Source organism: Hyla sarda, chromosome 2 (genome assembly GCF_029499605.1).
Source record: "Hyla sarda isolate aHylSar1 chromosome 2, aHylSar1.hap1, whole genome shotgun sequence".
Taxonomy (NCBI): Eukaryota; Metazoa; Chordata; class Amphibia; order Anura; family Hylidae; genus Hyla; species Hyla sarda.
Window position 1 is genome coordinate 195,661,680 of NC_079190.1, and position 144,179 is coordinate 195,805,858.

At 42.4% G+C, this 144,179-nt stretch overlaps 2 protein-coding genes and 1 long non-coding RNA gene across 6 annotated transcripts; 2 read left to right on the forward strand and 1 right to left on the reverse strand.

The window, feature by feature from the left end:
• Positions 1-9,651: 9,651 nt before the first annotated feature.
• Positions 9,652-78,454, reverse strand: TBC1D8 (TBC1 domain family member 8). 3 transcript variants are annotated; one of them, XM_056556085.1, is made up of 21 exons: positions 78,218-78,453; positions 77,937-78,104; positions 54,706-54,816; positions 51,648-51,766; positions 50,101-50,329; positions 45,143-45,383; positions 39,099-39,306; positions 36,330-36,512; positions 32,371-32,520; positions 25,050-25,200; positions 23,410-23,624; positions 22,653-22,770; positions 19,979-20,264; positions 19,641-19,770; positions 19,377-19,475; positions 18,043-18,111; positions 15,920-16,160; positions 15,747-15,812; positions 14,838-14,927; positions 13,265-13,365; positions 9,652-10,778 (listed from the first exon to the last, which is right to left on the reverse strand). In XM_056556085.1, the coding sequence occupies exons 1-21, from the start codon at positions 78,306-78,308 to the stop codon at positions 10,350-10,352; spliced, it is 3,495 nt and encodes a 1,164-aa protein (XP_056412060.1). In that variant the 5' UTR covers positions 78,309-78,453; the 3' UTR covers positions 9,652-10,349. The 3 variants fall into 3 exon arrangements, with proteins under 3 accessions (XP_056412060.1, XP_056412061.1, XP_056412062.1); XM_056556086.1 differs by having other exon boundaries at positions 77,937-78,109; positions 78,218-78,452; XM_056556087.1 differs by lacking the exon at positions 77,937-78,104 and having other exon boundaries at positions 78,218-78,454.
• Positions 64,577-73,351, forward strand: LOC130355661 (uncharacterized). 2 transcript variants are annotated; one of them, XR_008888613.1, is made up of 3 exons: positions 64,577-64,996; positions 72,065-72,257; positions 73,128-73,351. It is a non-coding gene; the product is annotated as an uncharacterized LOC130355661 (long non-coding RNA). The 2 variants fall into 2 exon arrangements; XR_008888614.1 differs by lacking the exon at positions 64,577-64,996 and adding an exon at positions 65,470-65,550.
• Positions 78,455-95,162: 16,708 nt separating the features above from the next.
• CNOT11 (CCR4-NOT transcription complex subunit 11) lies at positions 95,163-119,412 on the forward strand. The gene is made up of 7 exons (XM_056556088.1): positions 95,163-95,682; positions 100,415-100,579; positions 106,161-106,313; positions 107,646-107,848; positions 116,280-116,482; positions 116,602-116,698; positions 118,293-119,412. Exons 1-7 carry the CDS (start codon positions 95,367-95,369, stop codon positions 118,488-118,490), a joined length of 1,335 nt encoding a protein of 444 aa, XP_056412063.1. The 5' UTR covers positions 95,163-95,366; the 3' UTR covers positions 118,491-119,412.
• The last annotated feature ends 24,767 nt before the right edge of the window (positions 119,413-144,179 follow it).

The window sequence follows — 144,179 nt, forward strand, 5'->3', positions numbered from 1 at the left end:
GCAATCTTTCATTCAGCACCCACCTTTGTGAGCTCTCTGCAGTGCTGGAGGCTCCGAGTGTGAAGCGTTACAACCACGGGGCGGGAGTATCGTAATGTCACGCCCTCTCCCATAGACTTGAATTGCGGGGAGTGACGTCACATGGGGGCGGAGTCGTGGCATCACGATACTCCGGCCCCGTGGTCGTAACGCTTCACACTCGGAGCCTCCAGCGCTGTGGAGAGCTCGCAAAGGTGGGTGCTGAATGACAGATTGCGGGGGTCCCCAGTGGTGGGACCCCCGCGATCAGAAATCTTATCCCCTATCCTTTGGATAAGATGTCTTAGGGCTGAAGTACCCCTTTAAAATGAAAGGAGTACTCCGGTGCAAGAATATTTATCCCCTCTCCAAAGGATAGTGTCTAATAAGTGTCCCCCGGCACCCCGGCAGTCCCCAGTCACCTCACCGGCTCTTTTTTATAGAGATACATGGGGGGGCATATTGGCTGAAGCTTCGTCCGGGAGTCGACATGTCCCAGTCTACTGCCGGGACGCCATGCAGTAGATCATGGGGGTCCCAGACATTAGACCGACTGCCCCCCCCTTGCGATCAGACACTTATCTCCTATGGATAGGGGATAAGTCTTCCTGCACTGAAATACTCCTTTAAAGGGGTCATCCCGTGGAAAACTTTTTTTTTTTTTTTTTTTTTTTAAAGAAACGGGTGCCAGAAAGTTAAAAAGATTTGTAAATTACTTCTATTAAAAAATATTAATCCTTCCAATACATTTTATGGGCTGTATACTACAGAGGAAATGCTTTTCTTTTTGGATTTTTCTGATGTCACGACGACAGTGCTCTCTGCTGACCTCTGCTGTCCATTTTAGGAACTGTCCAAGAGCAGGAGAAAATCCCGATAGCAAACATATGCTGCTCTTGACAGTTCCTAAAATGGACAGCAGAGAGCACTGTGGTCGTGACAACAGAGAAATACAAAAATAAAAGCATTTCCTCTGTAGTATACAGCCCATATAATGTATTGGAAGGATTAAGATTTTTTTTAATAGAAGTAATTTACAAATCTGATTAACTTTCTGGCACCAGTTCATTTAAAAAAAAAAAAAAAAAAAGTTTTCCACCGGAGTACTCCTTTAAATAAGGAATAATCCTCTGCTATCTTTGTGCTCATATTGTGCATGAGATGGTCTCAGATTTGTGTGTTCTATTAGATAGTGGCAGGTCATCCTCCAGAGCACTGGCCATTGAAGTGTACCTGTCATTTGCAAAAGCGTTTTACACAATATAGATAACATTATGGTGGATATTTATCAAAACATGTGCAGCAAGCAGTCAAAATGCTTTTATTTTTAAAAGGGCCTCTGAAAAATAAAAGAAGCAATCTAATCCTATGTTTAACTTTCCTCTGCACAGATTTTGATAAATCTCCCGCTATTTGCATATTTGTAATATACATTGGTTAAAAATTTGTGTATATTTTTGTCCCTGCAGCAATTAGCTGTGTGTCTTGTGGGGAAACCAAATACAGTAAATGTGGGTGGACAAGCAGGGCTCTGCGCACTGAGGACAAGCAGAGCTCTGCGCACTGAGGACAAGCAGAGCTCTGCGCACTGAGGACAAGCAGAGCTTTGCGCACTGAGGACAAGCAGAGCTCTGCGCACTGAGGACAAGCAGAGCTCTGCGCACTGAGAACAAGCAGAGCTCTGCGCACTGAGAACAAACAGGGTTCTGCACACTGAGGACAATCAGGGCTCTGTACACTGAGGACAAGCAGGGCTCTGTACACTGAGGACAAGCAGGGCTCTGTGCACTGAGGACAAGCAGAGCTCTGCTCACTGAGAACAAGCAGGGCTCTGCACACTGAGGACAAGAAGGGCTCTGTACACTGAGGACAAGCAGTGCTCTGTTTGTACACTGAGGACAAGCAGGGCTCTGTACACTGAGGACAATCAGGGCTCTGTACACTGAGGACAAGCAGAGCTCTGCACACTGAGGACAAGCAGGGCTCTGTACACTGAGGACAAGCAGGGCTCTGTACACTGAGGACAAGCAGGGCTCTGTGCACTGAGGACAAGCAGAGCTCTGCTCACTGAGAACAAGCAGGGCTCTGCACACTGAGGACAAGAAGGGCTCTGCACACTGAGGACAAGCAGGGCTCTGTACACTGAGGACAAGCAGGGCTCTGTACACTGAGGACAAGCAGAGCTCTGTACACTGAGGACAAGCAGAGCTCTGCACACTGAGGACAAGCAGGGCTCTGTACACTGAGGACAAGCAGGGCTCTGTACACTGAGGACAAGCAGGGCTCTGTGCACTGAGGACAAGCAGAGCTCTGCTCACTGAGAACAAGCAGGGCTCTGCACACTGAGGACAAGAAGGGCTCTGTACACTGAGGACAATCAGGGCTCTGTACACTGAGGACAAGCAGAGCTCTGCACACTGAGGACAAGCAGGGCTCTGTACACTGAGGACAAGCAGGGCTCTGTACACTGAGGACAATCAGGGCTCTGTACACTGAGGACAAGCAGGGATCTGTTTGTACACTGAGGACAAGCAGGGCTCTGTACACTGAGGACAAGCAGGGCTCTGTGCACTGAGGACAAGCAGGGCTCTGTGCACTGAGAACAAGCAGGGCTCTGTGCACTGAGGACAAGCGGGGCTCTGCGCACTGAGGGCAAGCAGGGCCATGCACACTGAGGACAAGCAGGGCCCTGCGCACTGAGGACAAGCAGGGCCCTGCGTACTGAGGACAAGCAGGGCCCTGCACACTGAGGACAAGCAGGGCTCTGCACACTGAGGACAAGCAGGGCTCTGCACACTGAGGACAAACAGGGCTCTGTACACTGAGGACACGCAGGGCTCTGTACACTGAGGACAAGTAGGGCCCTGCGCACTGAGGACAAGCACGACTCTGTACACTGACGCTCTGTGACATGCTCCAGGCTCACACAGCAGAATAAATGACAAGCCAGGACCCTGCACAGAGCCCTGCTTGTCCTGCCCACACTTCCTCTATTTTGTCTCTGTTCAGAGACACACAGGGAATAGTTGCAGGGACAGCATTTTTTTACTCAATAATAGACATATCTTTCAACCAATGTATAATACAAATATACCTATAATATACCTATAATATACTGGTGCCTTGTCTGTTGATCAGCTTTATAGGGTGGAAACTCAATGCTGTGTTTACATGGGGCTTTCATTAGCTGCACTGCACAGTTATACTGATATTTTCTGAAACTGCAGTAAAAATTTTGCAATTTTACTGCAAATAGCACAATCTTGCTGAAGTTAGGCTGGGTTCACACTACGTTTTTACAGTATGGGAACCGGATCCGTTTGACTCCGGTCGGCTCATTGAAATGATTTAGAAATGGTCCAGGTCCGGCTGGGATACAGGAGTGCCCGATTTTTGCTCCCCCCTCAATGAGCCGACCGGAGTCAAACGGTGACTCCGGGTGGCTCATTTTAGCTCCTTATACGGTTTTGTGAACGGACCTATAACGGCAGCAAACCGCGGTTTTAGGTCCAGTCAGAAAAACGGATACTGGGCAAAATTGAACCGACCGGAGTCACTGACTGACTCTGGTCAGCTCATTGGAATGAATTAGATATGGTCCGGTTTCTGTACTGTAAAAACGTAGTGTGAACCCAGCCTATTCTGTGCAATTTCAGTAAATAATAGAGGTACCACCAATTAACCTCATAACTGTCTTTTTACAGCAGTTATTAGGGGGGAGATTTATCAAAAACTGTCCAGAGGAAGAGTGGTGCAGTTGCCCATGGCAACCAGATTGCGGTGTCTGGTCCGGTGAAAAATGAAATAAGCAATGTGATTCCCTTAATATTCCCCAGTATTGTTCTATCTTTTTGCATTGTTTGTTTTGTTGCACAGGTGTGTTCTAGACCCCTCCCCTTCCTGTTGGAACAGGGTGTTACCTTTTAGTATCTAAAGGTTCTGCATTTGATGTGAGGCATGCTATAGGTCATTGGACCTGAAATGCGTCAGCGTTGGAGTATGGGGACTCTCTCCTTGTGCTTCTTTGTATACACATTTTTGTACACTGCTCAAAAAAAAAATAAAGGAACACTTAAACAACACAATGTAACTCCAAGTCCATCACACTTCTGTGAAATCACAGGAAGCAACACTGATTGACAATCAATTTCACGTGCTGTTGTGCAAATGGAGCAGACAACAGGTGGAAATTTTAGGCAATTAGCAAGACACCCCCCTAAAAGGAGTGGTTCTGCAGGTGGTGACCACAGACCACTTCTCAGTTCCTATGCTTCCTGGATGATTTTTTCGTCACTTTTGAATGCTGGCGGTGCTTTCACTTTAGTGGTAGCATGAGACAGAGTCTACAACCTCCACAAGTGGCTCAGGCTGTAGAGACTCATCCAGGATGGCACATCAATGCGAGCTGTAGCAAGAAGGTTTGCTGTGTCTGTCAGCATAGTGTCCAGAGCATGGAGGCGCTACCAGGAGACGGGCCAGTACATCAGGAGATGTGGAGGAGGCCGTAGGAGGGCAACAACCCAGCAAGTAGGACTGCTACCTCCACCTTTGTGCAAGGAGGAGCACTGCCAGAGCCCTGCAAAATTACCTCCAGCAGGCCACAAATGTGCATGTGTCCACTCAAACGGTCAGAAACAGACTCCATGAGGGTGGTATGAGGGCCCGATGTCCACAGGTGGGGGGTTGTGCTTACAGCCCAACACCGTGCAGGATGTTTTGCATTTGCCAGAGAACACATAGATTGGCAAATGTACCATTGGCGCCCTGTGCTCTTCACAGATGAAAGCAGGTTCACACTAAGCACATGACAGACGTGACAGAGTCTGGAGACGCCGTGGAGAACGTTCTGCTGCCTGCAACATTCTCAAGCATGACCGGTTTGGCAGTGGGTCAGTAATGGTGTGGGGTGGCATTTCTTTGGGGGCCGCACAGCCCTTCATGTGCTTGCCAGAGGGAGGCTGACTGCCATTAGGTACCGAGCTATGATCCTCAGACTCCTTGTGAGACCATATGCTGGTGTGGTTGACCCTGGGTTCCTCCTAATGCAAGACAATATTAGACCTCATGTGGCTGGAGTGTGTCAGCAATTCCTGCAAGAGGAAGGCATTGATGCTATGGACTGGCCCACCCATTCCCCAGAACTGAATCTGATTGAGCACATCTGGGACATCATGTCTCGCTCCATCCACCAACACCACGTTGCACCACAAACTGTCCAGGAGTTGGCAGATGCTTTAGTCCAGGTCTTGGAGGACATCCCTCAGGAGACCATCTGCACCCTCATCAGGAGCATGCCCAGGCATTGTAGGGAGGTTATACGGCACATGGAGACCACACACACTACTGAGCCTCATTTTGACTTGTTTTAAGGACATTATATCAAAGTTGGATCAGCCTGTAGTGTGGTTTTCCATTTTGATTTTGAGTGTGACTCCATATCCAGACCTCCATGGGTTGATAAGATTGATTTCCATTGATAATTTTTTGTGATTTTGTTGTCAGCGCATTCAACTATGTAAAGTCGAAAGTATTTCACACGATTAGTTCATTCATTCAGATCTAGGATGTGTTATCTTAGTTTTCCCTTTATTTTTTGAGCAGTGTATGTCCGTGCTGTTCTGCCATACTTATGGAATTTTTTCATTAAAGATTTTTCATGCTAGCCTTTTCTACTATTTTTCATGTTTGCATTTGGAGGTTGCCATGCACTTCCCAGGTGAGCTGAGAATTTTTCTACTCCCCCAAGGGTCCTTATTTTAGCCCAGCAGCGATAGAATGAGGCAACATGGCTCTACTGTGCAGGGATCGGAAGAACCATGAAAGTCAATATACAGTGCCTTGCAAAAGTATTCACCCCCTTGACTTTTTCGTATTTTGGTACATTACAGCCTTAAAGAGTACCTCTCGATCTTGTTAATTTCATAATCCTCCTAGTTCACTGCCCTCATCATGATAAACCCCCCCCCCCCCCGCCTTTATTTTTATTATTTGCTAGTTTTCTTTTTTTATATTGCTCTGCATTTACTGCTCAGTCTCAGTCAGATTCACAGACCCGGAAAGGGCGTTAACCAGCTGGCGTAACATCATCTGAAGCCAGACAGGGGAGAACTTCCCCCCCCCTCACTCTGCTACACACAGCCCAGAGCAGTTCAGTGTGAGATGAGCTACGATTGGATAGGGCTGTACCCCCCCCCCCCCCCACACACACACACACACACACACACACACACACACACACACACACTTCTGCCAAGCCAGTAGGAGTCCAAAGTCTGTGCAAGAGATGGGGGGGGGGGGGGGGGGGGGAAATGTGCTCTGGACAAGTAGGGAGACACCTAGTGGCAGCTTTTTTTTAAACACAAAGCATTGAAAACTTCCTTTTTTTTTTTTTAAACAAAGTACATTAGAAAGATTTTTTTATTTACCAAATGAGTGAAATAGCAAACATTTGGTTTAATAAGAGTGCCCATTTAAGTTCAATGTTTTGTTAATCTGGATTTTATGTGATGGATCAGAACACAATAGTCTAAATTGGTGAAGTAAAATGAGAAAAATATATAACTAAAACTATTGTTTAGAAATAGAAAACAGAAAATTGGCATGTGCGCATGTATTCATCCCCTTTGTTAGGAAGCTCAAAAAAGCTCTGGTGCAACTAATTACCTTCAGAAGTCACATAATTCTTGAAATTATGTCTACCTGTGTGCAATCTAAGTGTCACATGATCTGTCATTACATATACACACACCTTTTTGAAAAGCCCCAGAGGCTGCAACACCTAAGCAAGAGGCATCAGTAACCAAACACTGCCATGAAGACCAAGAAACTCTCCAAACAAGTAAGGGACAATGTTGTTGAGACATACAAGTCAGGGTTAGATTATAAAAAAAAAATATCAAAATCTTTGATGATTCCCAGGAACACAATCAAATCTATCATAACAAAATGGAAAGAACATGGCACAACAGCAAACCTGCCAAGAGACAGCCACTCACCAAAACTCACAGACTGGGCAAGGAGGGCATTAATCAGGGAGGCAGCATAGAGACCTAAGCTAACCCTGGAGGAGCTGCAGAGTTCCACAGCAGAGACTGGAGTATCTGTACATAGGATGACAATAAGCTGTACGCTCCATAGAGTTGGGCTTTATGGCAGAGTGGCCAGAAGAAAGCCATTACTTTAAGATAAAAACAAAAAGGCATGTGGGAGACTCCCAAAATTTATGGAGGAAGGTGCTCTGATCTGATGAGACTAAAATTTTACTTTTCGGGCATCAAAGAAAATGCTATGTCTGGCGCAAACCCAACACATCACATCACCCAAAGAACACCATCTACGTTTTTCTGCAGCCAGGACTGGGAAACTGGTCAGAGTTGAGGGAAAGATGGATGGTGCTAAATACAGGGATATTCTTGAGCAAAACCTGTACCACTTTTTGCATGATTTGAAGCTAGGACGGAGGTTCATCTTCCAGCAGGACAATGACCCCAAACACACTGCTAAAGCAACACTTGAGTGGTTTAAGGGAAAAGATGTAAATGTGTTGGAATGGCCAAGTCATAGCACAGATCTTAATCCAATCAAAAATCTGTGGTCAGACTTAAAGATTGCTGTTCACAAGCGCAAACCATTCAACTTGAAGGAGCTGGAGCAGTTTTGCAAGGAATAATGGGCAAAAATCCCAGTGGTAAGATATGGCAAGCTCATAGACTTATCCAAAACGACTTGGAGCTGAATGGTGGCTCTACAAAGTATTGACTTTGGGGGGGTAAATACTTTTGCAAGGCACTATAATAGCCAGGCTCCTGCTGCAACTACCAGGAGAAGAGAAGCCTCTGCTCTGGCTAGTTTAACCCTTCACATGTCATGGTCAAACTTTCATGGGATTACGGTACTTTGGGTTGTGAAAATTTCATGTCAATAGCACATAAAAATAGTGACATGTCAAAAACTTATTTCACGAGCTGTATATAAATTTGGTATCAATGTAATGCTATTGACCCACACAATAAAGCAATAATGTAATATTTAACATATTGTGAATGGCAAACATTTAAAATGCAAAACATGAATGAGAAAATTGCATTTGATCAGAAAAAAAAAGTTAATAAAAATTAACTAATAAGATTTATGAACCCCAATATAGTGGCATTAAGAGATGTATAACTTGTTCTGCAAAATATAAAAAAAAATTTAAAAAGACAGTGGATGGAAAAATAAAGTTTTTAAAGCATCCACACAATTTAATGAGAAAACACAGCGTCCAGATGTTAGTAAGGAGTGAATAGTGAAATATAAACACTTTTTTATGGTGCTTTTTGTGGAGGTAGCAAGCTTTTTTTTTTTTTTTTTTTTATAAAGCATGTTCTACCTATGATGTTTTTTCTCCCATAGAATAAAAAAAAGTGCATGTGTCAGCATGTGTTTTTTTTTTCCCCCTTACATTCTTCAAAAGGATCTTATGACTTGCAATGAGGAAAAGTGTTGTTTTAAAATAAATAAATAATATACACAATTCTGGAAACAAGATTTAGTAATACCTGCATCATAAAGCAGAAAAATAAAGTACAATTCTGTTGGTATTTTTTCAGGTAAAAAACTAAAAAGAAAAGAAAGAAGATTGTAAAATGTATGCAAACCACTGAACATTTTGAGGACAAGAAAAGAGTACTATACTAACGCGATGTGAATTCTCCCTGAATGGTAAAAGCTCAACAACATGAGAGTCTGTGGTACACTACTGATGTGTGTAGCCCACTGTATGTATAGTTTATTTCAAATTTATAGTACAATCATCCACTTGTACTCATGCTTGATGCTGAATTGTGGTCCATGCTGCAATATAAATATATGGTATTTTGGTGCATCCACTGCATGAAATATACTGTGGATGCACTCCGCGTGATCCTACCCATAATGTGTAAATAGGCACAAAAAAATGGTACCGAAATCCACATTTTTTTGGGGGTGCTCAGTAGAAGGGCTTCTTAACTTGATAGGTGTGAATACACCGAACACCCTGGTAATCTGGGTTCACACTGTACAATATGATTGTGTTTTGAAGGTCAGGGGGAATAAACACCACAAATATAAATATTTTTCCTGAGAAACGCATGGTTTTGAGATGTGTTTAACGACAATATGGTATTTTTGAATGTTTCACCAGTGTCACATGTAAAAACCACACTGTCCATAACTGCATTGCAAAATAGTGACAATCTGGGGTAAAAACACATTCTTTGCTATGTTTTTTCACCAGACCTTTAAAATGCTATAAAAAAAATAAGTGTGTAAACCCAACCTCTCTATAAAAGATCCTTTCTATACATGGGAATGATTTGAGATAGTTTGTTCTAGCTTCTGGAAACATTATGTTATACAATTCTTGGTGTAGACATCCAAGCTGTAGGTTCATGAAGAAACCAGTAATAAAAGTGAACCAGTCATAATTATCATGCTGCCCAAACCATGAGTCATTCGGGTGGTCCCCAGTGGCTTCTCCCAACCCCACCAGCCTTGAATGCTATATGTCACCCAGTAATCAAGGCTAGCGGGCCAGAGGGAAGCCACAAAGGGCTACCCTGATGGCTCAAGAGTTCAGGCAGCACAAAAGTTTTCCTTTAATCCTAGTCAGATTAAAAGTAAGTCAATAAATAAAAAAAAAAGTTTATTGAAAAGTGCAGCTCTTCACAAAGCAAGACAAAAAGCACAAAAGTTGACATCTTAACGACATAAAAATTCTAATGAAAATCGAACAGAATAAAAGTTTCAATTTCCAGCATTGAAACATCATTATTAGTGCAAACACAAAACATAACAGAAATTCACATATACAAAATATTGGACAAATGACATAAACCCTGAACAAAATTCAACAATAAGAAAAATTTGGCATGCCAGTACTGGATACAAATGAGTTTTGGAAATATTGTATTCATCTCACTCATCTCCCCGGGGTTGCTTCACAAAAGTGATGAATCTTAAGAATAATAAGTCAATCCAGTGTGCTTTGGTAACGTAAGGATACAGAATGTCAGTGGTGGCCACAGATCAGCTGTATCTCTCTTGGTTCTGATACGCCAGAACCATTTGTCTCTTCTGTGGATTAACTGAAGGTTAACCCTGTTATTGTGTCCTTCAATGACCAATTCAGCTTCATATCTAGGACAAGAAAGTTATTGGTGCTTTTCATCAGGCTGCTGAAATACTTGCTGAGATAAATATAAAGACTGATTATCACCGATGATGTTCACCGACACTATCAATGAATTGTTCCCTTCACTTTAGCTGCCAGACTCTGAAATCCAGGAGACAGCAAGACTTGTGTTCATTCAGGTCAACAAGGGGGATTGCTGATTATTTCCATTAGTCTTAAGACTATATGGATTCATTTTAGCACTTTCTAACTTTGGCTTCAGTTCCCATTGTTTCTCAAAGAAATTCACCAATGACTGCTCTGTTAAGAGAGATGCCAGTACGTGTTCCAGAGAAACGACCCAATCAGTTTCAGGCAGCGGATGAGTTGGAGTACTGGTGGTCTCGGAGAAAACACAATCTTGATCTGATGAGCAGGCACCATTTTCTGTATCTACAAATTCATCAGATGTACTACCTGAGCTTATACTACTGCTGCGCTGTCCAACCTCCCCAATCTGAAGTAAAAGGGTTGTCACTGTGGCAATGGCTTGATACAGATCATTTTCCTCTGGGTCTTCGTGAAATGAACTGTACAATGTTTTGCAGAACTGGATAAATTCTTTCTGATAATTCAAATAAAAGAAAAGCTATTAAAAGCTTTACAAAGGCTGTTTCAAACGATATCACATTATGTTCCAGTCTTTACTGAGGTCTGATAAATTTACAGGGCTTATGGATATAGATCCATTTTCACAGAAGCAAAATTAAGCTTCTACCTCAATTCTTTACAGTATTGGTTCTGAATGTCAGCGTCTCAATACACATGGATTTTGACACAGCCTATATAGCAAAGCATGATGTCAGTGTGTATGAGCAATGCTTTTAGAGGAATGTCCGTATGGCTCCATACTAAAGGAGTCATATAGATTTGGAGCAAGTATGCATGAAAAAATCCCATCCCGTACATCTCAATGAAGTATTTCTGCAGCATGTTCATTGAATATTGTAATTAAATAAAAATATATAGTTAATGGCAGCGCTAATAAGGACTTGCTAGTTACAACTTATATTGAAAGAGAAAACGTGAACAATGTATGTTAACTGGGTTTTGCCATTAATGATAAGCACAACGTGTTCATCAGCATACTGCGAAGAAGTGTATATAACAGTTGTGAAACCAACAGAAGGTTAGGAAATGCGCGCACGTTACCTTCTGTATGTACGTGCTGTGGATATGGTCCCAATCCACCGGTATGCGGTCCCAGTCCTCCGGTATCCTAGGAGGTGAGTGAGGATTCTGAGGGCTGTACGATCTTAATACCGGGGTATACTGGATTCCCTGCCAAGAAACTCTGTGTGGAGGTCTTTGAGCAGCCGCAGGGAGATCTGCCCCGGCCAGTGGTGTCTCCGCCTGCGTACTGCAAATGAAAGGGGTCAAAAAGTCCCATATCTGTAAGTGACGTCACTATGGTAAGACTGTTGGGCCAAAAAGGAAAAAAGTTTTCAAACACCGTTTCAGAGAATTACATTCTCCTTCCTCAGGGATATCCTACCCCTCCGGGATTTGACTATTTATACCTTTCACCTTGATGCCTCCCACATGTGCTTAATTATGCGGTAATTATAGGCTAATTATCTGTTTCATCACAATTCCTGTTGTATAATGCTTAGAACATGGCATGTAATATACTGTTGTAACATACCACCAAAGTTTGTATGAAAAAAAGTGTGTATGAAGGTAGAGAAAACTAAAAGCTCTTTTATCAGAAGAGCTGTATGACTATACATACATGGTGCATTTTTTACAAGCATTTTCTCTACCATCATACACTTTTTTTCAAAAGAGCTGTATGACTATATATACATGGTGTGTTTTTTTTACAAGAGTTTTCTCTACCTTCATATACACTTTTTTTCATACAAACTTCGGTGGTATGTTACAACAGTATATTACATGCCATGTTCTAAGCATTATACAACAGGAATTGTGATGAAACAGATAATTAGCCTATAATTACAGTATAATTAAGCACATGTGGGAGGCATCAAGGTGAAAGGTATAAATAGTCAAATCCTGGAGGGCTAGGATATCCCTGAGGAAGGATAACGTCATTCTCCGAAACGGCGTTGGAAAACTTTTTTCCTTTTTGGCCCAACAGTCTTACCATAGTGACGTCACTTACAGATACGGGACTTTTTGACCCCTTTCATTTGCAGTACGCAGGCGGAGACACCACTGGCCGGGGCAGATCTCCCTGCGGCTGCTCAAAGACCTCCACACAGAGTTTCTTGGCACGGAATCCAGTATACCACGGTATTAAGATCGTACAGCCCTCAGAATCCTCACTCACCTCCTAGGATACCGGAGGACTGGGACCGCATACCGGTGGATCGGGACCATATCCACAGCACATACATACAGAAGGTAACAAGCGCGCATTTCCTAACCTTCTGTTAGTTTCACAACTGTTATATACACTTCTTCGCAGTATGCTGATGAACACGTTGTGCATATAATTAATGGCAAAACCCGGTTAACATACATTGTTCACGTCTTCTATTTCTATTTCAATATAAGTAACTAGCAAGTCCTTATTAGCGCTGCTGCCAACTATATATTTTTATTCAGTTATTCAATTTATGGTTGTACAGGGTCACCATAGGTTTGGCACATACAGCTGCTGTGGGGCATCATACCCAGGATCTATAGCGCCAAGGTGTATTATACTTGTATTTGAATATTGTAATTAAATCCTCCATTCTCATATAGGGGCCACATTTGTTCTAAGCAGTAGAAAGATGTTATACTAGCTGTACTCTTTTCTTGATCCTTTGAGGCTAATCTATTATCAGCAATGACTGCCCAATGTTTTTTTTAAATACATATAGGGCAATATAGTGTATAGAATTTACTGTTATAGCACATATTTGCCATTGAAAAAAATGACATTGCTGTAAATATATTTTCACGTTAGTCTCTTACCCAGTAAGCTTAAAAGGTAATTGCATACTCATTGGACAGTGGATGGGGGAGATCTTTATCTATGGTTAACTTATAAGGGTGATATAACGTTCTCTACTCTTCCATGTGACAGAAGAAAAACTATACCTGGGTCATTTTGGGTAGTTCTTTTTCTGTGCTTTTATCTTTCTCTCTTGCCAAGTCTTTAAGCATTTGTTTCACTTGTTTTTGATAATCCTTTTCCCCACCTATGGACAAAATAAAATTAAGTTTATACTCCCATTTACAGTAGGTTTCTAGTGAAGCAGTTATCGCTTCACAGGAGCTAATCACTTTGTGAGAAGATAAAAATGTTTTGTTATTTTCCTTGTAGTTTAACCTATTTCTGAGATTTATGTCTCTATATGTCTTTTTTCCGGAAAAAAAACTATAAAATGAAACTGCCAGACAAAAGGGTGGTGGGGGGAAAACAAGTCACTGCTGCTTACTGAACTTCATTGACAGGACCTACAATCATCATTGAACCTTTTTGAAAGCTTTGAAAACAAGAAGAGGGTTTATGGTGAAGTAGTGACCCAGCCTTCATATGGGGTGAGGCCTTATGACATACATACCTGATTAAAAAGCACTTACAGATCGCGTATTAAGAGGTGGGATTTAAAAGGATCGGTCTTGTCCCTGATTGCAACATGCCTCTGCGAAGGCAGAGTGGATCCAGAAAAAAAGCTGGAAAAGTGCATGCAGCCCACATAATATCTAGAGAGAACCTGCTCCCAAGGAAATGAGGAAGGCAGGACCTTCAAAAGAAAAAAAGGACCTGGCTTTTGTAAGAAATAAGGTGAACTGGCTCATGGCTAATGATCACTTAAGGGGGTACTCCGGTGAAAAACTTTTTTTTTTTAAATCAACTGGTGCCAGAAAGTTAAACAGATTTGTAAATTACTTCTATTAAAAAATCTTAATCCTTCCTGTACTTATTAGCTGCTGAATACTCAACGGAAATTATTTTCCTTTTGAAACACAGAGCTCTCTGCTGACATCATGAGCACAGTGCTCTCTGCTGACATCTCTGTCCATTTTAGGAACTGTCCAGAGCAGCATATGTTTGCTATGGAATTTTCTCCTACTCTGGACAGTTCCTAAAATGGACAGAGATGTCAGCAGAGAGCACTGTGCTCATGATGTCAGCAGAGAGCTCTGTGTTTCAAACGGAAAAGAATTTCCACTGTAGTATTCAGCAGCTAATAAGTACAGGAAGGATTAAGATTTTTTAATAAAAGTAATTTACAAATCTGTTTAACTTTCTGGCACCAGTTGATTTAAAAAAAAAAGTTTTTCACTGGAGTACCCCTTTAGCTAGCATAATTAATCGATTCTTTTTTTTTTTTTTTTTTTTTTAAGGGACTAATTGTACTTTCTAGTTACACCTGTATATTTACCATACAATTTACAGCAAAACTGGGGCAAAAAAAACTTTCATGGTAATAATGGCAAATTGAACAAAATTGCTTGGGAATTAAAGAGGTTTTCAGGACAAAAGAGGTTGATTATCTGGGGAAGAGGTTATGTAAATAAGGAAATTTGTCATAAATTAATTTGGATTTTAGATTGTGGGCTCCAAATGGACACAAGTAATTGTAAGTGATGACAATGTGTACAGCTCTGTGGAATATATTGGTGCTTTCTAAATAAATAATGTAAAATGTAGCTATACACATACTGTTTGGTTTTGTAAGCTTCAGTGGTCTGGTGGTGGATAAAAGTGGCCCTTTGAGTGGTGACTGACAGTCATGGTCATTTTCTGTAAGAGCTGTCATAGAAAATAAACAAAATAACATAGTAAGTTAGAGTTTGACCAAACCAGCAAGAGAGGCAAGACCTGAACATCAAATAAACAACACTTCAAAAGCCTGCCATGCATCTACAGAAGAGTGGTGCCCCAAACTAAACATTTGCCATATAGGTTATTATAAAGTTTTCCTCTAAATATTTGTTAGATGGAATGAAATGTTCTCCCTGAACTGAATCTTTAATCATAATAATCTCTTGCCAGGTTAAAAGTAACAGCAGGAAAGAAGCCTGTCAAATTCCTAGCCAACTGTATGACAGCAGTAGCTCCTACAGTGTTGTAAGGTTGTCTACAAAACAGGAGAACACATTTTCCTGAATTCATTTGTAAAACTTCTTGCAGGAGACAAGAGACACAGTCTGATCATCACTGGATGCAAAACCAGACTACAGGTTATGGCTTAGAAATTAATACAAAAAAATACAAAGAAAAAATAAAAATGCATCGGTGTATATGCCTATGTTAAGCAAACACCTCCAAACACCAATATATAAGCAGCAAATCAAAAAAATATTTAATATTTTATATTCATATATTCATAGCTTTATTATACAAGAATGCACATCGAAAATAGCTCTATTCTTGTATAACAAAGCTATTTTTAATCATGATAATTTTGGTGTGCTGCTTTTATATGAAGTGTTTGATTGTTTCTAAGGTCCATTACAGTGGTTTAGATACCTCTTGCTAGCCCCCTAGTACTATACTAGGATTATAGATTTGAGCTGAGCCCCCTCCATTTGTTGTATTTGTGGTCTTTTTATGATTCAGACATCTTACCTGGTGGTATATGCAGTCTATATAACAACTTGATTTTTTCATTCATCTCACCATGATAAATAATGTCTGGGGAAAAACAATATAGATATAAAATTGTTCATTGTTATGTAGCATTGGAATTTTAGTCTGACATAACTAACCTGATCATTTATTATAATGAAAAATAACATTACCTAAACACCATGCAAATGCCTTGAACTCAATAAGATGGTCCTGATTTTCGTCCAGTAAACGGAACATTCTTTCTGCTAGAACTTCTGTGTGAGAACCCCAGGGCCAGGGCGAGCACAATCTGAAGAGGGAAACAAACTGCCGACTATCAATCTTATACTGTTCTGCATAGGGCCTTCGAGGGTCATGGCGCTCGACTAGCACTGAGATCCCTTCCCAGTAACAACTGATGAAATGCTCTCTCTGAAACAAACAAAACAAAAAAAACAATAAAAAGAAAGAGAAAATTAAAGATGAAATAACAGTGGCTTATAGTTGAGTCAATTCAACTTTATGCACCAAAATTCAGCAGAAATGTATATAAGATAAATATGAAACTTTTATTTACACAAAAATGTAGCAACTGTATCCTTACCATGCTGGATGACCTCAGTAAATATAAGCAAAATATAATACCTTGCTTCAAAAGTCTATGCCTTTGACTCCAAATGCTTGTTTCAGGCTGGGTTTACGCATGACAAAGTAACATTATTTTCTATTAGTTTATTCAATCAATGTAGATCAGTAACAGAACAAATGTGGGCCCAATGTAAGGCATGCAGCATGCAAAACACTAAGGAGTAAGCATTCAGATAAAAGTCCACTTGTTTAGACTTGGAAAAAGACAAAACAATGCACATACATCTCATGGGCCAGGCGGTGAATATTGAGGAGGCAGGGGTGCTCGGGAGGCGGCTTTCTGCCTCCATTGTGTACGGAAGTGCAATCGCAATGAATTCAAACTCTGCATAACTCTAAAACTACTCAACCAACTTAAGTAAGTGACAATTGTTGTTAAAGGGGTATTCAACAGGCTCCAGAAAGTTAAACAGATTTGTAAATTACTTCTGTTAAAAAAATAAAATAAAAATCTTAATCCTACCAGTACTTATCAGCTGCTTCAGTTGAGTTGTTCTTTTTAGTCTGACCACAGTGCTCTCTGCTGACACCTGTCTGTCTGTCTCAGGAACTGTTCAGAATAGCAGCAAATCCCCGAAGTAAACCTCTTCTGCTCTGTACAGTTCCTGAGACAGACAGAGGTGTCAGCACTGTGGTCAGACAAAAAAGAACAACTCAACTGAAGCAGCTGATAAGTACTGGGAGAGATTTAAGATTCTTTAATATAAGTAATTTACAAATCTGTTTAACTTTCTGGAGCCAGTTGATATGGAAAAAAAAAAGTTTTTCATGGAATACCCCTTTAATGCTGTTCAATCGCACCCAGTATATTGGGTTTAGTGCAGGTGAACAGGCTGTCAGTTTCCCTTCACCTAATGTTAAAAGGGCACTCCGATGGGGAATTTTTTATTTTTTTTTATCAACTGGTGCCAGAAAGTTAAAAAGATTTGTAAATTACTTCCAGTACCTTTTAGCAGCTGTATGCTACAAAGGAAATCCTTTTCTTTTTGAATTTATTTTTTGTCTTGTCCACAGTGCTCTCTGCAGATACCTCTGTCTGTGTCAGGCACTGTCCAGAGCAGCATAGGTTTGCAATAGGGATTTTCTCCTGTTCTGGACAGTTCTTGATACAGGCATCAGGTGTTGGCAGAGAGCACTGTGGACATTACAAAAAAAAGAGATTCAAAAAGAAAAGAATTTCCTCTGTAGCCTACAGCTGCTAAAAAGCAATGGAAGGGTAAAGATTTTTAATAGAAGTCATTTACAAATCTGTTTAACTTTCTGGCACCAGTTGATTTAAAAAAATAAAAAATTTAAATCCATCGGAGTACCCCTTTAATATTCTGCTTATAAGAAACTATAATGTTATTGTTCACTGAAAACTGTACTCTATTTGTGAAGACTTATCATAGACTGCTGGTACTCTTGAATATATAAAACCATATAACTGGTTTGTGACAGATAAAGACAGAGGATAAATAACAGAACATTGGTGTAGAATGTCAGGTATATGCACAGCGGAAGTTCTTTCCTCTAGTACAGTAAACAATACAGTATGGACATAAATTAACCATTGCAGTTTGCTTGGCTAACTAGTAAGAAGATGCAGCAATGCAGTGACTTGAAGATGGTGACTTGAAGAAGGGATCTAGACATTTTTGATAGCAGCCTAGTTCCTGATCATTACCTTAAACATATCAAACAGGTCTTCTAATTCTTCGTGAAGGAAAGACACATCTGGTGCAACAACTCTAAGCTAAAATTAAAGAGAGGCCTCTGGTCAGATATTCTGTGTGATAGAGGAACAAACAAGGGTAAGATGGACATATACATCTCAGAAAGTGGATGTAGGTGTCCACTGCAATTTATGGCATGTCAATATTCTTATACTGAAATCATGGCATAGCTCCAATCGCATAAAATTGTTATCATTATTATTATTTTCTAGGGCGTTTCGCATATTATACGACATTGGCCCAGATTAATGAATCTGCTTTAAGCAAAAACTGTCTGGTTTGCCCACAGCAAATCACAGCTCAGCTCCTTTCTGAGCTGTAATTGGATGTTATGGGGAAAAAACTGACAGTTTTCATTTCAAGCAGATCAACATATCTAAGCCATTGTATTAAAGCGAACTTGTCATCTGTTTTAAGCTTCTCAAATGACAGGCAGCATAAATCTGGGGCAGGCATCAAAATTCCAACACACTATCATTCACTCTCCATTGAAAAGCGTATGCCAAATGATGCATCTGGTTGTGTCTGTTTTGCATCTTGTACAGTTTTGTCAGGTTTTTTCCCCATACCTACCACTGTTTTTGGTCCAGGTAAAAAATCATATATGTTTTTTTTGTTGTTGTTGTTTTTTAACATGGGTGTCAATGAGAACTGTACAGAACCGTTCGTGCGTACGGTTCCATCCGGTTGGCCACATGCGGTTTTTGAATTTGCACACACCGAAAGTGAAATTCCAAGAAAAAAAATCAAACAATTGAAACTTTATTCATAATTGAGTGAAAAGTTAAAAACGTATACATTTTTTTTTCTTGAACGGATGCAACCGGACATCATTTTTCAAACCATACACGGTTTTCAACTGTATACGGATTAAAATTTGTACACACGTTTTGACACAGTTTAGTCCGTTTTGGGGAATCAGTTTTTCATCAAAAACCTGATATGGGAACTGTATTGTAAAAATGTGGTGTGAACACAGCCTTATGCATCTTTCTCCATCTGTGTATAGGGAGAGACGACACACTCAGTACTGGAGGAGTAGAAAGCAGCTACAAATCTGCAGTCTATGGTCCCCTGATATCCAATATCATAAAAAAAAAAACAACATAGGTTGAAGTGATCCAGATTATACTGTTTCCTCCAAAGACCCTAAGCTATATTTTTCATAATAATAACAATAATAACAACAACAACAACAACATGTGAATCTGGCTCAGTTGTATGCTACTGGGGATTTGGAGCAGATTGCAATGGTTATCCCATAAGTCCCCCAGAAGGTACTCACAACATTTTGTTTTGTAGTTTCCTCATGGCTCTGAAGAACATGAATCCTATGTTTACAACGTAAGTGTTCAATTTGTTCCACAGAACTGTTGCCAAATTTCTGTAACAATATAAATAGTAACAGTGGACTGTATATACGTTTTACAGAACACATTCAAGCATAAAAGATTGAAGCACTATACGAGAACACAGTAAGTTAGATGACACCACAGCTGGAATACATTTATTGTCTTTCAATTAATATTTCAGGCTTTGATTTACATACCTCATAGGAATCCCGTATTAAATCTGCAATGTCAGTAACTGGGTAAAGCTCCTGGTCATTATTTAATAAACTGTGCAAGTTTCCAGTCTGTGGCAGAGGGCTCTCTTCATTCCTGACATGTTCTAAAAATCTATTCATAGAACATTCTTCATTAGCAACTGGATTTTCAGAGAAGGACTATGAGCAGCGCATCAATACTGTCAGTATAGCAAATGCAGAGTAATGCACATCCCAAACATTTTTTTTTATGATGGGTCTATATATATATATATGGCATATTATAACATGAGTATAGAAGTTATTACTATCAGAAGTGGAGCAACAAAATAATACCCCACCTGCTCAGAATCATTAGTGCTTGGCCATCGTCTTTACTGTTAAACAGTTCCACTGCTGTAGCATCCAGAACGGCCAGTCCGATCTGGAAAATGGCCCTAATGCCATCAAAGAAGAAGCAGTCCACAGCATTGACAGCGCTCTGCAGGGGCATAATACTGATGAACAGGGTGAGGAACCATGACAACGATATGGAAGCCAATGTGGATAAGTCTGTGATATGCTCTGCCAACTCGGGAAGGCGCTCATGTATGAGTTCTTCAAAAACAGACTGGTCAACCTGGGCCCCTGTCAAGATTCAAAGAAAGTCAGAGGAAAGTCAAAATCCAACATTTTCCGTTTCTGCACCTGGGCATCTGTATATGCAGAAGATTAACCCTTTGTAAGTAATGTATCGGTAAGACAGCAGGAAAGTTTAAAGCCTGCTCTATTACTACCATGAGTACTTTATATTGTTTGTGATATGCATTGAAGTAGTTAACATATTTAATGCACTTCATTCACTAAGAACAAATAGGATCTGCCCTATAAATGGTACCTCTCATTTTATTTAGGCAGCAGAAAACTCAAATAACTCCGATCTTTACTTCTAAAGCGAGAGGTATACGGTACTGCCAGAAGTTCCATACACTTACAGCAATTCTGTATATATATATTTCGCTTGCTTTAGCGCTAGAGAATGGAGTTAATGGGGTTTTGCTCTTGGATCCTGCCACCTGGTTGAAATGAGAGATACCTTTTAATGATGTGCCGCTGGCAAGTTTTATCAAAGAGTTATTCATCTTTTAATTTACTTGGTTGCCAAAGGCAATGGCTCCTATTTGTAATGAGAAAAAAGGCATTACTGAGAAATAATCTGTCCAGAAAAGGAAGTCTCGGCTTAGTTTATACCTGATTGCCAGAATGGATACTGCAAGATTTCAGGATAGATTTAGAACATACATCACCAAAAATTCTTTAAAAAATATGGTTAGGGGTAAAACCTGATTTAAATAGTAGGCCATTTTCTGATGACAAATTCTGTTAAAGTGCTACTACCTATAGTGAGTGATTGGTGTAAGGCATCCTTCACACACACTTTTTAGTGTTTTTTTTTTTTTTGCTTAAAAAAAATAAAAAAGCATGCAATAAAGCTTCTTTTCTATGGTTCTTCATGATGCAGTTTTCCCCCCAAAAAAGTGTGAGTTTTCAGTGTTGTTGTCAGGCTACACATCATCTATCCTCCACTGCATGGGTCAGATAAGCCCACCCTAACTTTTACCTCCATTTTCATTATAGATGCTATGATCAACATTGATCACAACATCTAAAGGGTTAAAGGCAGACATCAGCGTTAGAGAGTGCAGCTCCAAATAAATGTACGGCGCTGTGCACTTGAGGTCTATGGGAAGAAAAATGTCACAAACTGGATTAAAAAGCGCCAGACTATGTTGCATTTTTTGGGAAAAATTGCCAGTGACCCAAAAAATAGCTGGGAGGAAAAAAAAACACAAACAAATAAAAAGCTTTGTCGATATAGCATTGTTTTTTCCTATCAACTCCCAGTTAACATTTAACCAAACGGAAACAGACTCCATGAGGGTGGTATGAGGGCCCGATGTCCACAGGTATGGGTTGTGCTTACAGCCCAACACCGTGCAGGACATTTGGCATTTGCCAGACAACACCAAGATTGGCAAATTTGCCACTGGTGCCCTGTGCTCTACACAGATGAAAGCAGGTTCACACAGAGCACGTGACAGACATGACAGAGTATGGAGATGCCGTGGAGAACGTTCTGCTGCCTGCAACATCCTCCAGTATGACTCCTAATGCAAGACAATGCTAGACCTCATGTAGCTGAAGTGTGTCAGCAGTTCCTGCAAGAGGAAGGCATTGATGCTATGGAGTGGCCTTCCCGTTTGCCAGACCTGAATCCGATTGAGCACATCTGGGACATCATGTCTTGCTCCATCCACCAACGCCACGTTGCACCACAGACTGTCCAGGAGTTGGCGGATGCTTTAGTCCAGGTTTGGGAGGACATCCCCCAGGAGACCATCTGCTACCTCATCAGGAGCATGTCCAGGCATTGTGGGAAGGTCATACGGGCACGTGGAGGCCACACACACTACTAAGTCTCATTTTGACTAGTTTTAAGGACAGTACATCAAAGTTGGATCAGCCTGTAGTGTGGTTTTTCATTTTGATTTTGCGTGTGACTCCATATCCATGGGTTGATAAATTTGATTTCCATTGATAATAATTTTTGTGTGATTTTGTTGTCAGCACATTCAACTATGTAAAGACGAATTTCATACAATTAGTTCATTCATTCAGATCTAGGATGTGTTATCTTAGTGTTCCCTTCATTTTTTTTAGCAGTGTATATTAGTGACTACTAATGCAATTCCCTGAAATAAAATCCATTCATGGACCTAACCACTGACACAGCATGCTCTATAAAATGAATACAGTTGTGGATAAAGCACCATTAACAAAAGCTGACAATTGAACATGGATGACATTTCTCTCAGTATTATTATTAACTTACTTTTCTAATCACAAGTCATACTTCCTTTATCCATATGATGGCACTATTTCTCTACTATAAACTCAATGCATTCAGGTAAACTGCAATACCGCTCTTCACCAGAAGATGGAAAAAATGTAATTCATCACTAACAGTAGACTCACCCAAAACCCTATGATTAAAATAATCAGGAAGCATCCTTTCACATACTGCAACCAATAGCCAAAATGCCTCTTCTTCCTTGGCATAAAGTAGCAAGACTGAAGTGAGGATATTCATGGACTAATTGAAGAAAGAAAAAAATGCATGAGCCATGTAGATTTGTCAGATGAGGACATGTTAAAGGAATTCTGCCATTAGTATCACCCGCACTAACCTGTTGGTAAAGGCTTGTAGTGCGGATGATGCTGATGACAATTGTTCTTACCATTTCCTGATGTGTAGCTCAATTATTCCTGGTTTTGTAATTATTCAAATGAAGTGGCTTGGTGCACTCAGGTGGTTTCCTCCCCTGTAAAATCTCACTCTTGAGCAGAGAGAATTTCTGTGGCCATGGCTGTCAAGCAACGCCATTCCCTGCTTCTGTGTCACCTGGAATCAGCACTGACAGGAGACATGAATTGAAATCTCTGCTCATGAGGGCGTTTACTCTAAAGATCCAGGCCACACAGCACTGTGCACTCAGAGCTTGGGAACCCTGAGTGCACCAAGCCAGTTAATTTGCATAATTACTAAACCACGAATAAAGGGGGAAACAGAGCTACGCATTAGAAACCAGTAAAGACCATTGTCATTGGCATCCCCCTCACTATAATCCTGTACCAACAGGTTAATGCAGTTGGTGACAGATTCTTTTAAAAATAGAGAAGTGAAAATCCCTTTAAGATGTTGCTGAAGTGTTAAGTCTATGCTATGCTTTACCTGACAGTATCCTATTTTAGGGTTTCTGTAGGCGTAAGCAGTGAGTACTCTTCTCAGAGCTGCAATGCCAGTTTCGTTTTGGAAGGCCGGATGCTCAGGTAGTGAACGGTGCAGATCACGCTCTATCTCTTCTGTCACCATACAGCTCTTACCCATCGACTCATCTACCAGTTTGTTGTAGTAACCTGGATGAGTGGCCAGGTCAGTCACTGCATCTACATGTAAGGAAGCATTGTAGAAGTAAGAATCATGCTACATAAAAAGACCTTACTATTAAACATATGAAATGCATATCGTTTTTATGTTCCCACAAGAAAGTGGCAATAAGTTATAAGCCAGCAAAGTATATACATTTGTATTTTTCTGATCCCTTCGCATTATTTTAAGTGTTTTTCAGGTCAGATATTGAGATTATGGCAATATTGACTGCTCAACTATTAATTGTGGTAAAACTTTAGATACACCAAAAAGGTGGTTGCTGCAAGGATACCTGTTGCCACACACAGACCATAGGAAAACTGTGGACAGCTGATGGAAAAATAGTGGTTGTCTATAAGAACTTAAGATGGACACTTACAAAGAAAACAAATGTATTAGGTATTCAGAAAGTTTTTAGACCCTTTCACATTTTTTTCACATTTTGTTGTGTTGCGGCCTTTCGCTAAAATAAAAACAAAAAACAACAGACTTAAAATTAACTTGTCCTAACAACCAAACCCCTCACCTGGGAAAAGGACCAGGTGGGGGTGCAAAACCCCATATAAAGCACCCTCCCCTAAAACTTAACTTTTATTTAGTGTTACTATAAAGAAGACTAATGAGAACTAATTGGTTAAAAGCCCAGCAATAGATGAGCCACTCTATTATTATCTATACTCTCAGCCGAGAACGTATTCAAACCCTGTGTCTGCAGGCCCACAGGATCAATTTTGTGACTGTATTGCTGATATTAAAACACAATAACATAGCCTCCCCTACATGTTTCATGACATCAGTCACGTCATCAGGGGTAACAGGCATATGACAGGTTAAAATTAACTTGGACACAAGTATTCAGATCCTTTCCTATGACACTAACTCTGGGGACCTCTTATTTCTGTTGATCATCTGAGATGTTTTTACACCTTGATTGTAGTCATCAGAGGTAGATTCAGATGATTGGACAGGATTTGGAAAGACACAGCCCTTTCTCACAGTTGACAATGTATATAAGAGCAAAAACAAAGCCAGGAGGCGCAAAGAACTGCTTGTCTAGCTCAGAGAAAGGATTGTGTGGAGGGACAGATCTGGAGATGGGTACAAAAAAAATTCCTGCTGCACTGAAAGTTCCTAAGAGCACAGTGGCCATAATCACTGCCAAAGGTGCTGCAACTTAATACTGAGTAAAGGGTCTGAATTCTCATACCAAGGTAATACTTTAGTTTTCTCATTTTTAAATAAATTAGCAAAGATTTCTAACATTGTGTTATGGGGTATTAAGAGCAGAACAATGAGGGAAAACATTTTATTATTTTAGTACAGAGCCGCAGTTTTAAATGCGAAAAAAGTGAACAGGTCTGAAAACCTTTAAATACATTGTATAAATGAATACAGCAAATGCATTTTTGTAATGGTTTTTGCATAAACACTTTTTTGACTACCTGAAAAGATGAGCCAGAGTTCTCCCCGCAAGGATTCAGGAATTCCCATAGCAACAAGCTTCCGGATTTTCTCTGTGCGAAACATGCAAACAGTCCTCCCATACTCGGCAAAATGGTCCATCCACAAACGCTCTTTTATCTGTTCTCGTGTCTGTAACAAACCACAGCAACATAAAAAACCCAAATGAAAGAAACTTACTCCAGTACAAAAATCTGCACTGAAGCTGGATATATACATGTTATAACTGTCAGGCAAATGGTTATCTGCCAAGGTAACAAATGATTGAAATCCACACGGCCAATCCTACTATGCCCTGAGGAGCAGTTAGGGGATCTTGTGTATTCTGCAGGGGATGGTAATTAACACCCACACAATATACTTATAACAAATGATGTTGTCATGGGGCTATAGGAGGTCAGCAGCTTCACTATCCTGCTCTGGAAGTTAAAACACTAAAAACATGACAAGGAAGTAACAAATAAAGAACATTTTCATTTACACTAGGGGATTTCTTATAAACACACCAATAATGCATTTATTTCTAAATTAGCTAGCCATTGTCCATTCTGGCTAACCCCTTTTCATCCAGTGGCTAGTATATTTAGATTATCTTATAATTGTGTGTATAGGTTTCCATTGGTTTTTTTCTGGCATTTTTTGAAAAATTGTCACTTCAGTTTTTGAGCCAAAGACAGAAGTGTTTTCAAAAAGGAAAATGAAATATAAAGGAAGGACTTACACTTCTCCTTCCTCCTGGATCCATGTATGACTTTGGCTCAAAAACTGCAGTGACAGTTTTCCAAAACAAACGCCAGAAAAAAACCTGTGTGGAAACCTAGTCTACGTATTACACTGTAACATGATGTGTATTTCCAAATTTGCAGAGATAAATGGAAAACACAAAAAGTAGGGCACTCTTGACAGAAGTCACTTAATGCAGTAAAAAAAAGGAGAAATACAAAAAGAAAGAAAACCGCTTTGATGCTAAATTCAAAAGGAAAATATGCACATCAGCACTTTCATCACGTCTATGCATATGCTTTAGAGAAAGCTCTCATGTACGCAACGCAACAACACCTCTCTATTCTCCTTAATTTAAAAGGTTATTTCTATCTAGAACATTAATAGCATATTCATAGGAGATGCAATAAATGTCCCCTAGATGTGAGTCCCATCTCAGGGACTCATACCTACCCTGAGGTATGGTGTATGGTGCGTAAGATAATATGTTTATCCCAATGGTCAAGGTTTCAACTCAAAATGACAAAAAGCAGAAAGCTAAGCATTTACTAGTAGTCAGGAGGAACTTGCCCGGACATGACGTAGGTGCCTTGCGTTCTCCAAACTCCCGCTAGCTTTGGAGCTCAACCACCTCCCGCCGCTCCTCATGGTAGCTGAATCCGGCTGAACGTCACTGAACCCTTGCTGTGCTGTGTGGAGCGTGGCCACAAATCCCAGGCAGTCCAGCTCTAAGCTGGGTCAAATAGAGCCAGAGGAGTTAGTACAGCGCTGATAGCGTCTATGGGCTGCCTCAATTAGGTCTGCACTTCAGCGCAGCTGCATTTTGCTTAGTCTCCTGTTAAACCTCATGCTCCTCTGTTCTGTGGTTCCGGTCCTGTTGCCGAGGCAAAGATGATGGGCCAAAGACATGCCCGACAACAGGGAGCGCTGTCCGGTGTGGAGCTTGGCCGCACCACAGAGGGAGATTTGGGGTGATGGAGGATTGTGCTGCCAACCCCACCCAGGCGCATGGATATCGCGTGCCGGCTGGAGTGTTTTGCAAGAGGAGATCCTGTTGCTAACACCGTTGAAGTGGGGCAAGCTCAGTCCACGCCCGCAATTGTCCCTGCCAGCAATGGGCAGCGTGACACAAGTGAAGCTGACTCAGAAGGGTGTTGGGAGTAATATAATAGGGGTCATTCCCTTGGAGCAATGTATAATTGGAGATGGCATGGGGGTACTGGGTCTATACTCTATGAAGGAGCTGACAGTTTAAATATGAGCATTAAGAACCAGAGTAGCGACCTCTCACTGAGAGACATATTGTTGGCTATTAATGGGCTATCTACGCAAGTGGGTCACTTGCAGCAAAGATGTATCCTTGTTGAGACAGGATTTCCAAAAGATTGCTGCTAAAGTCTCAGAAGTGGAGGAGAGTATAAGCTCGATGGAAGATAAAGTGGTGGAAGTTACTAAGGTGGCATCTGAGTCCACAAAGGACATTGAAATGATGGCTTCTAAAATAGATGATCTGGAAAACTGTCAGATGTAGGGGCCAATGTTAATGATGTAATCAGGGGTGATTATAAATACTCCCGTCGGCTATTATTGTCAGCCATTGCCACATTACCCTCTTGATAATGCTGTTTCAGCTAAACATGTCGGGAAAGGCATGATAGTTACATTTGAAAATTTTTCAGTGAGAGTATCTCAAGATGTACTGCAGCGCTGCACACTATCAATACTATCATAACAGGGAGGCCCCTGAATGTTAATGGTCTATTGACACTTATCCTATCACTGAGCGGGTTTGTCATCATTTTTTGTTTTGGTGTGTTTCATATTTTAATCAACACCAATAAAAGTAACTTTTTTAGGGGAATTTTTTTTTCTTTTTCTTTTTTTTTTTTAACCTCGGGATATGGCCCTGGAGTTTAGAGTTTTGTAGTTAAGGCCCCTTACTTTCTTAGTGGGAAATGTTGCTCTATATTCAAGACTATCTGCTGCACAAACTACTCAGACTTCATTTACTAGAAGCCTCGAATAATAAAACCGAGAAAGAGAAAAAAAAAAGAGAAAAAAAACGATACGCAGCACTGGTGAAGTACGTTTGGGTCACAGTATTGTGATGAAAGATGAAAATGAATGAAAATCCACTTACTGAGTAGGGTTGCGCTCAGAGCACAACACCTAAGAAGACATCTAGAATAAAAACAGAGACCTGTAGCCTTAGCTCATCCGGTGGTAGCTTCGCTTGTCTAGTGGGTAGACCATGGAGGCAGAGAAAAATATCGAGCTTTTCTTGGCGCTGGTCCCGCTGGTTAGGAACTCGGACACAAGTTTATGTCCAAAAAAGGGTTTTATTAGCACATAAAACAACGCATTTCTGGTGTTCTATGGAATATAGATCTGGACTCATTGCTGGCCACTTCAGAACTCTCCACGCTTTGTTGCCATCCATTTCTGGGTGCTTTTTGACATAGGTTTGTCCTGCTGGAAGACCCAAGATCTCAGATACCAACCCAGCTTTGTGACACTGGGCTGTACGGTGCGACCGAAAATCTGTTGGTAATCCCAAGATTTCATGATGCCTTGTACACATTCAAGGCACCCAGTGCCAGAGGCAGCAAGACAACCCCAAAACATCATTGAACTGCCAACATATTTCACTGTAGGTACTGTGTTCTTTTCTTTGTAGGCCTCATTCCGTTTTCGGTAAACAGTAGAATGATGTGCTTTACCAAAAAGCTCTATCTTCGTCTCATCTGTGCACAAGACGTTTTCCCAGTATTTTGGCTTACTCAAGTTCATTTTGGCAAAATGTAGCCTTGCTTTTTTTATGTCTCTGTGTCAGCAGTGGGGTCCTCCTGGGTCTCCTGCCATAGCGTTTAATTTCATTTAAATGTCGACGGATAGTTCGCGCTGACACTGATGCTCCCTGAGCAAGCAGGGCAGCTTGAATATCTTTGGAACTTGTTTGGGGCTGCTTATCCGTCATCCGGACTATCCTGCATTTAGACCTTTCATCAAGTTTTCTCTTCCGTCCACACCCAGGGAGATTAGCTACAGTGCCATGGGTTGAAAACTTCTTGATAACGTTGCGCACTGTGGACAAAGGCAAATCTTGATCTCTGGAGATGGACTTGTAACCTTGAGATTGTTGATTTTTTTCCACAATTTTGGTTCCCAAGTCCACAGACCGTTTTCTTCTCCTTTTTCTGTTGTCCATGCTTAGTGTGGCACACAGACACACAATGCAAAGACTAAGTGAACGTCTCTCCTTTTTATCTGCTTTCAGGTGTGATTTTTATATTGCTCACACCTGTTACTTGCTCCAGGTGAGTTTAAAGGAGTGTCACATGCTTGAAACAATCTTATGTTTCCACAATTTTGGGTGGCAATACATTTTGTCCAGCCTATTTTTAGAGTTTGGTGTGACATTATGCCCAATTTGCTTTTATTCCTCCTTTTTTGGTTTAGTTCCAATACACACTAAGGGAATAAACATGTGTATAGCAAAATGTGTGTTACTGCAATCCTTTTCTGCGAGAAATACTTCATTTTCTAGAAACATTTCAGGGGTGCCAACATTTACGGCCATGACTATGTATGTATGTGTGTGTATGTATATATATATATATATATATATATATATATATATATACACACATATACACACACACACACACACAGCAAAATAGTTGGGAAGGCATTGATGTCACAAGGATTTCAATGGGTCGTCGTCCCCCATAAGAGATTTGGGGTGGGTATTGGGGGTATAAAAATAAGAGCATACAGTATTAAAATTACTCTGTATGTAATTGTTATAAATGAAGAAAGCGTAACTTATCTTTTTTGTGTGGACTATTGTTCATATTGTACAATAATAAAAACGAAAAATAAAAAACTACATTTACTAGTTTACAAAACTTATAACATTGTTCTAGTTTGTGTGTGTGGGTTAAAGTGAACATTCCACATTGTGCCACATTCCTGGCCCACATCAAGCACACATACACTGCTCCCACCAGACAACAATTATATTGGGAAAATCAACATTGTTTTAACAATATGTTATTCAGAACAAGAAATTGTCTTAAATGGAAACTAAAATGCAAATAAAAAAATGAATGCTAGAATAGCAATATTCCTTTAATCTGGCATCACTGGGAACAGACTGATTCTCTTCTTGTTCTTCAACCTACAGAGCAGCACTATGTCAGATAGTATACAATCATCACCTACAAAACTGACAATCCAAATCTAACTTTATTATGGATTTTAACAACAGTACAAAAAGACAAGGACCCACCCCTAAAAACATCCAACCCCAACATCCAACACATATACCCCAAACAACAGCAGGGATCACCCCTCAATATATACGGATATGTAAGTATCCAGATTCTCCTCTTGATCTGATAATCCAGTTAGAGATCGTTCACAAAAAAAGCTAAAACCAAAGGAGCACTTTGCTAATCCACCTTAGGTTTTGTGATCAATGAACACTTCTAACTGGTTATCTCCGCTCACTTAGCTACAAATTATCAGCCTCTCTGGATTCTCAGATGCCAGATGAAAGGAATTTAAAAGTTATACTGGTTGGGATCTGACAACTGGGTACTCTTTTTCAGTTCTATGATCTAATATTATTACAAGCTGAAGCTGTTAGTCTAGAATAGCTACTATGCTCACTTTTTGTGTCCCCATGCAGTGAAACAGAAAGTAACTTAAAAGTCTTGGTTAAAAACCTCATATCCTTGCCAGTCTTCTACTCTTTTGGGGATGCTGGTTATTGGGAAAGGAAGGGACTGTGTGAAGTGGGCCAGTTGGCTGTACAGGGGGTAGTCCGATCTATTGAGGACTTGCAGGAGGAGTTTGCTTTACCACGCTCCTCGTTTTATCGGTACCTGCAACTCCGTCACGTGTACGAAACTCAAAATCGTCTGCGGCTGATGGAGGTGCAAACTAACAGGGTCCTCGACTCGATTATTGTGAAACGGGAATCTGCTGGAGTTATTTCTTGGCTGTACGGTGAGCTATTGAGTTTTTACCATGAACGGTTCCCTTTGACGGTCCGACATAAGTGGGAGAGAGACCTTGGTGGGCTGAGTGATGAGGAATGGTGTATAGTCTTGTCGCTTACCCCGTCGTTGTCTCTGTCGGAGGCTAACAGGCTGTCACAGCTGTTCTTTCTACATAGGGTGTATAAGACCCCTCTGTTCTTATATAAGGTTGGTGTTCGGTCCGACTCTGCCTGCCCTAGGTGTGGGGAGCTGGAGGCTCACTTGCTTCGCATGATGTGGGAGTGCCCCGTTTTAGATGCTTATTGGGCTGATGTGTTACGCCTTGTCAGGGATGTTTATGGGGTTACTCTGCTTAGAGAACCTAAGGTATGCTTACTTGGTCTTATTGGATGTGATAGGGAACCTTCCATGAGAGAGGTGGGGATCTTACGTGTGCTGTACCAAGCCAGGAAACTCATTGCGCAGTATTGGATTAGACCGGCTCCTTCGGGTGTAGCTGATCTTATTAACAGAATACGGCAGATTGTACGCTTGGAGAAAGGAATATATATTAAACGTAACGTTGAATGGAAATTTACTAATATTTGGGGACCCTGGGTACACCATTTTGACCCCCTGAGGACTGGTTCGTAATTGCTTGTGACCTCTCGGCCTCTGTTTATCTTGGAATTGGCTTATGGTCTGGGGACTCTCTGTATGTGACTTTACTCTCTTCCTTGTCTGCCCTTTTCTTTCTCTCCTCTTCTGGTGGCTGTGTTGGATTGCCTGGGGGTGCTGCATGCTGGAGTCGTGTGCGTTGGGATTGGGGGAGTCTCCCTATTGGAATATGAGTATATTGAAACCTATAGTTTACTGCTTGTGTATATTCCTGCCCCTGCAGAGGGAAGTGACGGATTGTTTGTATGTATGGGGGGTGGGGGGTTTATTGTTGGGGAAATGTTGTTGTATGTTTAAAAGTGGTTAAACTATTAATAAAAAATATATGATTTAAAAAAAAAAAAAAAAAAAACTCATATAAATTTGTTTATACAGCTTCCACACAGGCAGATGTGTCCATAAGGTAATCCTACAGCCATATTATCTCCTAGGAGTTCATTACATTTTGCTAACCAATACAATATATGTTATTAAGATGCTGTGGAGGGATGGAGAAAAAAAGAACTCCCTGGACAGAGTATACCGCGTTTGCTTGTAGTCTGTTACCATTGATAAAAAAAAAAAAATCTAGAAAATGTTTAATCCAGGCCATTTGGAAAACTGCTTCATATTAGTGTGAGAAACACAGACAATGAAACAGTTCTGTAACATACAGTGTCCTATACTATTGGACTAAGCTGCCATCAAACCAGTTCTCCGTAATGTGTAGCAGAACAGGTCTTCATTTGACAACAGCATATTTCTGTACCATCTGGACCCAGGTAGACTCACTGCACATAACAGTCTAAGGCATTGAAGCCCTGCTATAATTAATAATGGAATTTTTAGAAAACTTTTTACAGCCAAAACAGAGAAAGTTTCCCTTTGTGTGTAGTTCCTCCTTTCAGTGGAGTTCTATGAAGCAAGTATACTGTACCATTCCAGTGTCGGGATTTCCAGTTCCAGTCTGATGAAAAGAGGACATCAGAGCTTCTGCATTTGTAGACAGCTTCTCCTTTTCATTTCCACCTTCCACATCTTGATTAATTATTATGTTCATGTTCCCGAATCCTTCTTTACCAAACACCTGATAGAAAAAAATAAAAAAACAAAACATATTTTAGCAATGGCTTCTTGTTTTTTCTTGAATCACAGCAAGGTAGAGTTGTCTATCTTTACACAGGGATCTGACCTTTTTAAAGGGGTACTCCGCTGCTCAGCGTTTGGACCAACCTATTACGAATGCTGGAGCTGGGAGCTCGTGACGTCATAGCCTCACCCCCTCATGACATCACACCCCGCCCCCTCAATGTAAGTCTATGGTAGGGGGCGTGACATCTGTCACGCCCCCTCCCATAGACTTGCATTGAGAGGGTGGGGTGTGACGTCACGAGTCATGAGGGGGTGGGTTATGACGTCACAAGCTCCTGGCGCCGGCTACAGCGTTTGGAACAGTTTGTTCCAAACGCTGAGCAGTGGAGTACCCCTTTAAAAAGGTCAGAACCCCTGCGATCAGACACTTATCCACTATTGTGATATAGTGCATAAGTTTTAAGGTACTGGAGTTCCCCTCTAACACAGTTTTTGAAGAATATACTTGCTCCTAGTAATCTCAAAACCCATGGTGACAAAAATTTGCTAACTTTTCCTCATAAAAATGGTTGTTTTAAATGCAATCATACCCGGTGTAACTGCTGCCTCAACATGCAAAAGAATTCTGTTCACAAGTTTAAGGAGAAGTATTTCCGATTAAATCCCACATGACATGTGATTCTCAGTATGTAATCTATCTAGTGCAATGCACTGGCGACATGCAATATGTAGATCGAACCACACAATGCCTGAGAAACCGTGTGAACAAACACCGGAGCAATGTAACTCTGAAACATTAGCTCCAAAGCGTTTCACGGCACGCCTCCACACATCATAATGGAGATTTCTCTGCATTTAAAATTACCGCCATCGAACATATTAATAAAGACATCCCACAGAGATACAACACTTTAAGACAACGCAAGAACTTTTGTATCTTCAAATTGCGCTAAATGAGTATATTGAAAGCAATCTCTAACCTGAGGTCATATAGGAGGATCCTGTTCTATTTTTTTTTTTACATATCTTTATTTACATATATATATATATATATATATATATATATATATATATATATATATATATATATATATATATATATCTCGTGTTTGTACATTTATTTTGTAAACATATGTATTTATTCGAATATATACTCTTCTATTCCCATTATGGGTAAATGTCACTGTGATAGAGGACTTATTACTATCATCATCACAGGGATGTGGAATTCCTATCGTCTGACGCCCAGGACATGCAGTTTCGGGCACCGGGCAGGTGCCTGCTTCGGGCAAGCAGGGCTGGACCTGAAAGCCCCCGACAAGCACGGCGGCGCTCAGAGGGGTGTATGGAGCGGGCTCCAGACTCGTGCCCGCTCCATACTCGTGCCCGCTCCATACTCTGCATACTCTCCAGACTCGTGCCCGCTCCATACTCTTTCAGTAGCTGGGGGCGGCCGCTAATAGCAAGTATGCAGCGATCCCGATCGCCGCGGCTGGCTATTAACCCTTTAGATCGCCGCTGTCAAAGCTGACCGCGGCGTCTAAAGGGACATGTGAATTCTCCCTGGTGGGCTAGTGGGGTGGATCGGAGGGATTACCTGTGATTCCCTGGTGGCTCTGTCATTGATAGAGCCAGGCTGGACTAGGCTCTATCAATGGATCGCAGAGCACACAGATCAATGGAGTTCAATAGAACTCTAATGATCTGTATGAGGACTAGTAAAGTGTAAAAAAAAAAAATATATATGTTTTAATAAAACTTTAAAAGACACACATTAACCCCTTCCATATTAAAAGTTCAAATCACCCCCTTTTCCTATATAAAAACGTAAACATAATAAAAATAAATATATTTAATATCGCTGCATGCGCAATTGTATGAAATATTAAAATATAACATTATGTATTCTGTACGGAAAATGAAGTAAATGTAAAAAAAAAAAAAAAAAAAAAAATCTAAAATACCAAACCACAGAATTGCAATTTTTATAATATCCCTGAAAAGAAGTTAAAGTGATTAAAAAGTCAGGTCAATACCAAAATGGTACCAATACAAAAAACAGATTATGGCGTCCGGTCTGATCATTAAAGTGAATGGGTTTTGGCGCAGATACAGCTGCCATACGGGAGCTCCTGGTTTTGAAATTTCCCAGCCGGATCCGGGCTGCAAACCTAGTGTGAATGCAGCCCAATTCAGGAGGACAGTTAGTTTTGGCTAGGTCAGATTACTGGTACAGTAACTGGAGTAAAGATGACACTTTCCATTATGCAAAGTACCACTGAAAAATGTGCAGAAATTGAACCATCAAGGAATGGTGGGAGATTTTCTCTCAGAAACCTGCAGAATTGTGAAAGTGTTTACAAGCTGCAATTTAGAATTACTGTAAATGTAATTTTAAAAAAGTAATGCACTTTACAAAGTTACTCAACTTTTATGTTTAAAGTAGATTATATTTCCTCAAGATCTTTGAGGTTAGTGGATAGAATATTCTTGTTTATAGCTAAAGGCTGAAATCCATACATACCATTTCCAGCCCTTAGTAGAAACATGGAAACAACTATCTAGTCCTGGCAACCCTCCCTGAGTCTCTGGTAGTTTGTAACAATGTATTTAGTTGAAGTCCACAAAGACACAAAGTTTTTAAAGGGAATCTGTCACCACGGCCAACTGTACTACCCTGCTGGTACAGGGTAATTGTAATTGTGCGGGTGGCACCGATTACCTTTTTTTCTACTTGGCCCCATTCCAGAGTTATGCCAAAATGCAAATAAAGTGCTTTGGTGCAGTGGGGCCATTCCCAGCCTCTTGGTGCACTCTTCTTCCCACTGAGCTCCACCCACTCATCACAGGTCCTTCAGCCACATTCTATCCTTTACTGCTGCACTCAGCCCCCACATGTACCGGTCACATGACTGTAACATCATCACAGGTCCTTCAGCCACATTCTATCCTTTACTGCTGCACTCAGCCCCCACATGTAACGGTCACATGACTAACATCATCACAGGTCCTACACCTCCAGCATGTAGCAGATACAGACCAGGTCCTGGTCAGGCAGTCACTACTGTTGCATTTGTTGGCGATCTCTGCTTTTCAGTGACTGCCCAATCAGGACCAGCTCTGTTTCTGCTAGATGCAGAACATGTAAGTGGCTGAAGGACCTGTGATGATGATGATGATCAAGTGACAGGAGTGGGCAGAGCAGATCTAGAGTTCAATGTTCCTTGTATAGCAGTGGTCTCCAAGCTGTGGTCCTCCAGATGTTGCAAACCTACAATTCTCTGCATGCCCCGATAGCCGTTGGCTGTCTGGGCATGCTGGGAGTTGTAGTTTTTCACTGCTGTATAAAATAGGGCTTAGGTCTATGAATATTTTATTTTCATGGGGCAAAACTGGATGGGTAGAAGAGAGCTGCAAGGGGCTGGAAACACCCCGAGTGCTTCAATGAACTAAATAAAAAGTATAAAAGAAAGCTACAAAACATTTGTGCTATACATTGAATAAAGCACAAAATATTTGTAGAATGGACTATATAGTGCATACCCTTGTCCACAGATTACATTCACTCACACCAGTAACAATTATGTATACGTATATAATATGTATCCAGTACAGTCTCTCAGAGACACAGCTTAGTCTTTTGGGGAAGTTACTAATGATGAAAAAACATTCTCTGTGACAAATGGATTCATAACAGTAAAACAGTGTAAATAAGGCTTTTATATGGCATTGTTGGAAAGACTAAATAATATGGGTCTATGACGTATTATAGAACAGGAACTATCCATTACATAAATACATTACCAGGTCTCGGCTTCTTGGGCACACTGTGCTGGTGTTGACTTGTTGAAGCCTTTGGAGTAAACCATTAACCAGACTCTCTCGGTCTTTCAGCTCAATAAACTGGAAGGCCATCTGCTGCCTTATACTGACAATGATAGGGTTTGGCAGAAGGCTGGTGTCCTCCATCTTCTCCACACTTACTACCTTTAAAACAGGAAGAGATGAAATCACATGAGAAATCCCAGAGAAAATGTTAACAAATCTAACACTCCTGGAGGACATGTCAGACATATAGGGGGAGATTTATCAAAACCTGTCCAGAGGAAACGTTGCTGAGTTGCCAATAGCAACCAGATTGCTTCTTTCATTTTTAACAAGGCCTCTGCAAAATAAAAGAAGTGATCTGATTGGTTGCTATGGGCAACTCGGCAACTGTTCCTCTGGACTGGTTTTGTTAATCTCCTCCATAGATCTTAACCCCTTAGGGACTCAGCCCTTATTTGCAATTCTCACCACTCTCACTTTAAGCATTAATAACTCTGGGATGCTTTTACCTTTTATTCTGATTCCGAGATTGTTTTTTCGTGACATATTCTACTTTAACATACTGGTAAATTTTTGTCGTTACTTGCATCCTTTCTTGGAGAAAAATTCCAAAATGTTATGAAAATTTAGAAAATTTAGCATTTTTCTAACTTAGAAACTTTCTGCTTGTAAGGTAAAATGGACATTCCAAATAAATTATATATTGATTCACAAATACAATATGTCTACTTGATGTTGGCATCATAATGTTGACATCTTTTTACTTTTTGAAGACATTAGGAGGCTTCAAAGTATAGCAGCAATTTTCAAAATTTTCACCAAAACAATTAAAAATCAGAATTTTTCAGGGACCAGTTAAGTTTGAAGTGGATTTGAGGGGCCTTTCTGTGAGAAATACCCCACAAATGACCCTATTATAGAAACTGCACCCCTCAAAGTATTCAAAATGACATTCAGAAAGTCTGTTAACCCTATAGGTGTTTCACAGGAATAGCAGAAAATTCAAAATCTTTATTTTTTTTTACACTCGCATGTTCTTGTAGAGCCAATTTTTGAATTTTTACAAGGTGTGAAAGGAGAAAAATCCCCTAAAATTTGTAACTCAATTTCTTTAGTAAGGAGTAAGGATATACCTCATATGTAGATGTAAACTGCTCTGTAGGTGCACTGGAGGGCTCAGAAGGGAAGGAGAGACAATGGGATTTTCAAGAGTGAATTTTGCTGAAATGGTTTTTGAAGGGCATGTCACATTTAGGAAGCCCCTATGATGCCATAACAGCAAAAAAAACAAAAACAAAAAAACACATGACATACTACTTTGTTACATTCCTTGAGGGGTGCAGTTTCCAAAGGGTCCAGTAAGCCTTAACACCCCACAGGATTTTGATGGTTTTTCCAAAAATTTTACATTTTCACAAGGGGTGATAGGAGAAAATGCCCCCCAAAATATGTAACCCCATCTCTTCTGAGTATAAAAATACCCCACATGTGGATGTAAAGTGTTCTGCAGGCGAACTACAATGCTCAGAAGAGAAGGAGTGCCATTGAGCTTTTGGATAGAGAATTTATTTGGAATGGAAGTTGGGGCCATGTTAATTTACAAAGCCCCCCATGATGCCAGAACAGTGGGACCCCCCCCCCCCCCATGTGACCCCATTTTGGAAACTACACCCCTCACAGAATTTAATAAGGGATGCAGTGAGCACTGGTGTTTGACAGATCTTTGGAACAGTAGGCTGTGCAAATGAAAAATTACATTTTTCATTTTTATGGACCCCGGTTACAAAAATCTGTCAGACACCTGTGGGGTGTAAATGCTCACTGTACCCCTTATAACATTACGTGAGGGGTGTAGTTTCCAAAATGGGATCACATGTTGGGGGTCCATTGTCCTGGCACCATGGGGTCTTTTTAAACACAGTTTACACTAAAGTCCAATGGCGCTCCTTCTCTTCTGAGCATTGTAGTTCGCCAGCAGAGCACTTTACATCCACATATGGAGTATTTATATACTCAGAAGAAATGGTGATACACATTTTGGGGGGCTTTTTTCCCTATTTTTCCTTGTGAAAAATGAAAAATTTAGGGTAACACCAGCATTTTAGTGAAATTTTTTTTTTCTCATTTTCCCATCCAACTTTAAAAGAAAATTGTCAAACACCTGTGGGGTGTAAATGCTCACTGTACCCCTTGTTACGTTCCCTGAGGGGTGTAGTTTCCAAAATGGGGTCACATGCATAGGGACGGAACCGGATGCATGAATTACACTTGCCTCTGATACCAAAATGATCCTACGGCAGTGTTTCCCAAACAGGGTGCCTCCAGCTGTTGCAAAACTCCCAGGATTCCTTTACAATCAATGGCTGTCTGGCAATACTGGGGGGGGGTTGTTTTGCAACAGCTGGAGACTCCATTTTGGAAACAGTGCCGTACCAGACGTTTTTTATTGTTATTGGGGGGGGGGGGGGGGGTGGAGGTAACTGTGTAGGGGTATGTGTATATGTAGTGTTTTACTTTTTATTATGTATTTGTGATCACAATGAATGAAATTAGGAAATATTATTAGATCACGACTGCAACCTCAGCCTTAGCCACTAGACCAGCAGTATAGAGAGCCTATATCAGGTCTGGTAGGCCTATTTTATGTATCAAATGTAGCAACTGACCTTATGTTGTGTCCAATTTAAAGATCATACATCAAAGTTAAAAAGAAAAAAAAAAAAGGTAAAACCATCAAAGTCCTACCTCTTTGAGTGGTATAATAACATTGCATACGCCATCTTCCTTGCTGGCAAAGCAGAGATAGTTGTCCGAAGTATATATTCTGCCTGGTGTATGGCAGCGACTAAAAGGTGTCCATAAAGAACAATCCACAACATCATACAACCTCTCAATTCTTGGAAGCTTAAATATGGCTCGAAAAAATTCCTTTTGTGCTCTTGCTTCTAGATCCCTTTAAAAAGAAATACCAGATAAGTCTTAATTTCCTATTAGTTTCTATACATACAGTCATGGCAGTAAATGTTGGCACCCCTGAAATTTTTCAAGAAATTGAAGTATCTATCATAAAAAAGGATTGCAGTAACACATGTTTTGCTATACACATGTTTATTCCCTTTGTGTGTATTGGAACTAATCCAAAAAAGGGAGGAAAAAAGCAAATTGGGACATAATGTCACATCAAACTCCAAAAATGGGCTGGACAAAATTATTGGCACCCTTAACTTAATATTTGGTTGCACACCCTTTGGAAAAAATAACAGAAATCAGTCGCTTCCTATAACCATCAATAAGCTCCTTACACCTCTCAGCCGGAATGTTGGACCACTCTTCCTTTGCAAACTGCTCCAGGTCTCTCTTATTTGAAGGGCGCCTTTTCCCAACAGCAATTTTAAAGGGGTATTCCAGGAAAAAAACTTTTTTATATATATCAACTGGCTCCAGAAAGTTAAACAGATTTGTAAATTACTTCTATTAAAAAATCTTAATCCTTTCAGTACTTATGAGCTTCTGAAGTTAAGGTTGTTCTTTTCTGTCTAAGTGCTCTCTGATGACACCTGTCTCGGGAAACACCCAGTTTAGGAGAGGTTTGCTATGGGGATTTGCTTCTAAACTGGGCGTTTCCCGAGACAGGTGTCATCAGAGAGGATTTAGACAGAAAACCACCTTAACTTCAGAAGCTCATAAGTACTGAAAGGATTAAGATTTTTTAATAGAAGTCATTTACAAATCTGTTTAACTTTCTGGAGCCAGTTGATATATAGAAAAAAGTTTTTTCCTGGAATACCCCTTTAAGATCTCTCCACAGGTGTTCAATGGGATTTAGATCTGGACTCATTGCTGACCACTTCAGAACTTTCCAGCGCTTTGTTGCCATAAATTTCTGGGTGATTTTTTATGTATGTTTGGGGTCATTGTCCTGCTGGAAGACCAAAGATCTCAGAGGCAAACCACACTTTCTGACCCAAAATCCATTGGTGATCCTCAGATTTCATGATGCCTTGCACACATTCAAGGCCCCCAGTGCCAGAGGCAGCAAAACAACCCAAAAACATAGTTGAACGTCCGCCATATTTCACTGTAGGCACTGTGTTCTTTTCTTTGTAGGCCTCATTCTGTTTTCGGTAAACAGAATGATGTGCTTTACCAAAAAGCTCTATCTTGGTCTCATCTGTCTAAGAGCCATTTTTCCAGAAGGATTTTAGCTTACTCAAGTTCATTTTGGCAAAATGTAGTCTTTCAATTTATTTAAATATCACATGTAGCAAAGGAGGGAAATAATTATCCGCACTCACCACCGGGGACGGTGCTAGATTCTCCTAACTGGAGTTCATGACGCAGAGGCACTTAACATCTCTGCAGCCTCGGTCCCGTCACGAACTCCAGTTAGGAGCATCTCGCACTGTTCCCGGTGGTGAGTGCGGATAATTCTTTTCCTCCTTTGCTACATATGATATTACAAGTTGATCTTTACTTTATTCCTAGCACCGCCCCCTGGCTAATCTGAAGTTGTTGGTCTTGCTCTGCCTTATCGTCCAGCTGTAACTATTAACCCTAGAAATACTGTATGCATTTAGAGCCTTTCTCCACCTTCTTTTCACACATATAAAACAATTTATTTAAATGTCAATGGATAGTTTGTGCTGACACTGATGCTCCCTGAGCCTGCAGGACAGCTTGAATATCTTTGGAACTTGTTTGGGGCTGCTTATCCACCATCCGGACTATCCTGCATTGAGACCTTTCATCAAGTTTTCTCTTCCGTCCACTCCCAGGGAGATTAGCTACAGTGCCATGGGTTGCAAACTTCTTGATAATGTTGTGCACTGTGGACAAAGGCAAATCTAGATCTCTGGAGATGGACTTGTAACCTTGAGATTGTTGATATTTTTCCACAATTTTGGTTCTCAAGTCCTCAAACAGTTCTCTTCTCCTCTTTCTGTTGCTCATGCTTAATGTGGCACACACAGACAAACAATGCAAAGTCTAAGTGAACGTCTCTCCAATTTATCTGCTTTCATGTGTGATTCTTTTTATTACCCACACCTGTTACTTGCCCCAGGATAGTTTAAAGCATCATATGCTTGAAACAATCTTATTTTTCCACAATTTTGAAAGGGTGCCAATAATTTTGTCCAGACCATTTTTGGAGTTTGATGTGACATTATGTCCAATTTCCTTTTTTTCCTCCCTTTTTGGGTTTAGTTCCAATACACACAAAGGGAATAAACATGTGTATAGCAAAACATGTGTCACTGCAATCCTTTTCAGTGAGAAATACATCATTTTCTTGGAAACATTTTCTGGGGTGCCAACATTTACTGCCATGACTGTATAAACCTATACTACTTTAAGGGATCAATACTACAAATTTAAAAATTACAAATTACATATTTCAATGAGGCGAGACTGTTCTTTTACATTTAAATGAATGAATAAATGAATAAAACGACGTCAAAGCCCCTAACATGTTACCATGACTGACTCATAATATAATCATATTTAATGGCCTGCAAAATATTCAAAAACAGCACCACACCTGTCCTAAGGTTATGCGTGAAATAAGAACTTAGATGCATCAGCTGCAATACCACATACAACCGAAGGATGGGATTTGTGTTGTTTTGGAAGAAATCAGCTGTTTTTTCTAATCCTGCATAACCCCTTTAAAGGATATTGACAGCTTTAAAAAAATAAAAAATAAAAACACATTTATTCTTGCTTTGTATTTATTATGGTGCAAACATTTTTTTTCCCATAGGTCTTTGGTAAAAGTGTTGCCTCTGCAGTTTACTTTTCTCTGTATTCTTGTACACAGCTTATATGATTCTACACTAAAACCTACCCTTTTGTGTGCTCTCCTCTCTCTGTAGCCTGTGAGAGCTGTCCTCCAAGGTTTTCCTCTTACTTCTGTACACAAATTGAGCTGGTGTCTAGTGCCCTCCCTGCTGCTATATCTTACACTAAGAGAGTAACAAGTCCATCTGATGGATTTATCTTATCTGTCTCTGAGAAGCAGCTAAGTGGTAGGAAATTTCCAATGAAGACTATTTAGAAAGCAGCTTTGTTTTGGCTATTGAAAACAAAACAATATAAAAGAACAATGCAAAGGTGTCAATAGCATTTAAAGGGGTACTCCAGGAAACTGAACTTATCCCCTATCCACAGCATAGGGGATAAGTGTCTGATCATGATGGGTTCGCCCACTGGCACCCCCCGCATTCTCCTTACAGGGCCCGTACTACTTACCCATCCTTGGCATGCTCCAGCCCCCACCTTTCTGGACATGTACAAGTGACTGCCCGTTCAGCCAATCACCGGCTGAGATGGGACATCACTGTGGCTGGGGATTGGCTGAGTGGGCATTCACTTGCCCACAACCAGAAAATTGGGGGCTGAAGTGTGCAAAGGATGGGTAAGTAGTACGGGCCCATACAGGAGATTGCGGGGGGGCCCCAGCAATTTGACTGATAGCTCTGCTCTCAAGGTCTTTTTTTACCCACAATTAAACATACTCACAGTCTGTGCACACGCCATGATTTTCTTATAGTGTATAATCTATATGATGTGCATGTACATTATAGTTTTGAGTGGTGCGTACAATAATCTTCCAACACAGTACCACAACTGGAAATGAGGAGTGAAGAAACTTACTCACAGATGCAGCCTTGATTTACTAGAACCCCGTCTAATAATAATTTGGCTAATATTTTTTTATATTTCCAAACAGTTTACTCAAAACTGAAAAACAGTAGACAAAGTCTCCTACCAGAAAGCACATGAGGCAATATGTAAGTTAATGCCTAAAAATCCTGAGAAAAAAGAAAGCTCCCTAAGAGAAAACACCCGCGAAAGCAGAAGTTGAGCAAAAACAATACTGTGTTTCTTTAGAGCTAATTTTCGACAAAAAATAAAAAGGTGTTGTTCGGGGTCAAGAAGTGTGGTACGCTGTGATCTTAAAAATATATAAACAACTCACTAGCATTCATCATTGCATCCCAATTTCCTGTCTAGGGGTACAAAAAAGAGGTTTGATTGCTGGTTGTCAGGGCACTGATTTACATGTATAAAAAGGTGAGTACATCAGCCCGTCCTTCTCCATCCTGGCCAGCATCAGTTAGAAGGTGAAACAGAACCGAGAGTTATCAGCTCCCTGTTTTGTCACTTCCTCCTTAGGACAAAGTAAAACATCGGCTTTCCAATGCAGACAGTGCAAGATCAATGTACAGTACCTGCTGTCTGCACTAGGAGACTTACAGCAAGAGAAACTGTTGTGGGAACGTGGAGAAATAAGTGTATTTTTAATTTGCCTAAATACTGTGTGGAGAACAAAGGGGCACCTAACTACAATATGGGGGCCACAAGGGGACCTAAATACCATAATGGCGGAATAAGGGGGACTGCATGGGGGAACTAACTACTAAAAAGGGATGCAAGGGGGACTTAGCTTCAGGAGGGGTACAGACTAGCTGCTATGTTTCCTATATAGTACACACAGAGGTGTAGAGGAGATCCTACTTGCATAGCATCCTCAGAAGCAGTAGCAACTTGGATGACATTATGCAGCAGTAATGGGCAGTGTTGCTGTAAATCCAGCATTGGAGTGGGACAGTAAAACTCACTAGAAACCACAGCAGCATCCATGCCTCTCTTCCGCTTAACTCCCCTTCCTTCTCTATAAACTTCTATGGGCAGCACGCAGCCATGTCTCTCAATGACTGTTATGCACTGCAATTTGCCTTAACCATTCATGGCTGGTTTAAGACTTAAATGTCTTCGTAAATGTGGGCTATAGATCTTTATTTAGGTGCAGGAATTTATTTATTTATTAAATTATGCCAAGAAAAGGCTTTCCAGGATGCAAAATGTTAACGTGAACAGCATTTTACAAAAAAGTAAACATTAGTGCAATGCTCCGCATCAAATTTCATTATACCACTTTAGTCCATTTGCAGAACCTAACCCAGTTGTATCATGCAAACATCAGTCTGAGATTAAAGGGAGAAGAAAAAAACCACTATGGATGGAAAGTCAATAAGCAGCAGGATGCCTATTAGCCATAATTATTATGTACTCATGAGCAGAGCCTGAAGAATATTTTTAATGACTTATAAAGATTTATGCATTAAATATTTATGTGCGTACAGATTTGGACTGCCAGGAAATACAATACACTGGAAGTCCACGCGACCGACTAGAAAAAAAAAAGGCTGTATATTTCAAAAAGAATTGATTCTAATCGATCGGTTCACATTCCTGATTATTACAGAGCACTGTTTTACTTTAAAATCCTCTTCTAAAAAGAGGATTGGGCTTTGTTTACATCTGTCTTGAAGGCTCAGTACAACAGCACTATTCTTCTGTCAGAATGTAGGACACTATAACAAAAAGAAGTCTGACGACCCCCCCCCCCCCACACACACACAAACAATCAGCATGCTAACCTCTGTGGATAGGGGATATCTTCTATCACTTTAGGGGATATCTTCTATCCCTTTAAGTTCAGTCTACATTTGGTTCATCTTCCAAAAGTATACTGTATCTGTGCGTGGCCCAAAAATATCGTCGGCTACACTTTTAATTCTAGTGTAGAAAAAACAGTATGTAGGTTTGGAAATGGACTAAACAGCCACCATTAGACTATATTCCCTCTATTAAAGTCAATTAGACCTCCATGGCAAACTTTTGGCCAAAACATTGTGCAAATGGCCCTTTAAGCTGACAGTGTATATCTAACACCTGTTTCCATACTATGCGGCCAACAAACAGGGTGAGGTGAAAGAGCTTACCTTTTAGTGATCTGCGTTGGTTGCTGCAAATTCTGGTCTAGTTCAAAGACTTCATTGTCCAGCAGCCTCCTAACCGTCACATCTGCAAGCTGCTCCATTATTCTAAACACCTCATTGATATCAAGGAACATGGAGAACTCACGCTCTTTCCCACGTGTATAGACCATGATGATGTCTGCCATAAGAACATTTGATGCCCTTTCCAGCTTCTGCACCTCCACCCAGGGAATGACAAGTTTTACTTAAAGAGAAAGAAACGTTATGAAAAAGTTCTGCCCATTAAGCTGTGCATAGTTTAACCAATTCATATATTCACTTTCTAATATTACCGAGGGCAATATTTTTATGTTTTAATATACTGCAATTCAGCAGATATTTTTACTGGTATCACAATCTCAAGAGGTATTTTTACTAAATAGTCTATACTATAGTAGTTGTCTTGTTTTTACAAAGAAAGTTGACTTCTATATAAAAAAAAAAAAAAAAAAAAAAAAAAAGGCTTCGCTTATACTGCTAACTTTTTTCTGGCTAAACACAAGACCAGGTTCAACGCTGTATAAGATTGTCATGAAGCACTTCATGGCGATTATAGGATCAATAACACATAAAAACTGCTTATTTAAGGAAATTGCATACAACCGATCAATCAGATTAGATGGCTGGGCCTAATAATACTTACAGCTGGATGATTATAGATGCAGACTTTAGTTGTTGATATTATTTAACTCATATACTATACATTTTTAGTGACTTCTATTACTACTGAAGGTTATTAAAACAGTTTCAGTATTACCAATGATGTTTCAAAAATATTCTCACCCACTAAAACTCTAGACTATACATTTTTATATTCTTTTAGAAACAAATTATTTCATTTCATAACACCCTACAAAACAGCATAATATTCCAGCTTGCTATACGATGTTTAGATATAGGCAAAAAAACATACACCAATCATAATGAAGACAGACATGGTATCCACTGCATTTACATAATAGCTCAGAATTCAGCTTTTTATTCACAGTTTTTGCATGAAATAAATTCTCCTGTAGAGCCATGATGAAACGCTTTTATAGGCAGTTTTATCTTTATAGACTTACTTTAGATAAAGTCCATGGCACACGTGAATAACTGCTCTTATTGCTCCCAAGCAGTACAAGACATGGGAGGAAAGATCACAAACAAATGTATATTTCACATCATGTAGGCTATTTCAAGGTAGAGTATACTGTGATAGAGCAGTCTTGTTTTTAACCCCATCTAGCCAAGAGGATACATCATTAAAATGATTTAACCCCATAATGCCTAACGCTTCTGTACAAATTAGCAATCGTGCGTCAGCTTACAGCAGTATATTATGACAATCACTGTTGCCTATTGAGCCATGTATTCTTTGCGGACCTAGAAAATCCAAACCTGTAAAATATGTAAAATGATTTTAGGGGAGTTCTTGCAAGTACGTAAAGAATACAGAGCCTCCCTTCAGCTCTCATTTTGCTTTAAAAAGTTTCACATGATGTGAAACGTACAGTACATAGGTTTATGATCTGTCCTCCCATGTTTTATACCAGTTTGGTGCAATAAAAGGTTTACAAGCCATAATTTGCGTGTTCCCTGGACTTTATCTGCAGTAAATCTATTTGAACTTCTTATTTATGAAACTGTGCACTGTGTCTGGCTGAATAATCATCTGTTGTCCTTTTGGAGTTGGTGTATCTCCAGCTCTCCCATGAGATGCCTGGAGTGGCAAATCCAGTTCTGTGCATGAGGAGAGCCGAATCGCTGTGGAAGGATAAGGCACTTATCCCCCATTCTTTGGATAGGGATAAAACATTAAATACTAGACTACAGAGACATCATGTGAAAAGAAACTAAGAACAAAGAAAGAGGGGGTGGGGCCTAGCTACGGCTATGTACAGGAGAAAAGGAGAGAGCTTCCCTGTATCTGAAGGTTTGACGGGTAAATTAAGCCTTCCCTCTCACCTCTACCTACCCCTTTGTGTAACCGCCAGCATTAGTGCTACTTGTATGTACACAGTGCTGCCTTCTAAATGTAACCCTCCCCCCTTTAGTCAGCTGGCTTGTCATCATCAGCAGTAGTGGTGGTGGTGGTCGAAACAGCTCCTTGCATGGGGAGAGCCAGGGTGCAGGGCAGGAGTCCCAGTGGTCGGAACCCACCATGATTAAACACTTAACTCCTATCCTGTGTTAAGTACCGGAGTTCCCCTTTAATGCAAGAAAACCTTTGCCCTGCTGCTTCTGTTTCTTTTATTTCTGCTCACATAGCATCCTGCAAACCCATCCCAACCAAAAAGCCATTAATAGTAGTGTACAGTAAATGATGGCATAGCAGAGCAAAGAAGAGTCTGACTTGTCCTATGATAGACCAGTAAATAAAGGAAAGGAATTCTTCAACTCTTCTCCGGCTCTGGTGAGATGGAGAGAATGACAAATAACTGTGCACCATGGAGGGGACCCTAAAGGGACAGTGACCGCTCTAAAATCACATTGTCACCACTCTAAAGGATTAATCCAACAAATTCATACAGGTTTTCAAAATGTACAGGTATGGTATAAATAAGCAAACTAAAACTAAACAGCGCACTGAAGGGCTCAAAGCTTGTAAGAAATTTCTAGGAAATAGATGTAAAACAGGTTCTACTACTTTCAGCACAAGACTATTCTGAGGCCTCTCACAGAAGGATAATTAAACATAGGTCTGGGAACCTCTTAGAAACTAGCATGAAAGAGTTTTATTGTTCAGAAGTAGCTGCAGACAAATCCTGTCTATACAAGTAAAACTGTGGGGAGGAAAAGAAAAAGATGCATATGGAAAATGATATTAAAAACCCTGTCATGTTATGCCAACATACAGCCAGGGCTGTCTTTAATGCGGGGCAAAAGGGGCAGCTGCCTTAGGCCCTGTCATTCCTGGGGGCCCAAAGCAGCTAGCCCTTTAGTAGCCCCACACTAAGCAGCTAGCCGCCGGTCCAGGCAGAGCCGGCTCTACCACTGTGGCTCACTGTTCTAAAGCGGCGCCGCAGCCTTTAAAACAGGGAGCCTGCGGATATGACGGGCCAACCAGTCTTTCCCCATTACTAAACTGCTAGTAAGTAACTTCTACTTATATCTGCCTGCGGGGACTTCCTGGCAGAGGTGTGCACGATGAGTGACGCCATCGCAAGCGAGGCGCCGCCGATGTCCTGCGCGGCGCGTGCGATGACATCACCTATAGTGCACACCTCCGCCAGGAAGTCCCCGCAGGCAGATGTAAGTAGAAGTTACTTACTAGCAGTTACTTACTACATAAAGGTAGGACCTGCCTACCACCAGGGGCTAACCTTGTCTACTTAGGCCGCAGTGTTTACATACCAGTGTGCCTCCAGGTGTTGCAAAACTACAATTCCCAGCATGCCTGGACAGCCAAAGGGTGGGAGTTGTAGTTTTGCAACATCTGGAGGCACCCTGGTTGGGAAAACACTGATTTAGGGGGTATAATTGTTTAAATGAGAGCCCTACCTGCCGGGGGTCATATCCATCTGGGGCCTGTCTACCTACTGGGAAGCCCTACCTGATCATCAGGTAGGGCTCCCTAGTAGGTAGACAGGCCCCCAAATTGATATGACCCCCTAGTAATGGGGGTTATTCTTTTTGCGAGGTCTCAAAATTTAATAAACATATAGTAGGCCTTATTACATTAAGAGCGAAAGACAAAATTGGATATCATCCTGTGTCATCAGGAAAATGTTTCCTAAAAAAACAAAAAGCTTTTCTGGTATCACAGGACTGGATCAGATTCTGCCCAAAGCTGTAAATATGCTGCTCATGTAAGGAGTCATAATATGGTCATGTGTAGACAGAATTCAATAATGTGATCCTTCAGGCATCTTGGGGTGTTGTGATCACACTCAGTCATGGGTTCCTCCAAGCAGCTGACTGACGATCTCAACATTAGCATAACCAACTCAGAAAGGAGAAGGCATAAACAAATATCCAACATTATCCTGCTTTCAGGGCCTACTTTCCAAAACTACATGTTTACAGGTATCAAAAGTATTTGGTAATACAGTCCCTAGACTGGCCAGGTATACAAAGCAAAAATTAATATACCTCTGTTAAAAGGGTTAATCCACTCCCCAGCGTCCGGAACTCAATGTTCCGAACGCTGGGTGCGGGCTTCCGTGTTCACAACCGATCCCTTGTGATGTCACGCTCCGCCCCGTCAATGAAAGTCTATGGGAAGGGGGCGCGATGGCCATCACGCCCCCTCCCATAGACTTGCATTGAGGGGGCGGTACGTGTCATCACGAGAGGGCTGGCGTGAACACGGAAGCCCGCACCCAGCGTTCGGAACATTGAGTTCCGGACACTGGGGAATGGAGTAACCCTTTAGGAACCTGAAAAGGGTCTATGGTAGGTCTGCAGTGTTCCTTCCTCCAAAAAAATTTTGCCTACGATCCCAATAGTAAGTCCCTCAAGTATGACATCCAACACTTCGATAAGCCAGAGGAATTTTGTCATATTCAAACAAATCAAAGAGCGCTTCATGATAAAGACAATAAATTTGTGTTCAGAGTAAAAAAAGAAGCAGTTAAAAAAATGTACACATTGCCAGGTTAAGAGAGTTTAGTATCATAATGTTCTGGGATGGAAGTTCAATTAGACATTAACCTTAAAAGGAATTTAAAGGCCAAATCAACACCTTGAACTGTTTGTCACATTCCTCAAATTGTTCCGGAACCCAAATGTAGGCAAACATTTAATTTTTTTGCCTTTATCGGGTAATAGAAGTCTATGGGTACAGTGGCCATATGCAATAGATTTCCCAACACATTCGGCAAAAGTACCGTACTCCACAAACAAGGTGTGAAAACATGTGAAAGGTTTTGATGCTATGGGCGCATCGGTGTATATCAGTGACTTAACAGAGTACATAGTAGATACTTTTGGTGACTTACATTCTTTTCCAAGAAAGAAGGAATAAAAGCAAAGGTGATTGATGCTCAGATATAGCCAACCCTGACGTGGCACTTTACCCTTCCAGCAGCAACAAGAGTAAAAAGTGATCAGCTTTTCAGCTTCTGGGAAGTTGAACCTGCCCTCAAATTTTACCAGTCCCTCACGAAATTTTTCAGGATCTTCCTCATGCTCTGCTAACCTGCTACTCGTCTCTTCCGCAATAAGACCCTGTTGTAAATGTACAGAGAAAAAAACAACACAAATATGATAATAATACTGAATAGTCAGACATGTGTTTTTTTTTTAATGGCAATCATTAAAAGCGCAAATCTTAAATTTATTTTATTTTTAAAATTCCCATTCCAAATATGTGTCCTAAGGGGCAGTTTCTGGCAAGTGTTATGTTGCAGCCTTGCGCTGGTTCCTAGGTTATCGTACCTAGCATGAGGCCCAGATCAGTACAATGAAAAGGCTCAGGTTCTCACACTAGAGGAGACCAGTGTTAAGCGTGCTTGTAACAGATTAAACAGACCCTTAAGCAGGTATTTAGAGCAGACTGGCACACTTTCTTATGGTCATATGGGCTGCAAAAAAATAATTGGGCTTTGCACTTTTATAAGTTATTGGTATATTGTTAAGTGCTGACATATAGCTAGGTAAAGATGTAACTTCTGGGACCCCAGTAATTCTGGAAATGTAAGGGCCGCAGTGCTGATTTAGAGCTGCGTCCCCTTTTAAACCTGGCTATACACATACTGTGGCCTATTAATCATACAAAGGATCCAACTAGAGGTATGCCAGACTGTGTAGGCATATCAGGTTGAATAAAAACAAAAACAAAGAGAACCTACACAAAATAGCAAATTTCAAGTCGAAATATTCAGTCATCTCAAACAAACGGAATCTGATTGATGATGACTTAGGTGGGGGTGGGATAGATTTTCTACATTTTGTGATTTACAAGATCTTATTGTATGATGTGATAAAAGGTTGCTCAACTATTCACTAGAAGGATTAATAATAACAATCCGCATATGAGTAGAGTATTTTTTGTTTGGATTTAACATGTATTTTTATAGTTTTAAATAATATGCGTTGACCACTGATTGGAGAGAAGAAAGGAGTAATCCAGAGTCATGGGGTTTATAAGGTGGTGGGACATATTATCTTGTGTTTCTTTTTTTCCATTGGCTTGATAAAGGTTTAATTGAAGGAAACATATCTGTATTTTCAATCATTTCAATGGATATGAATAAGGGAAGATTCTATTTTTAGACTGCTCCAGTGCCTAGATTCTTCATACACAGGAGAGCAGTGTGATACAAAACATTACAGATTGACACCCCAAAATCAAATTGGACTGCAGCAAAATGAAACGTCTCATTTAACTGTAACCAAATAGTAAAAAAAAAAAAAAAAACTTTAAATAAAAAAAAGTAACACTGTATAATTATGCTAAAAACAATGGAGCTACCAAGACAATACCCCTAAGCCATTGCATTTGCATGAAAACTAAACATGAATTAAAAAAGTAATTGGGCCTTACCTTAACCTTTCCCTTTACAAAGTTAGCTATGTCCTCTTTGTTATCAAACACTGAAAGAGTGTGAAGCAAGTTTTGTTCTAACCATTCCCAATGTTTGAGAATCTCTTCCATGGTGGCCCCTGGTAAAACAGAATGTACCCTGTATTACAATAACCTACTTAAGGTCTGTATAATAAAAGCTCCACTGGAATTTAGAACATCTTTTATTGTTATTTTATCTAGCAAAACAAAGTCTACCACTGATGCACTATAAATCATGTGGATTCACTGTAAAATAAACAGTCTACACAAAAGCAAAAACTTCAATAGGAATAGTATGTGTGTCCCTTCATTTTTTTTTTTCCCCAGAAAGAAGAGTTTCCCCAAACAGGAACATTTGAAAAAGGGAACAATAACAAAGTGACAATGTCTACAAAAGGCAAAAAAACACCTAAAATGTTCGAGTTATTAATTGAAAGGATTCTAAGAAAAAAACATAAGTAAAACCAAATAAAAAATGTCACTCCTGCACATATTACATTTAAAAATTATGTCATTAGGCCATTGTGTGCCTGCAGCTCATATGCAGACTTCTACATCTCCATGGTAACAGACTACAAACAAACCTTGTATAGTTTGATCCTGCAGTCATATTGTCATCCAGCTCACTGCTAGTTACATATACTTGGTCAGTTAGTAAAACGTATACAGGAGGCAGCGTGACTGCTGGTTCAGACAAACACAGAGACAGTTTTAATCTATATCCCCATAGACAGCTTAGTCTGCATGGGACCTGCAGGAAAAAATGGTAGGATATTTTTAGATCAAGTCTATTAGCAAACTTTTGTTACTTTTTTGGTTAGGCACGGCAGTGGCAGGGACTCCTATTCCCCATAACTATCATTTTAGCACACTTAGCAGAATGTTTTCTAATCTTTTTTTATCCCAGGCATGTTTAACTTCGCTTAGAAGAAAGGATAAGCAAACCAGCCCCCACACCTTTTTTCTGAGTGGATTTCCCTTTAAAGGGTCAGTGTTTCACTCCTACCAGACTTATAAAGGAAAAAGCACTTGGAAAAAGTGGTGCGAGAGCTGTTTTGCTCATTCTTTCTTGGTTTCTTTCTTTCCAGAAAGCCCAGTGGAGCGTAAATGGCCTATAAGTCTCAACACTTTATGACAATCGCCTTGAGTAAAAATATTACCTCTTTAGTCCAACTTCACTTACTGATAATTTTCCAACCACATCTGCCAGAAGCTTCTTCCAAGCATTTACTACTGCTATACGTTCTTTAGGTCTTTCCACCATTTTATGTGGCCCTTCTTTTATTACTGTAGATGAGGTCTCCAGAACTGAACACAGTATTCTAGATGTGGCCTCACTTGAGCTAGATACAATGGAATAACAATCTCCCTCTGCCTACTGGTTATCCCCTTTTAGATATGGAGCCAAGCATTTGATTGAGGGCTCATTTTGAGCCTGTCAAAAATCACTCCCCCCTAATACTATTCTCATATAGGAGAAGAGTTATCAAAACGTGTGCATAGTAAAGGCTGACCAGTTGCCCATAGCAACCAGATTGTGTCTTTAATTATTAAAAAGACCTCTAAAAAATGAAAGAAGCCACCTGATTGGTTGCTATGGGTAACTGGGCAACTTTTCCTCTGAACAAGTTTTGGTAAATTCAGAATCATAACTTTTCTCAGACAGCCTCAAATCTGTAGGAGGACACCTATTTTTTTTTTTTACATAAGTTGGGAGAGAATTCAATGAGTTTTGAGACAAAGTTAAGATATATTAGTTTGTATCAGTTATGACGTAGCGTTTAATGTTTTTTTTCGGCCAAAAAGAAGTAGAAAAACAGGACTAGATCCAAGAGAACTAGATCTTTATGCTTGTCCTTAAATTACAATCCGCTCCTGGTTCTGCAAAAAAAGGTATCAAAAAGGTTCTGCGTGAACCAGGTAATTATTTACTACAACTGCAGATAAGATTATTAAACTCTCATTGCAAATAAGGCTTATATAAAACATTATAAACGTTTAGCTGTTTGTTCTTCTTTGATTGGTTTTACACAAAGTAAATCCCTCAACACAACAAACAATGTGCAATTTCTCCAATCTTAACCGCAAAATGCACAAACTTTCAGGCTGTGTTCACACGCTGCACTTGTGTTACCTTTTTCTTATTGTCTGTTGTCTGTTTTTGGGGAACTCTCAAATAATGAATACACCAATCAAAACAAAATTCCGGAATTCCATAGGAATTTGAGTTCATTGATCTCAATGAGATTCTGCTACAATGTGCACACAGTGGAATTTCCCAATTTCGGCATCCACAGAAACACTGAACCAATGTTTCTGTAGATTCCGCTTGGAAATACATTGCTGTCTATAATGATGGCGCGTTTCCGAGCGGTCCAGCAAATCCCACAAATGTGCAGAATGTCTGCCCATATTTTTCAGGTAGACATTCTGCCATGTGAATATAAGCCTTAAAAGGGGATTTCGTGTCTAATATGATTAATGGTCTCTCTCACAGGATAGACCATTAATCGCTGATCAGCTAGGTGCCGACACCTGGCACCCGCCAATCAGCTGTTTGGCACCCACACTACACAGTTTATGGGGCCTGGTTATACAGCTTCACACAAGGACAGGTGACTGGACAGAACAGGTCCACTCAGACCCAAACCAATCAAAACTTGTGACATGTCTCTAAGATTTGGCACATGTACAGGTACACTTAAAGCTATTATGTTGGTTTTGTGTTAAGTTATTTAGACTATTCAAGTGTGGTTGCTTTTTTAATGATTTGTGGTGGGTGTTCAATCATTTTGATTGCAACTGTATGATACTACAACAGATATTAGACATGTATACTTTCCATGCCAATGTATTTCCTTGGTGCAAATATAGGAACCAGTTTTTAAAGGTTTGAATTAGTCAATAGGGTCAGTGGCTGCACACAACACTGTTATTCTTGGTTACCTTAACATCCACTGCCATGCAGGAACAAAGCATGCTTTGGATGTAGGTAGAAACTCACCAATTGCTACGGCCCAGTATACCTCTGACTCACCACAAGCGATGCTTGAGTAAACTTGTGATCCAGGGACCTGAAGTAGGATCCGAAATGGGGCAACTCGGGCATTGGAATCCAGTACAGCATCCAGGGCACCCACAAGACGACCTATTTATAAATAAACAACAAAGGCTGTCATTGTAATGTGATACACTCTTGACACTTATTAACCCTGTATCCTTGTTTTTATATACTAATTAACAGAACGAGATTAAATAAAACTGCACTATGTGAATATATCCTTAGTGAAAATACTTTAACAAAACTGAACCTCTTTGTTACATGACCATTACACAACCATGGATGTTGATTTGCAAATAAAGATATAGAATTTATTTATTGTTCCTAGGAAGTGTGCATTTGTAAATGTTGGCATACAAGTAAACACAAGAATGAAGGGGTATATAAAAATGTTGAACTTGATAATACCAGATATGATTCTTTCTACACTTACAGTTTGTATGTGACTAAACGCAGGCTCTCAGCTGTTGGAAAGAGCTGTAAATAGCATGTTCGCCTTCTGCTATTGGTTTGCGAAGGTTACTGAATTCCAGTGAGGAGATGATATTTTAAAAGTATTCTTAGGGCCGAGTGCAAGTGTAACATTTTCAGTGGTTATTAATTTAAGGGGCTTTCCAGAAAAATAAACATAGATCCAATACAGTTATGGAATATTCACAAACAGTATATTTGTTAGCAGAAATGTCTGCAAGTCTCTCATTCATCTGAATGGGATTTGCAGAAATCCAAGCGCTTGCAGCAGAATCAACCTCATCCAGATGCATGAAAATTATTTTCTGGTGCAGAAGGTTCTCCAACAAATGTCCCTTATGTGAATTTACCCTAAATAACTTACTAATTTAGGGATTTGCACAGCAGGTCACATGTTTCTCAAAATTTTTGTTTACTTTTTAGAATTGGGGGTGTCAATGCCCTGGTGTGACATATTCATCGGCACATCTCCCTACAGGGCAGTATGATACATCCTTGCTGTATATGGAGTATGTCCAGTTCAGCACTGGTGGCAGTACATATGCTTCTGTTTGCACGAGGATAACGTTCCATTCTTTGGGCACACCCAGTAGTAAAAACCCTTTTTCCAACAAATATGTGGAAAAGTCCATGGGGGAGATTTATCAAAGGATTTAGACAGGTTTTCCCCATCAAAATTTGTCGCACAGAAAGTCACAGTCTAAATATGTGCGACTTTTCTGTGACTTTTGCTTTAGAGGATTTTTAGAACATGATGCATTCTAGTCTATTTTTGATGGAAAAATGCATTGATGCTGAATTTATCAAAAGCGACTTCTCGGCGACAAGTCGCATCAGCTGAAAGTACGCTGAAATGTCAGACCATGCTAGAGCAGGTTTAAATACAGTCTAAAGCATAGATCCCGAAGTCTGTGCGCAGAATTTATCAAGGGCCGTGCGACTTTTGATAAATTAGGCGCCCAATAGGCCGGCCTAACCCTCATTAGTTTGGTCTATATTGATGCGGGACATAGACTAGGGATCGACCGATATCGTTTTTTTTAGGGCCGATACCGATAATCTGTGGAGGTTGGGGCCGATAGCTGATAACTTATACCAATATTCCGGTATAAGTTATCGGCTATTTACCCCCCCCCCCCCGGGGCATTATCGGCATATTGGCACGGTAATTGCCGATACCGATAATGCCTAAAATCGGGATTATCGGCCAGACCGATAATCGGTCGATCCCTAACATAGACAACTTTGATAAATCTCCCCCTATGAGTGTAACATGTTGACCTCATAGCAGATTTTGCAGGGCATAAGGCTGAAAACTGCAATGTCAGAAATCTGCGACATAATCTGGATGAAATTTGATTTTATTCAACACTTGGAGAGGGGAGCTTTGTAAACCCTCATTCATGTGAACACAAACAACCGAAGAAAACGTAAGTGCACTCACCGCAAAGCAGCGACTGTCAGGTCTAGAAGTCCGGTAGCGTGATAACGGGTCACGGCATAGGCGCTGGTAAAGTGTGGCGCTCGGAGGCTACGCCGGCAGTTTCGCACGTGAGTGTGTGCTTCTTCCGGCCTCTGAGAGGCCGGAAGAAGCATGCACTCACGTGCGAAACTGCCGGCATAGCCTCCGAGCGCCACACTTTACCAGCGCCTATGCCATGACCCGTTATTCCGCTACCGGACTTCTAGACCCGACAGTATCTGCTTTGCGGTGAGTGTACTTACGTTTTCTTTGGTTGTTTGGTTTGATGCTTTAAATTTGTGTACGCGCACCCCGCAGGAGACTTTGATCGGAGGTCACCGAGGACCTTGCTGCTCACATCATTAGGTGATCTAGCTCTTTGAGTGCTCTCCCCATTTTCTTGCCTTGGTTGCCTCATTCATGGGTATTGCACTGTACCTTGATGCAGAATCCTCACTGTATGTCAGGAGCAAACACAAAAGGCTCAGCTTCTGCCCACCCAACAGGAATGGCGGTGACCAAAATGCTGAAGTGGAACTTTTTAACGATTAAAAATGATTTTAACTACATAGAATGATTTGAATGCCTTATAAAACTAATGTCACGGCATAAAAAACTAACGTCACTGCAATCTGACTGAGAAGAACCACAGACATTTTATAGGCAGATGTTCCTACAAATGTGAAATCCCTGACATCTCTACTTATTTGGAGAATTGTATTTTGCTCGCTGTATCAGAAGCTTCCAAGTCATTTGTAAACCACACCACAACACGCAGCTATTTTCAGCCAAGTGCAATTTATACTGCAAAGAGCTTTCCTTCTATTTACTGTGTAATACAATCACCCTGGAGTCTGCCGAGCACATGACTGACTGGTGAGGTATGATTCTATATCTAGATAATGCACCAAATCACATAGCCCAAGGCAAGATGGCACTGGCCTAGTAACAGATGAAACCTTTTCCTCCTGACAACTGAAAAATCTTACATTTAGTTTAATAGCAACTTTGATATATTTGAACAGCCAATAGAATGGTCACATCCGGGCTCCACCAAAGGATCTCTTAAAGGATAAAGACTGAACTACATGGATAGGAAAACATTAGGCCAACCAATCGTGACGTTAATGGCTATGAGGGCTCACTAGGAAAAAGAACCAATACAACTAAGTATTTTCTTGTCCCCTAGGTCGTTGCATTCATGTACATTATTTTGGCATGTATATAAGTTTGTAAGGTTCCTTCGACTCTCAAGGGTGCGTTTACACCTTCGGGATCTGCTACATATTTTCTCCTGCTGATTTTGATACCAATTGAAGTCAATGGGTAGCAAAATCAGCTTAAAAAAATATGTAGTAGATCCTGTACATGTGAATGTACCCTAAGGGTAGGGTCACAAATGCCGTATTTTGCGCAGCTGATTTTGCTATCCATTGAGTTCAGATGTTTTGCTGGAATAAAAATACACTGATATTCCCATTATAACTCTTTATTAGAGCCTGTCGATAGACTAAATAAAATGGCTAGAGAAAATAGAAAAGTTAACCAGGATACATAAAGTGTTCTCTGGTGTAAGCTGTGATGTGTGGACTATTTGAGAAGTAAATATATCACAGGAAACCCTACACTGTGTGTTACTTCCTCAGAGCTGGAGAATAATAAGAAGGCAGACATTTGGACTGTTAGCCAACTGTGTGTGTACTGAGCTTATCCAGAGAGGAAGGCGTCACGGAATAAGTGAAAACGTCTGAAAAAAATATGAAAACTTCACTTCAATTCCAATGAAGTGAATGGGCAATTCATTTCTGTGGCGTTTACTGTGGAATTTAATGCAGAATTCTGGGCAGAAATTATGCTGTGTGAACATAGCCTAAGGCTGCGTTCACACAACAGAATTTCTGCACTGAAATCAGCACGGAATTCTGCATGAATTTATGGCCAACATACTTCAATGGGATTCCACTGTCTCATTCTATTGAAGTGAAATGGCTATAAATTTATGCAGAATTTAGTGCTGAAATTCTGTCGTGTGAACCCGGCTTAATAGGGTATGTCAGGTTTTAGTCATGGTGTATGAAATTTTACATGGCATACTGTGATACTTTGGCTGACATTTCTAATGGAATCTACAACGATGGCTCCTATAATATACTTAGGGCTTTCTCACATTAACCTCAGTCCTCGTTAATTCATGCCTGTTCGCAAGTGGTTTGCAAACAACTGTAAATAGATCCCATTGATGTCAATGGGATATTTTTTTTTTTACAGTCCTTTCTCACCCGTTAGCATTTGTTTGGTTCCCATTCCATTATTTTTAGTGGAGAAAAAATGGAAATTTAATTAAAAAAACTACTTGTCCACGGGACTAAAATGGAGCAAAATCTACTTGGCCCTCATGATGATCCACTTGTCCCGGACAATTTTCGCTTTTACACTCTCGTTTTTTTTCCCCCTTGCCCTATAATAGCCATAACTACCTACTATAATGATCCCTTTTAATTTTTCGATAACATATTCTCCGAAACAAAAACAAAACAAAAAAAAACAAAAAAAAATAATAATAATAATAATAATAATAATAATTAAAAAAAAAATTATATATATATATATATATATATATATATATATATATATATATATATAAATCTGTGAAGTGAAATTGAAATAGTAAAAGCTAATTTAGCAAATTTGGTGGTATTCATTTCTACGCCATTTACCTTGTGGTTGAGCTAACATTTTGTTTTGATACTTTAGGTCGCCGGATTACAGCAATACCAGATTTGTATAGTTTCCATCCTGTTTTACTAATTTTTAAAAAAAATTCTGAACTTTTTTGCATTTTTTCAATTGCCATTTTTGACCCCTGTAGCTGTAAAAAGAAAAAATATTTTCGCATACTAGGCTGTATGAAGGCTTATTTTTTGTGCCATAATCTGTTTTTTGTATCGGTAGCAATTTGGTATTAATCGTTTTTTTACTTTTTTTCTGGGATATTATAAAAATAGCAATTCTTTGGTTTAGTAATTTTTTCACATTTACCGTATGGGATACATAATGTTATATTTTAATAGTTTGTACAATTACGAACGCAGCGATACTAAATGTTTATTATTATTTATTTATAATATGTTTATTATTATTATCTAATGATTCCTCATAAGTGTAATAAAGTGTTAAAAAAATTATTTTTTATAAAAGTTTGAAAAACACACATTAACCCAGTGGTCTTCAAACTGTGGCCCTTCAGATGTTACAAAACTACAATTACCAGCATGTCAGGACAGCCGTTGGCTGTCCGGGCATGCTGGGAGTTGCAGTTTTGCAGCATCTGGAGGGCCACAGTTTGAAGACCGCTGCATTAACCCCTTCTATGTTAAAAGTTCAAATCACCCCCTTTTCCTATATAAAAACACGTAAACATAATAAAAATAAACATATTTGGTATCGCTTTGTGCGTAATTGTACAACCTATTAAAATATAACATTATGTATCCCGTACGGTAAATGTAAAAAAAATACCAAACCACAGATTTGCAATTTTTATAATATGCCAGAAAAAAAAAGTTAAAAAGCGATTAAAAAGTCAGATCAATACCAAAATGGTACCGATACAAAAAACAGATTATGGCACAAAAAATGAGCCTTTATACAGCCTGGTATGTGGAAAAAAATAAAGCTACAGGGGTTAAAAAATGGCAATTAAAAAAATTAGAAAAAGTCCAGAATTGGTAAAACATGATAACATTTACATGGTAAATGATACAAATCTGGTATTGCTGTAATCAGGCGCCTAAAGTATAAAACTAACATGTTACCTCAACCACAAGGTAAATGGCGTAGAAAAGAAAACCACCAAATCGGCAAAATTATCTTTTGCTATTTCAATTTCACTTCTCTAAATATAAATAAATATATATATATATATATATATATATATATATATATATATATATATATATATATTTTGATTCAGAGAATATGTTATTGAAAAATTAAAAGGTATCATTATAGTAGGTAGTTATGGCTATTATAGGGCGAGGAGGAAACAATGAGCGTAAAAGTGAAAATTGGCCGGACAAGTGGATCGTCGGGAGGGACAAGTAGATTTTGCTCCATTTTAGTCCCGTGGACAAGTAGTTTTTTTTTATAAAATTTCCACACCCCTGATATAGTGTACCCAGATGAATGTTACTTTCATCACATGATGCTTCTAGCCAGTGCCTGCTTATTCTAGGACAAGGAAAGGACCTAAACCTGTTTAAGCCAGTCTAGGCCTGGCTTTTGCCAGAATAAGCTTTTCTAGGCCTGTAATTGCAGACAGTATCAGTTAGCCAGCAAAGTGTATATTTCCGAGCCCCTGCTATTGCTAGTTATAATTCCACCAAGGTCTACAATCAAGTCACTGTTCTAGTCCAACCTGCAAGGTTATTATCTTTTAAGGTTTCAAGTCACAGAGAGGAAGAATTTTGTCTGTGCAAGAGAGGACACGCTGAACAAGGGCCTTTCTGTATTAGGCTAAGTTTCCACTTGTTTTTTTTTTTCTGGCAGTTTTTGGAATACAGCCACTGCAGTTTTTAAGCCAAAGCTAGAAATGTATTCAAAAGGAATAGGACATATAAAAGGAAGAACTTACACTTCTCTTCCCTTATGGATCCACGTCTGACTTTAGCTCAAAAACTACCAGAAAAGAAAAAAAAAAACTAGTGGAAACCTAGCCTTATACTGATCTGTTGTGGACCAAAGAGTTGGGTCAGTGCTTCTTGTCGCAATGGCTACTGCAGAGTGAGTAAAGTCCATATCTTCCACATTGAACCATAGTAAAACAACCTTTAAAATCCTTATCCAGCTGTTTCGTAATTTTTAAATCAGAACCTGAGAACCAAAGTCATTAATCACTGCATATATATCTGCAGTAGCCATAACATGTAAACATGCTGAGAAGTACCTAAAAAAGGCTACATTTTGGAACGCTGCAGCAAAAGCACTAGTTAAAAGGGACAGTGACCAAATATCCATTCTTGGTAAACCACCAAGCTGTATTACATTGGAATTACACAAGGAGTACAGTAAAGTTTTACAAGTTGTTTCACGGAGTACTAGTGTCCAGAGGTCTCATTACTGAACTTTGTATGTGGGAACAGCTTCTCTGATAAAAGGGTTGGGGGTCACAGAGGAACACAATGAGGACTATTCCTTGCAACATAACCCTCTATCTTCCCTACCACATAAGTACATGAAGATGAGAGAGAAAAAACAACAATAGACAAGTTATTTACTCTGCTTTGGAGAAAACAATAACACTAATTATATATAATTTTTTTAGCTTCTTTTAGGTACAGTGGGGATCAAAAGTTTGGGCACCCCAGGTAAAAAAATTATATTAATGTGCATACAAAAGCCAAGGAAAGATGGAAAAATCTCCAAAAGGCATCAAATTACAGATTAGACATTCTTATAATATGTCAACAAAAGTTAGATTTCCATCATTTACACTTTCAAAATAACAGAAAACAACAAAATGGCATCTGCAAAAGTTTGGGCACCCTGCAAAGTTAATATCTTGTACTGCCCCCTTTGGCAAGTATCACAGCTTGTAAACGCTTTTTGAAGCCAGCCAAGAGTCTTTCAATTCTTGTTTGAGGTATCTTTGCCCATTCTTCCTTACAAAAGTCTTCCAGTTCTTTGAGATTTCTGGGCTGTCTGTCACGCACTGCTCTTTTAAGGTCTATCCATAGATTTTCAATTATGTTGAGGTCAGGAGATTGTGAAGGCCATGGCAAAACCTTCAGTTTACGCCTCTTGATGTAATCCCCCGTGAATTTCGAGGTGTGTTTAGGATCATTATCCATTTGTAAAAGCCATCCTCTAACTTCAGCTTGTTCACAGATGGCATCAAGTTAGCATCCAAAATTTGCTGAAATTTTATTGAATCCATTTTTCCTTCTACTCGTGAAATGTTCCCTGTGCCAATGGCTGCAATATAACCCCAAAGCATGATTGATCCACCCCCATGCTTAATAGTTGGACAGAGGTTCTTTTCATTAAATTCTGTTCCCCTTCTTCTCCAAAGTACCTTTGCTCATTACGGCAAAAAAGTTTCATTTTAACCTCATTGGTCCACCGAACTTGTTTCCAAAATGCATCAGGCTTGTCTATATGTTCATTTGCAAAGTTCAAACGCTGATTTTTGTGGTGAGGACGTAGAAGAGGTTTTCTTCTGATGACTCTTCCATGAAGACCATATTTGTACAAGTATCTCGTTATAGTGGAATAGTGTACCATAACTCCAGTGCCTGCCAGATCTTTCTGGAGGGATTGTGCAGTCCAACGTGGGTTTTGAATTGCTGTTTTTCTCACAATCCTGCGAGCTGTCCTGTCTGATATTTCCTTGGTCTTCCAGATCTTGCTTTAACTTCCACTGTTCCTGATGACTGCCATTTCTTAATTACATTCCAAACAGAGGATATTGACATCTGAAAATGTTTTGCTGTCTTCTTATAGCCTTCTCCAGCTTTATGAGCGTCAACTATTTTCAGTTTCAGATTTCTAGACAACTGCTTAGAAGAACCCATGGTGCTCATTGTTGGGGCAAGGTCAGATGAGTCTGGGCACTTAAAACCTTTGAGATTGACATCACCTGGTCTTCCCAGATGATGATTGAGAACAATCCATGACACTGGCAGGTCTCAGCTTTGCAAAGGGGGCAGTGCATGTTATCAATTCTGCAGGGTGCCCAAACTTTTGCAGATGCCATTTTTTTGTTTTCTGTTATTTTGAAAGTGTAAAAGATGGAAATAAAATCTAACTTTTGTTGACATATTGTAAGAATGTCTAATCTGTAATTTGATGCCTTTTGGAGATTTTCCAATCTTTCCTTGGCTTCTTTATGCACATTAATACAAAATTTTACCTGGGATGCCCAAACTTTTGATCCCCACTGTAGATAATAGAAAAATAAAGAACAGGAATATATATGCAGTATATTCCAGCAGCCGTCCCTGTCTGTGCCATCTAGTAATATATGCCACTCCACTGAGCACATATAAATTATTCTGACTAAAAACTACATGTAAAAAAATAAAAAGATACAATACATTCTTGAGTGTAAACATTGAAGCTCACTGGATTAAGGATGCACAGAGATCTTGTAAACATTGTTCAATGATCCAAAGAAAAGTGGGGGGGAGGGGGATGTTAACAGCACCCAATCATTTCAGGTAGGGATATTTGGGGAGATTTAGCAAAACCTTTGCAGAGGAAAAAAGTGGATCAGTTGCCAATAGCAACCAATTGCATCGCTTCTTAAATGTTTAAAGAGGCTTTTGAAAAATAAAAGAAGCAATCTGATTGGTTGACATGGGAAGCTGGTCAACTTTTCCTCCGTACAGGTTTTGACAATTCTCCCCAATGTATGTAAGGGCATGTAAAGAACGTGGCATGTCTCCATTCTATCCATGAGCTGAGGAGAATTAGTTTGTATGCACTATGGTGCTGTAGATGTATCTGCATCTTCTTTATCAGCTACCACCTCATGGTGCACCCCTGGCTCTAGCCTACACATGCCTAACTGTTGTGCCTAATGTTGTGACACCGGTGTTCCTTGGACTATCTTCCTATAGGTCTAATACAAGGCACTGGCAAAATCTATTCGACAGATTCAATACTACCGATTCTTCTTCGGGGGTAGATCAGCCATTTATTATTATAGTAACAAATATAAGTGTGATCAAAACCTGTCCAGAGGATAAGTTGCCCAGTTGCCCATAGCAACCAGATTGCTTCTTTCATTTTTAACAAGGCCTCTGCAAAATGAAAGAAGCGATCTGATTGGTTGCTATGGGAACTTTTCCTTTGCACAGGTTTTGATAAATCTCCCTTAATATGTATTCCCATAGCTCTGTACACCCCCGATAATGCACCAGACATTCTGCCATCTGAAATGAGACTACACTTCCCGTACTGCGTCACAGAAGAATATGAAACAGCCCTGGGAGCCATTCTTCATGCCTGGAATGGGATAATAAAGCATTATTACAAGGCAGTAAGGTTCACTGTGCTCAGCACAATAAAGGGAATACTGCAGCCATAATGAATGGCATAATGAAAATCACAGCCCAAAGTCAAGTCTGGATAAAAAACCCACATAAAAGTCTCCAATGCATGAAAGACACTTCAATGCACACCAGTCATGAAATCGCTATAGAACACACAGTAATGAAAGGCTGCGGAGCTTCCCTGACCACTATCAGTATGACTTATAGCTGAAGGGAAAAGAATACTTCTAGTGATTCCTAGAAAGCCCAAATGAAAAACCACACTCCAGGAAAAACTGAGGTAAAGATACAACGAAAAGGACACAAGCTTGGTGATGCTACGATAGGGCTGGGCGGTATGGCCAAATATGTGTATCGCGGTATTTTTTTTACTTATGGTGGTTCCACGGTATATAACGGTATTCCCCCCCTCCCCCTCAATAATTATTAGCCCAGCGCTTCGCTTTCCCCATCACATGTCACCTGCAAGCGCTGCCCTCCTCGTCCTCCTGTTTGTTGCGGCCGCCGGCATTGACACTCTATACTGTGCGGTATCCCTATGCTGTATCCCTATGCCCGGGCTGCAAAAGGAAAACATAATAAAACTAACGCATGTTCCGAAGTCGACCTTACTCTGGGGACCTGAACGTCGGACAGCCGTCAGCCTATCACCGGCCGCAGCGATGTTCCGCCTCAGCCGGTGATAGGCTGAGCCCACTGTCATGTAAGGAGCCGGCTTCTTACATGACAGTTGGCTCAGCCTATCACCGGCCAAGGCGGAAAATCGCTGCAGCCGGTGATAGGCTGACGGCTGTCCGACGTTCCATTGCCTGGGAAGCAAGACCGACGGGGAAGGTGAGTTCAAGTTTATTTTGTTTACCTTTTGTAGCCCGGACATAGGGATACAGTATAGAGCAGTGGATTGCAATCTGCGGACCTCCAGATGTTGCAAAAGTACAACTCCCAGCATGCCTGGACAGCCGTTGGCTGTCCAGGCATGCTGGGAGTTGTAGTTCTGAAACATCTGGAGGTTGAAGACCACTGGTATTGAGTGTCAGCGTCGGCGGCCACAACAAACAGGAGGACCAGGAGGGCAGCGCTTGCTGGTGATATATGTGAGTAGTAGCCCTGGGCTGATAATTAATTGGGGGGGGGGAAGGGGGTGCAGAACAGCGCTCGTGGGTCACATATGATTAGTTCCTCGATGGGGACAGCGTAGCGCTGGGCTGATAATTCATTCCCGAGGGGGAGGGGCCAAACCAGTATTGCGGTATGTGATAAAATTCATATCGTGCAGCACAAAAATTTCGGTATGAACTGGTATACCGCCCAGCCCTACGCTACGGTAGAATGCTAGAAAAGGTAGGATTTATCAAAACCTGTCCGGACCAAAAGTTCATGAGTTGCCCATAGCAACCAATCAGATTGCTTCTTTGTTTTTGAAAAGGCCTCTGGGAAATGAAAGAAGTGATCTGATTGGTTGCTATGGGCAACTCAGCAACTGTTCCTCTGGACAGGTTTTGATATTCAGACTGTAAATATTCTTTTTTTCCCCATTTTTTGGCACATTATTAAGGGGAAGCTATACTGCTTGAACTTCTGCTTAAAGAGGAAGGCCTTATGGCAGTATCATGGACATAAGAGACAATAGACTGCAGGGGACGTATTGATTTCGATCTTAAAAGGAACCTGTCATTAGGAAAAAAATTATTAAACCAACAGGAAGATATAATACCTGTTATTAATTGCATCCAACTATCCACCAGAGAGCTCATCCCGATCCTGCAATGTTAAATAAACTTTTAAACTATCCCACACTGTATGCTCTTTTCTTTTTAAATGTATTTTCTGTCTGACCACAGTGCTCTCTGCTGACACCTCTGTCCATGTCAGGAACTTTCTGGAGCAGGATAGGTTTGCTATGGGGATTTGCTCCTGCTCTGGACAGATCCTGATATGGACAGAGATGTCAGCAGAGAACACTGTGGTCAGACAGAAAATACATTTAAAAAGAACTTCCTGTGGAGCATACAGCAGCTGGTAAGTACTGGAAGGATTAAGATTTTTAAATAGAAGTCATTTACAAATCTGTTTAACTTTCTGGCACCAGCTGATTAAAAAAAAAAAAAGTTTTCCAATGGAGTACCCCTTTAAACATCATGCAATGGCACAGCAAAGATGAGTCAGTGCTGTGTTTGACTGGCCAGACAAGGGAAAAGAAGTACCTATGTGATTACTTCTAGCAAACAGCCAAGTTCTGGTTCCACCTCATGAAATGGAGAGAATGAGATACAGGTGAAACTCAAAATTTGAATATCGTTCAAAAGTCCATTGTAGTTTAGTAATGCAACATAAAAGGAAAGGAAGCATGAAGTGCTCCAAAATGCCCAGGTAGACGGATGCGATGACCCTGGACCTGAGGCACAGTGGGCCAACGCCAGCAGATGACAGGGCTCCCCAAATCATAGTAATTGGGGGGCCTTTGGAGTTTTCATGAGCTGTAAAAGCCATAATCACCACAATTATGACAAATCACGGCTTGATCTATCTTGCTTTGCATGTAAGGAGTCTCTCATATATTAGTTTCACCTTTTAAGTTGCATTACTGAAATAAATGAAACATTTTATAATTTTTCAAGTTTCACCTGTATAGATGTGCACAATGGAGGAGACTCTTTTTTTTGTTAGATTACACTTTAAGAGTGGTGACCACAAGGTAAAAGTGTAATTAACAAAACAATGCAGATTTTTTAATATGTTTTGAAAGTACAGGTATTCTATAAATGGCCACTGTCACGTTAAAAAACATGACATGTTGTAGAGACATGTGAAAAGTTTTGATCGGTTGGGGTCTGCGTGTCCAAACTGTGACTGATTGTTAGGCTAGGTTCAAACTACGGAATCTCCAGGCAGAATCAGTCGGCGCTAGGACCGCGCGGACACTGCAGTCTCCAATAGACTGCAATGTGTTCCGTGCGGATTTCCGCCTGAAGAAAGAGCACTGCCTTGTAAATTTCCAAGCGGATTGTCCGTTCACAAATTCCGCTTCACAAATTCCGAAGTGTGAATTTGTGAACGGAAAATCATTCACTACACTATACATTTTATATACTAGACATTTTAGAAAGCGGAATTTTCACCTGCAATTTCAAAGCAAAATTGCAGGCGGAAACTCCGTAGTCTGAACTTAGCCTTAGAACTAACTGGGAGAAGAGGATACTAAACAAGACAAATTTACATTGTACATCTACAGGATTATCTCGGTCAGCCACGCATTTCTCCATGCTCGTTCAAACAATTGATCGGGTCTGAACATTTAGACCTTGTATGATCAAAACTTTTGACACGTCTCAACAAACATGTGAAACATTTTTTTTTTAAAAGCCACAGGTACACTTTAAAAGTCATCTTTATAACATGGGAAGACTCAGCTTATTATTTGGCCCAGTGTCTAGAGTGAAAACTACAAGATTTCAAAACTATTAAAAAATATAGATGGTAGAATGGAAAAGTAGAAACAACATTGCCATAAACCCTATAAAAATCTGTTTAACCTAAAAAAAATGATTTAAACAAACAATATTTTTTGCTGACACATTCCATTTAATTTCATGAATAAGTAAAAAAAAAAAAGATAGCACCAGTGTGTAAATCACAACCATCTTGATCAAAGTGCAATGACAAAGCTTCATAAGACTGAAGACCAACCGGGATAAACTATGTATAACAAAGTGTCACCGCAGTGGTCATTTCCATATCCTGATACTCCTATGACAGAAACATAACAGGAACCAGACACTCCAGCCTGTGGCATTCTTGGCTTATTAAAGGGGTATTCCAGGCCAACACTTTTTTTTATATAACAACTGGCTCTGGAAAGTTAAGCAGATTTGTAAATTATAAGTGTATGAGAAGAAACCGCACTTACCCGTAATTCTTCGGGCAGGATACAAATTTATTCCAAAGAGGTGACAGAAATGTCCATAGAACACGGAAGCTGCAGGTCGGCTAGGACTCTCAGGAGCGTTCGTCAGACGAAGCGGGCTGAGACCCGTGAAACAGCTGTCACACCTGATGGAACGCTCCTGAGAGTCCTTGCCGACCTGCAGCTTCCGTGTTCTATGGACATTTCTGTCACCTCTTTGGAATAAATTTGTATCCTGCCCGAAGAATTACGGGTAAGTGCGGTTTCTTCTCATACACTTATATTGGAAAAGCGATGTGTGCACCTTCACCAGCACCTCCTGTATATTGCAGACCCCATAGCCTCTTTAGACACCAGTGCGGCAGATACCAACTAAGGGTGGGTTCACACTACGTTTTCTCCCATACGGGAGCGCATACGGCAGGGGGGAGCTAAAACCTCGTGCTCCCGTATGCCTTCGTATGCGCTCCTGTATGTCATTCATTTCAATGAGCCGGCCGGAGTGAAACGTTCGGTCCGGTCGGCTCATTTTTGCGCCGTATGCGCTTTTACAGCCGGACCTAAAACTGTGGTCAACCACGGTTTGAGGTCAGGTTGTAAAAGCGCATACGGCGCAAAAATGTGCCGACCGGACCGAACGTTTCACTCCGGCCGGCTCATTGAAATGAATGACATACGGGAGCGCATACAAAGGCATACGGGAGCGCGAGGTTTTAGCTCCCCCCTGCCGTATGCGCTCCAGTATGGGAGAAAACGTAGTGTGAACCCACCCTAACCGCGTTTACCAGCCACCCACCCCCTAGCAGTGCCGGAAATCTCTCTCTCACCTGATATCGCAGATTTGTAAATTACTTCTAATAAAAAATCTTTACCCTTCAAGTACTTATTAGCTGCTGAATACTACAGAGGAAATTATTTTCTTTTTGGAACACAGAGTTCTCTGCTGACATCACAAGCACAGTGCTCTCTGCTGACATCTCTGTCCATTTTAGGGACTGTCCAGAGTAGGAGAAAATCCCCATAGCAAACATATGCTGCTCTGGACAGTTCCTAAAATGGACAGAGATGTCAGCAGAGAGCACTGTGGTCAAGATGTCAGCAGAGAGCACTGTGCTCGTGATGTCAGCAGAGAAAAAAAAAAAAAAAAAGAATTTCCTATGTAATATTCAGCAGCTAATAAGTACTGGAAGGAGTGTGACAAACTGTGCAACTTTTCAATAATGCTGTTTGCAGTCAGTTTTATAAGCCAAGCCATGGCTGGTGTAGATTAGCGCCTGTTAGTGCAGTTGCGACAAACTGAAAAGTCGCACATCATAAATTCTTATCACTGCATGATAGTAACTGAAATCATGACTTGGTATGTTCCTTTGAAGAACCTTCTAAAGCTAAAGTTGCAATGAAAAGTCTCCAAAGATAACCCCCCCCCCCCCATACTCCTTTTAGCCCCCTTTAACCCCTTAGCCCCTTAAGGACCAGGCGTTTTTCGGTTTTTTGCTCTTTCGTTTTTTCCTCCTTACCTTTAAAAAAAATCATAACTCTTAAAGTTTTGCACCTAAAAATCTGTATTATGGCTTTTTTTTTGCGCCACCAATTCTACTTTGTAATGATATCAGTCATTTTACCCAAAAATCTACGGCGAAACGGGAAAAAAAATCATTGTGCGACAAAATTGAAAAAATAAAGCCATTTTGTAGCTTTTGGGCTCTTCCGTTTCTACGTAGTCCATTTTTCGGTAAAAATGACACCTTATCTTTATTCTCTAGGTCCATACAGTTAAAATGATACCCTACTTGTATAGGTTTGATTTTGTATTACTTCAGAAAAAAATCATAACTACATGCAGGAAAATGTATACGTTTAAAATTGTCAACTTCTGACCCCTATAACTTTTTTATTTTTCCGTGTTCAGGGGGCTATGAGGGCACATTTTTTGCGCCGTGATCTGAAGTTTTTGTCGGTACCATTTTTTGCATTGATCTGACTTTTTGATCACTTTTTATTCATCTTTTCATGATATAAAAAGTGACCAAAAATACGCTATTTTGGAATTTTTTTGCGCGTACGCCATTGACCGTGCAGTTTAATTAGTGGTATATTTTTTTAAATCGGACATTTCCGCATGTGGCGATACCACATATGTTTATTTTTGTTTTTATTTACACTGTTTTTTTTTATTATTGGAAATGCCGGGTGATTCAAACTTTTATTAGGGGAAGGGACAATTCAAAGGGTTAATGATTTTTTTACACTTTTCTTTTGCAATATTATAGCCCCCATAGGAGGCTATAACATTGCATTTACTTATCTTTAACAGTGTTCAATGCATCTACATTGAGATGTATTGATCAGGGTTTTCGGCGATTGATTGCTCAAGCCTGGATCTCAGGCTTTAAGCATGCAATCGGCGATCGGACTGCAGGAAGGTAGGTAAGAGACCTTCCTCCTATAGTACAGCTTGTTCGGGATGCCGCGATTTCACCGCGGCGATCAAGAATCGGCACTTTTTACTTTCACTTTTAGCCACGTGGCTCAGCTTTGAGCACGCGGCTAAAGGGTTAATAGCGCGCGGCACCGCGATCAGTGCCGCACGCTATTAGAGGCGGGTCCCGGCTTCACTACGACGCGGAAAGGGGACGTGTTAACCACTGCACGAAGCGGAGGCTGACACGCCCCCTCAATACAACTTTATGGCAGAGTCGGAGCACTGCCTTCGGCAATTTCCCGCTCTGCCATAGTGCTGTATTGAGGGAGCGTGTCGGCCGGCGCTTCGTGCAGTGGTCGACACCCGCTATCTGGCCAACTATCGTGCAGCGGTCGGACCCCCCATGATCTGAAAGTAGTCCAGTGCTGAAAAAGTTTTTCAGCACTGGACTACTCCTTTAACGACCACGGAAATAGGTAGGGCAATTTTAAACATACTGATTTTGTACAAAAAGTTTGATATTTTTTATAAGCAGTACAATAATAGAAAAGTATGTAAAGATGGGAATTATTTTAATCGTATTGACCCACAGAATAAAAAAAAAACATGTCATTTTTACCGTAAAGTGAACAGTGGGAAAAAGAAACCCTCCAAAATTTGTTAAATTGTGGTTTAAAATTTTTATTTCTTCACAAAAACAAAATTAATTCGGGGTTCGCTGTACATGTTATGGTAATATGAGATGTGTCATTACAATTGGTCACGCAAGCCCTCATATGGGTCTGTGAATGGAAATATAAAAGAGTTATGAATTTTAGAAGGCATAGAGGAAAAAAAACGAAAATGCTAAAATAAAATTGGACTGGTCCTTACGGTCAAAATGGTCTGCGTCCTTAAGGGGTTAAAACTATACCCAACACAATGCACCAATTACACATAAACCCACAGAAGACGTCCGGTCTGGTCCAAACCACACCTTTCAGTACAGATCCCTCAAACTTATAAATGATCTTTTTTTGCAGCCCTTTTGTTACATGGGGAAGAGATGGTGCCAGGACGTGCAATGGGTAGAAGACAACCCGGCAGAGACAGTGCTGACCTTCATGTGGATGTTACTTTGATTCCACCTACCAAAACGTTGCTGCAGGATTCCTCTTTCAGCAAGATAATGCGCACTGCCACACTGCAAAATTGTTCAGGACTGCTTTCAGTTAGGTAACAAAAAGTTCAAAAGTTTTGCTGTGCTTCCACATTTTACTCCACCCCTAGACATCTTATCCCCTATCCAACGGTGATCTCCCTTCTGAACCCAGCGTTCATTTACAACATCGGGTGCAGTGCCAGAGGCTCGTGACGTCACGGCCATACCCCCTCAATGCAAGTCTATGGGATGTCACGCCCCCTCCCATAGACTTGCATTGATGGGACCTGGCCGTGACGTCACGAGCCTCTGGCACTGCACCCGACGTTCTAAATGAACGCTGGGCATGACGTTACGAGCCTCCGCCCCGCATAGCCAATTATCTGGCTCTGTGCACCGGATGTCTGGGGTGCCACAGCCAAGATCCCGGGGGTCCCCAGCAGCAGGATCCCAGAGATCAGACATCTTATTCCCTATCCTTTGGATAGGGGCTAAGATATCTAGGGGCGGAGTACCCCTTTAACCTGAGGTAGCCAACTTTCATTTTTGTGTTTTGATTTATTCCTCCTTAGCATATGTATTATCACCAAGCTTTACAGTGAACGAGAGGTATGAGCGCATGTGTGTGTATTGGATATAGGAGAAAATACATCCTACATGTATATTTGCATAACCTTTCTAACATCCCTTTCACTGCATCTTATGATAGAGAAACCATGACAGCGGAATGAAGGTGTTTAACAGGAGAATAGGCTTAGTATGATAAGGTCAAAGATGGCAGTAATGGGACATTACTGTGAAACATAACCTATTAGAATGCCTCCACACAGTAGAGCAGTAATAAGCTAATGGACCCCCTTATAGAGAGATTAAAGTCTATTGATCCACTAATAAGGTGACTCATGCCAGAACCGTCACTAGATAACAGACTATTCTCTCTACAGGGTAAAAGATGAAGGGACGGAGACAAAGGCTTCATACAAAGCTTTCCAGATGGACGGGGGTGGGGGCTAATGTGTAATAATACACAAGCAGTACATAGCCGTCCTGTAAGGCAGGAACATGCCAGGATAAGAAGGCTCATGTCTCATATAAAAACAAAGCATGCAACTATCTAAGGCCCCTTACACAATACGGGTATCATCCTGTAAAACCCTCAGTTATTACTCCCGGCAAAAAGTCCTGAAATCGGCCGGCAAAAAATCCCATTCATGTCAATTGGATTTTTTGACCATCCTTTTGCATCAGGTATGTCTGATTTTACTGTGATAGTGCAAGCACTAATTTTTGGTCCGGCAAAAATAAAAATAAAAAAATAAAAATAAAAAAATGGCCGTTAAAATTTAACATTGAAGTCTATGGGAAATGGATGTTAAAAAAAAAAAGAAAAACTTCCGTTATCGTCCGTTTTGTAAGATCAGTTTCTTGTACTGAGCATGCTCAGTACAGCTTTACAAAAAAAGGGTTAAAAATTTGATTAAAAAAAGGGATGTAACTGGTAATAACGGATGAACAACGTCAGGTTTTTTAAGGAAAAAAAAAAACATTACAAAATGACGGATGATGGTCATCAGTTATCATCCGTTATCAGTTATTGCATCTGTTTTTTTTCATCCGTTATTGTAAAATAATGGCAGTAAAAAAGCAGGATGATACCTGTAGGGGCCTAAGGAACATTCCTTCACATAGCATGACCACGGATGGTAGACACAAAAGAACCTGTAATAACCTTTGAGGAAAAGGCTCAAATAGAGCAAAGCCGTGCACAATAATCCCTACCCCCTATGCTACATGCTAACATTCCCGAGAAAGAGTATTACATTTCTGGGTCAACGGCTTGAAATGGTCTCCCTTATGGTCCCCTACCATGCTGCCCAACAATACAATTCACTGAAGAGAATACGGCAGGACTACATCAGTACTTGGCCAACTATTGAGTAACCTCATCATGATGTCCAATATACTTCCCAATAAAGCCAAAGCTCCTCCTAGACCTACATATGACGAACACGAAAAAGAAGACTTTCCAATGAAAGGAAGAACAATACCAGAGATCATATCTGATGGATCACATGAAGGGTGCTAGGTGGACGGTCTCCTCATGTCAAAATGCTAAAAGCAACCTGATGCCGGCTGTAACAACACCTTGATCCCCCACCTTGAATAGCTGGAGGCACACTGCTAAAACTCCCAGCATGCCCTTTGGTAGTCTGTGCATGCTGGGAGTTGTAGTTATGCAACAGCTGAATGCATACTTTTTCATAGAAAAAATGTGCCTCCGGCTGTTGCAAAACTACAACACCCAGCATGCACAGACTACCAAAGGGCATGCTGGGAGTTGTAGTTGGAACTCCAGCTGTTGCAAAACTACAACTCCCAGCATGCCCTTTGGCTGTGCATGCTGCGAGTTGTTGCTAAGCAACAGCAGGAAGTGAACAGGACTCGCACCACCTGCTGTGTATCCTGCCGCCCGGGACCGGCGCGCTGTATCCTGCCGAGGGACCGATCCTGCTGCTCCTGTCGCCACCACCGATCCTGAGGGGACCCTGCCGGACCAGGGCAAGGTAGGAGACCCCCGCCGGCGCCGATCTCCACTCCGATCGCCGTCCCGATCACCGCCCAGCAGGTCATTCCGACCGATCAATCACGTGATCGTGAGGCGGCACCCATGCCACCTCACTCCTGCTGGGTATGGGGCTGTCTTGGACAGCCCCATTCACCCTTTTTTTCTGGGTCACCAGAGACCCGATTTGGCCCGGAATAGCGCAAATCACTGGTCTGAATTGACTGACGATTTGCTGCGATCGCCGACATGGGGGGGGGGGGTATGCCCCCTGGGCGATATGCCGGGATGGCTGCTGATCGATATCAGTAGTCATCCCGTTACGATCACAGTGTCCTGAGACGCAGTGATCCAGGAAAGCTGCGCTGTAAATGTACGGCGCTGTGCACTAAGTGCTTCTTAGCAGCAGCGTACATTTACGGCGCTCGTCCTTAAGGGGTTAAAGGTGTCTGTATTCATGGGAGGCAGGTTGGTAAAGGCATGTACCCTGACTTTCCTTATGAGATCTCTACTGTAGAAAATATCACTGATGTGTGCTAGTCTGCACTGTGAGTGACACCACCTTATGACCAATGTCAATGTCTACTGCACTTTTATTCCAAGGTGCTATAGGTGCAGTCACGTGATGAATGGAGGACCAGGGGGGTATTCAGGTATGGTCACCGCCTTGGTACTATCATAGACCAAACCAGGGGTCAAGTCAAAAAAGTGTGGGAACTCATCCAAGATTTCCACTCAAGGGCTGGTCCTGCAGGACTCTTGCTAATGGGATCAGTGTTCCTGCTGGAAAAAAGTGCAGGAACTCTGTTCCCATATGTTCCTGCAGGACTTGAGCCCTGAACATAATCCATTACGAATACACAGCAGATAAGTACTGAGCAGTATACACCAGTGGTCTCCAAACTGTGAACTTCCAGTTGTTGCAAAACTATAACTCCCTGTATGCCCAGACAGACAGCCATTGGCTGTCCGAGTGTGCTGGGAGTTGTACACTGCTCAAAAAAATGAAGGGAACACTAAGATAACACATCCTAGATCTGAATGAATGAACTAATCGTATGAAATACTTTCATCTTTACATAGTTGAATGTGCTGACAACAAAATCACACAAAAATTATCAATGGAAATCAAATGTATCAACCCATGGAGGTCTGGATATGGAGTCACACTCAAAATCAAAGTGGAAAACCACACTACAGGCTGATCCAACTTTGATATAATGTCCTTAAAACAAGTCAAAATGAGGCCCAGTAGTGTGTGTGGCCTCCACGTGCCCGTATGACCTCCCTACAATGCCTGGGCATGCTCCTGATGAGGTGGCAGATGGTCTCCTGAGGGATGTCCTCCCAGATCTGGACTAAAGCATCCGCCAACTCCTGGACAGTCTGTGGTGCAACGTGGCATTGGTGGATGAAGCGAGACATGATGTCCCAGATGTGCTCAATCAGATTCAGGTCTGGGGAATGTGCGGGCCAGTCCATAGCATCAATGCCTTCCTCTTGCAGGAACTGCTGACACTCCAGCCACGTGAGGTCTAGCATTGTCTTGCATTAGGAGGACCCCAGGTCCATTCGCACCAGCATATGGTCTCACAAGGGGTCTGAGGATCTCATCTCGGTACCTAATGGCAGTCAGGCTACCTCTGGGAAGCACATGGAGGACTGTGCGGCCCCCCCAAAGCAATGCCACCCCACACCATTACTGACCCACAGCCAAACCGGTCATGCTGGAGGAAGTTGCAGGCAGCAGAACATTCTCCACGGCGTCTCCAGACTCTGTCACATGTGCTCAGTGTGAACCTACTTTCATCTGTGAAGAGCACAGGGCGCCAGTGGGGAATTTGCCAATCTTAGTGTTCTCTGGGAAATGCCAAACATCTTGCACGGTGTTGGGCTGTAAGCACAACCCCCACCTGTGGACGTCGGGCCCTCATACCACCCTCAAGGAGTCTGTTTCTGACCGTTTGAGTGGACACATGCACATTTGTGGCCTGCTGGAGGACATTTTGTAGGGCTCTGGCAGTGCTCCTCCTGCTCCTCCTTGCACAAAGGCGGAGATAGGAGTCCTGCTGCTGGATTGTTGCCCTCCTACGGCCTCCTCCCCGTCTCCTGATCAACTGGCCTGTCTCCTGGAAGCGCCTCCATGCTCTGGACACTACACTGACAGACACAATAAACCTTCTTGTCACAGCTCGCATTAGCTACCTGAGCCATTTGTGTGAGTTGCAGACTCCGTCGCATGCTACCACTAGAGTGAAAGCACCGCCAGTATTCCTAAGTGACCAAATCATCAGCCAGGAAGCATAGGAACTGAGAATTGGTCTGTGGTCACCACCTGCAGATCCACTCCTTTATTGGGGGTGTCTTGCTAATTGCCTATAATTTCCACCTGTTGTCTGTTCCATTTGCACAACAGCATGTGAAATTGATTGTCAATCAGTGTTGCTTCCTGAGTGGACAGTGTGATTTCACAGAAGTGTGATTGATTTGGAGTTACATTGTGGTGTTTAAGTGTTCCCTTTATTTTTTTGAGCAGTGTAGTTTTGCAAAATCCGGAGGTCCACAGTTTGGAAACCACTGGAATATACTAAGTATTTTTATTATCAGCAATGATCATTGTAGCAGAATAATGAAGAGCCACACGCGCAGCCACTCTTAAGGGGCTTATGGTGCTCACCATACTGATGATCAGTAGGGGCCCTTGGGGTCAGACAATTAACTTTTCAGTCCCCCTTTAAATTAGCATTAATGGCCTTCCTATAGTTCTGTACTACAGGCCCCACAATGAGGCTCTACAGAAGCGGTCTCCAACCTGCGGACCTCCAGATGATGCAAAACTACAATTCCCAGCATGCCCGGACAGCCAACGGCTGTCCGGGCATGCTGGGAGTTGTAGTTTTGCAGCATCTGGAGGTCCGCAGGTTGGAGACCACTGCTGTACAGGATACTACTACAAGTCAGTGGTCTTGAACTTGTGGCAAACAGGTGGAGAGCTACAAGATCATGGCTCCCGGGGCCCCACTGGTCCATAGCCATTGCCCCTGCTGTAAAGTGAACCCAATGAGTGGGCACTCCCCATACCAGTCAGTGGGAGAATGTGACATATGGGCACAATAGCAGCAGTCAGTGGCCCCTGCCCCTCTACCCAGCCGGTGGGGCCTACAGTGTGCGGGCCCGGCGCTCTACTCACCCGTGAACTTGGCCGCGCTGTCCCCATGTCCGCGGCGCCGCTGCAGGATGAAGTAGTGGTTGGAGCGGTGTGTGACCCACAGCCGCAGCGCGTTCTTCAGCAGCACCTCCTCCGGCTTCAGCCACATCGTGCCCGTGTCAGCAGCCGCTACCCCCGCCTCATGTCCTGCTGCCCTGGTGGGGGAGAGAGGTATGAGCCTGTGCTGACCGGAGCCCCAGCGTCTCCCCGCACCCCACCGGCTCCCCCTCACTGAGCACAACCCCCATCATCCTGTCACATACCTGTCTCTGCAGCTCCAGGCACTGACATGCACGGTCCCCGTCCGGCTGGTGTTGTTGTTCCTCTCATACACCGCACATACAGTTCCGGCATCCAGAGAGGAAGTTCATTCCCCGCCAGCCCCGCTCTCCTGGCTGGAGTGTCCCTGCGGTAACGCGCTGTCTGCCCTGCAGCCTGGCGGGGAGGGAAGGCTCATCCTTCTGCTCTGCCCGCTGGGCTGGGGCTGCCTGTCATGGGCGCCTTGGGAACCATAGTGCTGTAGTGATTGAACTATTGATTACCACAAATGCCAGTCACGGGCGATGGGTCCAAGGGCTGCTTGTCCAGTCAATGGGGTCACCCCTGAGAAGGGTCACTGTATCACAGCCAAGTGGGACAAGAACAGGTGTCTAGTGTCCCCATGGGAGCAGGGGTCAAGTGTGGGAACTCACCTGAGATTTCCACTCAAGGGCTGGTCCTGCAGGACTCCTAATAATGGAACAGTGTTCCTGCTGTGGAAAAAGTGCAGGAACTCCGTTCCTATGCGTACCTGCAGCCCTGATCAGGAGCTCTATGATATTGCCTGCTTCATACACCCATTTATAGCATGCATATTAGGCTATGTCAGTGTTTTTCTACCAGAGTGCCTCCAGCTGTTGCAAAACTACAACTCTCAGCATGCCCGGACAGCCTTTGGCTGTCCGGGCATGCTGAGAGTTGTAGTTTTGCAACAGCTGGAGGCACACTGGTTGAAAAACACTGGGCTAGGTTCACACTGTGTCAGTGCTTCCATGAGTAGTATTCATCGGCAACCCACCCATACAGAGGGCAATGGATGCCATTCATTTCAATGGGTCAAACAGAGTCACCAGTCAGGGCTTATGTAGTATTTTCCACATGCGGAAATTCTGAAGTGTCAATGGGAGTGCGGAATCCCATCTATTGGGCTTTAAAGGAGTAGTCCAGTGGTGACCCAGTGGTGAACAACTTATCCCCTATCCTAAGGATAGGGGATAAGTTTGAGATCGCGGGGGGTCTGACCGCTGGGGCCCCCTGCGATCTCCTGTACGGGGCCCCGACAGCCCGCGGGAAGGGGGCGTGTTGACCTCCGTACGAAGCGGCGACCGACACGCCCCCTCAATACAACTCTATGGCAGAGCCGAAGCGCTGCCTTCGGCAATCTCCGGCTCTGCCATAGAGATGTATTGAGGGGGCGTGTTGGCCGCCGCTTCGTGCGGGGGTCGACACCCACTATCTGGCCGGAGAGCCGGGGCCCCGTACAGAGAGATCGCAGGGGGCCCCAGCGGTCGGGCCCCCCGCGATCTCAAACTTATCCCCTATCCTTGGGATAGGGGATACGTTTTTCACCACTGGACTACCCCTTTAATTTGATAGGTAATCCATGTAGAATTCCGCATGCAGAAATTCTGCAGTGTGAATATAGCCTTGGCATATGTTCACACGTCAGAATTTCCAGGCCGGAATCCGTCATGGAGATTCCGCTGCAGCAGAGTCCAGTCGAATTCAACGGTATTCTGCTGCGCTGTAAACATGGTGGAATTTCCGTGCCAGATGTTTCCGGCATGGAAATTCAATTTTCCGTGTCCGCACAAAGAATGAACATGTTCATTCTTTGTGCGGAGTCTGCATGGAATGCATAGCCGTTTGCGGTATGTCCGCGCGCAGATTCTGTATGGACACTCCGTCGTGTGAACATAGCCTCACAGTATACATAGGCATCCCATTTCCATTGCCGACAGATACATTAGACAGAAATGCTAATGCAGTGTGAACTAGGGATCGACCGATATTGATTTTTTAGGGCCGATACCGATAATCTGTGACCTTTCAGGCCGATAGCCGATAATTTATACTGATATTCTGGAATACGTTATCAGCTATTTCCTCCCTAGATCCCTAGTGTGAACTTGGCCTTATAGCCAGTACTGTGGTGCTGTGAGTTAAAGGGTTATTCCGTCCAAAGACATCTTATACCCTATGCAAAGGATATAAGATGTCTTATTACGGGAGGCCCGCTGCTGGGACACACATTCTATATGGGGTTGCTGCCCCGGTCTCGGAAACTTCTGTGTTTCCGGGACCTTAGACGTGACAATGGAAACCTGGTAATTGGTTCTAAAGGCCCAAAATGTCATCCAAAAATAGGAAAAGATGAGGATTAAAGAAAAATAAGTAGATAACTAATATAGATAAATCTAATTCTTACATATAAAAGTAAGAGAGATCTGCTGGGAGCTGTAAATCACTGTCTATGTCAGTGTTTCCCAAGCAGGGAGGCTCCAGCTGTTTCAAAACTACAACTCCCAGCATGCTTGGACAGCCAAAGGCTGTCCGGGCATGCTGGGAGTTTTAGTTTTGCAACAGCTGGAGGCACCCTGCTTGGGAAATACTGGTCTATGTAGAGGACATGAGCTTCTTCGGGGTCCTATACAGTACACAGTGTCCTAAAAAAGTAACATGGAGTTGCCCCAACCTGGTATCTAAAGGAGCAGATAACCCTGGTGCAGGTAAAGAGTACAGAACATGTAATACCTCCCTGTACTGTAGGGGGCGCTACCAGACATCAGTCAGTGCATACGCTTCAGTAATACAGGGGTTTTACCAGTGAATGCCCATTCTGATTGGTCAGTTCTTCCAGCCATTGACATGTTTCACAGATCTGGACTGTCTGTACATTGTATGTTGAGTCTGGTTTGAAATTACAATGGTCCAGAAAAGACAATGGTATGTTGAGGCCATTGTAAGTTGAGGGATCACTGATTAGGGACACAGAGGGAAGGAACAGCCTGCACTGTACTGGGGCACAGACGGGAGGGGGTGCTGTACTATATGGGAACACTGTGTGAGAGCCTAGCTACTATATGGGGGCCCAAAGGGGCCTACCTATAATATGGTGGGACAGAGGGAACAAATAGTGGGAACTTATAATACACATGGGGAACTTGTATGGAGGTGAGGATGCTGTTGGAGCAAGGAGCCTAAAATAGTTGTCTGGCAGATTCTGTGGAGACGCGTCATGGACGGGAAAAGTCATCAAAATGGCCCAGGACAGGTGGCAAAGAAAAAAAAAGTGAAATACTTCAAACAGAGAAGAACTTTGATTTACTCCGAGGAGACGTCACCTGTGACTCACTGGATAAAACGGCACTGTAATCAATTATGGTTGGCAGAACCTGTATGGTGCTTTTATCTTCCACTATATGAGTCACTGTAAGGCCACGTTCCCACGATGGAAATTCTGCATGAATTCTGCATCCCCATTGGTTCAGTGCAGAATTTTCCAGTTTTTAAACAAAGAGGAATCGGTGCGGATTTCATGCAGAATCTGTGCAGAAATTTCCCCATGAATTGCGCATGATTTAGCATCTCAGTAAAAAGATAGATTTTATTTAATTGAACAGTGATAGTTTGGTCTGATTCCGCACAAATTGGGCAGAAAGTCAGCCCCATTCACTTCAATGGGATTCCCGAGCCAAAGTCTGGAAAAATATAAGACCAAACTTATATTTTTCCAGACTGTGGAAAACAGAATTTCAGCAGCGGAATTTTGCATGCGGAAATTCTGCTGTGTGAATTATATTGTGGAATCTCATTAAAGTTAATGGGCAATAAATTTAGTTGAAATTCTGCGCAATAAATTCATGCAGAATTTCCGCCATGTGGGGGGAATTATATGGTATTTTTTATGGTAGATTTTGTTCACTAATAGTACGGTTGTATTATCACGGCAGGTGGTGGATCCTCTGGGCATGTGTGGAAGATGACGTGAGCCGTGCCAGGGAGCGGAGTCTAAGGTGCCGCTGGTTTTCACCAGAGCCTGCTGCAAAACGGGATGGTCTTGCAGCACCCAGCTCGCTACCCCTGGCAGTCACGACTCATCCACACAGGTAGCTGGGGGTTTGCGTGGCACAGAAGGAGACTGGCAGGATGAGGCAGATTGCAGTAGGTCAGGGCAGGTAACACAGGTGCAGGGTAGGTAAGGTAGCAAGGAACAGGTACACCGTAACAGAGACACGGGACTTTCACAATGGCACTAGACAACCCAAGATCCAGCAGGGAACCAACACTTAAATGAGCACTGACCCCTTAAGAGTGAGAGCTCCGGCGCGCCCTAGGAGGCGGGGGGGGGGGGGGCCACGCACACCAGGGCTGTAAGGACAGGGAGTTTAGTGACGGGTTTGGATTCGCATGCGAGCGCGTCCTACAATGCGAATCCCAGCCCCGCCGGCAGGGGACATGACAGAGTGCTCACGGCCAGTGTCTCAGTATACAGAATTACAGGAGTAGTAGTACCTGTACTAATCGACAGATCACCCGGGTCTATTGCGATCCTTCAATATAATGTATAGATGCGGCCGGGCGCTCTTCTATGGTCCCCTGCACTGCTGTATATATACACCTATTCATATTTCCTGCAGAGAGCTGTGATTGGTCAGATGGTTCCAGCCAATCACAGGGAAATATGAACAGGTGTATATATATGTCAGTGCAGGAGACCATAGAAGAGCAGCCGGCCGCATCTATACATTATACAGGAGGATCACAGTGGGTGTCAGGAGTGACATTAGCTGTGATCTCTCCTTAGCTGCAGGTACTACAGCTCCCAACATGGAGCAAAGCGTGCTTCATGATGGGAGTAGTAGTACCTGCAGTTAAAGACAGATCACAGCGGGTATCACTCCTGATACCCGCTGTGATCGTTCTTTCTATTGCAGAGATGCGGAGCGGCTCTATACAGCGCTCAGCATCTCTGCTCTGTACTCCAGTCAGTGATGTGAATAGAACATCACTCATTCATATTTCCCACTGAGAGCTGTGATTGGCTGCTACCATCCGGCCAATCCCCACTCTGGGCGGAAAATATGAATGAGTGATGTTCTATTCACATCACTGGCCGGAGTACAGAGCAGAGATGCTGAGCGCTGTATAGAACCGCTCCGCATCTCTGTTATATTATGGACGATCGCATCGAGTGTCTGGACTGACACCCGGGGCGATATGTCTATTAGTACAGGTACTACTACTCCCATCAGGGAACAGTCTGTTCCATGCTGGGAGTAGTAGTACTACCTAAAAAAAAAAATAAAAAAAAATATAGAGAAAGAAAGTGAAACACATACACACTTTATTAAAAATCAATGAAAAGTTAATTATTAAAAAATATATATTTCCTTAACCCCCTTAAGGACCAATACAAATAAACCTGTACGCCCCTGAAAGACCAGGCCTGTTTTTTCAAATCGGGGATGTCTGTCTTTATTAGAGAATAACTCTGGTAACGTTTTGCCAATCACGATAATTCTGACATTGTTTTTTTGTCACAAGTTGTCCTTCATGTACATAGTAAAAGTAAGCCGATATCATTTGTAGTTTTTTTTATAATGCAAAAAATCATGAAATTTTTACAAAAAATTACGATTTTTTGCTATTTTAACACTAATAGGGTGCAAATATTTATACATACTGACCAAATAGTTTATGAAACTTATACTTTCAGATGTCTACTTTATTTTGACGTCATTTTTTTTGTTTTTAATTAACATTTTAAATTAGTTAGAAGCCTAACAATTTAACTTGAAATTTAGAAAATTTGAAAAGTACATCTTTTTTTTATGTGCTATGCAAGGTTTGCAGAAATTAAAAGGTAGTAGAACATAGGAACACCCCCCCCCAAATGACCCCATTTTAAAAACTAGACCCCTTAAGGTATTCGCTAGGGGGTACAGTGAGTATTTTAACACCATAGTTTTTTGGCAGGAATTATTACAAAGTCAGTGTTAAAAATTCGAAATTTGCAATTTTTCACAAATGCATCATTTGGGGGGCATATTTTTTGTACATCACTTCTGATATTGAAAGAAATGCACCCTATATTTTATTTAGCTGCTTGTCCCATGTTCGGAAATACCCCCGCTTTGGCCATATATGGTTCCTTGGCCGCGTGGTAGGACTCAGAAGGAGGAGCACCATTTGGCTTTCAGGGCAGAACAGTACCCCCACCCCCACAAGTGACCCCATTTATATACCGCACTCCTACAAGTTATTGGCTGCACCAGGGACCACTCTGATTGGTCCTTGGTCGGCTGGCAGTATAACTTGTCTGTCTGTGACAGTTAAGGCTCCTGATGGATATATCCGCCATGTTGTGGGAATAAGCACCCGCTCATGGCGAATATATCCATCACTGCTGCGGCTGGGTAGCTCAGTGTGTCCGCTCATGACTGCTGGCGGGAAATCCGCCGCTATGAGTGGACACACAAAGCTACCCAGCCGCAGCAGTGAGCTCATTACCGTGACTGCTGCATAATGTGTAGGATCACATGGTGGACATCCGCAGCATATTACATGCTGTGGATGTCCGCCAATGCGATCCTACACATTATGCATTTTTTTAAATTAGATTCATTTAATAAATGTATTTTTAATATATATATATATATATATATATATATATATATATATATATATAATATATATATATTATTATTATTATTTTTTATTTTATTTATTTATTTATTTATTTATTTTTACACTTTTATTACATTTTTATTTATTTTTACACTTTTATTTTATTTTTTTTTTACACTTTTTAATGCTTTGGAATACTTAGTATTCCAAAGCATTATAGTTATATGCTGCCTGCCAGTTTTCACTAGCAGGCAGCATATTAGGACGTGCCTCTGGCACGTCCTTTCAGGCAATACCCAGGGCAGACCTGGGGGTCTTTGTAGGACCCCCGGCTGCCCAGGTATGAAGCAGCACCCCGCGATCGCGCTGCGGGGTGCTGCAGAGGAGACAGAGGGATCCCCCTCCCTCTGTCAGAACTCCTTACAGCGCGCGGTCACTTCTGATCACGGCTGTAAGGGTTAAACTGCCGGGAGTGAAGTGAACATCACTCCGGGCAGTGCGGCAGGTCCCGGCCAGCCGCGGACACACACAGCACCCCGCGATCGCGATGCGGGGTGCTGCAGGAGTGACAGAGGGAGCTCCCTCCCTCTGTCATAACACAGCCCGCGGTCACTTCCGACCGCGGCTGTAAGGGTTAAAACTGCCGGGACCGAAGTTTACTTCGGTCCTGGCAGTGCAGCAGGGTCCCGGCTGTGTGATACAGCCGAGTCCCTGCCGCGATCTCGTGGGTGCACTGGGCAGCACCCACGAGAATAATGGACGAGTATAGACGTCCAGGTGCGGGAACGGCCGCCAACCTGGACGTCTATACTCGTCCATGGTCGTTATCGGGTTAAATAATATTTTTCCCATCCCTACTGCATCCTTTTTTTTTTTTTTTTTTGGTACCCCATACATTTTGAAAAAAAACGCCAAAGGGGCCAAAAATGCTTTTTCAACTCAAATGCAAAAATGCCAGAAAATACGTCAGACGCGTTTGCGTTTTTTCTGGCATTTTTTCAGTGAAAAAAACGCTGGGGAAAAAAACCAAATGGAATCCTAGCCTTACTGCAATCCTTTTCTGTGAGAAATATTTCATTTTCTAGAAAAATTTCAGGGGTGCCAACATTTACGGCCATGACTGTAACTGTAGGAGTCTCATTAGGAGGAGTTTACAGTTATTACGGGACATTGGGGGCCATCCCAGGACATTTTAGACATCTCACCAAAATGGTGATTGTCCCGCCAGATCCTGGGTGGTTGGGAGGTATTTTGCAACAGCTGGAGACACCCATATTGAAAAAACACTGCACTACACACACACACACACACACGAGGAGATCCTGTACTTCTTGGTCTCTGTGCAAAGCCTCAACAGCAGTAGACACAGCATGAGCAGTCTAAAGAGATTCCTGTGTGAGATCTCTTACTTAAGCTATATTCACTTGCCTGAATGTCCGGACAGAAAATCTCAGTGCGGACATTCTGGAGACTGCCGGTGCCTTCGGAATTTGAATTTCCATGACAGATGTTTCTGGTGTGGAAATTCTGCTATGTGCACATCGCAGCTGAATCCCATTGATATCAGTGGGATTCTGCTGTTGCGGAATCTCCATGAAGCTAGGTTTCCACTTGTTTTTTGTTCTTGTTTTTAAATACCCAAAAAAACGCCAGCAAAAACGCCAGAAAAACTGCCGCAGCTTTTTCCTGCGTTCTGGCCGTTTTTCTGGCTTTTTTTCTGGTGTTTTTCCTGGAGTGTGGAAATAGCCAATTTTGTCCCCTGTGGCAGTGTTCTCACTGTCTTCAGGTACCACTCTGTGGGTCGGATGCTGAGCACCCGGTCCACAGAGTGTAAGGAGATGAGTAGTGATTTATAGCATCACTACTCACCTCTCCCGGCCGTATAGTATACAGGGGAGCATAGTGTACACCTGTATACTATACAGGAGCCGGGAATCCCGTCACTATACTAACAGGACTCCCTGCTCCTATAGCCCCTTTGGGCAGTATACAGAATATACAGCTATCTATAGATAGCTGTATATAGTGTATACAGAACACGAGGTCCACTTACTTCCCTTGCTCCTGTCCCGGCCAGGTCTGTATAGCTCCGCCCCCTAGCGATCACATCATTAGGGGCGGAGCTACAGATGGGAGCCAGGCTGGTCTGAGGCTCTGTTCACATTGTCTGTTTTGTATAATGTGAAAAGACCCTTCTGCCAGTGTCTTCCCAGACAGGGAGACTCCAGCTGTTGCTAAACTACAACCCCCAGCATGCTGGGAGTTGTAGTTTTGCACCAATTGGAGGCTCCCTGTTTGGGTAGACACAGCACCAAAAATGTCCTAACCAATTTTTTGTGTTTTTTTTTTCTTCTCATTTCAGATCCGTGTATGCAGAGGAGTACTGCGGATTCGATGGATTACGGAGGATGAACTGGATTTTTTTTCTTTTAATAAAATGGTTAATGAGGGCTGTGGGGGAGTGTTTTTAAAATAAAAAAAATTTCCAATGCGTTGTTTTTTTTTAATGAATTTTCAGGCTTAGTAGTGAAAGCTGTCTAATAGATGGAATCTATTACTAAGCCAGGGCTTAGCGGTAGCCCCAAAAACAGCTAGCGCTAACCCCCAATTATTACCCCGGTACCCACCGCCACAGGGGTCCCGGGAAGAGCCGGTACCAACAGGCTCAGAGCATAAAAAATGGCGTTCCTGGGCCTAGGGAGTTACAGGCTGGCATTACTTAGGCTGGGGAGGACCAGTAACAATGGTCCTCGCCCACCCTGGTAACATCCTGTTGCTGCTTAGTTGGTATCTGAGAGTAAAAATATTTATTTATTTATTTATGAAAAAAATGCATAGGGTTCCCTGTATTTTTATTCTCAGCCAGATACCAACCAAGAAGCAACAGCCTGACGGGGCGGGCAAGGACCATTGTTTCTGTTTTACCATTGTGGGTACCGGGGTAATAATTGGGGGATAGCGCTTGCTGTTTTTGGGGCAAACGCTAAGCTCCGGCTTAGTAATGGATTCTGTCTATTAGACAACTTCCCTGAACTACTAAGCCTGAAATTTCAATGAAAAAAAAAACACATCCCCCACAGCCTTCATTAACCCTTTTTATTAAAAGAAAAAAAATTCAGTTCATCCGCCATAATCATCTGCATACAAGGATCCGAAATTAGAAGAAAAAAAAACCACAAATTGGTTAGGACATTTTTGGCGCTGTCCGCTGGGGAGAGCGCCCAGAATGCAATGTCTTCCCAAACAGGGAGCCTCCAACTGGTGCAAAATTACAACTCCCAGGCAAAGGCTGTCTGGGCATGGTGGGAGTTATAGTTCAGCAACAGCTGGAGTCTCCGTGTCAGAATGGGCGTTTTTATTGGCGTTTTTGCCCCCAAAAAAACAAGTGAAAACCTAGCCTCAAAGTGGAATAGTTTAAGTATGATACCAGGGGAAGAAGTACTTTTGTCTTATATTCACTTTTTTTATTTTTTTAAACAAAAAGTCCCTACATTCCGAGACCCATACTTTATTTTTAAAACCCATAATTTATTTTTACAGCTTTCACAATTACTAAAATATGTATTGTTTCTTCTATTATTATTACGGTATTTTCATTTTATGTTTTATATTTTATTCTAACCCCCTATAACATTCTTATTTTTCTGTATGTACAGCTGTATTTTTTCTGGGATGTAATATGACCAAAAATCTGCAATTTTGGACCTTGGTATTTTTTTTATGTTTATGCTGTTCCGTACGGGATCATTGTTCAGACATTTCTGCCTGCAGTAATACCAATTATGGTTATTTTATTTTTTACATTTTTTTTTATTGTAAAATGAGAGAAGGGGGATTCATTTTTTTTTAAATTGGGAAAGGGACTTCTTCACATTTATTGACATTTTTTAACTTCTCTTTTACGTCCCACAGAGGACTATTTGTAGCTATCTTTTGTTTGCTAGCACTGTTTAGTGCTTTGCATAGGTATAGCCCTGATCAGTAATATCATCAGCAATCCACTTCTATGGTTTTCCAAAAGGCAGGTGGCCCTGGAGCAGTTGAGTGGAGCTCAGACTGCCAATTTGACTCATCAGACCAACACTTCGACCCCCCCCCCCCCCCCCCCCCCCCGATGAGTCTGATGAGTTAGCTCTGTAAGCCCCCCTAACACTTCAGATGCCATGATTACTATTGATCATGGCATCTGTAGGGTTATTTGTGGGTATCAGCATGATCGCTTCTATGAAGTAGGTGCAGCTCCTGCACTCGCTGCATAGATCGTACACACCGACAGGTGTAATTGTACGCTCTAGTGCACTAAGTACCTAACAACATAATAAGTAAACAATAGTTTCTTATATATTCCTGTTGCTAAGTATGCCACCCTGTGGAAATATATAATCAGTGCATGTTTCATATTGCAGGATATCTGAAGCCCAAAGAGTCCGAATTGCTGTCAGTGGCTTGGCGACAGTAACCATTTTAATATTAAAGCCTCTCTGAATATATCAGGTACCACAATATGAGAAACATTGGCCCTGATTTATCAGAATGTGTAAGGGAAAAACTTGAGAGATTTTGACCACAGCAACCAATCACAGTTTAGCTTTCACTATCAGAGCTTGTTTTTATATGAAAGCAGATCTGTGATTGGTTGCCGTGGGAAAATCTTTCTAGTTTTTCTCTCACACATTTTGATACATCAGGGACAATAAAGTGTTTTATTCTGACCTTTTCTAGTTTTCTAATAGTCTATGGGGCTGAAAAAAGGCAAAATGTCTTGAAAAATGTCTAAAAACACCACTAAAGGGTGAAAAACCATATAAAAAGTCATGTATGTAGGTATGGTGTTTCATATTTTTCTATTCACTCCCAGCTAACATCTGAATAAAAAAATGGACATAAACTGTGTCTGATCCTAACCTTACCTGCAGTTTGCTAGCAGGCAGATTTCCTGTTACAGATGCCTATTCCTATTGAATAATATAATGGAGATTGGAATGCTTCTTATCAGATCCATATTTTAGCCTGTCCTGTCATAAATGGAAGAAAACTCAGCTCTGTAAGGAATTTGGGCCCCGATTATTTAATCTGCCAGAAACCTAAGCTTTGTTTTTTACCATAACTACCAATCACATCTTTCATTTTACTAGAGCTTGTTTAGATATGAAAGCTGAGCTGTGATTGGTTGGTATTAGTGTTGCTCGCGAATATTCGCAATGCGAATTTTATTCGCGAATATCGCATATTCGCGAATTTGTGAATATTCGCGAATATGGCACTATAAATTCGTAATTACGAATATTCTTTTTTTTTTTTTTTTTTTACAGTAAACATCACAGTGATCATCCCTCTCTGCTTCCAGCTTGTGTGGTGTAAAGAAGGCTCTAATACTACTGTGTGAGACTGGCGTGCGAATTTTCGCATATGCTCATTTTCACATACGCGAATTTTCGCATATGTGAAAATAAAATGCAAATATTACGAATATGCAAAGTTAGCGAATATATGACGAATATTCGTCCATATATTTGCGAAATATCGCAAATTCGAATATGGCCTATGCCGCTCAACACTAGTTGGTATAGGTAAAATCAGACAGTTTTGGTTCCAGGCAGAATGGTAAATCTTGTCTATTGTCTGTTAGAAAACTCAAGGTGATGTAAATCTGCTAATCTCAAGATTCATAGCAACCCCCCTTCTGGCAGTCCCAACAATCTTCTGACTGCAAGGACCATGGTGTCCCCTTCTTTGTTTACCAGGCACAGGGCTGGGCATCATGTTGTACCTGTACTGGAGTTTTGTGCAGTTCAGTCACGTTCAAGCTGCAGTATCAGGCATGGCCTCTGAAAAGTGAGTTCTGTGGTAAACAATAAACAGAATTATTAGGGGTTACTCTGAATTTGCCCCCCCCCCCCAATCTGATCCTAAGGATAGAGGTCTTGGAGCACCCCTTTAATGAAGACAAGATATATACACTCTAATCTATCTTGGTCTGGCTCTGGATCTTCTATAGGTTGAACACTGTCACCTTTTTTTGTTATGATTTTAGAAATTAGTGACAATACTGCATCATCTTTAGTAAAAAAAAACAAAAATTTTGCAAATGCACCTCATGTGATTACAATTATAATAAGGTTTTTTGAGCCATGGCTGCAACCAGCTGATCACCATGGGGCCAGCTCATGGAAACTAGCCGATTTTACAGTGTGAGGTCGTAGCCAGCAAGGGGCATTTTCCCTGTAGCGGCCACTGAAATTTAAGTTAGTATAGCCTGGCCGAGTTTTGATTGGTTAGAATGAGTGGGAATAAGCTATCTTTGTCATGCAGCTCTATTATAAGCCCCGTCAAGCTCAATGGAGATTGCTGAGAGCTGGGGAGTTTCTTTCAGCTTGTCCTGATCAGCACTGAGACCTCAACCATTTAAAACTGTCAAAAGTTTTTGTAATTGCCAGGTACACTTTAATTTAGGGAAAGTGGTTGTCTTGGACTTTTCTATAAACTAGCATTACATTGTCTTTTGTGTATGTTCTATTTACACTTTCATTTTTTATTTCCAGCGCTTCTTGTGTCCTCAAAGTGGGTCACATGACTGCCTGTAATTTCTTTATTTCCTATGATGTCACGTTTCCTCTGACTTCCTTTTTCTTCCAGTAAACATGATGTCATAGGATGCGTCATCAGGTATGTGGGGCAGGCATCCCTCCCATGGGTTGGCTGGAATCCCATGTAAGTTTTAGCCCCACTTCTTAAGGCAGAACGAACATTAGAGCCAAGCAGAAGCTGCAGCAGTAAGGGCAGCAATATATGGTGACCAGAGGCTGATAACTACCTTGTGGGTGGCATGGTGGCTTATTGGTTTCTTATGTTTTTTTGGATCACTAAAATCCTGGCTGTTGTCTGAGAAGGAAGTCTGTTTTAAAAATGAAGAACAAGAAGCCTGCAAACAGGTTGGTGAAGACAAGCAGACTAAGGACATTGATTATGCTACACGGAATGCCAAAATGTTCAGGTCATGGCCCCTTCCATAGACTTGCATTGAGGGGACAGGGCGTGACGTCACAATACTTTGGCTCCTGTATCGTGAGTCATCAGCCACAAAGTAACTTTGTTACTGTCAATTTTGCTCTTAACGGGGAACTCTGATAATTAAAAACGTATCCCCTTTCTAGAGGATAAGTGTCTTTTCATGGAGAATCCGACTGCTGGGACCCCCGCAATCTCCTGCCCAGCACCCCGACTCTCCCCCGTGCACAGAGCTGTGTCGACCACCTTGGCCAACATGTATCTCTACGGGATGCTAGGTAGCATCAGGAGCTCCATCCATGTGCAGCAGCACCATGGAGACCCTGCAGGAGCCAGGTGTGTTGTGTATGCATCCAGATTGAGTCAGGGTCCAGATCGACACTATCAATCCAGAGATCTGGGACCTCTACGGGAGAGGCAGAGATACAGCGCTCATGTGTCTTTGACTCTCCCATAGACAGGAATGGAGGGGAAGTATCAAACCACCGCTATGTGCTGTTGTCGACACAGCTCCCTGCACAGAGCAGTGGCCGCTCTGTGCATGGGGAGAGTCGGGGTACCTGGCAGGAAATCAGACACTTATCCCCTGTCCTCTCAATAGGGGATAAGTAGTTATGTACCGGATTTCCCCTTTAACAAAAGTTGGAAGGTATGGGATACAGCCATCAGCAAGAGCAGAAGAGGAACAAGAGCTTTCACAGGGATACTGGCACCCAGACCAAGCCACTAAACAACACCTAGCTTCGCTACTGCCGCCTGCCAGGTAGCATCAGGAGCTCCATCCATGTGCAGCGGCACCCTGGAGACCCTGCAGGAGTCGGGTGTGTTGTGGATGCATCCGGATGGAGTCAGGGTCCAGATTGACACTATCAATCCAGAGATCTGGGACCTGTACAAAGTGCTGACCAAAGTAAAAGGGGGAGCCTGACAAGTACCGCAGGAAATAACTGCCCAACCCTCTGCTGGCTCCTCCTGTCACTGACATTGCTATGGTGTCAGGTATCATGGTGTATATATAGTATGGTGCCAGGTTTACAAGGTATGGAGAGTGTATATTGGGTATGGTGCCAGGTATAAGAGGTATATTGGGTATGGTGCCAGGTATAGGGGGTATATTAGGTATGGTGCCAGGTATAGGGGGTATATTAGGTATGGTGCCAGGTATAGGGGGTATATTGGGTATGGTGCCAGGTATAAGGGGTATGAACTGTATATGTGAAGGATATGGTGCTAGATATACAGAGTATGTAGAGTACATGTGGGATGGTATAGTGCCAGGCCTACAGGGTATGGAGAGTAAATATGTGATGTGTCACGATCATACCTTATCAGTCCAGCTGAGACCCTAGAGAGAGTGCAAAGGTTAATGCCTCCAGACCTCTGGGTACCTGCTGCCAGTTTCAGCAAGTCACTAAATTAACCCCTTTGTAAATGTGTTCTACCTGAGCTTCCTTTAGAATGGTGAGCTCATATTTAGAGATCAAAAACCAGAGCTAAACCAATTAAGCATTTAATTTGAAAAAAAAGTGTCACAGCGATATGTACAAAAATACAGAAACAAATAACTAACAGATTACACAAAGATGATAAGGTGCGCAGCAAGGAAGTTCAGGAAACTAAAATGGTCCTTACATATGTTTATCAGTACATAGAAGTCCTTGTGAGAAATTCTTAAAGGGGCACTCTGGTGGAAAACATTTTTTTTTTAATAAACTGGTATCAGAAAGTTAAACAGATTTGTAAATTACTTCTATTAAAAAATCCTAATCCTTCCAGTACATATCAGCTGCTGTATGCGCCACAGGAAGTTCTTTTCTTTTTGAATTTATTTTCTGTCTGACCACAGTGCTCTCTGCTGACACCTCTTGTCCATGCCAGAAACTGTACAGAATAGGAGCAAATCACCATAGCGAACCTCTCCTGCTCTGGACAGTTCCAAATACGGACAGAGGTGTCAGCAGAGAGCACTGTGGTCAGACTGAAAAAAAAATTTCAAAAAGAAAAGAACTTCCTGTGGAACATACAGCAGCTGATACTGGAATGATTAAGATTTTTTTTTAATAGAAGTAATTTACAAATCTGTTAAACGTTCTGCCACAAGTTGATTTAAAAAAATGTGTTTTCCACCGGAGTACCCCTTTAATGGTATAGTTTCCAAGATGTAACCCAAAGTGGTAACCATGAAATCTCTGCAGCATCTATATTATATTGCCGAGTCCAGATGCCCAGGAGGGTGGGCAGATGAGGACCTACAGAGTAGAGCCGTGCATTGGGATCCCGCGGACCCAACCCAAAACATGCGGGTCCCACAAATCCCGCAAAATCCTAAAGCAGCCTCAGTGACTCAGTCGCCCGCAGTAGCCTCGTGACCGCCCTCGCCAGCATGTTTTGGGTTTGGTCCCGCGGGATCCCAATGCAGGGCTCTACTACAGAGCCTTCTGACAGACCAGATACTAGCTGGCTGAGCCAATGCCAGGAAGGCTATACAGTGACCCCTCGACCTACGATGGCCCCGATATACGATAATTTCAACATGCGATGGCCTCTCAGAGGCAGCATCAACATACGATACTTTTTTATGTCGGCCATCACATAAACGTCTATCCGGCAGCGCAGACTGCTTCAGCTGCCACCGGATAGCCGTTTACGGTGCCCCGTGAGCTCCGATGATGTCTCTTACCTGTCCTCGGGGCTCCGGCGCGTCCTCTTAGGGATCCTCTGCATCGTCGGCGCTCTCAGTCGTCATCACGTCGCTGCGCACGCCGTCCCGTCATCCAATAGGAGCAGCGTGCGTAGCGACGTGATGGCGGCGATGGAGAGCGCGGATGCCGGGGAAGCAGAGGCCTTGCCGGAGCGTCGGGGACAGGTGAGTACAACTTCCTCTTACAGTGGTCTACAACCTGCGGACCTCCAGATGTTGCAAAACTACAACACCCAGCATGCCCGGACAGCCGTTGGCTGTCCGGGCATGCTGGGTGTTGTCGTTTTGCAACATCTGGAGGTCCGCAGGTTGTAGACCACTGTCCTATACTTTCCATTGCACGGATCCCTCAACATGCGATGGTTTCAACAAACGATGGTCCGTTTGGAACGGATTATCATCGTATGTTGAGGGACCACTGTATACTGGGAAAACGCTGCATGCTCTGAACTTGTATATGCACAGATGAGTGTACAGGGCAAGAAGTGCCCTCACCCCTGCCCCATACCAATGTGTGTTGCACTGGCACAAACATTCCCTATCCAGTGTTATCACCCTGATGGCTTTCCCCTATTTTCACCAGACAACTCCTTCAGCTGTTGAGTTTTATAGAAAAAAAAAATTCCAATCTTAATTCTTTTACAAATGTTCCCATAATTATCTGTGGACAAGTATATGCTATAGCCAACTATCTACTATAGTTAAAAGGTGACCAATAGAGGGCGCTTCAAAGGGAGATGAACTTCAATAGCAATAAACTCATCATTTGAACTCTCATTCTGCACATGCGCACTGGTAGCGTAACGCAGACGCGCACGTTGCAGGAACGAGCACGACGTTTCCTACGTACATGACGTCATTTCGCTTCCTGAGCGGCGCTAAACGTTTGCCGATTTTTTGGATAGCTTTATTGCCTAGTGAAAAGAGGAGCAAGGGACAGCAGCCCGGCCACAGGAAGCGCGGACGAGCTGGTACGGGAAGGCCAATGAGAAGAGGCGGGAGAGCGGCGGCAGCAGTACCGGACCGGCCTCACCATGAATCTGTGCGGGAAGGAGCTGTGTAACCTGCTGGGCATCATGACGGAGGAGGCGTGTAGTAATACCTTCGAGGGCCTGTCCACGGCTTTCCACCATTACTTCACCAAGACTGACCACTTTCGGGTGGGATCCGTGCTGGTGATGCTCCTGCAGCAGCCCGACCTGCTGCCCACGTCCCCGCAGCGCCTCACAGCCCTCTACCTGCTCTGGGAGATGTACCGCACCGAGCCCCTGGCTGCTAACCCCTTTGCCGCCATCTTCGCCCACCTCTTGAACCCCCCGCCTGCGGAAGAGGCCGAGAGGCCGCTGTCAGGTGAGCGCCCGCCCAGGGGTTGTTATGGAACGCTAACTGCCCTGTCCAGGAGAGCATTGCGAGGTGTGCTGGGGCTTGTAGTGCCTGGTTATGTGCAGGGCATCAATGGTGACAGGTGTGCAGCAGCTTCTTTATATGGACGTAGTGGAGAAGGGAATCTGCCATGTATGATAGTGATTTATATGGACTGCCATTGACTTCAGTGGGAATATTCAGAAACAGCGCTGACATGTCAATGCTTAGTGGTCCTGACAAGCCACATGGATATCAGCACCAAAACAAACCAGTGTAAACATACCTATATGCCTGTCATTATAGCTTGATGAGGAAGTGATCATGTGCCAGGTGCCCGCTGGGCATTGCTTAACCAAGCAGGTCTCCTGGGCTTTGACAGCAAAAACCTCTGCATCTCCGCCTTTTCCATAGAGATACATGGAGAGGGTGTGTCTGCTGTGGTCCACACACCTCCTGTACGGGGAGAGCTCCGGCCGAGTTGGGGCCCCAGCATTTGGACCCCCAGAGATCAGACACTTATCCCCTAAGACTGCAGTACTTTAAGGGTACATTCACACATACAGGATCTGCTGCATATTTTCTGCTGCTAATTTTGCTACCCATTAAAGGGGTACTCCGGCGCTAAACATCTTATCCTCTATCGAAAGGATAGGGGATAAGATGTTCGCAGGGATCCCACCACTCCCCGTAGACTTGCATTGAGGGGCGGGGCTATCATGATCCTCCGTCCCCTGCACCGCCTGTCATCAGCCACAGAGCGATCCTTTCTCTGTGCAGCTGAAAAACGGGGGTGCTGCAGGAGAGATTGCAGGGGTCCCCAGCAGCAGGATCCCTGTGATCTAACATCTTATCCCCTATCCTTTTGATAGGGGATGAGATGTTTAGCGCCTTAGTACCCCTTTAATGTCAATGGGTAGAAAAATCAGCTGAACAAAATATGCAGTAGATTCTGTACGTGCCCTAAGGGTGAATTTATACAGTATCCTGCACAGGATTTTATACTGCAGCAGGGATGTGGAATTCCTATCGCCCGACGCCCGGGACTAGCAGTTTTGAGCATCGGGCAGGTGAATTTGTCTGGCCCTTAGCCCGGCTTCGGGCAAGCAGGGCCGGACCTGACAAGCACGGCGGCGATTTGCAGTCTGTATGAAGCGGGCTGCCGACTCCTGCCCGCTCCATACTCTGCAGCCCCCGGCTATAAAAACCTGTGTCCTCCGAAGCAGAGCAGGGGAGATGAGAAGCTGTGTACAGTATTTGTCTTCTCTCCCCTGCTCTGCAGACGTGCGGGGGGAGATGAGGGGCGTGTCTTCTTGCTCCCCGTGCAGACCTGCGTCCTCTGCCTTCACTCCCCCCAGCTGTAGCTTCGGAGAGCTGAGAGGAGGAGGCACGTCTGCACGGGGAGATGCTCGCGGCGCTCACAGGGGAGTATGGAGCGGGCTCGGGATTCCTGCCCGCTCCATACTCTGCAGCCCCCGGCTGTTCTCAGTAGCCGGGGGCCGCCGCTAATAGCCAGCATGCGGCTGGCTATTAACCCTTTAGATCGCCGTGGGCTAGTGGGGGGGGGGGGGGGATCGCAGCGCGATCGCGGGGGGAGATCCACTATAGAGGTAGCCGGAGGGCTTACCTCTGTTCCCTGCTATCCCCGCTCTGTCATTGAAAGATCCTGGCTGGACCAGGCTCTATCAATTGATCACAGAGCACACAGATTAATAGAGTTCAATAGAACTCTATTCATCTGTCTCAGGAATCTAATGATTCCTCACATAAGTGTAATAAAGTGTTAAAAAAAAAAAAAGTTTTAATAAAAGTTTGAAAGACACACATTAACCCAGTGGTCTTCAAACTGTGGCCCTCCAGATGTTACAAAACTACAATTCCCAGCATGACAGGACAGCCGTTGGCTGTCCGGGCATGCTGGGAGTTGTAGTTTTGCAACATCTGGAGGGCCACAGTTTGAAGACCGCTGCATTAAAGGAGAACTACGGGATTGAAAAATGTATCTCCTATCTTAAGGATAGGGGATAAGTTTCAGATCGCGGGGGTCCGACCGCTGGGGCCCCCCGCGATCTCCCGTACGGGGCCCCGGCTCTCTGGTTAGAGAGGGCGTGTTTACCACCGCACGAAGCAGCGACCAACACGCCCCCTCCATACACTGCTATGGGAGAGCCGGAAATTGCCGAATGCAGTGCTTCGACTCTCCCATAGCAGTAAATGGAGGGAGCGTGTCAGCCGCAGCCTCGTGCGGTGGTCGACACGCGCTCTATGCAGAGAGCCGGGGCCCCGTACTGGAGATCGTGGGGGGCCCCAGCGGTCAGACCCCCGCGATCTGAAACTTATCCCCTATCCTTAGGATAGGGGATAAAATGTTCAATCCCGTAGTTCTCCTTTAACCCCTGCCATGTTAAAAGTTCAAATCACCCCCTTTTCCTATATAAAAACATGTAAACATATTTGGTATCGCTTTGTGCGTAATTGTACAACCTATGAAAATATAACATTATGTATCCCCTACGGTAAATGTAAAAAAAATACCAAACCACAGATTTGCAATTTTTATAATATCCCAGAAAAAAAAGTTAAAAAGCGATTAAAAACTCAGATCAATACCAAAATGGTACCGATACAAAAAAACAGATTATGGCGCAAAAAAATTAGCCCTCATACAGCCTGGTATGTGGAAAAAAAACTAAAGCTACAGGGGTTAAAATATGGCAATTAAAAAAATTTGAAAAAATCCAGAATTAGTAAAACATGACGTAAACTATACAAATCTGATATCGCTGTAATCAGGCGCCTAAAGTATAAAACTAACATGTTACCTCAACCACAAGGTAAATGGCGCAGAAAAGAAAACCACCAAATCTGCAAAATTATCTTTTACTATTTCAATATCACTTTTTTATTTTTTGGTCCAGAGAATATGTTATTGAAAAATGAAAAGGTGTCATTATAGTAGGTAGTTATGGCTATTATAGGGTGAGGAGGAAAAAATCAGAGCGTAAAAGCGAAATTTGGCCCGGACAAATGGATCATCATGAGTGACGAGTAGATTTTGCTCCATTTTAGTCCCGTGGACAAGTAGTTTTTTATAAAATTTCCACACCCCTGCTGCAGATTTCAATGTAAACTAAATGACTGAATACAACTTCAAATCTGCACAGGATACTGTACGTGTGAATACACCCTTACCCTACTCTCTGCTCTTGAATAACTTTCTTCACATGGTTGAAAGCTATTGGTTTTGACATGGATTTCTTGCTTATTTTGCATCACCGCGGTCCGCCAGCAGATTACCCCTGGACTAGGTCTTATTTTCGGGGTAGGGCTTATATTGCAGCCCTACCCCATAATCCTGCTAGGGCTTACTTTCGGGGTAGGGTTTATTTTTGGGGAAACACGGTAGTTATTAGGTCTCCCCTAAGCCTTCTTTTTTCTAAACTAAATAACCCTAATTCTGATAATCTTTCTGGGTACTGTAGTGCTCCCATTCCCTGTATTACCCTGGTTTGCCCGTCTTTGAACCCTCTCTAGCTCCACTATATCTTTCTTGTACACTGGTGCCCAGTACTGTACACAGTATTCCATGTGTGGTCTGACTAGTGATTTGTACAACAGTAGAATTATTTCCTTGTCGTGGGCATCTATGCCCCTATTGATGCACCCCATGATTTTATTTGCTTTGGCCGCAACTGCCCGACACTGGTCACTACAGCTAAATTTACTGTTAACTAAGACTCCTAAGTCCTTTTCCACATCAGTTGTCCCAAATGTTCTCCCATTTAATACATAATCCCAGCCCGGATTTTTCCTCCCCATGTAAATTACCTTACATTTATCAGTGTTGAACCTCATCTGCCACTTCCCAGCCCAAACCTCCAACCTATCCAGATCCATTTGTAACATCTAAGATGGCCTGCGAAGCTCCAGTCAAATGCTCAGCTGCCTGCTGCACTCTTCTTCTCTAGTCTGCCTTCTAACAGACCAAAGAAATATGGTGCAGAAAACACTGATTAGTGCTATATAGCATTGTTTAGTATTTGCTATAAAAAAAAAAAAAAAAATAGCAATAAATAGATAAATGTGATCTAAACTTTTGAAATGCATAGGCAACTTGTCTAAAGTTTTCAAATGACACTGACAGTTTAAATGGGCTCTGTCAGATACAAAAACGTTTGATATGTTGTAAAGCATGCAAAACCAATAGGTTTTGCAATTGCTTTTATTAGAACATTTTCAGTATTTCATAGTGAAAAAGCCAGTCAAACAACTGCCCTCCTGCCTACTTGAACACATACTAGTCCTGCTGTGTCCATGCATCATCACCTATGTCATGGACCCACTTCTTTGACAGCTGTCAGCGCAGGGCTAACAGCTGGAGGAAAAATCCTCCCACTGTCAGCTTGTGTCCCGCTACTGTCAGTGAGGACAAGCTGGGAGTTGTAGTTTTGCTAATGCTAGGGGAGATGTAAGCAGACAGCATACTGAGGGGGCGGAGACCTGCAGAGTGAGGCCGTGGAGTAGCAAGTAGGAGAAGCCAGCAGCATGGAAAATTGTTAAAATTTATATATATATATATTTATTTATTATTATACAAACATTTTTAGTGCTTTATACCATTGCATAACTGTAATTTATTGGATAGTAAGAGTTTTTGTAATATCCCGGTAATTTACACTGTCCACCTGATTTATTATTATTATTTTCCTCTTGTCTACAGGATTTTTACCACCAATTACTCCACCTGAAAAATTCTTCCTCTCGCAGTTAATGCTTGCTCCACCCAGGGAATTATTTAAAAAAACTCCCAGACAAATCGCTGTTATGGATGTGACCAATTTGGCCCAACCTGTGGACATCAGTGGACTTCAGTTAGCTCTTGCAGGTAACATAAGTGGTACAAAATCTCACAGAATGCATTAAATAGTATATACTATGAAATGTGCGGCCCCCCCAAAGAAATGCCACCCCACAGCATTACTGACCCACCACCAAATCGGTCATGCTGGAAGATGTTGCAGGCAGCAGAATGTTCTCCACAGCGTCTCCAGACTCATGTCATGTCTGTCACATGCTCAGTGTGAACTTGCTTTCATCTTTGATGAGCACAGGGTGCCATTGGCGAATTTGCCAATCTTGGTGTTCTCTGGCAAATGCGAAAGACAAAGAATAAAAGATGATGGCAACTCACTGCTGCTTCTCGATCTTCTTTAATGTAGAAAAATACTCGCATACATATGACTGACTGTAAGGGACACATATCGGGGGGGGGGGGGGGGGAAGTAGTAGGCGACAGCAGCCGTTTTTTTGCAAATGCCAAGCGTCCTGCACGGTGTTGGGCTGTAAGCACAACCCCCACCTGTGGACATCAGGCCCTCATACCATCCTCATGGAGTCTGTTTCTGACAGTTTGAGTGGACACATGCACATTTGTGGCCTGCTTGAGGTCATTTAGCAGGGCTCTGGCAATACTTCTGCTCCTCCTTGCACCAAGGCGGAGGTAGCGGTCCTGCTGCTGGGTTGTTGCCCTCCTACGGCCTCTTCCATGTCTCCTGATGTACTGGCCTGTCGCCTGGTAGTGCCTCCATGCTCTAGACACTATGCTGAAAAACACAGCAAACCTTTTTTCCACAGCTCTCATTGATGTGCCATCCTGGTTGAGCTGCACTACCTGAGCCTCTTGTGTGGGTTGTAGACTCTGTCTCATGCTACCAATAGAGTGAAAGCACTGCCAGCATTCAAAAGTGACCAAAACATCAGCCAGGGAGCATAGGAACTGAGAAGTGGTCTGTGGTCACCACCCACAGTACCACTCCTTTATTGTGGGTGTCTTGCTAATTGCCTATAATTTCCACCTGTTGTCTGTTCCATTTGCACAACAACATGTGTTATAGCATGAGACGGATTCTACAACCAACACAAGTGGCTCAGGTAGTGCAGCTCATCCAGGATGGCACATCAATGCGAGCTGTGTCAAGAAGGTTTACTGTGTCTGTCAGAATAGTGTCCAGAGCATGGAAGCACTACCAGGAGACAGGCCAGTACATCAGGAGACATGGAGGAGGCCGTAGGAGAGCAACAACCCAGCAACAGGACCGCTACCTCTGCCTTTGTGCAAGGAGGAGCACTACCAGAGCCTTGCAAAATGACCTCCAGCAGGCCACAAATGTGCATGTGTCCACTCAAAAGGTCTGAAACGGACTCCATGAGGGTGGTATGAGGGCCCAACGTTCATAGGTGAGGGATGTGCTTACAGCCGTCCAGGACGTTTAGCATTTGCGAGAGAACACTAAGATTGGCAAATTCGCCACTGGCGCCCTGTGCTCTTCAAAGATGAAAGCAGGTTCACACTGAGCACCTGTGACAGTCTGGAGATGCTGTGGAGAATGTTTTGCTGCCTGCAACATCCTCCAGCATGACCGGTTTGGCGGTGGGTCAGTAATGGAGGGGGGTGGCATTTCTTTGGGGGCCGCACAGCCCTCCATAGACTTGCCAGGGGCAGCCTGACTGCCATTAGGTACTGAGATGAGATCTCAGACCCCTTGTGAGACCATATGCTGGTGCGGTTGGCCCTGGCTTCCTCCTAATGCAAGACAATGCTAGACCTCATGTGGCTGGAGTGTGTCAGCAGTTCCTGCAGGAGGAAGGCATTGATGCTATGGACTGGCCGCCTGTTCCCCAGACCTGAATCCGATTGAGCACATCTGGGACATCATGTCTCGCTCCATCTACCAATGCCACGTTGCACCACAGACTGTTCAGGAGTTGGCGGATGCTTTAGTCCACGTCTGGGAGGACATCCCTCAGGAGACCATCCACCACCTCATCAGGAGCATGCCCAGGCATTGTTGGGAGGTCATACGGGCACGTGGAGGCCACACACACTACTGAGCCTCATTGTGACTTGTTTTAAGGACATTACATAAAGTTGGATTAGCGATTAGCCTGTAGTGTGATTTTCCACTGATTTTGAGTGTGACTCCATATCCAGACCTCCATGGGTTGATAAATTTGATTTCCATTGATAATTTTTGTGTGATTTTGTTGTCAGCACATTCAACTATGTAAAGACTAAAGTATTTCATATGATTAGTTCATTCATTCAGATCTAGGATGTGTTATCTTAGTGTTCCCTTTATTTTTTTGAGCAGTGTATTTGTGGGGCGAAATTTAAGAAAGAGAAACATTTTGCAAACTTTGGCGGCTTGTGTTGCTCTGCAGTGCACATTTCGTTAAAAAATCACACGTGATCTTCTGTATGTCAATACAATTCCGATACTAATTTAAATAGCTTTTGTGTTCTTTTACTACTTAAATGAAAAATTAAATAACATTTTTTTTTAAATTGTACATAAATGATTGTGCTAAAAATTGTCCTCTTTTGACCCCTATAAGGCTCTTTTCACACTACATGTATCATCCTGTAAAAACCTCCATTATTACCTCCGGCAAAAAGTCCTGAAAACGGCCTGTCAAAAAATCCCATTCATGTCAATGGGATTTTTTGACCATCCCTTTGCATCAGATATGTCCGTTTTTACTAATGTCCGTTATTTTTACCGGAATAAGGGACGGTGCGTGCACTAATTTTTGGTCCGGCAAAAATAATGGGGAGAACAGTTCAGTACAGCTTTACAGAAAAAGGTTAAGAACCTGATAAAAAAAAAAAATGGATGTAACTGAACAGATAAACAGCAGGTTTTTTAAGGAAAAAAAAAGTTAAAAATAATGGATGATGGTCATCGGTTATCATCCGTTATCAGTTATTACATCCGTTTTTTTTGTCCGTTATTGTAAAATAACGTCAGTAATAAAAAAAAAAAAATTCCTGTAGTGTGAAAGGGCCTAACACTTTTCAATATTCAGGGATTCCTATTTTTTTGTGCTTTTGATCTGTTGTTTTTATTAGCACCAGTTTTGTTTTGATGTTACTTTTTCATTGCGTTTTATTTTTTATATATGAAGTGACCAAAAATGTGCTAATCGGGACATAGGTTTTTTATTTTTTCTTAGGTTTATGCCATTGAACTGTGCAGATCCATGTTATATTTGAATAATTTGAACATTTCCGCATGTGCACTTATGTTAGTTTCTTTTTGTTTACAATAATTTACTTGGAAAAGGGGATGATTTAACCTCTTAAGGACTTAGGGCGTACCTGTACACCCTAAGCCCGGTCCCGGTGTGAAAAACGGGGTCACGCCGTGACCCTGCATCACACCGGGTCTGTCCCGGCTGCTAACGATAGCCGGGATCCTGGGCTAACAGGGTGCGGCACCGGTCGTTGGGCCGCGCGCTGTTAACCCTTCAGATGCGGCGATCAAAGTTGACCGCCGCGTCTGAGAATGAAAGTAAACGCTTCCCGGCAGCTCAGTCGGGCTGATCGGGACATCGCGATAAAATCGCGATGTTCCAATCAGCTGAGACGCAGGCAGAGGTCTCCTTACCTCTCTCCACAGCGTCCGACCGTCGATTGATTGCTCCAAGCCTGAGCTACAGGCTTGAGCAATCAAGCCCCTATCTGACTGATCCGTGCAAAGCTATGGCTTTGCAGGGATCAGCATAGATCAGTGTGTGCAGTGGTGTTGGTCCCTATGGGAGCTATAGCACTGCAAAAAAAAAAAAAGTTAACAAAGGTCATTTAACCCCTTCCCTATTAAGTTTGAATCACCCCCCTTTTCCCATAAAAAAAACTAAAAAAAAAAACTGTGTAAATAAAAATAAACATATGTGATATCGCCGCGTGTGAAAATGTCCTAACTATAAAAATATATTGTTAATTAAATCGCACTGTCAATGGCGTGCGCGCAAAAAAAAAATTCCAAAGTCCAAAATAGTGTATTTTTGGTCACTTTTTATATCATGAAAAAATGAATAAAAAGCGATCAAAAAGTCCGATCAATACAATAATGGTACCGATAGAAACTTCGGAACACGGCGCAAAAAACACGTACGCGGAAAAATAAAAAAGTTATAAGGGTCAGAATATGAGAATTTTTAACATAAAAATTTTCCTGCATGTAGTTATGATTTTTTTCCGAAGTACGACAATATCCAACCTATATGAGTAGGGTATCATTTTAACTGTATGGACCTACAGAATAATGATAAGGTGTAATTTTTACCGAAATATGCACTGCGTAGAAACGGAAGCCCCCAAAAGTTACAAAATGAATTTTTTTTTTTTCTTCAATTTTGTCGCACAATGATTTTTTTTTGCCGTTTCGCCGTGGATTTTTTGGTAAAATGACTGATGTCACTGCAAAGTAGAATTGGTGGTGCAAAAAATAAGCCATAATATGGATTTTTAGGTGCAAAATTGAAAGCGTTATGATTTTTAGAAGGTAATGAGGAAAAAAATGAAAATGGAAAAAACGCTGAGTCCTTAAAGGGGTACTCCGCCCCTAGACATTTTATCCCCTATCCAAAGGATAGGGGATAAGATGTTAGATCGCCGCGGTCCCGCTGCTGGGGACCCCGGGGATCGCTGCTGCAGCACCCTGCTATCATTACTGCACAGAGCGAGATCGCTCTGCACGTAATGACGGGCAATACAGGGGCCGGAGCATCGTTACGTCACGGCTCCACCCCTCGTGACGTCATGGCCCGCCCCCATCAATACAAGTCTATGGGAGGGGGCGTGGCGGTCGTCACGCCCCCTGCCATAGACTTGCATTAAGGGGATGGGCCGTGATGTCATGAGGGGTGGAGCCATGACGTCACACTGCTCTGGCCCCTGTATCGCTTGTCATTACGCACAGAGCCAACTCGCTCTGTGCAGTACTGATGGCGGGGTGCCGCAGCGGCAATCCCCGGGGTCCCCAGCAGGGGTTAAACTTTATTAGGTAAGGGGCTTATTAACATATATATATATATATATATCTCTATCTATCTTTAACATTTTAGTGACAATTTTTTTTTTTTTTAGTTCCCATAGAGAACTATCACAATCTTTAAATTGTAAATGCTGAACACTGCTGGGCCATAGCACAGCATTGATCGGTGTTATCCACATTCCATTAGTGCGGGTTACTGAGGTTGCCTGCATTATTGGAGTCCCGATTGGATGGAGGCAGGTAAGGACCCCCTGCCCATCCTCTCAGCTGATTGGATGGAGGCAACTATATTTACCGCATTTTAGGTGCCACAATAAACTTTGATCATGGCATCTAAAGGGTAAATGCAGGACATTGGCCCTATTGATGATGTCCAGTATTAGCCGTGGGTCATGGCTCCTGAGAGCAGCCTGCACCCATTGTATATGAAATGTGCTCAGCTCCTGATTGCACTTGAAACAGCGGGCACAGGGCGTTCATTTATGCTGTGCTGCTATATAAGAGTAAAACAATAAGGTACAGCCATACTGCCATGCGACCTCGGACTTTAATCATACAGTTTGAAACTATTATTTTTACAAGATACTTATTGGATGTAACAATAATAATTTGGTCATTTTCTCTTTTTAGAGCGGCAGTCTGAGCTCCCAACACAGAGCAAAGCCAGTTTCCCAAGTATCCTAAGTGACCCTGACCCGGATTCTTCTAACTCTGGATTTGACAGTTCGGTTGCTTCACAGATTACAGAAGCTTTAGTTAGTGGCCCAAAGCCACCCATAGAAAGTATGTGTCATTCTTAAATAAATTTGCATCTCTCATTACAGAAATTGCATGAATGTTCTGAGGATACTTTTTTTTATTTCAGTTTTATTTGTGCAGCATTATTCCTGTAGTTAAAATGGCGGAAATCTTATGGTGTTCATACGTCCATATTTTGCTGCAGATTTTCCGCAGCCGATTATTGCACTTGTGAACGTCCGTTGTACAATGGATCCATTACACAATCGGGGTATTCTGCCTCTTAGCGTACACCATGACATTTTTTCTCTAATCTATTCTACATTTCATTTTAGTACATTATAATAGGGGCAGCCATCTTACCTGAGCTGGTTTTTGAGAGATGCTTTACAACAAGGCCCATGGACATGGACACACAATAAACCTCTCCTGACCATATTCTTTGTAAGCATGCTCTGTGACCTGTGCAGAAGTCATTTAGGGGAGGCTGAACTCCTATTGTCTTTCTACTGGTTTACTGTATAGATCACTTTCCAAGAGCTTCCTTCTTATCACAGATAGAACAAGAAGCTTAGTGGTCAAATAAAAATTTGGAAGATTTCAGGGTTATTTTATAATGTAGGTCATAAAATAGTAAATTAGAAAAAAAAATCATCAAAAATTGTCTTCATTAAAACATGAGTTAAACAATGGGTGATTTTCAGCTTTTTCTTTGAAATATATGCCTCTGTTTATAGAGAGCTTATGTAACCCATGCAACCTTCACAACTTTAATACCATTCTGGTGCTTAACATGAAATATAGCTCATATTTTATTTCCATTTGTACGTTTTGGAGTTGCTAGCAGCTTTTAAAAGGAAACTTACCATCAGTTAGTTTGGGCAGCATAAAACACATTACAGTGGTTTGTGCTTGATATTTTTGACTAGGGAGAGATCTGTCAGGTCGGAGACTGCCCCAGTGACTCAGAGCTTCATGACACTGATGACAGGTTCCCGTTCATTTTTGCTAAACTGGACGTTATGATGCCTCTTGTATGCAAAAATAAGCACACAGAGACCTAAACCTATCTTATTGTTTCCTTTATTTACATGACTGTGAATTTATGAATTGTTTCTTGGTCTAGATATTAGCATGTTGACAGATATTTAAAGTTACATAACCTCTCTACTATATACACTATATGCAACATTTACTGTGATTCTTTCATAGAGCTTTTCTCTATTCACTATACGACAATTAAGTAAAATTAATTTAAAGATTCTAGGATATATATGGTGTCACCACTGACACATTGCAAATACAAACACAACATATTGCAACGTAAAGCGTTTTTAATTCTGTAGTTTTGTAAATTGTTTTTTGAAATTGTTACAGGTCATTTTCGTCCAGAGTTTATTCGTCCTCCTCCACCTCTGCATATCTGTGAAGATGAGCTTGCTTGGTTGAATCCAATCGAACCTGATCATGCTATCAAATGGGACAAATCGATGTGTGTAAAGAACAGCACCGGAGTTGAGATCAAACGTATAATGGCCAAAGCATTTAAAAGCCCCCTATCTTCTCCTCAGCAGACACAGGTATAAATCTCTTAAGAAGTTGCATCATGTTTCTTCAGCATTCTTTAAGGGGTACTCCAGTGAAAAACAATTTTTTGTTTTTGTTTTGCGGATCGACTGGTCCCAGACAGTTAAACAGATTTGTAAATTGCTTCTATTTCAACAACTATCCAGAGCAGGAGCAAATGTCCATACAAGGACAGAGGTGTCGGCAGAGAGCACTGTGGTCAGACAGGAAAGAAATTCAAAAAGATAAGAACTTCCTGTGGAGCATACAGCAACTGATAAGTACTGGAAGTACTGAGAGAGTAGTGGATGCATGGAATAGCCTTCCTGCAGAAGTGGTAGCTGCAAATACAGTGAAGGAGTTTAAAGCGGTAGAAAAAAACAATACAACTTCCTTTTGGAGTATACAGCAGCTTATAAGTCCTGGAAGGGTTTGGATTTTTACATAGCAGTAATTTAAAAATCTGTTGAACTTTCTGGCACCAGTTGATAAAAAAAAAAAAAAAATTCCCTGTAGTACCCCTTTAGGAGAGATCATTGCTGTTACACAGGTTTGACACCTGTGGACAACCCCTTTCCAAATTCTATAGGAGTAGAATACCCATACCCATTAGACATGCATAAGTGCATGCTAAGAAAAGATTGACACACACACACACAGCAGTAAACAAAGGAGTCCGTCTTTTACATAAAGAATCATTGTTTACATCTACCACAGTAGTGAACCTATATTGTGGTACACAAATGCAGGACCTCCACCCCAGCGTAGGTGCACAACTGCACTTGGGGTTGAGGATCGCCTGCCATTTCAGACCACACCGATGTAGTTTTTTTAATGTTTTAAATTTCACGCATTCACACGTTTATCTGGTGTAGGATGCCATTGTGGTACTTGTGATCGTCTGCAGGCATCCCCCATTGTATGCATATTATGCTGGGGATCGCCGATAGCAACGGACCACAAGTGCAGGACCTCCACCCCAGCGTATGTGCACAACTGCACTTGGGGTTGAGTACCTCCTGCCATTTCAGACCACGTCAATGTAAGCCTTTTACGTAAAGAACTCTTAAAATGAATCTGTTACTTTACTCAACCCTATGAAACCGCCCACACAGTATAGGAGTTAGTTAATCCCACCTTTGTTATGTAATTTGGTGGCTTAATTATGTAAAAAAAAATACTTTTTGTCCAGGGGCATAGCAGACCCCTGGCCATGCTTCTCTGACTCTTTGAGATGCCCAAAAAGGAATTTAACAGAATAAAGCCACCAATATATAAGGGTATAATTGGCAAAAGAACGCTGCTGCTATATACTGTGTGGGCAGTTTTATGGAGTTAAGTGACAGGTGCCTTTTTAAAGGGGTTGTGCATATCTCAAAATTAGCCAGACTGCTGGTTCAGTTTTGTTTTTGGGATTTTGTTTTTTTTTCCCCATTTTTCTGTTGCACGATTTTTTTTGTAAGGATATACAGCCATTGACGTAAATGTTGGCACCCCTGAAATTTTTCTAGAAAATGAAGTATTTCTCTCAGAAAAGGATTGCAGTAACACAGGTTTTGCTATACACATGTTTATTCCCTTTGTGTGTATTGGAACTAAACCAAAAAAGGGAGGGAAAAAAAGCAAATTGGACATAATGTCACACCAAACTCCAAAAATGGTCTGGACAAAATTATTGGCACCCTTTCAAAATTGTGGAAATAAGATTTTCAAGCATGTGATGCTTCTTTAAACTCACCTGGGGCAAGTAACAGGTGTGGGCAATATAAATATCACACCTGAAAGCAGATAAAAAGGAGAGAAGTTCACTTAGTCTTTGCATTGTGTGTCTGTTTGCCACACTAAGCATGGACAACAGAAAGAGAAGAGAACTGTCTGAGGACTTGAGAACCAAAATTGTGGAAAAATATCAACAATCTCAAGGTTACAAGTCCATCTCCAGAGATCTAGATTTGCCTTTGTCCACAGTGCGCAACATTATCAAGAAGTTTGCAACCCATTGCACTGTAGCTAATCTCCCTGGGCGTGGATGGAAGAGAAAAATTGATGAAAGGTGACAATGCAGGATAGTCTGGATAAGCAGCCCCAAACAAGCCCCAAAGATATTCAAGCTGTGCTGCAGGCTCAGGGAGCATCAGTATCAGCGTGAACTATCCGTCGACATTTAAATGAAATGAAACACTATGGCAGGAGACCCAGGAGGACCCCACTGCTGACATAGACACATAAAAAAGCAAGACTACATTTTGCCAAAATGAACTTGTTAGCCAAAATCCTTCTGGGAAAACGTCTTGTGGACAGATGAGACCAAGATAGAGCTTTTTGGTAAAGCACATCATTCTACTGTTTACCAAAAATGGAATGAGGCCTACAAAGAACACAGTGCCTACAGTGAAATATGGTGAAGGTTCAATGTTTTGGGGTTGTTTTGCTGCCTCTGGCACTGGGTGCCTTGAATATGTGCAAGGCATCAGGAATCTGAGGATTACCAACGGATTTTGGGTCGCACCGTACAGCCCTGTGTCAGAAAGCTGGGTTTGCGTCTGAGATCTTGGGTCTTCCAGCAGTACAATGACCCCAAATGTACATCAAAAATCACCCAGAAATGGATGGCAACAAAGCACTGGAGAGTTCTGAAGTGGCAGCAATGAGTCCAGATCTAAATCCCATTGAACACTTGTGGAGAGATCTTAAAATTGCTGTTGGGAAGATGCGCCCTTCCAATAAGAGACCTGGAGCAGTTTGCAAAGGAAGAGTGGTCCAACATTCCGGCTGAGAGGTTTAAGAAGCTTATTGATGGTTATCGGAAGCGACTGATTTCAGTTATTTTTTCCAAAGGGTGTGCAACCAAATATTAAGTTAAAGGTGCCAATCATTTTGTCCAGCCCATTTTTGGAGTTTGGTGTGATATTATGACCAATTTGCTTTTTTTCCTCCTTTTTTGGTTTAGTTCAAATACACACAAAGGGAATAAACATGTGTATAGCAAAATATGTGTTACTGCAATCCTTTTGAGTGAGAAATACTTCATTTTCTAGAAAAATTTCAGGGTGCCAACATTTATGGCCATGACTGTAACAGTATGGAAATTCTGTGCATTTTCCACGGTAAAAAATCTGCAGCTTTTTTACTGGTAAATCCATACCAAATCGTGCAGCTAAAGAGGAAACTTAAGTCAGTGGCCAGAATTTCTGTAGAAAATGTGCCAAAATTCTGGTACAAATTGCACCAACAATTGCAAAGCATTAATCCTGCACCACCCCCACCAATACCTGTTCCCCCAGCACGCATCTGTTCTGTGACCAGGACCTTGGTGAACATGCGGAAAAGGATTTAAATCCAGGGTGGTACAAGGAACTAGTACTTTGTTTCAAAGGAATAAATGGACAGGACAAGCGGTTATACCCCAATATGAAGATGCCTGTTTACATTGTGGCATTACTGCCTGTCATGTTCCTTTTTATCTCCCTGTATTTGTATCCTCTGACACTTTTTTTCCCCCTACTGCATCTGACAAAGGGAGTCTGGCTTCAGCTAAAGTTCTGGTGCAGTTTAAACCATATTTTGGTCTAAACTTAAATCTGTAACAAACTTTGACTCCAGTTGTTTGATAGATTTGACAGTCTCTGTGATAAGAATAAGACAGTTTTAGTAAATCTGGCCAGTGTGTTTAAAATCTGCAACAAAATATTTTGTCAATTTTTTTTTTGTCCACAGTGGAGTTTGCCACTGTTGAAATTCTGCAGTGTAAATGGGTCAGCTGAAACACATTCACACCAATGTTAGGTTCGTCCAGATAAAATTCTAAGCAGAATTCCTGATCGGAATTCCATGCAGAGATTCTATAGTGTCTTTCTCTTTTTTAATCACTGTAATGGGACATGCTGCAGATTAAAAATCCACACTACAGGGTCAATTTTGTGCAAACTTTTTCTGCAGCAGCAGAGTCCCATTGATTTTAATGGCATTCTGCTGACTTGTTCTAACAGCAGAATTTTCGCACCGGAAGCATCTGGCGTGGAAACTAAGATTTTGCTGTCCACAGAAAGAATAGACCTATTTCTTTCTGTGGACTCCGCAGGGAAATACATTGCCATCTGTGAGACAGCGCATTTCCAAGCGGTCCTAGTGCTGGTATTTTCTGCCGGAGTTCCATTGTCAGGGGAATGTCCGCACAGAGATTTCTGTGCAGACATTCCCTCACGTGAACATTGCCTGAGTGGACATGGGCACCAAGCAAAGGCAGCCAATTAGAATGACCTGTATACCATGATTAAACAATCTGAGGTACAGCATGGCCCTGTGGGTACCTTTTTATTACAACCCTGATAAGTCACAAGACTATGATAAAGCCATGTACATGAGACATGAACTCCTTTTTGGTGCTTATTTTACTGGCTTTAGAATTCAAAGGAAAGATATGCAAAACTATATTATTAGGGCTGCAGCTAAAGATTATTTCAAAAATCGATTACCGTATATACTCGAGTATAAGCCGAGTTTTCCAGCACGATTTTTCGTGCTGAAAACACCCCCCTCGGCTTATACTCAAGTGAACTCCCCCACCCGCAGTGGTCTTCAACCTGCGGACTTCCAGAGGTTTCAAAACTACATCTCCCAGCAAGCCCGGGCAGCCATCGGCTGTCCGGGCTTGCTGGGAGTTGTAGTTTTGAAACCTCCGGAGGTCCGCAGGTTGAAGACCACTGCGGCCTTCAACATCATCCAGCCCCCTCTCACCCCCTTTAGTTCTGAGTACTCACCTCCGCTCGGCGCTGGTCCGGTCCTGCAGGACTGTCCGGAGAGGAGGTGGTCCGGTGGGATAGTGGTTCCGGGCTGCTATCTTCACCGGGGAGGCCTCTTCTAAGCGCTTCGGGCCCGGCCTCAGAATAGTCACGTTGCCGTGACAACGACGCAGAGGTGCGTTCATTGCCAACGTACTTCTGCGTCATTGTCAAGGCAACGCCTCTATTCCGGGCCGGAAGCGCGGAGAAGAGGCGCCCCCGGTGAAGATAGCAGCCCGGACCACCTCCTCACCGGACCACCTCCTCTCCGGACAGCCCTGCAGGACCGGACCAGCGCCGAGCGGAGGTGAGTACTCAGAACTAAAGGGGGTGAGAGGGGGCTGGATGATGTTGAAGGCCGCAGTGGCTGCCCGGGCTTGCTGGGAGTTGTAGTTTTGAAACCTCTGGAGGTCCGCAGGTTGAAGACCACTGAGGGCGAATGATGAGAAGAGGATGATGAAGGGGGGGTGTGGGGATGATGAAGGGGGGTGGGGATGATGAAGGGGGGGGGTGTGGGATGATTACAAGGGGATGATGACGGGGGGATGTGTGGGATGATAAGGGGATGATGAAGGGGGGATGTGCGGGATGATAAGGGGATGATGAAGGGGGGATGTGTGGGATGATAAGGGGATGATGAAGGGGGGATGTGTGGGATGATAAGGGGATGATGAAGGGGGGATGTGTGGGATGATGACAAGGGGATGATGAAGGGGGGATGTGTGGGATGATGGGGGGATGTGTGGGATGATGACAAGGGGATGATGATGAGGATGTTAATGACGGGTCTGGATGATGACAGGGGGGGATGAGGTATTTCCCACCCTAGGCTTATACTCGAGTCAATAACTTTTCCTGGGATTTTGGGTTGAAATTAGGGGTCTCGGCTTATACTCGGGTCGGCTTATACTCGAGTATATACGGTAGTTGGTCATCAAAATGACACAGTTTTTTTTTTTTTTTTTTTTTTTTGGGGGGGGGGGGGGTTCTTTAATAACTATGTACATTAGGCAAATAAAACAAGTTAAAAACATCATTTAAAGTTCACAGAACAATCAAACTTCAAACAAGGTAGACCTCTACAAGGTGTGCAAAGCAGTCATGACAGCTGGAATATATCCCATGACAAATCCTTGTGCCTTTTGGTTAGCCATGCAGAAGCCAGTGCCACATTAGTCCATTGTCCATATCAGTGTTTCCCAACCAGGATGCCTCCAGATGTTGCAAAACTCCCAGCATGCTTGGGCAGCCTCTGGCACCCTTTGGCTGTTTGAGCATGCTGGGAGTTGCAGTTTTGCAATGTCTGGAGGCATCCTGGTTGGGAAACACTGGTCCATATAGTCAATGCAGTGGCAGCAGGACTGTAGGAAGTATGAGGAGGCTTTTCAGAATGTGAAGGATACCATAAGCGCTAAAGCAGATTTGTCTTCACTCCAGACATATGGACCAGTGTAGCAATTTGCTACTAGCAAACATCCTAGAGGAGAAGCATGGATGGTCCAGTATCCACTGCACTGGCCACACTTTGCAGCTGGTTATAATGGTGCATTGAAGAATCCGGGAATTTAAATAAACAATAAAGTTGAAGGAGATGGGAACATTGGAACATAAACCGCTGCAAGATGTCAGCACCAGATGGAACAGCACTTTGACAGACTCCTTGAACAAACATGGCCCTGCAACCCTGTCAGAACCATCAGAACCTAAAGCCAGAAAAATGGAGTGTTCTTGAGGCACCTTCTACTGTGAGGTCCAGTGAGTCAGTATCTTTTGAATATTTGGCCATGAGGTGCTTCCAATCCACTGCAACCATCCAGCTTCACAGCAGATGCAGTGATATTCTTCCAGAACAAGTCCATAATCCTGTGGTTATTTCTGCTGCGCTGGACCCAAGATTTAGAAAATCAAAGTTTTTGACACTTGAGAAAAATGATAAATGTGCAGGCAAAAGTCCAGGCAGAGCTGCTCGCTCTTAGAAATGAGATCATGGAGGCGCAGCAGAAATCCACTTCACTTGCAGTTTCTAGTTCTAGCCAATCCTTTATTTTTCTGTATTCTAGTGCCAAAAAAGGGAAAAAATTCTATCTCTTTTTTTTTTTTTTTGCGCTGCAGCCATATACTTGCAATCTGCTACCACTAGCCATAGTATAAGCACTATTTGGCACAAGATCCCTTTAAATCAACTCCTCATTAAACATAGATTCATGTGTGATACTATCTGCAGATATGAGGTATCTCAGCCTGATATTTATTTATATATAATACACACACACACACACTGCTGAGCTGGTGTATCGCAGCCTGATGTGATGTGTAATACCCCAGATCTGCCAGACAGTATCACACATCAAGCTGAGATACCTCAGAGAGCTGCACAGTACCAGTATCATCAGGCTGAGATACCCCATCAAAGAGCATTGCACCCTAGTGTCTGTAGTACCGCCATGTGTATAGCAGTGTGTATGTACTACATAGTTACACACTGCTATACACATAGGGGTATGTGCAGAGTATTGCACCTTAGTATCCGTACTACAGACAGGAAGGTGCAATGCTCTGCACGTACCCCTATGACAATATAAATGCGCCAGTAACAGTTGCTGCATAAGCCCTGAGCAGGGCACATTATACAGTAGGATCTGCATGACTAAGAGCGCCTATAGCGCTTGAAACGCGTTACTTGTTCCTTCCTTGTCCTATGGATTAAACCTGATTTTACCTGCATTGAGCTGGATCCGATCTCCTTCATTTACTTGCTATTGGCTGGTGCCGTCCAGCACCTGGATCCGTGCTCTACTGTTCGGGGCGCGGGTGAGCTGGCTTTCACCTTGTTTGCCTTTCCACAGTAGGATCCTGGCTTACTGACTGCAGCAGTACGGGTGAGGTCCTCATGGGCAGGCTGCAGATCCACATAAAATAGAGGCACGATGAGTGCGTCCACAGGCGGCAGAAGAGGAGTGTACAGCGGCAGCATGTGATTGGTGGGTCAAATGGAGGGTGGGACTAGGAATTGGCTGTGGTGGTGCGGTATAGCACCTGACTGCCCGCCCACAGCAGTCTCATGGCTTTCGGCGCCCCAGACAGTGATTCGGGCAACTATTCTATAACTGAATTTGTCGAGAATGAATCCAGTTATCGACTTCTATCGATTTTCATTGAATAATCGTTGCAGCCTTATATTTTATATATACATTTTGGCATGAACTATGAATAATCATGAGGCCCAGGTATCACCATTTCTGCTTGGTGAAGTTGAAAGTGTTTTTGAGAAGTCCTGTTTTTAGTGGAAAGTTTTCTTTTGGCCTTCTTTTTATAACTTTTATTTATTAGAATTTATTATCAACATAATGTGTTTCAGTAATTAATCCATGCAAAAGCAGTGGGTAGTTAAACGGGAGTTCAGATCCAAATTGCAGCTACGCTTTAAAGAAATCTGGTCTTCTGCTAAACCAGGCATAGGCAACCTTCGGCACTGTAGATGTTTAGGACTACATCTCCCATGATGCTCTTAAAGCCAAAATGCTGACAAAGCATCATGGGAGATGTAGTCCAAAACATCTGCAGTGCCAAAGGTTGTTTTTGCCTGTGCTAAACCATACAGTCTGCAGGTAGTTCAATGTGGAATTGGTAATAACTTTTTTATTTTTATTTTTTCTGCTTACAGCTACTTGGAGAATTGGAGAAAGACCCCAAATTAGTTTATCACATTGGCCTTACCCCTGCTAAGCTTCCAGACTTGGTGGAAAATAATCCTTTGGTTGCCATTGAAATGTTACTAAAATTAATGCAGTCAAGTCAAATTACAGAGTATTTTTCTGTTCTGGTCAATATGGATATGTCTTTGCATTCAATGGAAGTAGTTAATCGGTAAGTATTTGCATTGATAGATATTTAGGTAAGGTTTATAGACCTCTGAAGAGAATGTTGTGCTGTGGTGTGTGTGTGTGTGTATATATAATTACACATTGCCCTGTTTTATTCTGCAGACTAACTACAGCTGTTGATCTACCCCCTGAATTCATCCATCTTTATATCTCCAATTGTATATCCACATGTGAGCAAATTAAGGACAAATACATGCAGGTAAGTTACATAATGAATTGAAATAAGACCGTCTCGTACAATGTCTGAAATGTTGCAATCTTTTTTTCTTTACAAATTTGTGAGCCTCATACTGAGATGTCAGGTCTTGATTTCTTCAGGCACTGTATTTACTAAAATCCTCGACCCTGGGTATTTTATCCAGTCTTGGTGTATTCAGAAACTTTATTTAGTAATTTCCACAGGCAACCTCGATGGCCCCTACAAAATAACTTTTCAGGGCTGAAAACCTTTGGCCACTGAATACAAGAAGCTGGCTAAAAATGAATGAAATAGCTGTATGCTGGTTGGAATAAATGGCTCTCCACATTTAATGTATGTGCTAGAAAGTTCCTGTGTGCCTTTTATATATGTCAAAAGTCAAAGAAAAAAATGGGCAGTGTATACAGATGTCAGTGTATACCCTTAAAGGGGTACTCCGCCCCTAGACATCTTATCCCCTAACCAAAAGATATGGGGATGGGATGTCTGTTAGTGGGGGTCCTGCCGTTGGGGACCCCCACTATCTCCCGCCGCTGGGGATCACCCACAATCTCAATACTGCACCCGTGTTTGTATAGAGCGTCTTGTTCAGCGCTGGAGGCTCGTGACGTCACGGCCGCTCTCCCTCGTGACCTCATGGCCACAACCCCTCAATGCCTGTCTATGGGAGGGGGTGTGACAGCCATCACGAGGTGGGGGGGCTTGGCCGTGACATCGCGATCCTCCGCATCGCCAGTCATCCGGCACAGAGCACCAAATGTCTGGGATGCCGCAGCAGAGATCACAGGGGTCCCCAGAGGCATGACCTATTCTTTGGATAGGGGATAAGATGTCTATGGGTGGAGTATCCCTTTAAAGCATTCTATCCAAACTGTAGAGCTACAGCTGTTGCACAGCTACAGCTCCTAGCATGCCCAGACAGCCAATGCCAACATGCTGGTGCGGGTGACTGATTACACCCAACTTTACCTTTTATTTGCTGTGCCTCTGGTCCTGAGATGTGGATAAAAATGTATGTAAATTGGTTGGTCTGGTCTACTTAAGTTCCCTAGCCCTGAGGTGCACTGCTAAGACAGCCCACTTTCTCCTTGTAAACACTCTTTATAAATACTAATTTCAACTTCCTTTAAGTACATAGGTCGTATGTGGCGGGAAATCTCTCTTGCGTATGCATGCACTGTAACACTCGGGCAGCAGTCAGTAAGATCTCGCTGTGTAAGAGAGAGACACCAAACTGACTAATATACATGTATACATTTTCATCCATATCAGGGACAAAGGTACAGAAAATAAAAAGGTAAAGACCGATGCTATCAGTGTCACCCACACTATTGACCTGTACAAGCAGGTTAGTGTGAGGCTGATGTTAGTTTTCCTTAAACAAAAATAATGCCTCATTCTGTCATCATTCCAATGCTGTTTGGGCCAGAATTTGCTGCTGACTAAGACCTTAGGCATAGTTGTTCCATATAGTCAGAAGAAACTAGTTTACATACCTTGTACATTTCCTTGTTGTATGGCCATATGTTTTAGACTCTCTTTTAACCCTGCCTTATTTATTAATACCTTTTTTTTTATTTTTTTTCCTCTACAGAATCGCCTGGTGAGACTAGTCTGTGTTTTTCTCCAGTCTTTAATAAGGAATAAAATAATAAATGTCCAGGACTTGTTCATAGAGGTGCAGGCATTCTGCATAGAGTTCAGCAGGATCCGGGAAGCAGCTGGTCTGTTCAGGCTCTTGAAGACTTTGGATACCGGAGAAAACCCAACAGAAGCAAAACCTGCAAAATAAGCCATGTTCTTTATTATTGAACTGACCTTATCTTGTATATTACCCCATTTCAGTTTGTGGCACAAAGCATAACAATACTTTGCCATAACAGCACCATTCAGAAAAGCAGATGGCACCATGATATTGGGGACTGTGATGTCTGATGTTATTACACAGTTTACTTCTTCTCCTACGTTTCCAGACACATTAGAATCTATTGCTATACAATACTGCAACTGAGCTATCTGTGACAGAGTGTTGTTACTCTTCTTGTTCAGTTAGATGCTATTATTGTCAAGCGGTAAGTAGTTGTAAGAGGGACCTAAATGCTGCTTGGCCAGTCTTTATGGGTCAATGAAATTGAGGTTTTCACCATGTTGTACATATATTAAGTGTGTATGTAACCATATTTTTTAAAGCAAATTTCAACCTAGAGATGCCATGGTTTGGAAATACATGTGTAGATATATATATATTCCATTGCATTGCTATATTAACAATGAACCTATTGAATATATTGGATTCCTCATGACAGGCTGCACCATATTTGTCATGCAGGATGCCTGCAGATGGAGTGCAGCTGCCCATTACCCTTTTGCCATAGACTGCCTGTCACTGTGGCTGGAAATAAGTAAATAGTGGTACTGTAGACGACACTATTTTCACTATAAATATGGCACAGGTTATATTGGTGTGGTGGATGTAATGTACATAGTATATACATGACCCTGGTGCTTTTTAAGTCGTCAATCTCCAACCACAATATCGCCAAAATAGTCTGTAAGTGCAGACTGTTGAAAGGTATTGTTTGTTGTTCACTAGGTATTTCTTGCGTGTTAGGTTTTGTCAGGTTAACAAATACCACATTGCTGTTTTTTAAATGTAAAAATTAAAATATTCTGATATGTCCCAAATGTTTGTTTTGTTCACTGAAATACATGAACATTACTTTTTATTAAATAGAAAGGAAAAGAACACTTTTTGTTTACCAGACAAGTTGTTAACTTAGTCTGAGGCTATCACCTTTTTGTTATGTCAGTTTTGTTGTGGCTTTACAAGAATCACAGTAGTGCTGCATTTTTTAAAAACCATTGTGTTACTGCAGCATGTAAACATAGCTTAAAGGGTTACTCCGCTACCCAGCGTCAAGAATGAGCCCGCCCCCTCATGACGTCATGTCCCACCCCCTCAATGCAAGTCTATGGGACTTTCATTGATGGGACATGGCTGTGGCGTCACAAAGGGGGTGCACACGGAAGCACGCACAGGAGTGCACACGGAAGCCCGCACGCAGCATTAGGAACTCAATGTTCTGGATGCTGGGGAGCGGAGTAACCCTTTAAATTCCACACAAAATCAATAACTGAATAATTTTACTTTATTTGGAGCAGTTGTGGTCAATCTACTACTTTACTGGTGCCCATTGGACTTGCCTGACTGCCAACGGACAGGGGAGTATATCTTTCTGTGTTCCCCAGTCCATCGTTCAGAAATAATGGGCGCCAGATGCTACACAACTGATGCACGTTGTCGTCAATCTACTACTTTACTGTTGCCCATTGACACCGAGAGTGACACTGTCTCTAAAACTCTATTTAGTATTGGAAAATACAATACGCATATATAAAAATGTGTGCGTCATCCTATTATGTATGATTCATACCGAGATGTGTCAGGTCTTGATGTCTTCAAGTACTGTATTTATTGGATCCTAGACCCCGAGTATCTCATCCAGGCTTGTTATATTCAGTAATGTTGTTTTGTGATTTTCATAGGCTCCTACAAAAGTCTTCCTGGTGACCAGGCTTTGGTAATAGCTGAATAGTTATTCTTTTATTAAGAGCAGTTGTGGTCAACCTACAATGTTTCTGTGGCCCACTGACACCACACATTTCATTGTGTTTTCTGCCAGGTGTTCACAGGAAAGGGTTGGCTTTCTGTCTGGTATCTTTCCAGCGCTATAGAAAATGTGCTGGAGGGAAAGTGGTAAGAAATTATCCCATTCATTTGAATAGGACCGTTGACATTCCAAACTGAGACACCGAATGGTTGGACTTGCCTGACTGCCACCAGACAGGGGAGTGCATCTTTCTGTGTTCCCCAGTCCGATGTTCATAAATAATGGACGTCGGATACTACACAACTGACGTTGTCATCGGTTGTGGCATCAGTTGCGTTGAGATTTAAGCTGGGTTCATGTTAGACGGCCATATGTAATCCTAGCCTTAGTGTTAATGTAAAATAATAGAGACCAGAATGAGCCTTACCCATCAATAACTTACTTTGTATAATGCAGGGTGAGACATTCACTAGAGCAGCCAGGGGCAGGTGCTAGTTGTCCACCACTAATTCTGTAGTGTAAACATATCCTAAATCTACCCATGTGGGTGTAACACAAGCCTTTAAAATCAAGCAAGGAAAATGTCCTCACTTAATTCCTCTTGGTAATTGCACCTTTCTGCTTCATAGTAAATGGAACAGAAATTATCCAGAATTAACGCTTATTTGTTAACGGAATAAGCACCTAATAAAGGCAAAGTGACACCACACATGCTGTCCTGCCACTGCTAAAAAAAAAATATATATATATATATATATATATATATATATATATATATATATATATATATATATATATATATATATATATATATATATATATATATATATATAGCGCTATACCCCTAGTTATACTGTATGCTTACAGTTTAATGGTGCACTGTGGCCTATTGCCTGAACCACTCCCATCTCCTGTAGCACTGCTTGACCACCAAGTCACATCTTGGCTGTGACATGGATCCATGTGAAAGTCCCACCGCGACACAGGAATGACTGACAGGAATGTTACTGGAAACCGTTCCTAGTGCACCAATGAACTGTAAGCATAACTTATAACTATTTTTAGTGGTTGCAGGGCATGTGGAGTTACTTTCGACTTTATAAATCGCCTCTGCGGATTATGCCAAAAGAATGTACATATTCTTTCGGTGGATAAATTCCCCCGGCTGAAATTCTACAGTGACTGGGTAAACGGAAGACCTATTCTTACCAATGTTAGGTTCGTGCAGCGCAATTCTGTGCAGAGATTCCATAGTGTGAACTAGAGCTGGGCGGTATGAGCAAAAACGTGTATCGTAGTATTTTTGTAAGTGATGGTTCCATGGTTTTTAAGGGTATTCCTCCCCCCCCCCCCCCCCCCCTCCAAAAGCGTCCTGTGCGCTGCTTCTCTTCCAACACCCCCCCCCCCCTCCACTGAATTGTCAGCTGCGCTGTCCCCACATCATGTCGCGGCAAGCACTCCTCTGCTCATCCTCCAAGTTGCGGGCGGTCCTCTTGCTGTTTCCTTGGGACGGAAAAGTCACAGAGCTGCCAGCCTATCATCGGCCGGGGCGGGACATCGCTGCGGCCGCTGATGGGCTGAGCGCACTGTCATGTATGAAGCCGGCCTGCTCCTTACATGACAGTGGGCTCAGCCTATCAGCGGCCAAGGCGGGACATCGCTGCAGCCGGTGATAGGCTGACGGCTCTGTGACGTCGGAAGGTGAGTTAAAGTTTTTTGTTTGTTTTTGCAGCCCGGGCAACGTTATTTGTAGTACAGTACAGATTTCTAGCGCCGGCAGCCCACAACTCATTGGAGGATGAGCAGAGGAGCGCTTGCGGGTGACATGATGTGGGGACAGTGCAGCTGATAATTCATTGAGGGGGTGGTAGAAAGGCAGAACAGCGCTCGCGGGTCACACATGATTAGTTCCCCGATGTGGGGACAGCGAGCTGCGGCAGATAATTCACTCATTCGAGGGGGGAGGGGCCCAACCGGTATTGCGGTATGGGCAGAATTCATATCGTGCAGGAATAAAATTTCGGTATGAACCAGTATACCGCCCAGCACTAGTGTGAACATACCTTTTACTGTTGCAAATGTGTGTGGTGTGGCTTGTGTGCAACTCCAAACGTAGCAGAGCGTTTGATATATAGTTTGTCTTAACTTAGACAGTCTAAAGATTCCCCAGATTTTCAGTTAGCTTGAGCTACTGTGAGTAGTCTGACACATTTTTAGAGTATATAGCACAATGGAAAAATTATGTGACCGTGTTTTCTGGAACAACATTCTACCTACAACCTCAATGGTTAGTGGCAATTTTCCCTGATCGTCCCCACAATCACAATCCTGAGGGACCAACTCCACCTGATTGGGACAGGAAAAAAACTGAAGTTAAAAAGCCTACCCCTTCCTCTCTAGACCAGTGTTTTTTCTGTCCCTTTCAGGGAAGGAGACCTGAGAGGTGCAGGGGGACTCTTGGTCTCCTGTGAAATAAGGAGCTTCCTACCAGTCTGTGAAGACAGACTAAGGAGACCTGTGGAAAGTCTCCCGTTTTATTCTCCCCATGGTGATGTCCAGCTTTCTGGATTCCAGGTGGTGGGAGCACAGAGGTAGGACCTGATCGACACTGTGGCGCTCTCCTTCAGGTCCTAGAGACGTACAACTGCTGTATGGGTGGAGGCTTCCTTGCTCTGGTACAGCATAGTCATTACTAGGAAGTGTCTGGAGTATTAGTGATGTCAGCTCTGGCCGGAGGGATTTTGCTGTTGGACCTTCCAGCCAGGAGACTGTCTGGCGTCACTTCCACTGCCTGAGCAAGGCTTCTATGAATTATAGAGTCCCTTTGACCTATGCCAGTTTTTTTTTTTTTTTTTTTTTGGCAATACAGTGGTGAATTCTCCTAGGCTACATTATGAGCTTACCAGCACAGTCCAGAGTCTTTGTTGGTTCCAGGATCTGAGTTCTGAGGGCCTTAATGGTATCTTTTCTGGCCTATCTCGGTTTTGCATGGTGTTCTCTCCCTTGTATTTTCAGGGGGCTAGGAGACAAAAAGTCATGTACTTTCATAGTTCATGCAAGCCTTCATAAAATGCAGAGAAAAGAACGAATTCCTTAACCACATAGGGACCCAGAGCGGACCAGGATGACTGCTGTTATCTATCAGCAGGCACTCTGTGCAAACCCCTGGGGGGGGGTCCTGAGATGCCCACCCTCCCCCCAAATGTTGGCGACCGCCTCAAATCGCCGGTCAATTCAGACCGGTGATCTGCAGCGATTCCAGATCTCCGGTGACCCGGAAAATAAAATCTCCGGTGCCACCCTTTATATCCCTGCTATTGGTCGGTCAGAAGAGACCGACCAATAGCAGATCGGGGGCAGGGGGGTTAAAGTTTGGTTCCCCCGCTCTGCCCACAGACTGTTGTCCGGGCAGAACGGGGGAACTGTCCTGTGACCGGCAGCGGTGGAGGTCACGGAAGCGGTAGAGTGGAGGTACGGAACCCGGCGGTGGAGGTCACGGAACTGTCACGGTGGAGGTATGGAAGCCGGTGAGTTGTTGCCTAGCAACATCTAGAGGGCTACAGTTTGTAGACCACTATACAGTGGTCTCTAAACTGTAGCCCTCCAGATGTGGCAAAACTACAACTCCCAGCATGCCCAGACAGCTGTTTGGGCATGCTGGGATTTGGAGTTTTGCAACAGCTGGAGGGCTACAGTTTGGAGATTCCTGTGCAGTGGTTTCTAAACCGTGGCCCTCTAGCTCTTGCATACCTACAACTCCCAGCATTCACAAACAGCTGTCTCGCCATGCTGGGAGTTGTAGTTTCATACTTCCAGCTGTTGTATAACTACATCTCCTAGCATGCCCTTCAGCGATCAGTACATGCTGGGAGTTGTAGTTTTGCAACAGCTGGAGGCACACTGGTTGGAAAATACTGTTAGATAACAGAACCTAACTGAAGGTTTTCCAACCAGCGTGCCTCCAGCTGTTGCAAAAGTACAACACCCAACAAGCACCGTCTGTCAGTGCATGCTGGGAGTTTTGCAACAGCTGGAGGTTCGCCTGCCCCCCCCCCAAGGGGAATGTACAGGGTACATTCACATGGGTGGGTTTACAGTGAGTTTTCTGCTTCAAGATTGAGCTGTGGCAAATTTCCCGCCGCAGTGCAAACTCCTAGCGGGAAACTCGCCGCCTGTGTGAATGTACCCTAAAAACACTACACTACAAGCACTACATATACACCCACTTACACTGTCTCCCCCACCCCACAATGAAAATGAAAAACATATTGTACAGCAGTGTTTGCAAAATGGAGCCTCCAGCTGTTGCAAAACAACCACTCCCAGCATTTCCGGACAACCACGGACTGTCCAGGCATGCTGGGAGTTTAGCAACAGCTGGAGGCACCCTGTTTGGGAATCACTGGCGTAGAAAACCCCTATGTCCACCCCTATGCAATCTCTAATTTAATCCTCAAATGCGCATGGCGCTCTCTCACTTCGGAGCCCTGTCGTATTTCAAGGAAACAGTTTAGGGCCACATATGGGGTATTTCAGTACTCTGTAGCAATTGCGTTACAAATTTTGGGGGGCTTTTTTCTCATTTTACCCCTTATGGAAAGGAAAAGTTGGGGTCTACATGAACATGCTCGTGTTACCCCATACTTTTTAATTTCACAAGATGTAAAAGGGGAAAAAAAGCCCCCAAAATTTGTAACATAATTTCTCCTGAGTACGAAAATACCCCATATGTGAATGGAAAATGCTCTGCGGATGCACAGCAAGGCTCAGGAGTGAGAGCGCACTATGTACATTTGAGGCCTAAATTGGTGATTTGCACAGGGGGTGGCTGATTTTACAGCGGTTCTGACATAAACGCAAAAATTAAATACCCACGTTTGATCCCATTTTGGAAATGACACCCCTCACGGAATGTTACAAGGGGTATAGTGAGCCTGAACACCCCACAGGTGTTTGACGAATTTTTGTTAACGTTAGATGGGAAAATGGGAAAAACATTTTTTTTACTAAAATGCTGGTGTTGCCCTAAATTTTTCATTTTCACAAGGGAAAATAGGAAAAAATAGCCCCCCAAAATTTGTAACCCCATTTCTTCTAAGTAAGAACATACACCATATGCGGATGTGAAGTGTTCTGCGAGCGCACTTCAATGCTCAGAAGAGAAGTAGCGCCATTGGATTTTGGAGAGAAAATTTGTCCGGAATTGAAGGCTACGTGTGTTTACAAAGCCCCCATAGTGCCAGAACCATGAACCTCTCACATGTGACCCCATTTTGAAAACTATACCCCTCGTGTAATGTAATAAGGGGTACACTGAGCAGTTACACCCCACAGGTGTTTGACAGATTTTTGGAACAGTGGTCCGTGAAAATTAAAAATTTCATTTTTCATTTGCTCAGCCACTGTTCCAAAGATCTGTCAAATGCTAGTGGGGTGTATATTATTAAATTCTTTGAGGTGGGGAGGGTCCCCTGTTCTGGCACCACGGGCTTTGTAAACTCACTAGGCCCCCGACTTCTATTCCAACCAAATTCTCTCTCCAAAATCTCAATGTCGCCCCTTCTCTTCTGGGCATTGTAGTGCGCCAGCAGTGCACTTGACGTCCACACATGGGGTATTTCTATACTCAGAAGAAATGGGGTTACAAATTTTGAGGGGAATTTTCTCCTATTACCCCTTGTAATAATGTTAAATTTGGGGGACAAACCAGCATTTTAGTGAAAATGTTTTTTTCTCATTTACATATCCGACTTTAATGAAAAGTCATCAAACACCTGTGGGTTGTTAAGGCTCACTGGACCCATTGTTACATTACTTGAGGGGTGTAGTTTGCAAAATAGTATGCCATGTGGCGTATTTTTTTTTTTTTTTTTTTTTGCTTTTCTAGCACCATAGGGGCTTCCTAAATGCGACATGCCCCCCAAAAAACCATTTCAGCAAAATTTGCTTTCCAAAAGCAAACTGTGACTCCTTCTCTTCTGAGCATTGTAGTGCGCCCGCAGTGCACTTGACGTCCACACATGGGGTATTTCCATACTCAGAAGAGATGGGGGTTACAAATTTTGGGGGACATTTTCTCCTATTACCCCTTGTAAAAATGTAAACTTTGGGGAAAAACTAGCATTTTAGTGAAAAATAAATATTTAATTTACACATCCAGCTATAACGAAAAGTCGTCAAACACCTGTGGGGTGTCAAGGCTCACTGTACCCCTTGTTACGTTCCTTGAGGGGTGTAGTTTACAAAATAGTATGCCATGTTGTTTTTTTATTTTTTGCTGTTCTGCCACCATAGGGGCTTCCTACATGCGACATGCCCCCCAAAAACCATTTCAGAAAACCCCATTCTCCAAAATCCCATTGTCCCTCCCTTCTGAGCCCTGTAGTGCACACACAGAGCACTTGACATACACATGAGGTATTTCTTTACTCGAGAGAAATTGGGTTAAAATTTTAGGGGGATTTCTCTCCTTTTACCCCTTGTAAAATTAAAAAAACTGGGTCTACAAGAACATGCGAATGTAGAAAATGAAGATTTTGAATTTTCTCCTTCACTTTGCTGCTATTCCTGTGAAACACCTAAAGGGTTAACACACTTACTGAATGTCATTTTGAATACTTTAAGGGGTGCAGTTTTTATAATGGGGTCATTTATGGGGTATTTCTAATATGAAGACCCTCAAATTTACTTCAAGATTGAACTGGTCCGTGAAAAATTTAGATTTTGAAAATTTTGTGAAAAATTGGAAAATTGCTGCTGAACTTTTAAGCCCTCTGATGTCTTCCAAAAGTAAAAACATGTTAACTTTATGATGCAAACATAAAGTAGACATTATGTGAATCAAAATATAATTTATTTGGAATGTCTATTTCCTTACAAGCAGAGAGCTTTAAAGTTAGAAAAATTCTAAATTTTCAAATTTTTCATCAAATTTTGGAATTTTTAAGGAAGAAATGATGCAAGTATCTACTAAATTTTACCACTAACATAAAGTAGAATATGTCACGAAGAAACAATCTCTGAATCAGAATGAAAAGTAAAAGCATTCCAGAGTTATTAATGCTTAAAGTGACAGTGGTCAGATGTGCAAGAAATGCCCGGGTACCTAACCCCTGAAGGACGCGGGGGTTTTTCCATTTTTGCATTTTCGTTTTTTCCTCCTTACCTTTAAAAAATCATAATTCTTTCAGTTTTGCACCTAAAAATCCATATGATGTCTTATTTTTTGTGCCACCAATTCTACTTTGTAATGACATCAGTCATTTTACCCAAAAATCGACAGCAAAACGGAGAAAAAAATTGTGTGACAAAATTGAAGAAAAAACACAATTTTGTAACTTTTTGTACGCATTTCTACGCATTACATTTTTTTGTAAAAATGAAACCTTCTCTTTATTCTATAGGTCCATACAATTAAAATGATGCCCTTCTTATATAGGTTTGGTTTTGTATTACTTCTGGAAAAAATCATAACTACATGCAGTAAAATTTATACGTTTAAAATTGTCATCTTCTGACTCCTGTAACTTTTTTATTGTTTTGCGTAAGGGGTGGTATGAGGGCTAATTTTTTGCGCCGTGTGCTGAAGTTTTTAGCGCTACCATTTTTGTATTGATTTAGATTTTTGGTCACTTTTTATTCATATTTTCATTGTATAAAAAGTGACCAAAAAGCCGCTATTTTGGACTTTTGACCGTGCGCCATTGACCGTGCGATTTAATTAATGATATATTTTTATAATTTGGATATTTCTGCACATGGCGATACCACATATGTTTATTTTTATTTACACTTTTTTTATGGGAAAAGGGGAGTGATTCAAACTTTTATTAGGGGAGGGGTTAAATGATCCTTATTAACCCCTTAAGGACTCAGGGTTTTTCCACTTTCGTTTTTTCCTCCTTACCTTTTAAAAATCATAACCCTTTCAATTTTCCACCTTAACCCGATAACGACCATGGACGTCTATACTCGTCCAATGGCCGTTACCGGGGTATGGCGCAGGCTCCCGACTCGAGCCCGCGTCATACCGGCCAGCCCCCAGCTGATTCTTGTAGCTGGGGGGCCGGCGTTAATAGCCGACATGCGGCGGCCGGCTATTAACCCTTTAGATCGCCGCTGTCAAAGTTGACAGCGGCGTCTAAAGGTTCCTGTATACAGTCCCTGGTGGTCCAGTGGGGTGTATCGCCCCCCCGCAGCGCGATCGCCGGGGAGCGATCCACTACTGAGGTAGCCTGAGGGCTTACCTCTCCTGCTGCGGCGGCTACGGTGCTCTGAATGATAAAGCCTGGCAGGGCCAGGCTTTATCAATCGAGCGCAGAGCACGCAGATCATCGTGGTTTTATGAAGCCACAATGATCTGTATGAGGAATCTAATGATTCCTCCTTCTTAAAGTCCCCTTAGGGGACTAAAAGTGTAAAAAAAAAAAAGTTTAAAAACACACACATTAATCCCTTCCTTATTAAAAGTTTAAATCACCCCCCTTTTCCCAAATTCCATATTAAAAATATGTAACCATAATAAAAATAAACATATGTGGTATCGCCGCGTGCGTAAATGTCTGAACTATAAAAATATATCATTAATTAAACCGTACGATCAATAGTGTACACGCAAAAAAATTCCAAAGTCCAAAATAGCGTCTTTTTGGTCACTTCTCATACCATAAAAAAAGGAATAAAAAGCGATCAAGAAGTCCAATCAAAATAAAAATGGTACCGATTAAAACTTCAGATCACGGCGCAAAAAATGAGCCCCAAACCACCCTGTACGTGGAAAAATAAAAAAGTTATAGGGGTCAGAAAAGGACAATTTTAAATGTATAAATTTTCCTGCATGTAGTTATGATTTTTTCCAGAAGTACGACGAAATCAAACCTATATAAGTAGGGTATCATTTTAACCATATGGACCTACAGAATAAAGATAAAGTGTCATTTTTACCGAAAAATGTACTGTGTAGAAACAGAAGCCCTCAAAATTTACAAAATGGTGTTTTTTCTTCAATTTTGTCGCACAATGATTTTTTTTTCCTTTCACCATAAATGTTTGTGTGAAAAGACTGATGTCATTCCAAAGTAGAATTGGTGGCGCAAAAAATAAGCCCTCATATGGATTTTTAGGTGCAAAATTGAAAGGGTTATGATTTTTAAAAGGTAAGGAGGAAAAAACGAAAGTGTAAAAACAGAAAAATGCTTGGTCCTTAAGGGATTAAAATCCATATTATGGCTTATTTTTTGCGTCACCAATTCTACTTTGCAGTGACATCAATCATTTTACCCAAAAATTCATGACGAAACAGAAAAAAAAATCATTGTGCGACAAAATCGAAGAAAAAACGCAATTTTGTAACTTTTGGGGGCTTCTGTTTCTACGCAGTGCATATTTCGGTAAAAATGACACCTTATCATTATTCTGTAGGTCCATACGGTGAAAATGATACCCTACTTATATAGGTTTGATTTTATCGTACTTATGGGAAAAAATCATAACTACATGCAGGAAAATTTATACGTTTAAAAATGTCCTCTTCTGACCCCTATAACTTTTTTATTTTTTCACGCACAGGGCGGTATGAGGGCTAATTTTTTGCGCTGTGATCTGAAGTTTTTATCGGTACGATATTTGTTTTGATCAGACTTTTTGGCCACTTTTTATTCATTTTTAATGGTATAAAAAGTGACCAAAATACGCTTTTTTTGGACTTTGGAATTTTTTTGCGCATACGCCATTGACTGTGCGGTTTAATTAACAATATATTTTTATAGTTCGGACATTTACGCACGCGGCGATACCACATATGTTTATTTTTATTTACACTGTTTTATTTTTTTTTATGGGAAAAGGGGATTGATTCAAACTTTTATTAGGGAAGGGGTTAAATGACCTTTATTAACACTTTCTTTTTTAATGCATGTATTAACACGCCTGTGATCAGCGTTATTGGCGCTTGACTGCTCCTGCCTGGATCTCAGGCACGGAGCAGTCATTCGTCGATCGGACACCGAGGAGGCAGGTAAGGGCCCTCCCGGTGTCCTGCAAGCTGTTCGGGATGCCGCAATTTCACTGCGGCGGTCCCGAACAGCCCGACTGACTATCCAGGATACTTTCGCTTTAGAAGCGGCGGTCAGCTAAATATATGTCCTGCGTCGTTAACCCCTTCCCGCAGAATGTCATATATAAACGCCGGGTTGTGCAGTGCGTTCGCGCATCCCGGCGTTTATAAATGACATGCAGTTAACCCGGCGATGCGCAGCATCGCACGGGTTAACTGGCAGAAGTCCCGCTGTTTCCAGCAGGGGACAACTTCTGCTTCACCCCCAGGACCATCAATTGATGGTCCTGGTCAGCGATCACTGTGATTGGTCCCTGTGGACCAATCACAGTGATCTGGGGTGAAAGTTCAGATCCCCCGCACTGCCCGCCCCTGGAAGTCGGGCAGAACGGGGGACGATGGCTGCAGGGGCTCGCGGGGACCTTCGGCATTCGGGGGGAACACGTGGGGACCGGCGGACTTACCTGATCCAGCGGCGGGACCGAGGAGCAGCGCGGGACCGGCCACGTGGACGAGCAGCGACGGGTAAGTATGTGGTCCTCAGAGGCAGCAGTGAAGATCTTCACTGCTGCTTCTAGGAGTCTGAAAACTACAACTCCCAGCATGCCTAGACAGCCTTTGGCTGTCTGGGCATGCTGGGAGTTGTAGTTTTGCAACATCTGGAGGGCCTCAGTTTGGAGACCATTGTATAATGGTCTCCAATCTGTGCTCTTCCAGCTGTTGCAAAACTACAACTCCCAGCATGCACTGACTGTCCAGGCATGCTGGGAGTTTTAGTTCAGCAACATCTGGCCCTTCAGATGTTGCCGAACTACAACTCCCAGCATGCCCTTCAGCTGTCTGGGCATGCTGGGAGTTGTAGTTTTGCAACAGCTGGAGACACACTGGTTGGGAAACATTGTTTCTAACTCAGTGTTTCCTAACCTGTGTGCCTCCAGCTGTTGCAAAACTATAACTCCCAGCATGCACTAAAAGACCATGCATGCTGGGAGTTGTAGTTTTGCAACATCTGGAGGGCCCCAGTTTGGAGACCATTGTATAATGGTCTCCAATCTGTGCTCTTCCAGCTGTTGCAAAACTACAACTCCCAGTATGCACTGACTGTCCAGGCATGCTGGGAGTTTTAGTTCAGCAACATCTGGCCCTTCAGATGTTGCCGAACTACAACTCCCAGCATGCCCTTCAGCTGTCTGGGCATGCTGGGAGTTGTAGTTTTGCAACAACTGGAGACACACTGGTTGGGAAACATTGTCTGTTTCTAACTCAGTGTTCCCTAACCTGTGTGCCTCCAGCTGTTGCAAAACTATGACTCCCAGCATGCACTAACAGACCATGCATGCTGGGAGTTGTGGTTTTGCAACAGCTGATGCAAGGCCCCCCCCCCCTCCCCCGCCCCGCCACCTCCGTGAATGTACAGGGTACATTCACATGGGCGAGACTTTTACAGTGGGTTTCTCGCATCTTGAGATGCAGCAAATTTTGCGCTGGGAAACTCGCTGTAATCCCCCGCCCATGTGACTGTACCCTAAAAACACTACACTACACTAACACAAAATAAAATTAAAAGTTAAAAACACTACATATACACATACCCTTACACAGCCCCCCTCCCCCAATAAGAACGTCCGGTACACCACTGTTTCCAAAGCAGAGCCTCCAGCTGTTGAAAAACAACAACTCCCAGTATTGTCGGACAGCCGTTGACTGTCCAGGCATGCTGGGAGTTTTGCAACAGCTGGAGGCACCCTGTTTGGGAATCACTGGCGTAGAATACCCCTATGTCCACCCCTATGCAAATCCCTAATTTAGGCCTCAAATGCACATGGCGCTCTCACTTTGGAGCCCTGTCGTATTTCAGGGCAACAGTTTAGGGCAACATATGGGGTATCGCTGTACTCGGGAGAAATTGCGTTACAAGGTTTGGGGGGCTTTTTCTTCTTTAACCCTTCATGAAAAGGAAATGTTGGGGTCTACACCAGAATGTTAGTGTAAAATTTTTTTTTTTTTTACACTAACATGCTGATGTTGCCCTATACTTTACATTTTCACAAGAGGTAAAAGGGAAAAAAGCCCCCCAAAATTTGTAACGCAATTTCTCCCGACTACAGAGATACCCCATATGTGAGCGCAAAGTGCTCTGGGGGCGCACAACAAGGCCCAGAAGGGAGAGCGCACCATGTACATTTGAGGTGATTTGCACAGGGGTGGCTGATTGTTACAGCGGTTTTGACAAACGCAAAAAAAAAAAAAAAACCACATGTGACCCCATTTCGGAAACGACACCCCTCACGGAATGTAATGAGGGGTGCAGTGAGAATTTACCCCCCACAGGTGTCTGACGGATCTTTGGAACAGTGGTCCATGAAAATGAAAACTTGTACAGCCCACTGTTCCAAAGATCTGTCAGACACCAGTGGGGGCAAATGCTCACTGTACCCCTTGTTACGTTCCTCAAGGGGTCTAGTTTCCAAAATGGTATGCCATGTGTGGTTTTTTTTGCTGTTCTGGCACCTTAGGGGCTTCCTAAATGCGACATGCCCCCCGAGCAAAATTTGCTCTCAAAAAGCCAAATATGACTCCTTCTCTTCTGAGCATTGTAGTTCGCCCATAGTGCACTTCAGGTCAACTTATGGGGTACCTCCATACTCAGAAGAGATGGGGTTACAAATTTTGGGGGGTATTTTCTGCTATTAACCCTTGCAAAAAGGTGAAATTAGGGGGGAAACACACATTTTAGTGGAAATTTTTTTTTTTTTTTTTTTTACATATGCAAAAGTCATGAAACACCTGTGGGGTAATAAGGCTCACTGTATTCCTTATTACATTCCTCAAGGGGTCTAGTTTCCAAAATGGTATGCCATGTGGGTATTTTTTGCTGTCCTGGCACCATAGGGGCTTCCTAAATGCGACATGCCCCCCGAGCAAAATTTGCTCTCAAAAAGCCAAATATGACTCCTTCTCTTCTGAGCATTGTAGTTCACCCATAGTGCACTTCAGGTCAACTTATGGGGTACCTCCATACTCAGAAGAGAAGGGGTTACAAATATTGGGGGGTATTTCCTGCTATTGACCCTTGGAAAAATGTGAAATTTGGGGGGAAACACACATTTTAGTGAAAAAAAAAATTTTTTTTTACATATGCAAAAGTCGTGAAACACCTGTGGGGTATTAAGGCTCACTTTATTCCTTGTTACGTACCTCAAGGGGTCTAGTTTCCAAAATGGTATGCCATGTGAGGGTTTTTTGCTGTTCTGGCACCATAAGGGCTTCCTAAATGCAACATGCCCCCAAAAACCATTTCAGAAAAACGTACTCTCCAAAATCCCCTTATCGCTCTTTCCCTTCTGAGCCCTCTACTGGGCCCGCCGAACACTTTACATAGACATATGAGATATGTGCTTACTCGAGAGAAATTGGGCTACAAATATAAATGTACATTTTCTCCTTTTACCCCTTGTAAAAATTAAAAAATATGGTCTACAAGAACATGCAAGTGTAAAAAATGAAGATTGTGAATTTTCTCCTTCACTTTGCTTCTATTCCTGTGAAACACCTAAAGGGTTAAAATGATGACTGAATGTCATTTTGAATACTTTGGGGGGTGCAGTTTTTATAATGGCGTCTTTTGTGGGGTATTTCTAATAAGAAGACCCTTCAAATCCACTTCAAACCTGAACTGGTCCTTGAAAAATAGTGAGTTTGAAAATTTTGTGAAAAATTGGAAAATTGCTGCTGAACTTTGAAGCCCTCTGGTGTCTTCCAAAACTAAAAACTCGTCACTTTTATGATGCAAACATAAAGTAGACATATTGTATATGTGAATAAAAATTTTTTTTATTTCTAATATACATTTTCCTTACAAGCAGAGAGCTTCAAAGTTAGAAAAATGCTAAATTTTCAAATTTTTCATCAAATTTTAGGATTTTTCACAAGGAAAGGATGCAAGTTACCACAAAAAAATTTACCACCATGTTAAAGTAGAATATGTCACGAAAAAACAATCTCAGAATCAGAATGATAACTAAAAGCATTCCAGAGTTATTAATGTTTAAAGTGACAGTGGTCAGATGTGCAAAAAACGCTCTGGTCCTTAAGGCCAAAATGGGCTTGGTCCTGAAGGGGTTAAAGGGGTATTCCAGGAAAAAACTTTTTTTCTTATATCAACTAGCTCCAGAAAGTTAAACAGATTTGTAAATTACTTCTATTAAAAAAATCTTAATCCTGTCAATAATTATCAGCTGCTGAAGTTTTCTGTCTGGCAACAGTGCTCTCTGCTGACATCTCTGCTTTTCTCTGCTGCACAGAGTAGAAGAGGTTTGCTATGGTGATTTGCTTCTAAACTGGGTGGTTCCCGAGACACGTGTCATCAGAGAGCACTTAGTAGAAAAGAACAACTCAACTTCAGCAGCTCATAAGTACTTAAAGGATTAAGATTTTTTAATATAAGTAATTTACAAATCTGTTTAACTTTCTGGAGCCAGTTGATATATATAAAAAAAAGTTTTTCCCTGGATAACCCCCTTTTTTTCCACTTTTTTTTGCAATGTTATAGCCCCCATAGGGGGCTATAACACTGCACACACTGATCTTTTAGATTGATCATCGTTATCCCATAGGATAACATTGATCAATGATTATGCTGCTTGACTGCTCATGCCTGGATATCAGGCACTGAGCAGTCATTCGGCGATCGGACACCCAAGAGGCAGGTAGGGGCCCTCCTTGTGTCCTGCAGCTGTTCAGGACACCGCAATTTCGCCGCGGCGGTCCCAAACAGCCCACTGAGCGAGCCAGGAGTAGTTAACTTTTACTTTACACATGGTGACTGACTTTGAACCCGATCAGTGCTGTGCGCTATTAGCCACGGGTCCAGGCCGTTGTTAGAGGCTGGGCCCGACCCGCTATGACGCGGGGCCACACCTCGAAATCCACAGGGGACTACATCAAGAGGCATAAACTGAAGGTTTTGCCATGGCCTTCACAATCTTCTGACCTCAACATAATTGAAAATCTATGGATAGACCTTAAAAGAGCAGTGCGTGACAGGCAGCCCAGAAATCTCAAAGAACTGGAAGACTTTTGTAAGGAAGAATGGGCAAAGATACCTCAAACAAGAATTGAAAGACTCTTGGCTAGCTACAAAAAGTGTTTACAAGCTGTGATACTTGCCAAAGGGGGCAGTACAAGATATTAACTCTGCAGGGTGCCCAAACTTTTGCAGATGCCATTTTTTTGTTTTCTGTTATTTTGAAAGTGTAAATGATGGAAATAAAATCTAACTTTTGTTGACATATAAGAATGTCTAATCTGTAATTTTATGCCTTTTGGAGATTTTTCCATCTATCCTTGGCTTCTTTATGCACATTAATGCAAATTTTTACCTGGGGTGCCCAAACTTTTGATCCCCACTGTATATGTGAAGGATATGGTGCTAGATATACAGAGTATGGAGAGTACACGTGGGATGGTATAGTGCCAGGCCTACAGGGTATGGAGAGTAAATATGTGATGTGTCACGATCATACCTTATCAGTCCAGCTGAGACCCTAGAGAGAGTGCAAGGGTTAATGCCATCAGACCTCTGGGTACCTGCTAACAGTTTCAGCAAGTCACTAAATTAACCCTTCTGTAAATGTGTTCTACCTGAGCTTCCGTTAGAATGGTGAGCTCATATTTAAAGATCAAAAACCAGAGCTAAACCAATTAAGCATTTAATTTGAAAAAAAGTTTCACAGCAATGTGTACAAAAATACAGAAACAAATAACTAACAGGTTACACAAAGATGATAAGGTTAATATCTTGTACTGCCCCCTTTGGCAAGTATCACAGCTTGTAAATGCTTTTTGTAGCCAGCCAAAAGTCTTTCAATTCTTGTTTGAGGTATCTTTGCCCATTCTTCCTTACAAAAGTCTTCCAGTTCTTTGATATTTCTGGGCTGTCTGTCACGCACTGCTCTTTTAAGGTCTACCCATAGATTTTCAATTATGTTGAGGTCAGGAGATTGTGAAGGCCATGGCAAAACCTTCAGTTTACGCCTCTTGATGTAATCCCCCGTGGATTTTGAGGTGTGTTTTAGGATCATTATCCATTTGTAGAAGCCATCCTCTCTTTAACTTCAGCTTTTTCACAGATGGCATCAAGTTAGCATCCAAAATTTGCTGAAATTTTATTGAATCCTTTTTTCCTTCTACTTGTGAGATATTCCCTGTGCCACTGGCTGCAATACAACCCCAAAGCATGATTGATCCACCCCCATGCTTAACAGTTGGACAGAGGTTATTTTCATTAAATTCTGTTCCCCTTCTTCTCCAAACGTACCTTTGCTCATTCCGGCCAAAAATATTCAATTTTAACCTTGTCGGTCCACAGAACTTGTTTCCAAAATGCATCAGGCTTGTCTATATGTTCATTTGCAAAGTTCAAAAGCTGATTTTTGTGGTGAGGACGTAGAAGAGGTTTTCTTCTGATGACTCTTCCATGAAGACCATATTTGTACAAGTATCTCTTTATAGTGGAATAGATCTTTCTGGAGCGATTGTGCAGTCAAACGTGGGTTTTGAATAGTTTTTCTCACAATCCTGCGAGCTGTTCTGTCTGATATTTTTCTTGGTCTTCCAGATCTTGTTTTAACTTCCACTGTTCCTGATGACTGCCATTTCTTAATTACATTCCGAACAGAGGATATTGACATCTGAAAACGTTTTGCTATCTTCTTATAGCCTTCTCCAGCTTTGTGAGAGTCAACTATTTTCAGTTTCAGTTTTCTAGACAACTGCTTAGAAGAACCCATGGTGCTGATTGTTGGGGCAAGGTCAGATGAATCTGGGCATTTAAAAACTTTGAGATTGACATCACCTGGTCTTCCCAGATGATGATTGAGAACAATCCATGACACTGGCAGGTCTCAGCTTTGCAAAGGAGGCAGTGCATGCTATAAATTCTGCAGGGTACCCAAACTTTTGCAGACGCCATTTTTTTGTTTTCTGTTATTTTGAAAATGTAAATGATGGAAATAAAATCAAACTTTTGTTGACATAATATAAGAATATCTAATCTGTAATTTGATGCCTTTTGGAGATTTTTCCATCTTTCCTTGGCTTCTTTATGCACATTAATACACATTTTTACCTGGGGTGCCCAAACTTTTGATCCCCACTATAGTTATAAAAAGATACAATTGTGCATATTTCATTATTTACAATAAGGTGCAAATATTAAAAACACGTAAGTGACAAAATCATTATAGTACCAAAAAACCTGTTTTCCTCTATTTCAATTAATGAAATCCATATAATAACCATCGTAGTGTACTACGTGAAATAAATAAATAGATAAACAACCCTAACATCCCAAACACAAAAAAAATTCTACAGAAAAAACAATTTAAAAAAATGAAAATTAATTATAAGTATATAGTACAGTGTAAAGATTATCAATTCATATATTAAGGATAAATATATATATATATATATATATATATATATATATATATATATTTCCCTTACGTCCTAACCAGTAGCACAGATGGGGTATTCCACCCCCCGCGAACTGGTTAGGACAGATGGAAGTTTTATTGAACCTAATTAAACAATCAGTAAAGACACACCCACAACACCCTGTATAAGTAAGAGGGTCACCCTCTGTCCCATTGTGTTATTTTCTGTCCTCCCGGACAGTGGGACAGATGGTGACCCCCTTACTCCTGTTATATGAGTAGGGGGGGTTCTTTCTTACTTGCAAATTTGGGCATGGTTTGCGCCCATCTGCTTCTGTACCACGGAGCCGCGACTCCAATCGCGGCCCCAGCCGGAAGTGCGTCAGCGGCGTCTGACGTCACTTCCTGTTTCTCTCTTCGCTTCCCGGCTCGTTTTTTTGCGCCGTTTTTGCTAATAATACGGCGAAACCGAGCGGGGAGCCTCTTTCTATAACCCTCTAACTTAGGGTTCCTTTTTTTCCTGTTTTTTAAGCAACATTTCTTTATCTCTCCTGTAACTCCGCCTTGTGGGCGGAGTCTTGTTTTGGCGCCAGCCAGGGGGATATTTAAACTCCCCCTAGGCTGTCATTCAGCCTCCTAGAGCGCAGAGCTGTTGGTACTTCCACAGTCCTGTCTTTTTGAGTTTAGTAGTGCATCCTTGCGGATACTACTGTTTCCCTATATATATCTCTTACCTGGTCTCTTGCTGAGAACTTTGGATATTTTAAATTATATTTTAGCTAGCCGCAATTTTTTTTTCTTGCCGCTACATTATCTAATCCTCCTCTCATATTTATCTAGATATGTCGACCGAGGGCTCAGGGGATCGTGAAGGCTTGGCAAAAAGATCCGCCAAGCGCAAGCACCTCTCTTGCCATGACTGCAATACTCCCCTTGAGGATAATTATGAATTTTCCAGGTGCCCTCCTTGTAGGGCTAAGTCTCTACCTTCCCACCAGACTGAGCCTACAGTCCAAGATATGTATGTGTGGGTCTCCTCTAACATGTCGGCCATGCAAGCCTCTATTGAGGAGCTGAAACACGTTGTCTCTCAGAAACGCGCCAGACCTTCTTCACCTCCCAGAATGGAGACGTCTGTGGATCAGGAGAGAGAAGATTCCAAGTCCTCCTCTTCGGATGAGGAGGTCGCTGCCTCCTATTTCTTTCCGCTGGAAAAGACCCAGCGTCTTCTGAGATCCATCCGGTCGGGGGACCAGGATGTTGATCCCGGGGAAGCCTTTACCTCCGCCTCTAAGGGACCTAGGGTCTTTAAAGCGGATGATACCCTTCTATCCGTGCTTAGAACGGAATGGAAAAAAACAGAAAAGGGTCCGGTCTTAACCAAAAGATTTAAGACCATGTTTCCTATACAGGAATCTCAGCTTTCCTCCTGGGGCCCTGTCCCTAAGGTTGATATGGCAGTTGCCAAACTGTCCAAGAGGACAGTAGTCCCTGCTGAGGATGGGTCTTCCTTGCAGGATCCAATGGATCGGAAGGCTGACTGTGCCATGAGGCGCTCCTACTCCAATGCTTCTGCGTCTGCATCAGTGGCGATAGCTTGCTCAGAGGTAGCAAACTTTTTAAAGACCCGCCTTTCTAACATCCAGGCGGATTTGGACCAGGGGGTTCCTAGGGATGAAATTCTTTCATCCTTCAAGACGACCAATCTGGCCTTGATTTTTTGTGCAATGCTTCCACCCAGCATCTTAAATTGGCCTCCCTGGCTTCCGCTGGACGACGTCCTCTGTGGTTAAAACCTTGGAAGGTCGACAACTCTTCCAAGAACACCTTATGTGCTATGCCTTACGAACCCGGCATTCTTTTCGGAGCTGAGTTGGACCGCGATATGGAAGGACTTTCTGACAAGAAAGGCAAGTCCCTCCCTTATTCCTCCTTTCGTGGTCGAGGGCGGCGTTCTGGGGGCGGATCAGCCCCCCAACCTAAGCCTCAGAGAGACTGGGGTAATCAACGCCGGGGCGGAAAACAACAGAAAGCTCTGACTGCGGGCTTCTTCGAAGCTCTGGGTTCCTTGCCGAGGTGACCTTTCCAGTTTCCCATCCTGCCCCCCAGATTCCAGTTGGTGGTCGTCTTCACCATTTTTTAAGCGCCTGGTCCCTCCACATTCAAGACCCTTGGGTCCTGAGATTAATCTCGGATGGTTATTCGATAGACCTCGAATCAATTCCCCCATCCAATTATGTGGAGACAAGAGTTCTTTCACCAATCAAACAGGGGGCGCTAGAAACTTACATTCTGGAATACATCCAGAAGAATGCCTTAGAGGAAGTTCCTCGTGCAGAACGGGGGTCAGAAATTTATTCTCCAGTCTTCCTAGTTCCCAAGGTAACAGGAGACTGGCGGATGATTATAGATCTGAGATATCTCAATCAGTATGTAAAGCACAAACGCTTTCGTATGGAAACTATTCAATCTGTGGTCAACCTCATCTCGCCAGGGGATTACCTGGCTACTCTGGATCTAAAGGATGCTTACCTTCATATTCCTATTCATCCGGTATCCAGAAAGTATCTAAGGATCGCAGTTCAGGTAGGGGGAGTTCTAAAACACCTCCAGTTTGTAGCCCTCCCGTTTGGAATTTCTTCGGCCCCACACACATTTACCAAAGTGGTGGTAGCGGTAGTTGCTGCTCTAAGGCTCCAGGGGCTCAGCATCGTTCCCTACCTAGACGATTGGCTCCTCAGAGCTCCTTCTTCTGCGATCCTGTCCCAACATCTGCAACTAGCAGTATCCTTCCTTCACCAGTTAGGGTGGATAGTCAATTGGGCCAAATCCAATTTCCTCCCAACGACCTCAGTGAGGTTCATCGGCTTCATAGTCGACTCAATCTCCATGACACTTTACCTCTCTCCCGAGAGGAAATCTCGGGTTCAAGAATCGGCCCTTTTTCTCTCTGTACCCCGGAGAGTATCCATTCGCACTCTCATGCGGATGTTGGGACTTATGTCCGCTACCGTGGATGCGGTTCCTTGTGCTCTTTGGCATCTACGCCCTCTTCAATCAGAGGTGCTCGCCACATGGAATCTCAGGCCCTCGGGCCTAAACAAGTGCCACTCCCTGTCTTATCGAGTCCGGTCCTCTCTCAGATGGTGGTCTCACCTCGAGGACGGCAAGTCAATGATCCAACCTTCTTGGATCATACTTACTACCGACGCGTCCCTTGTAGGTTGGGGAGCGCATCTCTTGGATCTGTCAGTGCGGGGATCTTGGTCTCCACAGGAGAGAGGGTTAACCTCCAATCTCCTCGAGATTCGAGCCATCAGATTAGCACTCCTCCACTTTGCTTCTCTTCTTCAAGGGAAAGCAGTAAAGATCCAATCCGACAGCATGACGGCTGTATTGTACATCAACAAGCAGGGAGGCACTCGATCACAAAGCCTCCTCAGAGAGGTGGGTCTGATCTTGGATTGGGCAGAGAGGAACCTAACCCATCTGTCGGCAGTTCACATTCGGGGATCCCTCAATGTGATCGCCGACCGCCTGAGCAGAGGACTTTCAACTGGAGAATGGTCTCTCCATCCAGAGATATTCAAACAAATATCACTCAGGTGGGGTGTGCCGGAAATAGATCTTATGGCAACAAGGTTCAACACCAAAGTGGTGAGATTTTGCTCCCTGTACAGGGAAGACAACCCAGTAGCAATCGATGCTCTCTCAATCCCATGGAGGTTCAGGCTGGCCTACATCTTCCCTCCAATTTCCTTGATCCCAAGGGTATTGATGAAAATCAGGCAGGACCAAGCCTCTGTCATAGCCATAATTCCATTTTGGCCCAAGAGAGCTTGGTTTACCCAACTCTTGCAAATGAGTCGGGGACAATTCTGGAGGCTTCCCCCAGAGCAAGCACTAGTGTCGGGGGACACTCACAGCAGCTCAAATCTTCAAATGTTCAACCTGACAGCCTGGAGGTTGACCAGTCCCTTCCACATCTAGAAGGGCTTTCTAGTGCGGTCTTGAATACACTCTCGCATTCCAGAGCGGAGTCCACTAACAGAGCCTATAAAAGAATTTGGACAACTTTTCAGTCTTGGTGCTCCAAGAAACAACTACCTGGACAGAATCCAGCTGTTGCCACAATTCTCAACTTTCTCCAGGAGGGATTAGACAAGAATCTATCTCCTTCCACACTCAGAGTTGAGGTATCAGCCATCTCTGCCTTTCTCAATAAACCATTGTCTCAAGACCCACTAGTCAAAACATTCTTGAGGGGATCCTCAAGGTTAAAACCTACAATTATACTACCTGTCCCAGCATGGGACTTATCGATGGTGCTCAAGGGGTTAGCATCTCCCCCCTTTGAGCCCTTGGAGGAGGTGGACATGAAATTTGTTACCATTAAAATAACTTTTTTACTGGCAATCACATCAGCCAAAAGGATTGGGGAACTTCAAGCGCTCTCGGCACTTGAACCATATACAAAATTTTTGCCAGATCGAGTGTTACTCAGATTTATGCCATCCTTTATACCTAAAGTTCCATCATTCCAAAATATTAATCAAGTTATATCCCTGCCAGTATTTTCTCCTCCTCCATCCTCCAATGAAGATAGTGCTCTTCATTGCCTAGATATCTCGAGATGTCTCCAGATCTATATAAGAAGATCTTTGGAGTTTAGGAAGGATGAAAATCTGCTAATTCTCTTTTCAGGACCCAAGAGAGGTCTTAAAGCTTCAAAGCCCTCCATCAGTAGATGGGTAAAGGATGCCATTCGTATTTCCATGGTATCCCAAGGTAAGGAGCCTCCTGAGTTTGTAAAAGCTCATTCCACCAGGTCTGTATCTACCTCCTTTGCGGAAAGGAGTCTTGTTCCCTTGGAACATATATGCAAAGCTGCTTCCTGGAGTTCACTCTCCACATTTATCACCCACTACAGACTTGACAGTAGATTGGCCGATTTCTCCTCATTTGGACGGACAGTATTATCTGCCATCAGGCATGAGAGCCCTCCCTCATAGGGTTTCTGCTTGCCATTTCCCCATCTGTGCTACTGGTTAGGACGTAAGGGAATCGTTAATTTCTAACGATAATTTGTTTTCCCTTAGTCCTAACAGTAGCACAACTTTCCCTCCCTAGTTAAGTTATTTTCTTCTATTGTTTGCCTTTAGTTCTTCTTGTTACTACACAATGGGACAGAGGGTGACCCTCTTACTTATACAGGGTGTTGTGGGTGTGTCTTTACTGATTGTTTAATTAGGTTCAATAAAACTTCCATCTGTCCTAACCAGTTCGCGGGGGGTGGAATACCCCATCTGTGCTACTGTTAGGACTAAGGGAAAACAAATTATCGTTAGAAATTAACGAATATATATTGTGTTCCACAACCCCTATTCATAAGGATACTGGGATATGTTGTGGTATTATCCCATCCGGACCACTCTCTCACTGACTGTATGAAGACACTAATATGTAGTGCATAATACTAAAAAATAAGAAACACAGAACAATTGAAATCATGAACCAGGTGGGTATGCAATTACAAAAAAGAGGCAAAACTTAATTGCTCATTTAATCCTTGTGGCGCCATAGTCCCAAGTGTCACTACCCATCTACACTCCTTCCTAGCTAAGATGTTTCGCACGTCACCTCCTCTGTTGCCAGTGTGTATCCTTTCAATTCCTCTAATCTTCAGTCCCCGAGGATCTCCTTTGTGCGCAAGTTTAGAATGTTTCGGGATAGTTTTTAATGTATTAATGTCCTCTATCTCCTTTGCTGCTAAGATGTCCTTTACATGCTCACGTGTTCTTATCCGTAGTTCTCTAGATGTGAGGCCCACATATATCTTGCCACAGCCACAAGTGGCATAATAAATCACATTGCAGCTGCTACAAGATATATACTACCTGATTTTAAATGTCCGATGGCCATCCGCCGAAACTAAATCTGATGTCCTCACAATATTATCACGATTTACAGTTTCCGCAAGGGAAGCATCCTACCCGAGGACCCATTGAACTGAATGGGTTGCTGTTGTCTGGTATATAGTGACTCCTCACTAATATATCTTTAATGTTTCTCCCTTTCCTTGCTGTCATCATCACCCTATCAGTAATTAAGGGGGCTATTTGGGGATCTGTTTTCAATATTCCCCAATGCTTCTGCATTACAGCCCTCATTTATTGCCATTGACAGTTATAAGATCATATGAATCGTGTTCTATTATCTATACTCCTTGATTTTTGTCGATTTTTTTTTAAAGAAATCAGTTCTCTGAGTACTTCTTGCTCTCTAATAGGCTTGTTTAATATTCCTCCTACTATATACTCTCTCCAAAAATCGATCTTCCAGATCCTCACATTGGGCTTCAAACAAAGAGTCTGAGGAAC

Coding starts and splice junctions, on each gene's coding strand:
- TBC1D8 (XM_056556085.1), bottom strand. CDS start 78,308: ATGCCGGAACTGTATGTGCGGTGTATGAGAGGAACAACAACACCAGCC. Junction 51,767..54,705: donor TTACTCAAGCATCGCTTGTG/GTGAGTCAGAGG, acceptor CTGTTTTACCAG/GGGCCACCATGGAAGAGATT. Junction 16,161..18,042: donor ACCTGTTTGATATGTTTAAG/GTAATGATCAGG, acceptor TGTTTGTTTCAG/AGAGAGCATTTCATCAGTTG.
- CNOT11 (XM_056556088.1), top strand. CDS start 95,367: ATGAATCTGTGCGGGAAGGAGCTGTGTAACCTGCTGGGCATCATGACG. Junction 106,314..107,645: donor CCCAAAGCCACCCATAGAAA/GTATGTGTCATT, acceptor AAATTGTTACAG/GTCATTTTCGTCCAGAGTTT. Junction 107,849..116,279: donor CTTCTCCTCAGCAGACACAG/GTATAAATCTCT, acceptor TTCTGCTTACAG/CTACTTGGAGAATTGGAGAA.